Source organism: Eleutherodactylus coqui, chromosome 13 (genome assembly GCF_035609145.1).
Source record: "Eleutherodactylus coqui strain aEleCoq1 chromosome 13, aEleCoq1.hap1, whole genome shotgun sequence".
NCBI classification, from domain to species: domain Eukaryota; kingdom Metazoa; phylum Chordata; class Amphibia; order Anura; family Eleutherodactylidae; genus Eleutherodactylus; species Eleutherodactylus coqui.
This window is the reverse complement of record NC_089849.1, coordinates 26,702,679-26,824,574: the sequence shown is the minus strand read 5'-3', so window position 1 is coordinate 26,824,574 and position 121,896 is coordinate 26,702,679. Positions and strand designations below refer to the sequence as shown.

The 121,896-nt window shown below is 45.9% G+C and overlaps 2 protein-coding genes across 2 annotated transcripts; one reads left to right on the top strand and one right to left on the bottom strand.

The window, feature by feature from the left end:
• Positions 1-3,303: 3,303 nt before the first annotated feature.
• PSMC5 (proteasome 26S subunit, ATPase 5) lies at positions 3,304-18,161 on the top strand. Its single transcript, XM_066587516.1, has 12 exons — positions 3,304-3,428; positions 6,283-6,354; positions 8,090-8,159; positions 9,561-9,658; positions 9,734-9,790; positions 9,866-10,096; positions 10,928-11,054; positions 11,263-11,453; positions 12,642-12,740; positions 13,633-13,743; positions 15,331-15,417; positions 17,711-18,161. Exons 1-12 carry the CDS (start codon positions 3,381-3,383, stop codon positions 17,762-17,764), a joined length of 1,245 nt encoding a protein of 414 aa, XP_066443613.1. The 5' UTR covers positions 3,304-3,380; the 3' UTR covers positions 17,765-18,161.
• SMARCD2 (SWI/SNF related, matrix associated, actin dependent regulator of chromatin, subfamily d, member 2) lies at positions 18,148-77,408 on the bottom strand. The gene is made up of 13 exons (XM_066587515.1): positions 76,687-77,408; positions 47,472-47,653; positions 45,892-45,934; positions 44,271-44,393; positions 40,068-40,187; positions 36,826-36,921; positions 35,897-35,998; positions 34,987-35,148; positions 28,875-28,972; positions 27,947-28,082; positions 27,704-27,826; positions 26,355-26,456; positions 18,148-24,600 (listed from the first exon to the last, which is right to left on the bottom strand). The coding sequence occupies exons 1-13, from the start codon at positions 76,783-76,785 to the stop codon at positions 24,547-24,549; spliced, it is 1,440 nt and encodes a 479-aa protein (XP_066443612.1). The 5' UTR covers positions 76,786-77,408; the 3' UTR covers positions 18,148-24,546.
• Between the last annotated feature and the right edge of the window lie 44,488 nt (positions 77,409-121,896).

The window sequence follows — 121,896 nt, the reverse complement described above, 5'->3', positions numbered from 1 at the left end:
AAACTGCTCCTGTATATGCTGCCATTCAAAAGAATGGGGTTCATATTCGCGCGGCGTTTCACGGCCGTGTGAAAGCCATCTCGGGCTGGGTTCACACCGGACGGATTTGCTGCGGAATTAACATAGTAACATAGTATGTAAGGCTGAATGAAGACAATGTCCATCTAATCCAGCCTGTCTATCCTACTGTGTTGATCCAGAGGAAGGCAAAAAACCCCAAGGCCAGAAGCCAATTAGCCCTTTTGGGGGAAAAATTCCTTCCCGACTCCCTAATGGCAATCAGACTGTTCCCTGGATCAACCCCTAATAGTTCCTACCTGCCTGTATACCAGGATTGACACTTAACCTAAGATTTATATCCTGTAATATCCTTCTTCTCCAGAAAGACATCAAGTCCCCTTTTAAACTCCTCTATGGATTTTGCCATCACCACTTCCTCCGGTAGAGAGTTCCACAGTCTAACTGCTCTTACAGTAAAGAATCCCCTTCTGTGTTGGTGATGAAACCTACTTTCCTCTAATCGTAGCGGATGTCCTCTTGTTACCGTCGTGGTCCTGGGTGTAAACAGATCGCGGGAGAGATCCTTGTATTGTCCCCTCATGTACTTATACATGGTTATTTGGTCGCCTCTTAACCTTCTTTTTTCTAGAGTAAATAGTCCCAATTTGGATAGCCTCTCTGGGTATTCCAGTCCCGTCATTCCATGTATTAGTTTAGTTGCCCTTCTTTGAACCCCCTCCAATACTGTGACATCTTTCCTGAGCACCGGTGACCAGAATTGTACGCAGTATTCCATGTGAGGTCTGACAAGTGCCTTATATAATGGAAGGATAATGTTCTCGTCCTTCGCCCCTATACCTCTTTTAATGTACCCCAAGACTTTATTTGCCTTTGCAGCAGCTGACTGGCATTGGTTACTCCAGTTTAGTCTATTATCCACTAATACCCCCAGATCCTTTTCCATATCACTTTTCCCCAGCGGTACCCCATTAAGTGAATATTTGTGACATCCGTTCCTCCTGCCCATGTGCATAGTCTTATATTTTTCAACATTGAACTTCATTTGCCATTTTTCTGCCCAAGCCCCCAGCTTATCCAGGTCCGTTTGTAGCCGTACATTGTCCTTCGTTGTATTAATTATATTGTATAGTTTTGTGTCATCTGCAAATATTGATATTTTGCTGTGCAGCCCCTCTATCAGGTCGTTGATAAATATGTTGAACAGAATGGGGCCTAATACTGAACCCTGTGGCACCCCGCTAGCGACTGTGGCCCAATCAGAGTACGAACCATTTATTACCACCCTCTGCTTTCTATCATTGAGCCAATTTTTTACCCAATTACACACGTTTTCGCCCAGTCCGAGCTGCCTCATTTTGTATATTAGCCTATTATGTGGCACGGTGTCAAAGGCTTTAGAGAAGTCCAGATATACGAGATCAATAGATTCTCCCCGGTCCAGCTTAGAGCTTACTTCATCGTAGAAGCTGATCAGATTTGTCTGACATGAGCGACTCTTCATGAATCCATGCTGGTGAGGAGTTATTCCCTTAATCTTCTTGAGGTACTCATCGATGGCGTCTCTCAAAATCCCCTCGAAAATTTTTCCCGTTACTGAAGTGAGACTTACTGGCCTGTAGTTACCAGGCTCACTTTTGCTCCCTTTTTTGTAAATTGGAACCACGTTGGCAATGCGCCAGTCCAATGGTACTACTCCGGTCTTGATAGTGTCTAGAAATAATAGGTATAGCGGCCTAGCTATCTCGTCACTTAGTTCCTTTAGTATCCTTGGGTGTAATCCATCTGGGCCCGGCGATTTATCAATTTTAGTTTTCTTTAGACGCTTTCGCACCTCCTCCTGTGTTAGGTATGAGATATTTTGTGAGGGGTTCGTTTTATTCCCCTGCATCTCGTGTGGCATTTCCTTTTCTTTGGTGAATACACTTGAGAAGAAACTGTTTAGTAGATTTGCTTTCCCTTCGTCATCATCAATGATTTCTCCTGCATTGTTTTTTAAAGGGCCAGCGCTCTCCCTGCAAATCCTTTTGCTGTTAATGTAGTTGAAAAATAGCTTCGGGTTGTTTTTGCTCTCTTTTGCGATCCGTCTTTCTGCTTCCTCCTTGGCAGTTTTGATCGTATCTTTGCATATTTTGTTTTTTTCCCTGTATGATTTTAGCGCTTCTTCGCTGTCTTGTTGCTTTAGTAGTTTGAACGCTTTCTTCTTTTCGTTTATTGCCCCTCGTACCGTCTTGTCGAGCCACATTGGTTTTCTCCTGCAGATTGTCCGCCCGCGGCTCCTAAACCCGGGATTAGCCAGCAAAGTAGACGAGATTTTGCAAAAATCGCATCCACATGCTGCGGCCAATCCGTTGCAAAAAAGGGTGAGGAAATGCCATGCAGTGCGGAAATTAAAGACGCTGCATGTCAACTTTCTTCTTCCCGCAGCGGCCTCTATCCTGACTATGGAAAGAGATGGCCGCAGCAGAAATGCAGGTGGCGCGGCCGCTCCGAGACCCACAACTGCGGTTTTCCAGCGGAATTCTCACATTTTTCACTAAAAACGGAGCTCGCGGTCGTGTGAATGGACAATAAAACGCTGGCTGTGATCGCGTAAAACGCCCATTCAAGCAATTATAAGGAGCAGGCGTGAAAAGCTAAAAACGCCATATATCCGCTCGTGGGAAAGAGCCCTGAGGCCGCCTGCAGACGGGTGGGTCGGATCCCGCTCTGAGAATTCTCGCAGCGGAATGCGGACCCGCGCCCCTGCAGGGACCTAAGACTTACCCGCTCCCGCATCTTCCGTCACTGCTATGCGCCGGCGCGGCACGGAGCCGGCTCGTCACGACTGACATTTCTGCGCTGGCCTCTTCGAGAACCACACAGAAATAGCGCATGCCACAATCTTTTTTCCGTGTGTTTTCACGCGGACAAATTGCGGCCATCTGCCTAGGATTGTGTATTGTAATGCAGTCCTATGCAGGCGAGCACGGGCGGAAATTCTGCAGGACATCCCGCCGCGGAATTTCCGCCCGTGTGCAGGGGGCCCAAGGCATAAAATAATAATAAATCCGCTTAAGACACAATTAATAATACTTTATTTGTCACTTCTGTAACAACTCCACCAGAGATCGGCTGTATTTTGGTCGCCCGATCAGGTAAATCTTCCAATCCCGTTTAGCACAATAGTCGTATAATACAGCTGGGTGGCTGCAGCGCTTCCAGTAGCTTCACTCCACGGTCATTACAATTACAATACAGCAGATGGCGCTGCGGAGCTTCATCGTTCTGCACAGGACGCTCCCGCTGGTAGCCGTACTCTATGGTAGCAGCAGGAAGTCCGGTCGTGCCGCTTCCGGTCCTGAGTCACGGTGAGGTAGAGGATGGCTCCGCCGGGCGAGTACAAGATGGCGGGGGACGGAGCGGAGCAGGTACCGGCTCTACTGTGTATTGTGCCTGTATTATCACTGACCTAGCGGACGGCGGTGTCACCTGCCCGCTGCCTGGATATACAACCTGCTGGGACTTGTAGTCCTACACGGGAGGTGTCAGCTCAGTAGCAGGCTGCTTCCAGTGACTCTGAGGTGGCCAATGGGCAGCCCGCCCCTGTGTGCAGGGTGTGTGGCGTCCAGGCGCCGCGCACACCCGCGTTACGGTTCTGTTGCGCTCGGACGTCGTCCACACTTGCGTCCCGGCCCCACAGACGTCGTACGTTTTCCGTCAGGCGCCATAGATATGTTGTATGATGGAGTCAGATGCATGGCGGGGCTCCTGGTATAACTGGGTATGGCGGCGCCGAAGGCTGCGGTCACACGGCGGGAACGGTTGCGGATTTTTCTGCGTGGATTCCGCCTCTAAAACCCTCCGCTGCGGTTAATGCGCAGGATTATTGCCGCAGACCGCCGTGTTCAATGCACAAATCGTATGCGGATACCCTACGCAGATTCCACGAAGAAGCGGCACATTACGTTTTTTTTTTGCAAGAAAAACCTGAATTCGCAAAACGCCGTAACGCATCGACTGGGCTGCGAATCCCATTGAATGTAATGTCCGCTGTGTGACCGTGCTCTGAGGCCGACTTTAGCGCCAATTGTTGCCCGGCGCTAGGTTTCCGTTTTCTGTGCGCGCATTGTAGTAGTGCAAAAAATAAATAAACGTGCTCCATTTTTCTGCAAATTTGCGCACCAAACGTCCCCATAGAAGTCAATGAGGATGTGCGCAAAACGCAAAGAGGGCGCAGGACGGAGAACACGTCTGGAACTCATTAGACTGATTGGCCGTTTCAGTCGGTGCGTCTTAGTTTGGCGCACGCAAGTGAACTTGTCTCACGGACGCAAAATGTGCCGTAAGGGTTCACTCGCACCAGCAGTTTTACGTAACAACCCTGCCGTTACTTCCCATGGCGCCTCGTGCAAACAGCGTGCGAATTGTAGGCGCAAAAAAATGCAGCGTGACTCTTGGCCCGTATTACGCACCAAGATGGTGTCCGGTGATTTGTCGGCACGCGGCATACAGCGATAAATCGCACACGACGCGCTTTCCATGGGATAACGATGGAAAGCACAGCCCAGTAGACACGAGCGGAAAATCGCTCACATCGTCTCATTTGTGGGAATTTCCATCCTCACGTGTTTAGGATCGCAAGTGTTTCCCGTAGACTTCAGTGGGGGAACATCAGATCGCAGGACATGCGAGCGCCACCGATGTCCTTTAAGATCCCATTGAAGGCAATTGGTGAGACGTTCAAAAGAACAGACTTCATATTCGTACCCGGTTTGTGCGCACAAGAATATCGCTGGTGTGAGTCCGTAAATACAGGCTTTTTTTTTTTTTGTGCCATTGAGCTGAGCAGTGAGGCTGCCGAGTATCCGATCCGCTGGAGTTGGATACCGACGACCTGTCCTGAGGATTCTGTCAGTATTGTGCTGCCGCTTTACATGCAGAAGCCCAACCTATAAAGTCACATAACATTATAACTAGCTAGGCCCAATGCCCACGGATGGAAATTCTGCGCCAAATTTCCGCCATTGCACGCTGCCATAGGATTGCATTAGTTTATGCAAACCTTTGCTGACAGCAGCGATTTAAAGGGGTTGTCCCGCGAAACAAAGTTAGGGTATACACTTCTGTATGGCCATATTAATGCACTTTGTAATGTACATTGTGCATTAATTATGAGCCATACAGAAGTTATTCACTTACCTGTTCCGTTGCTAGCGTCCTCGTCTCCATGGTGCCGTCTAATCTTCAGCGTCTAATCGCCCGATTAGACGCTCTTGCGCAGTCCGGTCTTCTCCGTGTTGAATGGGGCCACTCGTGCCAGAGAGCTGCTCCTCATAGCTCCGCCCCGTCACGTGTGCCGATTCCAGCCAATCAGGAGGCTGGAATCGGCAATGGACCGCACAGAAGCCCTGCAGTCCACCGAGGGAGAAGATCCCGGCGGCCATCTTCGCAAGGTAAGTAAGAAGTCACCGGAGCGCGGGGATTCGGGTAAGTACTATGCGTTTTTTTTTTTTTTTCAACCCCTGCATCGGGTTTGTCTCGCGCCGAACGGGGGGGGCTATTGAAAAAAAACAAAAAAAACATTTCGGCGCGGGACAACCCCATTAAGTGCCTGAAAACTCGCACGGTATTAAAATCGGGACATGTCCTATTTCTGGGCGGCCCTCACAGAGGCTTGCTCATAAACGTCACTGCCGGCGCTGCTCTGCACATGCACAACTGTGCATCAGCCGGCACATCGCAGAGCGGAGAGAGAAGACGCCGGACGGGTAAGCAGGAGGTCAATGCAGGGGCCGCTGCGTGAATCTTGCAGTCGGAATCCGACCCGGGCAGTGGGCATGAAGCCTTATAGTCTGTATTATACTTCAGAGCTGCACTCCTAATTCTGTAGATTGCCGACCCAATTTCAGTGACAAACTTGATGTCAGGCACATCCACAAGAGGGCAAGCAAGCGCCAGTGTCCTCACCTCCACATATACAGGACTCTAAAAACAAAAAGCCGCTTTGTCCTGTAGCCTGCTTGCCGTATCGCAGCAGTAGAATTAGCTGTGGCCCACCACAATGTTGAGATTTTGGTAAAACTGCCAGCATGCCTGAGACAAATGGGGGCTTATTCACACAAGCGGATAATCGGGGATCGTAGGGTTGTCAGTCATCCTAGTGATATCCTGCAACTTTCTGTGGGGAACTACAACTACTTCGTCCGGTTTTGTTTCTGTTCCCAATGTAGTAAAAAGTTAAGCTGTTAGAAACCCCCCATAATTTCTCCTCTTCTCTTGCAGATGGATATGGATGAGACGCGCGGCGGGACCGGTTTGCGTCAGTATTATTTGTCAAAGATCGAAGATCTGCAGGTAAGACGTGAACCGCAAGAAGTTCTAAGAGCCGGTAAAGCCTCGTCAGCGGAGGTGATGTTGGGGGTTATGGAAGTTATAGGGGGGTTTCCCACAAACAAGGCTGAGTGATAAATGTATGGCTGGTCGGACCCCCTGGGATCACAAGAACAGCGGCCTTACGGTCCACCTGCTGGAAGGAGCGCTCGTCTGTCTGGCTGGGTGATCAGGCATGTTTGTGGGATGCCTCCTTCATGGTCCTTTTATGTGTATTGTATATGTTGGTTATCCAGGGGCTCATTCACATGCACGTACTTGAATTGCGTCTTACACAGGTGATGTGCATATAATGCAAGGCTCAATGGCAGTTCAAATACATTGAATTTCGCATGTCCCACTATCGGTTTTCATTGCGTATAATACGCACATACAGAACGCAGAATACTGTGTATTATGTGCAGTAAAGCCCTATTCTCTATGGGCGCGTAATAAACCGTACATACGCAATTATGTTCAATGCTGCTTTGAGACAGAGCAGGGAGTTTTAAATAAGAAACAAGTCACACTGCGGACGGCAGCGTGTGTGAGATACTGTCCTGCGCAGCAATAGTCGGGTCGCACAGCAGTAAAACACTGTAGTACCCGCAGCGGTTTACGTATACGGCCGTGTGAATGAGCCCTAAGAGCATCTTCACATAGATTTCTTGCAGACATTTCTGTGACTGATAAATCTTCGACACGTCGGAGGGGGGTTTCTTCAGCACAGCATGGGATTTACCGTATTTTTCGTTCTATTAGATGCACCGGTCTATAGGACGCACCCCCATTTTAGAGTGGGAAAATAGGCGAAAAAAAAATTGAACTCACCCAGGGACAGCGCAGGGTTAGTGCCGGGTGGTGGAGCAGAGGGAGCAGCAGAGGTCTGAAAAACCGGCGCTCCATATCACAGCGGCGCTTGTGTGCAGCAGGAGGAAGGAAGCCGTTTGGTGGAGGCGGGGAGCAGCAGTAGTACCCGCCGGCGCTCGCGACCAATCAGAGGTATGTATGGGCAGCAGTGGGGAGGAGACTAGTCGCACATTTGTTCGTGCGATCCCGAGTTTAACATGCAGTCGCGCTAACGAAATCACGTTCGAGCATTAAATTAGCGATCGCGCTAAAAATGGCGATCGGAACAAATTTTTTGGAACATTCGCTCTATATGACGCAGCAACTTTCCCCCCCGCTTTGGAGGGGGAAAAAGTGCGTCTTATAAAGCGAAAAATACGGTATCTATTTTTACAGGTGCGTATTTGTTCCATCTGCTGGCCGTGTATTCCGCGGGCCGCACATACCCATTATGGCCCGTGAAGCTATATGCGCGAGCAATTTTATCATTTGGTTTTTCCGCCACACGGATTGGTGATTTGTGTGACACAAATGGCTGCGCGTCGTATTCCCATCTGTCTTTCTGGGTGAGAATAGGACGTGTGATGTAATCGGTCTGTGCTGGTCGGACCGCATACAGACAGGTGTCCTTGTGCTGCTGCTGCTCGTCTGAATGAGCCCGTAGATGTATAGGGGAGGTTTTCCAGAGAGATCTGCTGCACGAGGATCTTCCCCAGGTATGAACTAAGCGTTGATTGTGGTCATATGACTGCAGACCTCCAGCAGTTGGCAGGGGCTTACGTTTGATTAGTTACACTTAGACTCTGAATGTCCTCATCCCGCCTCTTGGCACTTACTGTCGTCAGGTAATACTACGTCTTTATATTTCCAGTTGGTTGTAAATGAAAAAAGCCAGAACTTGAGACGTCTTCAAGCCCAGAGAAATGAGCTCAACGCAAAAGGTATGGTGCAGATTTAGTACTGGAAATACGCCAGTTCTTGTATAGATTGTACCAGAGAACGGTCTTACATGGTTTGCGCCACATTTATCATTTTTTACAGATAATCTGAAAGGGTTGTGGCTTAGTTTTTAAGAAAAAAAGGGACCTGGACGAAATGCAGCACTGTGCACCAAGTTGTCGCACAGTTTGGGTGTGAACTAAGCCAACTAATGGGTGATATGAAGTTAGACAAGACAGTCTGAAGATGCACCAGATTTATCATCCAGAAGAGTCCCTGATAAATCTGGCACATTTAACCCCTTAACGCTCCAGGACGTACGTTTACGACCTGCAGCGTCGGGGTATGTATGAAGACAGATCGCGGGATGACCTCTCTTTATGCAGCATGGGTGTCAGCTGTTTATTACACCTGACACCCGCGGGCATAAGCTGCAATCAGCCGCGCAGCTAATCAGCTCTATTAACCCTTGGAATCACATACAGCATAATGTACATTCTCATAATACTGACTGCTCGAGTACTGCCGCACTATTCTGTCCCTTAAATGGGTTATCCTGCCAAAATCATTTAGCTCCTACCACAGGATAGGTGATAAATGATTGATTGTGGAGCATCTGGTCGCTTGGATCCCTAGGTGTCAGAAAAACTGTATACAGAGTCCGCTGGGTGAACAGAACAGCTTTGCCCACGCCTGACCACTGCTCCATTCAGTTTTATGGGGCTAACATATAGCTGAATGCTGCCCTTGGCTATCCCCATATACCATGAATGGAGCGGTGGTCATGCATGCGAACTGCTGCTGTATTCATCAGACAGACTTAAGTTGCACTTTTCCTGGATCCCTTGTTCCCACAGTTGTACCCCCAGCGAGCGATCATTTATCACTTAACCTATGGATAGATGATTTTGGTGGGATAACCTCTTTGATTGTAACAATCAAGGCAAAAACTGAGAATCTAGCTTTCTTTCTAAAGTAAATGTGCCCACCTCACTCCACAGTCTTGTCCATATAGTTCCCACTGATTGTGGGATCTATAGGTATTAGTAACCTGTATACATAATGGCAGCTCTTGCCCAGGACCTCAACGTACCAGTAGACTTCAGTGTTGGCGCCTAGAAGGCGCCTGAGGATCCTCCTTATCAATTAATATGGAGACTATACACTTGTGAGGACCATGGTCAAACATCTCAGAGGTTGGCACAGAGAGCCATAGTTGTAAGGCCAGTGTTGTGACTTCAAGGACATCAACTCTAGTGAGCACTGATGGAAGAGCTATTGTTGTCCAGAGCAGACTTTTGCTGTTATTCCATATTGCATTGTTAGGTTTAGCATACATGGGTATATAAAGCACTATTATACATCCACTTGCTATAAGAGACCTCCAACCTGCTGTCTTCCAGTGCGTCTGCTGCGTGAGGAGCTGCAGTTACTTCAGGAGCAGGGATCCTACGTTGGAGAAGTGGTGCGAGCCATGGACAAGAAGAAGGTGTTGGTCAAGGTGCGTGAGTGCTCCTCACATCATGGATGACTTGTAGAAAGACTACACGTAACTAACAGACCTGTCCTCTTTTAGGTCCACCCCGAGGGGAAGTTTGTTGTAGACATCGACAAAAACATTGATATAAATGATGTGAGTATTCTTCTGCGGATGCTGCGGTTCTGTAACTGCTGTAAGAAATGAATTACTGACCCCAAATTCTGTTAGGTGACCCCAAACTGTAGAGTGGCTTTAAGGAACGACAGTTACACCCTGCACAAAATCCTGCCCAACAAGGTCGACCCGCTGGTATCGCTGATGATGGTGGAGAAGGTTCCAGACTCCACTTATGAGATGATTGGAGGTTTGGACAAGCAGATCAAAGAGATAAAGGAGGTCATCGAGCTGCCAGTCAAACACCCTGAGCTGTTTGAGGCACTGGGGATCGCACAACCTAAGGTGGGAGACTTTCTTTTTAGCTTGTGTGATGTAGGGCAGATCGTGAATGGGAAGGTTGTCTTATGAAGAGAACCCTGTCCATATACCTTCCTGGGAATATAGCCACATGACAGAAGGTGGTGGGGTCCTATATTCAGGCGCATGGACACTTTATTAGAGCTCCCTCCCCAGTCTCGTGTAAAAGGGAGTTATATCCCTTTTACATGAGACTAGAGCCACCTAAATGACTGCATGAGCGCCGACGTCGCCGGTAAGGTTGTTAGCGCTCATGCAGAGAACACCACTGGATCGCGGGCTTCTCGCTCAGCACTTCACCTTCTAGATGAATTGGAGAGCGTTTACCAGGACAAGAGTCCAGCAATGTCGTTTTTTAAAATTTTTTTATGGTGATTGAAAGTCAGCAACTACTATGGTAAACCAAGATTTTGCATTTACACTGCATGATTATTGCTAGATTTCGTTCGTTTAAACGAATTGTGAGCGATATTCGTCCCGTGTAAATAGCATTTTGGTGTTTTCTCATAGTGGCCATTCTGTGTATCTATGCCCTGGTTACATGTTCATTTTCCATATGGTAAGAATGGCTATTTGCTTGGCTTCCATGATCTGCCCATCACTAACTTATAAGTGTAATGGTGGGTTTCTTTAAGAAACGTGAGGCCTGACTTGATCACCGAGGTTATATTCTGAAGTATGGTAAGTGACTGAGTTTCTGTAGGATTTGCAGATGTTTGCATGTATTTTCTGCCCCACAGTTTATGGTAGAAAGTTGGCTTTCTTGCATATTCAGTGGATGTGACCTGATTATTGACTCAAGAATCTCTTTTGCAGGGCGTGCTTCTTTATGGACCCCCGGGTACTGGGAAGACACTACTGGCCCGTGCTGTTGCACATCATACAGACTGCACATTCATCCGTGTTTCTGGATCTGAACTTGTTCAGAAGTTTATCGGGGAGGGTGAGTATCATGTTCTGGCATTGTGAGGGGTGACTGTCCTTACTAACGCTGAGTAAGGATGCTTCATGTGATAATGCAGGAGCCAAAAACTAGATTGAGTCATGGTGTGTATTCAAGAAAAGTGTATAAGTGGAATGATGTGTTACTATTACTGCTTGGGTTTTGTATGCTTACATGCATGAATTGTAAACCTGTTGTATATTTCTAGGTGCTCGCATGGTGCGAGAACTCTTCGTCATGGCTCGAGAACATGCTCCTTCTATTATCTTCATGGATGAGATTGATTCAATTGGATCCTCGCGGTTGGAGGGGGGTTCTGGTGGAGACAGTGAAGTCCAGCGGACTATGCTTGAGTTGTTAAACCAGCTGGATGGCTTTGAGGCTACAAAAAACATTAAGGTGCGTTATGCCCTCGTACTGTGACTGTTAAGAATCTGCTGAAAATTTAGCTTTCATGGTTCAATATAAATCTATATTCACATAACCTGTGCTTATTTCCTAGTAAGGAAGGTAACTACCATGTTTCCCTGAAAAGACCTACCCTAAAAATAAGCCCTAGCTACACTACATGGGGGGGGGGGGATACTGAGCAGGCAGTGTTCGGGCCCTCTCGCTGCTCTTCAGCAGTCTTCCATGTAGTCCTCAGCGCTGAGAGAGCATTCTCTTCCTGGTAACGGGGCTTGAATACCCCGCCTTCAGCAAGACTGTGATTGGATCACGACTGCTGTGGCTCAGCCAATCACAGCAATCACTTGCTGGAGGTGTGGGTATTCAAGCCCCGTTATCAGGAAGAAAATGCTTTCAGTGCTGAGGACTGCCGGACCGCCGCAGACCTGTATGAGGAATCCAGACGCCGCCTGCTACGTGAGTATTTGTACACCCCGAAAATAAGACACTGCCTCTTTTGGGGCAAAAATTAAGTGTCTTATTTTTGGGGGAACACTATGTACCGGCAGACTGTTTGTTGGGTTTTGCCTCATCGGTGTACAGAAGGTTTCCGGATAGCTAGGTGTGAGAGGTCTGTGATGTGCATCAGGCGGGGTAGAGTTACTCCTTATGGAGACCATCAAGTCTTTTATAGATTCTCTTCACAACTCCTTCGCAGTCTCCACAGGGAGTGACTACCTGTCCCGACCCACATCACAGGCCTCTCACCATGCTGGGTAGAAGCCTACTGAAAACTGATGAGGGGCAAACAGTCTGTCTGTATATCCTTCGTCATGTTACATGATCTTAAGGTATGATATTTACTTGTAGGGAAGCTACCTTCCAATAGGTGGCACTGCTGAGGCATTGTAGCATCTATTTGCATAGCAAATTTCACAGAGGAGCATTGTATGGCCTATAAGTCTGCTCACGCTTCCTTCGTGGAGAAACTCGACACCACCTGACCTAAATTTAAGAGGCGCCCTCCCACCCTCACATCTCCATCAAATCGCGGTGTTGTCTTCCGTGGACAAGTATGGATGACTGTGGCGTCTCATCTTTGTGTACTTGCTCTTTAATTGACGGGGGCGCGGGTAGCATTTAACTTGTTTTCGTATTGGACTGCTGAATATTTTTTTCACCCTGGTGGTTCTTGCGCAGGTCATTATGGCAACTAACAGAATTGATATATTGGACTCTGCTTTGCTGCGTCCCGGCCGTATTGATAGGAAGATCGAGTTCCCTCCTCCTAATGAAGAGGTAATTACCTGCGATGTTGTGGGCTATAGATTCTGTCCTTCTTATTTTCTGTGTTCGTTGTGCATTTCATCTGTTCTGTAAAGTGGTTTTCCAAGACTTTATTTTTCTTTAATTTAACCCACTCCCCCAAAACGGGCTTTTCCAAATGGGAGCCAGATCACATGACCTGTGACTTCACCGATTATTTTGTGCTCAGTGATCTTCCATAAATGGGTCACATGGCCTAGTAATGAAGAGGCACTGGTCTGTTTATGGCATGTCAGTGACTATCTGTTTTAAGGCCTCACATTGGCTGCAGCATGCCTATCAGTAAGTATCTGCATGACCCCTGCAGCCAAGGAGTGATGAAGATTAAAGGGGGCTTCTGGTGCTGGATATAATTTAAGTATTGCTGCAAATGTGCTTAAAGTTAAAAAAACCCACTATACTTGCCCTTCCTCTTTCCCAGCAATCCAGCCCTGTGCTCCTTCTGTGACCCCAGCAGCCAATCAGAGGATGCAATTCTCCTTGCATCACAGCATTTAAGTTGTGATACCAAGAGAATGGCACCTGACTGCTGTTGCTGTGTTTTGTTTTTTTTTTGTTTTTTTTTTACCTTTTTAACACATTTGCAAATAAAAAATCCAGCAACCAGACAGCCCCTTTTAACATCTTTATTTCCCTCCTCCTAAACCTTTTTTGTATCTTCTCCCAATAACACTAATAGATGATGTTTTGCCGTTGGGTAAAGCTACCATTGGTGCTATCAGTTTGAGGTGTAAACCGCGCTGGTAATTGTACTGGTTCTTGAGAAGTAGGTAGACCCGGTACAGAAGTTAGTATTGCCGCTTAAGCTGGTTCTTCCTACTCTGTATATACAGCAGGTATGAGCTGAGGTGTTTTCTTCACACAGGCCCGTTTGGACATTCTTAAAATCCATTCACGGAAGATGAATCTTACACGCGGAATCAACCTGCGTAAGATTGCAGAGCTGATGCCCGGAGCTTCTGGGGCCGAGGTGAAGGTAAGAATCTTTATACTGCCATTCTCCAAGCTAGTTACATCTTGTAACTGAAGCTGGAGATGTCTCTATTGGCTCCGCACTCGGGTCCTTGCAGATGGCAGATTAATGGGGAGCAGATGGATGTTTATAACATGGCCCTATAGAGCTCATCACCGCCCACAGTCCCAGGACACAGAACACTGAGAACAGATGTGGAAACTATTGTGAAATCCCAGTTTACCCCCTGGAAATATCTGCGTTTAACACCCATTCCGAAGAATCTTACACCGTGACCACATTTTGGGAGTAGCTCTAATGAGGACGTGTGCCAGTAATCTTCAGAGCTGCTTTTTCTGCCTTTTTAGTATTGTTTCCATGCATGTGTTCTATGACCAGTTCTGCAAAATTTGGTGGCATCTCCTGAAATCACTAGCAAAGCCCTTTTTTTTTTTTTTTACTTTGTGACTCATTACCTGCTTCCATGTGAAACCTTTTAGGATTCACAGGATAGGGCGTGACTTGCTGATCGGTGGGGATCTCTGAGACCTCTGCTGATCTTGAGACTGGGACTCCACTGTCTTCCTCTGCCTGTCGCGGTGGGGGTTGCTTCCTTCTTCCGTAGTGACGTCAGAATGCATGGAGCGCTGGCCAAGCATATACGTTCCATGCGTTGTTCATTTTACTGGGGCTAATGGAAATGCCCAAATGGGTGCTACTCGGGTATCTCTGCAGTCCCATCGAAAGTGAATGGAGCGCTAGTATGCTTGTACAACCAGTGCTCCATTCAGTCTCCTCACTGTGGGGGTTCAGTTACCCTGTAGTGGAGGATCAGGGGGGGACATGGGACCCCCATCAGCAGTGAGACCCCCCCCCCCAGAGCAATCAGCCAGTCATAGGCTAGGAGATAACTTGTAATCTTGGTCCAAGCCCTCTGAGTAGTGTCACATCAGCGTTTTTTTTTTTCTTTGGTCCAAAGTTCTTGATGACTTTTTCTCAGGATAGGTCATCAAGAGCAGATTGACAGAGGTACAATACCTGGCATCACTGCCGATCAGCTGACATGGAGGAGCTGCGTCTACCCGGAAGAGTCCAAACACCATCCACTGTGTAATGGCTTGGTGTGCTACTCATGCTCTCTCCCATTCACTCCAGAGGGCAGCAGCATTATATTTTAGGCAGTGTACGCACAGCGTTATTTACTACACACCGTGATTACATCAGGGGGTTCCATCACAGCTGCTGAAAACGGCATTGTGACGGAGTTCCAAAAGGGAACAACCAGTCACTGTCATCAGTGAAACGGACACCACTTTGGTATGGATTTTAGAAGATTTTTGTTTGGAGTATAGAATAGCCGAGTTGGTGATGCCATTCTATACTCCAAATTAAATAGGAATGAACAGAAACCCTTGTAAAACTGATGCTAATGTCAGTGACTGCTTCTGTTCCTTTCCAGTCGGCGGTGGGGTTAGTGCTGTTTTTGGCAGCTGTGGCAGATCCCCCTGACGTAATTACACAGCATGGTAAATAAATGCTGTGTGAACGCTGCTTACATGCTCAGTCCTGGCTGTCGGAGTAATCTGTGTCTTCTCACTTTCATGATTACAGGGCGTGTGTACAGAGGCGGGCATGTACGCCCTGCGTGAGAGAAGGGTGCATGTCACACAAGAAGACTTTGAAATGGCAGTGGCAAAGGTAAGATGATGGCTCCTGCTTAGATAGCAAACGGATTATCCTGTCTCCTATCGGTTTGAAGGGAAATCGAGAAAAGTAGATAATAATGGCCGCCTTCTGTAATGGCCAAAGCTGCTTCTGAATGTAGCTGCAGTCAGATTTCACCGCGGGCGTCGCATTATCAGAGGAGCTAACTGAACATTTGTCTGACACTCAGAGATATCCAGATCTCAAAGTGGTGGCATATCGCTGGGATTTGCCATCACTTTTGTGGGGTTCTAAGATCTGGGACCCCCGCTGATCTTGCATATGAAGATGCTGCAGTGCTGATTTAGCGCTCTCTCTCATTTTAAAGGGGTTGTTCACTATTGATGGCCTTTTCTTAGGATAGGCCAGTAATAGTAGATAGGTAGGCGAATGCTGTCTGGGACCCCTACAATCAGCTGTTCTCTGTGGCGCGCGATTGTTGGCCGGATTTCTGCAGGAAGCAGGCGGTTCCTTTCCCACTGCAGTGGCCTGGCTTGGTGTTAAAGGCAAAGTTTCCATTGAAGTCAGTAGGAACTTGGCTTGCAATACCAAGTGTGACTACTGCAGTGGGAACAGAGCTGTCTGCTTCCTGCAGCAATGGGCTAAGTGAGTGCAATGTCATAGAACAGCTGAATGTTGGAGGTCCTGGGAATGCAGCCCACACAGGTGGCCTGTCGTGTTGGTGGACCATCAATAATTTACAAGTGGACACCCCCTTTAATGATTTTCCTGCACAGTAGTTGGTAGAGTGCTGCTAAGAAGGTAAAAAAATAATGAAACCGCTGCAGCACAAATCAGTGCTGCCGTCCCCATGGTCTTCAAGGTTGATGGGAGTCCCAGAGGTTGGATGCTACGGATCATAAGGTAACTGGCATATCCTACTGATACGCCCTTGCTTTATAGAGAAAGGAATGGCATTTTAAGTGGATACAAAACCCTCAGCAGCACTCGGCAAGTAGACGTGGTTTGTTGGCACTCAGTTGCACAATGTTTTAAATATTCGTGTTTGTTAGATTTTGGTATTGAAGGGAACCTCCTATAAACACCATAAACTAAGTTACAGTTCTTTATAAGACCGGTCCCGCTGAGTCCGGGGTGCAACTTGTATACTTATTGGGCTCGCTGTTCCTGTGCTTTCACCCCGGGAAGGCAATAATCTCTCAGTATGACTTTTTATTCAGTTTGTGTGCGCAGTATGGGCACAGACTGAATGACAAATGGCCTTACTGATAGATGGAGCGCCAACCTCCTGGGGTGACAGCACAGGGAGCCCAGTAAGTATCAAAATGACACCCCTGAACTTGGCGATATCAGTTCTATGGGCACCATAACTTAGATGCAGAATACACCTAAACGCTACCATTGGTTATAATGGAGCTTCTCAGACATGCGCAAAATGCAGCGTTTTAAGCGCTGTCTGTTCTATTTTCATGCGTTTTTAAATGCGATGCTTCACACATTGAAATGAGTATTTTTGTGGAAAACTGCTATGGATTCTCCAAATGGAGCCGCAAATACTAATGTGAATGAAGTCTTTTTAAGACTTTTTAAGGTACGTTTACTCTTAGGCCAGATGTCTACAGGCTGATTTGAATTGCGGACAATCCACAGTTCAAGCCGCCCATGGGGAAGCATGGGGCATCCGCACTTCAATTAACATGGGCAGATTTGATTTGCGGATGCCACGTGCGGAAAAGAAATCGCAGCATGCTCTATTTTTACTGCGGATTCCGCGTAGATCGGCTCTATTGATCTCTATGGAAGCGAGCGATCCGCAATTCAATTCAATTGCAGTGCAGATTTGTAGGCAGTTACCTCTCTGGTTGCTCGGAGACCAAGTGGGGAGGGGGAAGGCAGGCACTTTGGTACCCCCACCACCGCAGACGATCCACAGTGCATCCGTGATCGCCAGCAAGCATTTCAAAATTTCTGCACAGATACTTGGGTCTACCGCTGCAGAAATCCACACGTGCCATGAACATGAGGCCTGAAAGGGTGAAATCTGTGTCACGATGGCTACACACTGCACCAAAATCTGCTGTTTGTGAGCATAACTGTAAACTAGCGCCAATTTCCCATCAGTGACCTCCTGCTAGACAACTTCTGGTTTAGGAAAGCTGCCCCTTCTCAGACCACTCAGCGGGTTCCCTAGTTCTGTTTTCCCACACCGTATTTGTACAGCATCTAATACTCCGCGACCACAATATTGCCTTTTATAGATCCAACTTGTAGCATTTAACCAACGGATGCAATGAAATGGGCATTAACTCTTTGCTGCCATTTTCAGGTGATGCAGAAAGACAGCGAGAAGAACATGTCAATAAAGAAATTATGGAAATGAAGATGCAGTGAGGTCTTCCCTGCGGGAGCTCTTCTCAGCCGTATTGTGTGTAATGTACAGCTGCTGCTAATGTTCATCCTCCAGCCTCCCTCGTGTCGTCTCGGCACCCCAGGGCAAACACTATTTGGAGAACTGAGCTGCTTTTGTCACCAGCGATGAATACGCCCGTCGCAGGACACCGTGGATCTCTGATCCCGTTCCTTTCATATGCATGTATACCCTTTCATCTGTATTTCTGGGTGTGTAATGGATCACACGGGGGGGACTGAAGCAGCGAGTTGCAGTTGTTGAGATGTCTTTTCGATTATTAGTGCGCTAGATCTGGAGTTGTTTTTGTAATATTACTGAATCTGCCGTCTGTTTTTAATAAAGAACAGAACAAGTAAAAAAAAAAAAATGCTTTTATTATTTCTTAACCATTCAACAATTCTGCAAACAACAAAGAAATATTTAGTAATTGAACACATTTGGACCCCGCTCCCACAGCGCTGTAAACTGCACATCCCTAGATCAGGAGAAGCCACTGCAGCCATTTTAACATGTACCAATCGCCCACGTAGAAGGAACGGCCATTTTGAGGGCCCTGACTTGCGTATGCAGCTATTCGTTAGACCTGACGGCAGGCGACGTGTAATCGCCTGTATTATCCTAGACACGGAATGACTACCTGCTACAATCTAGTAGTTGACTGAAGTTCTAGTTTAAAGGGCCTCTCTGGGGAACTTTGTTTCCCTGGGGTGCAATTGCCACACAGAGCTTGCTGCCAGATTATATATAGAGGAGATCTGTTTCACTCCACTCTTGCATCGTCCCACGTGACCTCCACTGTGACTAGTTGAATCCTAATGCGTCTGCTGGGTGGACCAGAAGTGACATGATTCATTCCTGTGATTAGCCGCAGAGTCGGTCTTACACGAATGAATATTAAATGACTTCCAGGATTTGGTTCAGCACGGTGCGGGTCACATAGGACAACGCTAGACTGGAATGGAGCTGTTATCTCATCAGAATAGGTACCATTACACAGGACGACTGCCGTCCAAATGATAGATTGAATGAGCGAATGCAAATGACAGTCGTTCTGCGTAAACACGGCCAGCAACCGGGTGACCATAATTTGCTCTGTAGCTGCTAGTTTTTCGTTTCAGCACGCCTAAAGAATAGTTACTGGTTGATCAAAACTTGTCTGGTGTGAAGTCAGTCCTTTGCGCTAATTCTGCGCAAAAGCAAACGAGCGACTGGTGATAGTTGCTCCATGTAATGATACCTTTAAGTATCTACCCTGTTCTGCTCTGTATGGCAGCTGCACCCCGGTGAAACACTATAGTTCCCCCAGAGTGGCTCTTTAACTGTTACTTGACGGAAGGGCCAACTCTCTGATAGTTATGTAGCATTTGTTTCCACACTTATGCCAAATAGTACAGATAGTGGAATTTTTCTCTGTGCTCGGTTTTTGAAATTCCTACTTTTAAAATGATATCCTGAGCGAAAATTGCGCCGCTGCACTTCTGACTATTAGGCCAAGTCTGTGCAGTTAGAGGATGTTGTGTCACACGGCAGAAATATTTGAGAATGAAGATTTGTTCAGCCTTTTGAGCTGTAAAAAGAAAACAAAAGTCTGCAAAAATCTGGCGTGTGCAGACATGTTCTTAAAAGGAAATTTATAGTATTTGAAAAGCTGAATTACAAAGGACAGGAAATGGTTAAACAGTACCTGCGCTTTGACACTGGAGCGCTCATACTCTGGCTAAAGACTGTCCCTTGTAGCACTATATGGGGCCGTCTTCAACTGTCGGGAGGAGCTGAAAACTACCTAAGGAGTACGAGCGCGCCAGTGTGAAAGTGCAGGTACTCTTTAAATAGTAACTCCACTTTTCAGAAACTTGGCATGTCACTCGAGTGCTGTTGCCCGTTGGCTATTTTTGCTGCTTTTCGGCTCCTCCCGGCAGCTAAAGACAGATCACATAGGGGGAGGGGGGGGGGTCTCAGCAGTTGGACCCTCACTAGTCAAAAATTTATATTTACAGGAGTAACTACAGTTTTCAGAAACTTTAGACAAAACTTTCTGAAAAGTGTTTACTCCTGTAAATATCATTGTCATCACCGCCCCTGTGCTGTAGCAGTGACGTTCTATATACACATGTGACTGCTGCAGCCAATCACTGGCCACAGCAGTAGACGGCTTGAGACTGCTAACGTCAGTGATTACTGCAGTCACCTGTGTACGGACCGTCACCGCTGCAGCCAATGTAAGCAGGCAAACCACGAACAGTGGAGTGGCAGCATTGGATTGGAATGACTTAATTTTATTTTTAACCATTTCCTACCCTCTATGACTTATTTTCTAATCACCCTATAAAAGTCAGAGGCAACGGCCTGACCTGCTGTGGAAGAAGAAAGAGGCTTTATATTCCCCCTTGCATCAACTAAGAATAAACTGCATCAAAAGCACATTGTTTTTTTTTCACCCCCTCCAAAGCCGGATCTTTCCTATATCCCCTCTAGAGGGCAGCTGTGTGGCTTTCCCAATACCTGCACCTAACAACCTAGTCAACGACTATAAAGGACCTTTTCACACAAACGCAAATTTTTCCGCAGCTCACAGAGGAATTTGCCATCACGAAAATCTGCACCAAAATCCGCATGCCTAAAGGGAAGGTCTTGATGTGGCATTGGGACAGAACTCGGCCATTTTCAATTCCACATCAAAATCGATCATTAGTCGTGCGACTTTTGGGGCAGACTCTGCCCGTGTGAGGGGTCCCTGAACTGCTGCTGTGCCGACAATTAAGCCCTTCTGGCCTTTCCTAAATCACATTCAAGCAGCAAAAGACGCCTTGTTCCTATATCGCAACTGTTCCTGAATGATCATTCACAAGGCTTGTGAGGTTCCTATGCGAACCGGAAGTAGACGTTGCATCCTTCCGTAGGACGTGCCCTGAGAAAATAACAATATGGCTCCAAAGTTGCACGCTCGATTACGCATTACAAGGCGGATTCACAGCATCAACCCCACACGTCCCGCGTACGCCGCATGTGGAATGCTAAGATTTATACACAGGAAGTTATACGATGCACCAGCAGGGAAAGAACAATGGGGCAAATTTACTAATTGTAAGGACGTATTACAGACGAGTGATATCGGTCCGAAATTGCACTTGTATACCTGCGAGTGTGAAATCGCATGTCTCAATAGAAAAAAAAAAATTGCATCACATTGACATGCGAAAACGAGCATGAGCGATGCTGCAAGCACAAAAATCACTGCATGTTCTACCTTTTGGCGTTCCCTTTGCACACATCGCCCATTTTTTCATGAGACCTTAAAAAGCATTGCATGCTGTGCAATGTGATCTTTCCCATTGAAATCAATGAGAAACACTTGCGATCCTCTTATTTGCGTGAAACATGCGCCTGAGGATCGCAATTTCGCAACTAATGCAAGGCGTTTTTGAATGAGTTTCTTGGTCCGTTATCGTGCGCACCCCTGGGAATATAGCCTAATTGTTAATGCAAATTCAGACCAGGTCGCCTCAAGCTGCGCCAACAGTGGCTGATGCTAGACAATACATTTCGTGCATCTTTAGACACTTGTCTAACTTTATGCCACCTATCAGTTGGCTTAGATCGTGCCAAAGTTTTTGCACATGTTGCATTTAAGACACACACCCTTTACTTCTAAACCACTCCCGTTCCTGCCTCCTTTTTGAAGCACTTGCTTCATAAATTGGGTCTAAAGCTTGACATTTTGTGCAAAATTTTTGAGCAAGGCCTAAGCGCAATCACAGTAGTAAATCTGCCCCAACGTTCTGGCAAACAAGGCCGCTGGTGATATTTTAGACAGTAGTGCAAAGATCTAGATTTCTAGCAGTTTGCATAATAAGGTTATAAAACTGACAGGCGTGTCTAGAAAGGAGAATGCAACATTTACAAAATCCTCAAAAACAACAAAAAAAAAACCCTAAACCTTGTACCCAGCATCCCCCACCACAATATAGTGCAAATGGTATTTCTGCTTGAATGAATGAACATACATGCAAAAGCTGAAACTGGAATGCTGCTTCCTGCCCACAAGCTGGAAGAAACTAAGGGCAACCTTCCACGGAATGGCCGGTTTCCACGGGGTTAATCCCCAGATTTTCTCGACAGGACAACTACTTTGTGGACGTATTAAAAAGTTCGCTTGTGTCTGCCATTTCTGCCCACACAGACAGACTACTTGTTTTGTAGAACTGTGACTCTCAGCATGCCCTCCACTCAAAAAGTTGCTAAAAAAGTTTGGATTGTTTGTTTAGACATAAACTGATGATGCGGAGCTGAAACTGAATATTTGGGGGCTGCATTAATATTTTAGTGCTTCCTGATAAGACTTCACACGGGACAACTATTGTCTGAGTAGTTGCTACCTCCAGCGTCTACTCGCACCATAGTTGTCCTGTGTAAAGGCACTCTGTAAAGGCACCCTCAGGACTGATTCACATAGCTGTATATGAGCTGCAATCAAGAAACTGGGGCGTAACTCACATCTGACAGATATGAGCACCTTTCTGATCTCCGCAGACACTGCATATGGCATATCCTATTCTCGTCTCTGAGAAGAGGACATGCAGCAAATACCATCAATGCCAATATCCTCATTGGCTATTATGGACGGACAGCGTACGGCCACATGAACTGACCCTAAGGCTTCATTCGTCACATTGGACTAAAGGTGCTTGATTGTCATTCAAAACTGTTCAAATGAGTGATAATCTTCGGTCTAAGCGCGAACCAATGACTGAACGACGCACGAGAATCGTTCATTCTTCATTCGCAGTTCATTGTATGCAGGTATAAAAACCAATAAGGTTCGTTCGCTTACCGTTCCATTTAAACGGCGCTCGTTTAGTCCCTGCATTTGCTTAGACAGTGACTGAACGATTCTCGCCAATTATGCTTTTGCCTGTCTGAACAGGCTGAACGAGTTAGCGGTGACATCACTGGTTCAAACAAGAATCGGCGCGTCTAAAAGGACCCAAAATGTAGATCACCAGAAAACCCTATAATAGTCTGTTCTAGGATGTTGGCTGGAAGAACATGTCTGAAAGCTACTTTTGGCTTCCTTGAGGTGGCCATAGCATTGACCCCTATTCACTTCTGCAGGGGTCCGGCTGCTGTAATACACTCACTTGATGATGTCATTTTGTGACAATGCATAGTGACATCAGAATTCAGCTTTGCACCATGTGAGCCTGGCAGTCTAATGAGTTGTCTTGCAGTAAATGTCTCTGCAGACGTGCAGCACACAACGCCATGTATGCCTGTTCTGATTGTCTCTTTGCACCTATGCCATATATATCATTCCATGTGATATTCTAGTATGACATGTTTAAAGGGATATTCTCATCTTATAAAGCGATGGCAAGGACATGCCATCGCTGTATGATCCATTGTGTTCCAACCTCTGGGACCCCTAGTGTTTGAGCGTGAGGGGCTTCAGCACTAGTGTAGTATTGTGTGCCCTTCTATATTTTCCGTTCTCCCAGCTATACGGCTGTGCAGGGAGTTACAGCTGACTGTATTGGCTTGAGTGACGCTGTACTGCTTCCCTGCAGAGCGGGTAGTCAGGGCACCGCTATAGACAGTGAAGCGGACAGTGCTAAACCAGGGCTGCGGCCTTTTTACACTCAGTATCTGAGAGGGTCCGAGAGGTTAGCCCCCATCGATCACTAAAGGCCCTTTAACGCACAACGATTATCGCTCAAAAGCCATCTTTTGAGCGATAATCGTTGCTTGTAAATGTGTGCCCATCGTGCACTTTTCGTTCAGCTCAGCTTAAAATCCGTCACCCCTGATAACAGGGACAGCATGCTGAGTTCTCCGCAGGCAGCGCTGATAACATTCTTTCAGTTGCTGTCCCACGGCAGAAAAATAGTGATGTATTTAGAGAACAGACCACCTGCTGTTCTCTAAATACACGCAAATGAATCTAGTTAGCTAATAATGGGCTGATTAGCCCATTAGTAGCTAAGGCAAAATGATTGCTCAAAACTGTCAGTTTCTGACAAATTTTGAGCGATCATCTGTGTGTGTAAATGGACCTTAAGTGATGCCATATGCTACCGATATGCCGTCACCTTGTAAGATTGAAATACCTTTTAAAACACCTGATGTTTACTATTCTAGCTGCTGTAGTGCTTCACCCCTAAAAGGTCTGAGACTTTTACAATGGGTCTGCCACTCAAGATCTCTGGCGATCAGCGGATCGTTGGACCCGCTGTCCGCGTGCTGGAAGCAGATAGTGCTGTCAGCCTGTCAGTATTTGGTAGCGCCTGCAGTACCAAAATAAGTCACTGCAGCGTTGACAGTGCTATTTCCTTCCAGTGTTGTCTGCAGAGATATCAGGTTTGGAGATGATTGTTGGGGTCCCCACCGGAGGATGGGCCATCAATAGTAAAACTCCTGGACAACCTCTTTAATGCACTGGCAGCCTAAAGTGTACATTTATCATTTAGTAAAAGTGTATAAGTAATCAGCTGAAAATTGCTGTGTGTAAACATAGAGATGAAACATCTAGATGAGCGTATTGGGTGACTTAGATTTTCTGCTTTGGCGTTGCTGATTGTCTTAAGCAAAGCGTTTATAGAAAAAAAAAGAAGACGAGGGCAGCATATCCCTACCGTACCTGAGAATTGACACACAGTCATTCCACGGTGACTGGGTACATAATATAACGATTTACATGTAGAAGACATTAATAATAAGGCACATGGAATGTAAGGAAAAGTTGTTCTGGAACACGTTTAGGTGAGACGAATGCCCAGAACCTGCTCAAGCTCCTGTCTCCGTTGCTGGACCTAAAACAGAAAAAAGTTTAATGTAACAGTTGCATTTAAAGCTGTCAATGCTTTATTTACATTGTAAGCGGAGCAATCATTACCTAGTAGCTACTTATTGGTCCTGCTTGAAATAATCTGTCCGCTCAGCTGAGCCATGTTTTTAGGGAAAATGTTGGGACAACATGGTTGCTCAGCTCACATACACATGAGATCGAAGTTGCCGAAAGCCTCTGATCTAATGGTTACTGCAGATGTCTGGGAGATTTGTGCATGCCTGATCCTTTGTGTCCGAGTTCGGGCTCACACGACTAAGTGTAAAACGCTGCATGTGTCACAGACAGCGTGGAGCCGGCCTATCGCTTCGTATGGCAACAATTTTGGACTGTGCATGCCTTGTAAATGTGTATGTACAGCGTTGATTATGCATCCATAGAGAACAGTGGTCTCTTTTGCACGTAATACACGCTGCGTTTTTTGTTTTTTTTTGCGTGTGGATTATATGCAATGAATATTTGCAAGTGTGAATGGATCAATGAAAATCAATGTACTTTGATTGACTCCATTCGCCGCGTATTATGCGCATGTACATCGCGCATAATACGTGGTGAAATTACGCTCCAGTGAGCCTGGCCTGAGGCTGACCAACCTTTGTCATTGATATAAACGTGCAGTTTTCGCCGTATTAAATGGTTATTCTGGGACTTTTCACATTTTCTTTATTGATGACCAACAGAACAATAGATGATTGGCAGCGATCCGCCACGCAGATCTCTGCTGATTCCTGGGGCAACTGTCACTGCACTCAGCGCAGGAAGCAGAAAGCGCGGACTATAGTGCATGGGACTGGGTTGATATTGCAGGCGGAGGTCGCATTGAATTCAATGCAATACCAACCCGCTTTACTGCGGTCAGCGCTTTCTGCTTCCCATGCTGACTACAGTGACTGCAGCCCTAGAAATCAGCGGATTGGCAGGGATCAAAAGCAGCAATAGAGAACATTTTAAAAAGTCCCAGAATACCGGTTTAAGCATGGGTATTTATGGGGAGGTGGGGTGACAGCTATCTAAAGTGCATGCCCTATATAATGTATCTATTATAATCATATTCTGGGCGGCATGTCATTTGCTATTTGTAGGCAACCTCAGTACAAAAAAGTCTACTTTTAGCATGTGTAATGTTCTTATATTGAAGACATAGAAGAGGGCAATTTTATTCTACATTCTTACTTTTCTGCTTTAGTTAATAATTAAAGGGGTATTCCTATCTCAGACTTTTATGGCATATTCACAGGTGCGACCTGCACCCATCTTTAGGTCAAATGCCCACAGACGGATTATCGCTGCGTAATTGAGGTCAGACACCCGCCGCGAATTCCACAGCAATGACTGTCCATAGACATGCGGTGGTAAATGATTCACCTCTGCCCACGAGTGGAAATCAACTGCGGGGAAGTGAGCACTGCGGAAGTACCGCGAGAATCCGCCTCATAGCCCAGGGCCGACACGTCATGCCCTGCAGTAGCTCGCCAGGCGAGACACTCATGGCAGATCAAGAGAGGTGAGTATGGATCTCTGCGGGCGCCGCAGTTGGAATCTGACCCGGGCCACGGGTATAAGGCCTTAGTTGTGGCTCCCACTCTAGTTGTACGGGATGGTTGGGATTGCAGGGTGTTTGGCTGAATTTGGGAACATCCCTTTAATACATTAGGAAAATATTCCAAGAGAGGCAATATAACAGAGGTGTGAGTGGATCCGAAGAGGACAGAACCAAACCTTGAAGTAGATGTGTCTCCCCACGGCTTCTTGAGTCCACGGTTGTTGGTAAAAGTCTGAGTGTCTTTCCTCCTCTGGATTTCCCATCATATCTGTCATGATCTAAGAGAATCGATAAAACATAAATGTAACAAGTCATGTGTATCAGTTCATCCCTAAACGTATGCAAATTGGCCCAGTATTTACCCCCAATTAACCACTTAACAACCAGTATTTTGGTCCTAAATGACCCATTACTTTTTAGCGATTTTGTGAATGTGGTAGCTTGTTGGCCATTACTTTATTTGTTAGGCTCCTATAATAATTTTTGCACCATTTTTTGGAAACTCTTAAGGCCCATTTACACGTAACGGTTGTCACTCACAATTTGTTCAGATGAATGAGCGATAATAGTTCAGTGTGAATGCAAATATATTGCTCACTTGTCGTTTGCGTTTTTTTGAGCTGACTTTTCAGTCGGCTTAAAAAACCTTGTTGGCTCGCTGTCTTCTCATCCTGTGTAAATGCTCCTTGCTTAGGGCATTCCATAGGAGGTGAAGCGCTGAGTGGGAAGCGGACGAGAAGCCTGCGAGCCGGTGGCAAGACTTTCGGTTTAAGTGCTCTGCAGTAGCGCTGACAACCTTAGCGGTGACGTCAGCACTCGTGCAGTCGCTCAAAAGACTGTCGGCCTTTATAAAAGCGTCTTTAAGGGTGTTTTTTTAAGCACTTTTCAAAGAAAAAAACTTCTTTTTTTGTTTAATCAGGGCAGTGGTTTGTAAGGATTGCAGCTCGTTTCTGCAGCTCCCAGCAAGAGATCAGACCAGTTTATTTATGAGGACCTAGCAGCCAAGCCCATCCACCCTGAGGGCTCCTGCAACATGGCGAGAGCGATATTGGGCCGTGATTCACAAACCTTCTAAAAACCTCTGGATTCGACGTGTTTTCATGTGAAAATCACTGTGGGGGTTTCCTTCATCCCATTGCTTTCAATCTGACAGCAGCAGCACCGGCCCCATTGAAAGCAATGGGGGAACACTGCGATCTCCTGCCGCTGCTGTCACAGTGTTCAGTGATGAGGGGACTCTCCACGGGGATAAAGGAATCCCCTGCCGCAGCTGCCACAGCTGTGGCAAGAGATTGCGATGTTCTCCTTATGTTTTCAATGGGACCGGCACTTCTGTTTCATAATCATGCGTTTTCACTCACTCTCGCAGCGTGAGAAAAATCGCCCAATTTTCTTGCCAGTGTGAATGCGCCATGATTGTAATATTTATAGTTTTCTTTGTCTGTATCTTAGAACCTTTTTTTTTTTTCAAAGTTAAGAAAAGTATATCGACAACCAATAGAAGTGGACGGATTTGTGCTTTTACCTTGAGGTCTCTGCTTTGGGATTTCAGCCAGTCCTGGATAAATTCCTGTGGATTGTTACTGAAGCTTAACATGAAATCTCTCTGTGTCTTCAGCTGGTTGATGGATTCGATTGTCTCATGAATCTGAAAGGTGTAAAAGTCAGAAAATACATTTCAAAGTCAAAGCTCCAAGTTTGTAATTTATGGGAGGCAAGAAAAGGTTGTTGTCTATTATGGATCCTGGCGAGGATTAGAGAGTCTAACCTTGGCATCCAGGCTGGCAATCTCCTGTTGGTTTGTGGTGGATGCAAGAAAATTGCTCATCTGGGCCTTTAGGGGGTCATCTACTTCAACCTCAATGTCATAGCAGGCTGTCTTCTTCTGATCATTTGGATCCACACTAAAGAAAATGTGATAAAAATAAAGGGGTTTTCTAGAATAAAGGGTACAGGAACAGCACCACGTCTGTCCACAGGCCATGTCTGGTATGGCAGTTCAGCTCCATTCTCTTCAATGGGGATGCTATGCAATACCAGACACAGAACATGGCCATAAGAGGCGCTGTTTTTGGAAATCCCTTGAATGTTTACACTTAATTGGACACTAACTTTTCAAACAACTTGATAACTAACAAAACTGTTGTAAGCTTTATTTATCTAAAATAACATTTTTTGCTGAAAAATAACTCTAAAGTACTGCCTCCCTTTCCTTTTAGCTTGCTGTCCCCTGATTGCTCTCACATGGTTGACAATGAACACTAGAAACCTAGATAAGGGGATGAATCATCCTGCTCATTGAACTGTATGCAGAGAGGAAGGTGAGGAGGACACACAGAGACCTGAATGCTTGAGCTAATGCTGAGATATCTACTCCAGTTTATACACATGCACACTACTAAATATTTCTGCACACTCCTACATGATGAGGTTATGTAAACAACATACAGTTAGAGAGCAGAAACTCTGCAGATCTCTGTGTGCAGTCTATAGAACACAGCACACATAGCATAGATATATACCCTGCAGAGGGGAATAATACAAAAAAAACTAATTGGAAAGGCCACAAATCGTGTTATTCCTCATGTACGCATACATGGCAGCTTGTTCCGAAAAGTCATCTGAAAACTCAGGTACACTTTAATTATAGGGATCATCCAAATTTTGCATTGATAAAAATGATCTTCTGGTCTTACCTAATGGTGTGGTTGATTATTATGGGGTCTGGGTGCTGCAAGAGACTTGCCAGCTTCATGGGAATGTCTGAGAATCTCATTCGCATGCAGTTAAAGATCTGTGGAAACAGGGATAAGGCGCTGTTCATATCTGCATTCGTATTTCAATGTTTTTGTTCCGTCATACAAAAATAAAAATGATGGCAGTGCCAAAGCGGTGACGTAACAGACCTCATGACGTATGCAGGTTTTTTTTTAAGATTGTTTATTGAATTAGAACAAAAAAATAGATAATGATTAGAGATGAGCGAACGTACTCGTTTCGAGTAATTACTCGATCGAGCACCGTGATTTTCGAGTACTTCAGTACTCGGGTGAAAAGATTCGGGGGGCGCCGGGGGGAGGCGTGGCGGAGCGGGGGGTAGCAGCGGGGAACAGGGGGGAGCCCTCTCTCTCTCCCTCTTCCCCCCACTCCCCGCTGCAACCCCCCACTCACCCACGGCGCCCCCCGAATCTTTTCGCCCGAGTACGGAAGTACTCAAAAATCGCGGTGCTCGGGCGAAAAAGGGGCGTGGCCGAGTAGGTTCGCTCATCTCTAATAATGATCTATTTTTTTTTATTATAATAGATGAACATATAATTATGATGCACAGACTCAGAGCCGTATCACGTCCATACAATACTTGTAAAGAAATATCATCATACACAAAACATTAGAGTACTGAATCCGAATTTATAGAAGTAAACTCACAATTTGTAACAATCAATTCCATCACCGGTTTATATAATACAAAACAAAGGGAAAGACTCCCAACTCGGGAATAACAAGGGGAGAACACAAGAAACCCCCACAGTGCAAGTTTTAGAAAAAAGTCAAAATAGTAAGATTCTACCAAGTGGGCACACTTACCAGTCACACAGACAGCTCCATCGCTGGCGCAGAACAGTTCATCCAGCAAACCCAGATTTTGTCAAACTTTGTAGGGCAACCCCTGGCCAAATACGTCCATTTATACTGGGGTACTATGCTATTAACCACTTGGATCCTGGCAGCTTTAGTTGGCCTCTTAGAGTGTTTCCAATTCAACAAAAACAAGATTTTTGTACTTACCAAAAAATATATTTTTTGACTCATTCATTGGTGGACACAGCTGAAGACCGTAGGTATAGCTACTGCCACTAGGAGGCAGACATTAGGCAGAAAAAGTGTTAGCTCCTCCTCCTAGTTCTATTCCTGGAGGCACCAAGCTAATCCTTTTGTATGCAAGCAGTAAGAGCAGCCAAGTAGGATATGAAAACAACAGTCAATATAACACGTGCAACTGCAAAACGAACACTCCAACAAGGAGAAATATATGTGAAAGTATAATAATATAGCATGGGGGGGTGCTGTCCCCAAATAAACAAAACAAGAAAGAGATATTACGCTAAGGACAAAAGTCTTATTTTCCCATCCGTATCATTGAGGGACACAGCTGAAGACCGTTGGACGTTCTAGAGTAGTCCCTTAGAAATGGGAAAAGTAAAGGACGCATGTGGTCAATCTATAGCCATCTGTAAAACTCAGAGGCAAAAGTATGCACCCACTAAAATTTTGAAACGGTGTGCAAAGAGGTCCATGTAGCGGACGTACACATTTAAATAGCGGAAGCACTGTTGCATTCTGCCCAAGAAGTCCCCACTGGCAGAGTATAGTGTGCCGTAGCTTGGAATGGAGGTGCTCTGCCCTTGGCACGGTGAGCCTCTACCATGGCTGGTCATACTCAGGAAGAGATGACCACTTTGGAAGCCGCAAGATCATGTCTTGGGCCATCAGAAATCACGAAGAGAGTCAGAGCATCTGAAAGAAACCGTCTGAGAAAGGTAGCTCCACAAGGCTCGCACAAGATCTACTTTGTGAAGAGCATGTTCTCTCGGATGAACTGCGGAGGCGCAAAATGAGGGACGAATGATGTTCTCATTGAGTTGGAATGCCAAAACCACCTTAGTTAGAAAGGAGGGAACTGGACATAGGACCACCTTGTTTTGATGAAAGACAGTGAACATCAGGCTTGGAAATCCAACGGATGGAGGTGACCACTTCCAAGAAGACAGCCTTCCAGGTCAAAAGGCAAACTGGAACCTCATTTGAATGGATGAGATTGCAGCGCATTCAGTACAAGATTAAGGTTCTAAGGTGGAACTGGAGAATGGTATGGGGGGGCGAATCCTTGTAGGAATTTACGTATGGTCGACTTTGAGGCCAATGGCCATTTGCAAAGTATGGATAAAGCAGATACTTATCCTTTTAAGGAACTAAGGCTAAAACCCATAGCCAGACCCTCCTGTAAAAAGGACAGGAGGTGTGATAAAGACAAACGCGTAAAAGAAGAGTTGTGTTGTTCGCACCATAAACGTTTCCAAACAAGATCGTAAATCCTAGACAAGGAAGACATTCTAGCCTTCATCATGGTTTGAATGACAGGTTTCATAAATCCCCGGGCTCTCAAGACTGTGGCTTCATCGGCATGCTGTTAAACGGAGTGTGGATAAATTTGGGTGGAACAGAGGTTCTTGTAAGAGAAGATCTTCATGAAGAGGGAGGCGCCACAGAGAGTCGACAAGCAGATCAATGAGATCTGCGTGCCCTGCCCGGTCAGGACAATCTGGTGCAATGAGAATAACTGGGAGACCACTTCTAGCATGACCCTTGTGCTGCGGGTTTCCGCTTTGATAATTTATGGATGCAATGGCCGTCGCGTTGTCTGTTTGTAGCCAAACTGAGCGACCTGTCAGATGAGGTGTGAAGTGATGAAGTGACAGGAGAATGGCATGAAGTTACAACATGTTTATTGGCAGTCTGGATTCCTGTTCTGTCCAAGTACCTTGTGCCACGAGATTTCGCAGAATACCCCCCAAGCCAAAGAGACTGGCGTCCGTGGTGAGTACCTGCCATTCAAGGGTCAGAAATGAGCGTCCCAGGTAGATCCGTGGGAAATCCAGCCACCAACAGAGTGCTGTGTGTTCAGAAGTTTAGCGGGGGCTGAGCGGGAGGTGTGTCTGTAGTAGGTTTTATGGCCGCCGGCCGCAATGGCATTCAGTTATGGCAAAATGTCTCGAACTGCCCACATGTAAATTTAGTTTTGCAGTGAGAGCATACATAGTATGTGGCTCTGGCTGATCCCTGTCTGGAATCTTCCGCTCTTATTTAGTATAAAAAAACTGTTGTACCCTACTACTGCAAAAAAAATACTGCAGGAGGGGTAAAATAGCAGGGGAGATAGCCGCCCATAGGGCACTGAACACCACAAGCCGTGCGGCCACAGAACACCACAGCCCGCTGCCACATGGCAGGTAAAAGGCGGCTGTGGCTGTATCAGCGCCGGCTGCAGACATTGCGGATAAAACATCCTGCCCCAGACAGGTATACCTTTGAAATAGGAGGTAAAGGACTGCAGGGTGTTAATGACTGAAAAGGTCCCCCTCTTCCTAGCCAGGAGCAGGACATAGTGCTGCTCCTAATAAGGAAACAGGGAACTGCCACCTTAGAGGGTCCCCTGTGGAGACTGAAACTTACTTCTCCAGGATATACTTACCCCTTGAGAAAGAAGGAGGAGGGCTCTCCAGTTCCAATAGTGTCCCCCCCCCTTGTGCTCGCCTGCCTTTAAGGAGGTAAGAAGTGCTCTGGAAAAAGCACTATGGCTGGCAGGTCACATTCAAGTTAAAGCTTGAACGTGCCTTCTTTTTCTCTGAAGTCAGGGCAGGCAACATAACAGTTAACTACATTCTGTTTGCCCTCTTTGGCAGACTAACAGGGAGAGTCCTGCGTCCATAGATTCCCTAAAACCAAGAGGTAGTTGAAGACCATCGAGAAACAGGTCTGCCTCCTCTGGACACTAAGCTAAAACTGATTAGCTTGGTGCCTGCAGGTGGGATATAGCTGGTAGGAGGAGCTAATACTTTTTCTTCTTAGTGTCCACTTCCTAGTGGCAGTAGTTATACATTGTGGTCTTCAGCTGTGTTCCCCAATGATACCGATGAGAAATTACCCTTTTAGCGTAAAAGAACAAAAGCTTGTACGAGGTGTGTGTCGCTGCAGTTACAGGGGTGTTCCCTAAAAGCCCGAAGAGAAAAACCTTGGAATGTAAGATTCTTGGGGCCCCCAAGTGGAATTCTATATATGAGAACATCACACCAGTAATGCTGTAAAATACCACATTCCCAAAACATACGCACAATTGTACCGTCACCAGTCAAACACCACGGGCAAGTTACTGAGGCAGACAAACCCATGGCATATAAACGAAGCGTATAGTAGATTTGATGTAAAAATGTAACTTCTACCAGTTTATCTTTAACTATTACCAGAGGAGGGCAAGAGCGAACCAGTATGTCCCCACCCAGCCCTTCAAGTTGGTTAAAGAAAGAGATATGGCCAAGCCATAGAACTGGGCTCTAACAGCATGCCAAAGCTGACAGTACCAGAAACTGGAATTTTCCGGCACACTATAAGTTAGCTGCAAATGCAAAATCGTACAGAAGCTACTTTCATTTACTATAGAGAGAACAGTTATTCCATGGAGCCTCCAGAAAGCGAATTCTGTAAATTGTTGTAAAAGTGGTAGATGCGGGTAGCACCATAGGGGAGCATGTGGAGACCACTTAGCCTCTTCTTCGGGAGAGAAATGAATAGGCAGTATGACCCACCTTGAGTGTCACCATCATAGGAGTAGGTATGGAGATAAGGGAAGAAGAGGGACCACATAGCAACAGCCCCCATAGTCATGACTCACCACTCTACGTTCCAAGCCCACTATGGGATTCTAGTAAGGCGAGGAAAACCGCCAACCAGAATACACCAACTGACTGGTTAAAATGTAGTAATAAAAATAGGGTAAGGCCAATCCTCCCCAATTTACTGGAAGACGAAGGGCATCTAATGTAATTCTAGGAGGGGAGCGTCTCCAGAATATTCGAAGTACAATAAGTATAAAGCATTAACCAGAAACTGATAGCACTGCGTACTCTGCTATTTTTCCATACTTTGCTGTTTGAACTTTTGATGGCACCAGGCCAGTTTACACGGTTAAGGCCTCATGTCCACGGGGAAAATCAGGCCCGCCGCGGATTCTTCATGTAGAATCCGCAGCGGGTCCCTCCTGCCCCGCGGACATGAGGCCTAAAAATCAGAATAAACTCACCTGCCCGGACGATGTGGATCTTCCTTCCTTCGCAGCCGGATCTTCTTTCTTCGGCCCGGCGGATGTGCTCGGCACACCGGCAGCGTGCCGCGCGCATGCGCCGGGCACATCCGCCGGCCCAAAGAATGAAGATCCGGCCACGAAGAAGGGAAGAGCCGCATCGTCCGAAGCAGGTGAATTTAATTCTGGTACGGGTCTCCCGCGGATCCGGACGACTTCTATAGGCTTCAATAGAAGCCTGCGGGAGCCGTCCCTGCAGGAGACCCGCACGAAAATGGAGCATGTCCATTTTTTTTCCTGCACGCAGATCCGCGCCTGACGGGAAAAATGACATCTGCAGGTATTTAACTACCTGTGGGTGTCCAATGCATCCCTATGGGGCGCGGATCAGCCCGTGGACGTGAGGCCTAAGGCCAGTTTCACATGAGAGTATTGAACTTATTTGTAAAACGGATCTGTCATATGGACATGTTACAGGTGACATTGCAGCCGTATGTCATCAGTAATTCACTATGATCTGCACTCGCTGGCATTTGTTTTATTTTCCACTGGACAAATCCATATCTGCCCAATAGAAAAAAGTACCAATGAATGCAAATACAGAAGCAAAAACGGACAAAAGTAGCGCATGCTTAGTTTTTAAACTCGGCTGGGAGAAATACAGCCATGGTAATAGATACATAGAATTACGTTTGCTTTATATTACGGGCCGCAAAACGTGGACCAACCATGGAGTAATAATACGCTCGTCTGAAAGCAGCCCAAGTGGAAAAAAATCAGAAGTGGAAGCAGAAGAAACAAACGTGCAGGATAGTATTGTTGTCAAGGTTGTTGGTATTGTATGCACACGGTCTTGTAAATGCTCTGTAGCTCTCTGGATGTATGCCTCTAGTATAAAGGACGCAAGGATTAGCCTTGGCTTCTCAATGATCATCTGCTGACGAATCTCCTACCTGGCGGAAGTAGCGGTTGCAGTTGATGTATTCCTTCTCGTGACTATCTTGCAGCTTGTTATTCTTAATGTACAGCCACAGAGCCTGCATGATGTTGGCACGGGTCTGAGTGTGAACACCCAGCAGGCGAGCCAGGCGGGTGTCCAGCTTATACTGGGGAGGCTACCAAAGTAGTAAGGAGGGAAAGAGAAAGGGAACAATTACAGGTCCAGTTTACAAATATATGCAACTCATGTGCCTCACTTTCCAACAGGGCTACGGGGGCTTTCACATCTGCACTGGGGATTCTGCTTCCCGAATGGAGCAGGAAAGGGGAATTCCTGCGGCTAAAAGGTTACATCTCAGGATGGAACCGAACAGTTTTGGGTGGACCCCATTGACTATAATGGGGCCCGCCCGCTTTTTGCTCGGCTTTTGGTTGGAAGAAAAAGAAATCGTAAATTAGTCCACATCTTAAAACTGTCCTGAGCTCAGTGGACTGATTTACGATGTATGTCTCAGCTCAATTTGTCTGTTGTTTTAGGTTTTGAGCGCGAAACAGTCTCAAATTTCTGTGTGTGAACATTTATTTAGATAAAACGGAGTGTCCCCCTCCCTTCTGCATCTGTAAGCTATAATTATGTGCCATCCAAACTAGTTTCATTCATTAGCCTGACGAAGGGGGCGAGATATCCCTGAAAGCTCGCTGAAACATCATGTATTTTTGTTAGCCATTAAAAGGTATCATATCTACAAGATTACTTGGTTTCTCTCACTGAGAACAATCACACATCAACACATACTTAAAGGCACTGTCTTCTAACTCCAACCACACCAACATTTCTTATTCTTTAAGAACTATGCACATAATATCAGGCACTCTAACGCCATTCAGATTTGTTACTCTTTCTTTTTCCCTTTCAATTCTTACCTGATGGTCCAGCATAAGAAGTAGAGTGCACTTGACATTCACATCTCCTGGACGTTTCACCTGGAACCCATCTGTCTCTTGTGTGGTGGCCATTCTGTGCCACTGTGAGAGGTAAGATAGACATTAGTAATGCATCTCTCACGTACTTACATTGTTATCATTTTTATACTACCATGATTATACAATAGCTGGGGTCTTCATCTGCTTGCTAATGTATGTTCAGTAGATTAGCAAAAAATAAGAGACAGTTGGTAGGGAATATGACTAAAGGCTCAGACTACGCACATTACTTTTTTGTAGTCTGTTACTATGGAGACTGTATAGGAGCCGTAGACACAGGATAATAAGAGAGTTTTTATTAAGATTCTTTACAAAGTTGCTTCATTTTTCATTGTAGATGCAGTGGAGTGATAAAACAATTACTTGTGAAGATGCATGTAGCCTTTGTCGAAAAACATGTTACAATACTACGTTTACGGTTTACGGTACAAGGTTGGCTTAGATTTGTCCTGTTGCACTATATAGCAGGACAAATAGTGCATTGCTTTTAGATATGTTCTTGCTATACTTAAATAAACTGTAAATGTTTTTGACTAGGGCTACACTGAGATTTTAGAAATGGTGCAACAATTGATGCCCATACAAATACAATGAAGCAATGGGGTGAAATGAAAGGGAGGAGACACAGATTAGATACTAGACAGTGAGAGGGATCAATGAGTGGAACAGGTTGCCACGGGAGGTGGTGAGTTCTCCTTCAATGGAAGTGTTCAAACAAAGGCTGGACAAATATCTGTCTGGGATGATTTAGTGAATCCTGCACTGAGCAGGGAGTTGGACCCGATGACCCCGGAGGTCTCTTCACAATTCTATTATTCTAGGATTCTATGAATATTGCAATGTGAACCCATCCTCTTTATCTCACTCACCTCCACCAAATGATTATCTGGTCCGTAAAGGTCTTTGTCCAGCTCGATGACAAGACTTTTAAAGAATGAGGAGAACTTCCTTTTCAGCTTGCTGGGCTGTATATATAGAAATACTCTATTAGATAGGGAATGACTTTGAACCTTAATATCATTACGTCACCTGAAAGTGTTATAAGTATTGCGCACGGCATCACATTAAGGCCTCTTTCACACGGGCGTTGCAATTTTTGGGCGTCTGCATCGCAGCCGAAACTCGCAAGAACGAGAGGCAGCCGCAACCAAGTTGCAGCGGCATCTCCCATTTTCTCGCCCATTCAGATGGCCAGGCTGTGGCGTATATACTTCACAGCCCGGAATACCATTGGCTGGGGGAAGTGCGTTCAGCTCTGCTAAACTTCCTCCCGCTCTCCGCCCCTTGCCGACTGCCAGCAATGGAAGGGGACAGGAGCTTAGCAGAGCTAGTGCACTAAACTTCCACACCCTCTCTAGCTGACGGCAAGTGGAGGGGGCGGGAGCTTTGCAGAGCTAGTCATGCTAAACTTCCTCCACCTCCTTCCCCAGCCTATGAGAGCTGCCGGCAAGGGAGTGGGAGAAACTTTAGCAACTTGAGCTGCTGCTAAACTCCCCCCCCCCTTCCTTTTTCTGATGTCTCTCATAGGCTCCCATAGGTGTCTATGGTAATGGCTGGTATAAACGTTTGTGTGAAACAAGCCTTAGGGTGGACACCCACTGGCGATATTTTGTTTCTTGCGCTGCAAGAGCACGTGAAAACTCTCGCAGCGCAAGAAAGACGCTGAAATACAACCGGCATATCGCCAGTGTTTTCACTAGCCCCATTGAAAAGAAATGGAGAATGACGCGGACTTCTGCCACAGCTGAGCGCTAAGCCAATTACAGATACTGTTTAGCTATTCATTCATGAATTGCACTATCTTAGCTATTCATGAATGAATAGCTAAGCACTATCTGTAATTGGCTGAGCGCTAAGCCAATAGCTAAGCACTAGCTGCTATTGGCTGAGCCCTCAGCCAATCAGCTCAGCCCTTTCAGGAGGCAAAAAAATCCCCGCTTGCTAAAAGTGCTGGACAGCAGTGTCGGGGAGCCAGCCGGAGGACACGTCTGAGCGGAGGAGAGGTGAGTAATTTTTTTTTTTTTTTACCACTTATCGATGATTTTCACAAATCACACTGGCATACATATCATATGGCATGCAGGTACGATGCCATTTTTTTGAGATTCTTCCATAGAATATCGTCCAAAAGTAGAACATGCCAAATTTTTTTCTCTTGCAGCATCACTGTGAGAGAAACCCCCCCCACAGATTTAAATAGACCCATTTCAAATAATGCAGCACACAAAACTCCCATGTAAATGCGCCCGTGTAAAAGTAACCCCTGATATATACCTAAAATATATGTATACGGTATGGATCTGTGCTAGGTGATCTGCCAGGGACGCTGAACATAGTCTGTGGCAGAAATACACAGCTGAAACTCTGATGTCTGTTGCAGATTAGCATGCGAATCCAGTAGCCCAATTGTAATTCAATGGGCTAATCAGCGGCTATTCATATGGAAGATCTTTTACAATCTGCGGCACGTTCATTATTCCACACAGATGTTTTCCATAGCATGTGATTAGGACATAAATTATACCATTTACATGCATTCCAGGCAGAAGGCTAGTACATTCCATCAGGAATTAGATCTAAAACCTGCATTTTAAAGGGGTTTTCCAGCACTAAACCACTGATGACCTACCCTGAGGATGGGTCATCAATAGCTGATAAGTAGGGATAAGGTTTCACATCTGCGTTGGATCCTCCGTCACAGATCCAGTACAAGAATGGCACTGAGCTGTAATACCAGGCACAGCCATTATACAATGTATAGCGCTGTGCCTCGTATGGACTGAAATGACAGTGGGGCTCATCCGAGTGCTGCTGTCACTTCAATCAACTGATTGGCAGGGACCCTAAGCAGCGGACACCCGCCGATCAACTATTGATGACCTATCCTGAAAATAGGTCATCAATTATGTAGTGTTGGGAACCCCCCTTAAATCCACTAGTGTATATCGGCGCCGTTTTCATGGCCGGCCGATATACGCTACCATCTCATGCATTGGATTCCAGTGCATCAGATCAAACGGACGATTTTCCACCGCATGAAAGCGCTCAGCTGGCTAAGATAGGGCATTTTGACCGGGCGCTTTTACACCGGGCAGAAAAGATAGTCCTGGAACTATCTTCCTGGCCAGAATACGGCGGCTGCTCCTATAGACAGCGGCCGGAGAAGGGATGTGGGAGGGAGTTTAGCAGCGTGACTATTAAACTCCCTCCCCCTTCTCTCCACCCCTTTCCGGCTGTTTGCAATGGGAGGGGGTGGATGGGGCAGAGCTACTTGCTATGCTCCTGCCCCCTCCTATTGCTGGCTGCCGACAAGGGGCTGAGAGGTGTGGGAGCTTAGCACACTCACCCCTTGCCAAGAGTCGGTAAGGGGGCGGAAAGGGGGAAGGCAATTTAGCAGAGCTAAACTGTCTTCCCCCATTCAACGGCAATCCGGGCTTGGTGTTAATGCATCGGGCCTGGGCTGTCTGAAAGGGTGCACAAACAACAGATTTGTGGGTCCCTTCATGAGTTTTTATGTTGCTGGCGGGTTTTTATGTTGTACCTGCCCGCTGGTCTCTAAAGATTCGGGTGCCGGCGGGGGGAGAGCGGTGAGTTGCGTGAGTGAGCAGGGAGGAGCGGGGGAAGGGGGGGGGGAGAGTGAGAGAGAGATCTCCTCCCTGTTCCTCCCCGCTCTCCCCCGCCGCTCCCTGCCCCCCGACGGCAACCGAATCTTTAGAGACGAGCGGGGAGATACTCGCATAAGGCACTACTCGCTCGAGTACTTTGCCTTAACGAGTATACTCGCTCATCTCTAGTGCTGGATTATCAATTGCTGTATTTGTAAAAAAAAAAAGTACATAAAACTCATTTGTGCGGGTGGAAAGCCCTCAGTAAGGCCGTCTGAAATAAAATATTAACACAAAATATCACGCTGTGAATTCCCTAATTGGTTCTCCCTCCTAAATCATTCGTTTCTGGCATTCATAAATCCTAAACCCCATTGCAGTTCCGTGCTGAAAACAAGCAAAAATTTATGGATAATTGGCTAGCAGATTAAAGGTATTTCACTGTATTATGACCCATGGCTTTCCTTTTAAGAGCCGTGAAACCCTCATCAATGTCTCCTACTCACATCTTCCAGCAATTTCCCCTCCACTCGCAGCTCCCAGGAGCTCACTTTTTCACCTTCTTCTCCATCAGGTTTGCCCGGAGTGAAAGTATTGGAGATATATATCCTCAGCTTACGCTTTTGCTGTAGAGTAAGAAGTGTATTATAAAGTTAGGGAGGTGAGGTATGAACCTATTAAATCTAACGCTCATTTATCGCCCACTCGCCCTAGAAGGAAATGAAACACAAAATAACAATCTGGATTATTACACAACTGATTTTGTGTTCATGAAGAGAAACATAAAAATGCCACCAAAGAAGGCGAATACCCAAAAAGCCACATATCACCGAGTGCGGTAACAGGAGGATTCTGGGCAAGTTAATGTTTCTGTTCATGAAATACAGAAATAAATTCCAAGATATTAAAGTAACACTTTAACCCCTTAGTGACCGCCCCATTGCCTTTTTACGTCCTGGCTTTTGTGGGCTTTAATCCTCAGGGCCGTAAAAACACGAGGATTAAAGCCGCGGGGTCTGTGGATATGGGAGCTGTTGCACTCTCCGACCCCGGTGCTTTATTCTACAGGGCTTGTGTGGTTTTTACAGCCCTGTAGGATAAAGCCCAGACAACTAGTAAGTGAAAACACGTATGGGTGGTTACTAACAGTGTGTTATAGCTAGTGTAGGCCTGATAGGGTTGAACATGACCGGGGCTTCAAAAGGCCTCATACATATTAGGGAAAAGTTGTCTGAACTTAGAGATTTTGGAGGGACCAGACAATTTTCTTGCGGGTAAAGGGGCCTCCTGACTCTTCCCAGCCGAAAGAAGAACACTGAATTGCATTGTCCAATCCTTTTGTTCTTCATGGAGACAAACTGCTGCCAGGAATATCAGACAGTGGCTTTCTCCACTGAAAACACTTGAACGTACACCCCAACTGAGCATTCATGTCTATGAGTCAGGTGAGATAATTGTCTGCTTTAACGAGTGTTCTGCACCAAAAAACCACCAAAAAGGGAATCCGTGTTCCATGCAGAATACACTGGCTTGCCAAGAGTTATGGAACGTAAACTAACAATGCGTAGGACCCCCTACAGCTCGGCAAAGTACAGCAAATTGACCTGGCATTGATTACACAAGTAGATGGAAGACATCTGGAGGAATATTGGGCCATGCTGTCTGGATAGCCACCCAAGGCTCCGTGGTACCGTAGTTGTAGGTGCAGGACCTTAAGTGCGAGGGAACCTCTCCACCACATCCTATAAATGTTCAATTGGGCTCATGTCAGGTGTACGTGCAGGCGGCACCATTAATAGAGCCAGTGCTGGACGACTTGGTGCATTATCCTGCTACAATTTCCCATCATTGTGCGCTCCATAGTGCAGAGGGTCGCTGGAATGAAGGATAAGAAGAGGGAATATGAATAACTTTAGAGCTTGTGCAGCAGCACAGCACTCTGAAAACCCCAAAACAGCAGCAGCCTTCTCAGCTAAAGTGCAGGCGCCTCTGGTAAAGTACCAACAGAATGGTTAATGGCCAGATAAAGGCACAGAAACGCGTTGCCTGAATGAAGACCTTTCCTCCACTAGTGCTCTGGATGCTGTGGTCTCTTGGTTTCTTCTCTGCCACCATTGTGGAGGTAGGTACATGACATACATGAAGGTCACTGATGTGTTGAGGTGGACCAGTGGACCTAACCCATGCCATGAGAACAACCCCGCACCAGTATGGAACACCACCAGCCCGCATAGTGGCTTGTTGATAACTGGAGTCCATGTCTTCATGGGGTCTGCCCACACATGAATCCTACCATCAACCCGAAACAATTGGTACCGCGACTCACTGAACAACGTCACATGTAGCCAGTCCTCTATGGTCCAGTTAGCAACCTCAGGAGCCCAGGTGGGGTGCTGTGTCCGGTGTCATGGTGTGAATAGAGGTGCTCTGGTGGATCTTCTGCTCCCATATCCCATGGAAGCTTAGGAACGCGGTACGGACCTGCAGGATATACGTGTGGGGGTCTCCTGCACTGAATGTGGATGTTACATCTGCCAGAATCAGTTGTCTGTTCGCATAAACAATTCAAGCGAGGCGCCGCTGATCATGATCATGAAGCACCTGAGGGCAGCCACTGAAGAGTGGTAAAGTCTTCTATGATGTATCCCCGTAACACACGTGACACTGTGGATCGATGAATGTTGAATTTCCCATCCGTCTGCCACTCACTATTATGCCTTGTTCCAAGTATGATAATTCACGTCGCCTCGCCAGGAGCACGCTGGCCAGGGTTCAACTTCACTCACGATATAAGACTTCACAACTTATACAGGTGTAGACGTTCCCAAACCGTCACCAGAGGTAACGACACTTCCTAATCTACATACATACTGCTATCCCAGGACTTATGGCACGTCAGTGTATACATACAATTAAAGAAAGATTAAAAGCGATATAATTATCAGATTTTTTTGGCTCAGCGGACTAATATTCATGTAGTTTGTTCCTTACTTGTATTGTATTTTGTGGTGGACCTTTAGGTGTCATGGAAAATATCAAGGTGATAATAATACTCTATGGGGCAGAATTACTAATACTGTCTAATAGTTAGAATTTAGAGCCGACAGTATATAAATGTGCTACACTTATCACAGTGACTGCTGAATGATAAATTAGTCCTTAGACTGTCTAGTCTCATGTTATACCACCTATTCATTGGTTTAGTTTACAACTAGAGATGAGCGAGTATACTCGCTAAAGGCAATTGCTCGAGCGAGCATTGCCCTTAGTGAGTACCTGCCCGCTCGAGACGGAAGGTTTGGATGGCGGCGCGGGGGAGCGGTGAGTAGTGGCTGTCAGCAGGAGGGAGCGGGGGGGGGAGAGAGAGATCTCCCCTCCGTTCCGCCCCGCTCTCCCCGGCAGCTCTGTGCCCGCTGCCGGCACCCAAACCTGCAGTCTCGAGCGGGGAGATACTCACTGAAGGCAATGCTCGCTCGAGCAATTGCCTTTAGCGAGTATACTCGCTCATCTATATTTACAACTAAAATTGCAACAAAATTTGGCACAATTTTCGGCACACAATGTCACATTAGGCTTTGCCCCCATTTACTAAGCCATCTGTTGGACGAGTCATAAAAAACATCTAAAAGTGTCTGAAAACACATGATAAACGCGGCACTAACCAACAAGACTGTTGTCTGGCACTATTTGAGCCAGAAAACCGTTGAATTTTCAATAGTAAATCTGCCACGTTGTATCTAACCGCAACGTAACAGAAATGCAGGAGCCTTTTGTCCCATCAGTGTTAAGGCTCATTTACACGTAACGATTATCACTCAAAATTCGTTCAAATGACCGAAAATGAGCAATAATCATTACATGTAAACGCGGGCATCACACACTTTTCGTTTAAACGATGATTTTAAGGTGAAGTTAAAATTCATCGTTCATCTACTGGGAGATAAAGCAAACAGGTTTACCTCTCAGTAGACCATACGCTGTCATCTCCAAGGGAGACGGCAGCTAACACTGTAATCTGCTGGCAGCCATGAGCAGACCGATGCAGCTGTGTGCACAGCTAGGGCTGTGATTAATCACAGGCTGGGCTCTGCAAACAGCCCCTGGAGGCCCTTTTACATGCAAATGAAGATAATAAAGGCTATTAACACTTAATGCAAATAGATTGCAAAATCTTCCAATGTTGCAGTTCTTTGAAAGATTATATCTTTGCGTGTAAATGGAACTTCAGTTTTTTTCTGTCAGGTTTCTCTTGCGTTCTGAGGCTGGCTTCACACGGGTGTGGGCAATATCAGGCTGTGCTTCACCGCTTGATATCGCCCTCGCAATCCATGTAAAACAGCTGCCGCCGGCCCTATTGAAAACAATGGGGGATATCGCCAAAAGGTTGGACAAGCTGCAATTTTTTTTACCTTCATAGCATTGCAACATGTTGCTATGCAGGACAACATCACAAATGTGAGCCAACCCATTCAAAAAGATGGGTTTCATATCTGTGCGAGATCTGTGCGTCTTGCAACGCACAAATCTTGCACGATTTTCTCGCCAGTGTGAAGCCTAACCATGAAGAATATGACATATCAATCATGGGTACTGTAAAGATGGAAGCCATACCGCCAATGTGAACACAACCTAAACCAGTTCCATCACTTAAATTGATCACCGAAGTTACCATACTGTAAACATCTAACATAAGTCGTCACTCCTCTTACAGTAAGAGGTTTCTTGATGGCATCTTGGATCTCCATCCTCTTCCTGGCAATTGTTTGATCTAGTTTTCGCTCAAACGCTAAGAGGTCCATATACGCCTGTGACTCTGGGACCAGCTCTCGGATCTTAAAGGAAGAAAAACAGACTCAGAAGGTGTAAAGATGTAAACCATCCATGAAAAAGGGTAATAAAACATATGTTAGACTATCCCAACAAATTGGACAATTACTTTTTAAAGGGGTACTCTGGACGTATTTAAAGGGACGCCGATAATTAGCAAGATCTGTTTTTGCTGTCAGTGGGTGGAAACATTCATTGTCTACATCCTGGTGCTGAAAACCTATGTTCAGCTACCACTGGTGCAGAGCTCACTAGAAGGCCCTCATTATATGGGCCCTTGGGCGGCAGAGTCAGGGTGCTTTCATGTCTGCGTTGGAGATTTTGCTTTCCTACTCTGTTTGGGCAGTAGAAAAGGAGAATCCCCACTGTAGAACAGTTTCGTCTCTAAACAGAACCGAACAGCGCCGAAGTGGTCAATGGGGTCTGCCCACTTTCCACTCAGCTGCCCGACTTTTGGATGGAAGAAAAAAGTGCTGCATTCTTCCGTTTTTTTCAGCTGGATCTGCGACAGAAGTTCCGGTCGGAAGTTCTGATGCAGATGTGAAACCACCCTCACATTGTGCCCCCTGAGTCATTTATAGGCCTGTCTGTGCCTCTGAGTAATTTACATGCCCCACTATATCCCGTGAGTAAATAATTAGGTTCCATTGTGCCCTTTGAGTCATTTATAGGCCCCACTATATCCCGTGAGTAAATAATAAGGTTCCATTGTGCCATTTGAGTCATTTATAGGCCCCACTATATCCCGTGAGTAATTAATAAGGTTACATTGTACCCTCTGAGTTATTTATAGGCCCCACTGTAGGCCTGAGCAACTATTAAGGTCTCACTGTGCCCTAAAGTACTAAGCTCACTCACCTCCATCATACTCCCACAGCATCCTCCATCCTCTGCATTGGCATCTATTGGCCAGCATCATGCGGGACAGCACTGGTGGCATGATGACATGGCGCTGGACAGTGGGCGCTGGACAGTGGGGCAGGACGTGTTCTGCTTTCTGCGGTGCCATGGTACTACATGGACCCTTTTAAACTGAATGATTATATCATTCATATTCTCGCGGGACTGCGTGAATCAGAATAATAATGGTTCGGTCGAAACGCTGTCGGCGACTGATTGATGAAAAAACATTCGTTCCTCGCTCGCTTTGTGCAGGCAGAACTGTTCATCTATGAAAAACTGCCTATTTACCATGACTGGAGGCTGGCAGGCGGAAGCGGTCTCCGGCTGCTCTGCCTTCATTCACGGAGGGATAATCGCTGGGACGTCTGTTGGGTAATTAAGTGCCTGATAGTCATCCCGTGTAAGAGGAACCTAAGACGTGGGTTCACTTAATGTCTAAGAATGAAATCAATCACACCACTGAGTGCCCCCCCCTAAGGTCAGTGGCCCTCGAACACTTGCCAGGTTTGTCAGTCCTGATGCCAGCGCAGACAAGAAACTTGCCAACTCCTTTAAGAAATCAAAGTAAGTAATCTTCAAAGTAAACTACAAGAAACTTACCCTCTGCGGTAAAACTTTATCGGCCATTTTTCTTCTCTTCATTCTAGAAAAATTCAATAAAGAATCGCTGATTACGCTTTGTTTCCCAGTTTCGGACAACCCCTACTTGTTAGAATGGTTCCTTGACAATAAGCTGATCACGAAGTGTCTCCCTGCTCTGACCCCAGTGATTAGTTATAATCCGAGAAACCTGGCGGTAAGGCTACATTCACACGGGCGAGCATGATATCGAGCCAGGACATCCGGCCCAATATCGCGCTTGTCAATGTGCGTTTTACACGTGGATGCGGGGCATAGGCCAATATCAGAAGAGCGTATTGCAACACATCCCTAATATGGATCAACATTACAGACGTGTTACAGCTTGCATGACAAGCGTATGTCATCAGTATTTCATTACTATCTGTTCAGTATTTGCCTCCGTACACTGACCAGTATTTAGCCGATATCAAAAGAACAGAAATCTGAAGGCAAATACACAAAAAATAGATCATGTTGTGTTTTTAAAAAAACTAGAGTGAAACATGTGAATAGCTCTATAAATTGATATTAGCTCCGTATTACGGTACGCAAATACGGAACTAAAATAGGCTCGTCTGAAAGCGGCCTTAGGCCTCGGTCAGACGGGCATTTTTTCGCGCGATTTGCGGATCGCATAACGGATAAGCATCCGCAAATCGCGTGACCGGGGACGACGATTTGCTGAAAAAGCTGCACCTAGCAGCGTTTTCAGTGAAACCGCCCCGCACTGCCCGCTATCCTCTGCCACAGCTGTGGCAGAGGAGAACGATGTTCACCCATTGAATTCAATCGAGCCGGCAATACAGCTGTCATTCAATAGCTGAGAGCTGCCTCTGATTGGTCCCTGCGTTCAGCCAATCAGAGGCAGCACTCACTCACCCATTCATGAATTCATGAATGGGTGAGTGAGAGCTGCCTCTGATTGGTGAGGGCTATGACCAATCAGAGACAGCCCATTCAGCAGGCGGGGATTTTAAATCCCCGGCTGCTGAATACTACACAGAGCAGTTCAGGAGAACTGCCGGCCGGACGCGGCTGAACTCCGTCTGCAGGGAAAAGGTGAGTATATATTTTTTTTTTTTTTTTACACATTTTAGGATGTTTTTCAGGGAAGGGCTTATATTTTTAAGCCCTTCCCGAAAATTCATCCCGCACTCGCCGGCAGCCCATTGCTTTCAATGGAGCCGGCTGTATTGCCGGCTCCATTGAATTCAATGGGCGAACATCTTTCTTCTCTGCCACAGCTGTTACAGCTGTGGCAGAGGAGAACGATCTTTAAGTATATGTTGTCAATGGGGCCGGCGCTGCTGCCGCCGGCCCCATTGAGCGCATATATAGAACACAGCGATGCGCAGAACGCAGATAGGCGCGTTCGCCGAATTCTGTCCTATAATTGATCGCACATCCGCATAAAAAGCGGACATGTGACCGATCCCATTGGGATGCATTTGGTCTATAGATCTGCAAATCGGACCAAAAAACGGTCGTGTGATCGAGGCCTTATAGTGTAAAAGTGGGATGAATAGACTATAAAACGTAGACTCTTGAGGACTACTCACCTTCTCTGGTTTGGTAGCGAAGGATGTCCTTGTGGGGTCATAAGCCTTTTTCTGAATGAGTCCATCAGCATAGGGTTCATACCAGGTCGCATAGGGGTCCCTGGTCCATATGTCGGGAGCATAGGTGCTCCAATCGGCATGCCTGGTACTGGCATTCGGGCACCAGGCATCATACCAGGGCGCTGCAAAAGTAAAAGCACTATGAGAGAGAACATCTGAAAGGTATTGGCTATAGCCTAAAGATACAACCATAATAGGCAGCTACATCGTTTATTTGATTTACATACAGATAATTGGCTCTAACGATTGTTCTCAGTCATTCTGGTGGAGAAATCTGTGCATCGCAGTACAGCAAGTCATGCCATCTGTTAAAGTGCTTGTAAACGATTCTACAGGTACACTTTGACAAGCGGGGCACGTATGGCAGTTGTGTAGTGTAAAGTGTATTAAAAAACAGCTGTGAGAGGAAATGTTGGGGAGCGATGCTGTTATACACAGATTGCTGAATACTTCATATCTGCAGCCACACTGCTCATCTAGAGTGCGGGAGGTACATAGACGACACTTATGCATATACAGCTTCTATAGGGGATGACAGACAACCCTTGTAGTGGTCGGTGGGATCTACACTACACTGGGGCGCGGGAGGTACATAGACGACACTTACGCATATACAGCTTCTCTAGGGGATGACAGACAACCCTTGTCGTGGTCAGTGGGACCATCACAAGTGTCGTCTATGTACCTCCTGCACCCTAGTGTAGTGTAGATCCCGACAAACAACCCTTGTAGTGGTCGGTGGGATCTACACTACACTGGGGTGCGGGAGGTACATAGACGACACTTGCGTATAGACAGCTTCTCTAGGGGATGACAGACAACCCTTGTAGTGGTCGGTGGGATCTACACTACACTGGGGTGCGGGAGGTATATAGACGACACTTACACATATACAGCTTCTATAGGGGATGACAGACAACCCTTGTAGTGGTCAGTGGGATCTACACTACACTAGGGTGCGGGAGGTACATAGATGATACTAGTGCATATACAACTTCTATAGGGGATGACAGACAACCCTTGTAGTGGTCGGTGGGATCTACACTACACTGGGGTGCGGGAGGTATATAGACGACACTTACACATATACAGCTTCTATAGGGGATGACAGACAACCCTTGTAGTGGTCGGTGGGATCTACACTACACTGGGGTGCGGGAGGTATATAGACGACACTTTCACATATACAGCTTCTATAGGGGATGACAGACAACCCTTGTAGTGGTCGGTGGGATCTACACTACACTGGGGTGCGGGAGGTATATAGACGACACTTACGCATATACAGCTTCTATAGGGGATGACAGACAACCCTTGTAGTGGTCGGTGGGATCTACACTACACTGGGGTGCGGGAGGTACATAGATGATACTAGTGCATATACAACTTCTATAGGGGATGACAGACAACCCTTGTAGTGGTCGGTGGGATCTACACTACACTGGGGTGCGGGAGGTATATAGACGACACTTACGCATATACAGCTTCTATAGGGGATGACAGACAACCCTTGTAGTGGTCGGTGGGATCTACACTACACTGGGGTGCGGGAGGTACATAGATGATACTAGTGCATATACAACTTCTATAGGGGATGACAGACAACCCTTGTAGTGGTCGGTGGGATCTACACTACACTGGGGTGCGGGAGGTATATAGACGACACTTACGCATATACAGCTTCTATAGGGGATGACAGACAACCCTTGTAGTGGTCGGTGGGATCTACACTACACTGGGGTGCGGGAGGTACATAGATGATACTAGTGCATATACAACTTCTATAGGGGATGACAGACAACCCTTGTAGTGGTCGGTGGGATCTACACTACACTGGGGTGCGGGAGGTATATAGACGACACTTACACATATACAGCTTCTATAGGGGATGACAGACAACCCTTGTAGTGGTCGGTGGGATCTACACTACACTGGGGTGCGGGAGGTATATAGACGACACTTACACATATACAGCTTCTATAGGGGATGACAGACAACCCTTGTAGTGGTCGGTGGGATCTACACTACACTGGGGTGCGGGAGGTATATAGACGACACTTACGCATATACAGCTTCTATAGGGGATGACAGACAACCCTTGTAGTGGTCGGTGGGATCTACACTACACTGGGGTGCGGGAGGTACATAGATGATACTAGTGCATATGCAACTTCTATAGGGGATGACAGACAACCCTTGTAGTGGTCGGTGGGATCTACACTACACTGGGGTGCGGGAGGTATATAGACGACACTTACACATATACAGCTTCTTTAGGGGATGACAGACAACCCTTGTAGTGGTCGGTGGGATCTACACTACACTGGGGTGCGGGAGGTATATAGACGACACTTACGCATATACAGCTTCTATAGGGGATGACAGACAACCCTTGTAGTGGTCGGTGGGATCTACACTACACTGGGGTGCGGGAGGTACATAGATGATACTAGTGCATATGCAACTTCTATAGGGGATGACAGACAACCCTTGTAGTGGTCGGTGGGATCTACACTACACTGGGGTGCGGGAGGTATATAGACGACACTTACACATATACAGCTTCTATAGGGGATGACAGACAACCCTTGCAGTGGTCGGTGGGATCTACACTACACTGGGGTGCGGGAGGTACATAGATGATACTAGTGCATATGCAACTTCTATAGGGGATGACAGACAACCCTTGTAGTGGTCGGTGGGATCTACACTACACTGGGGTGCGGGAGGTATATAGACGACACTTGCACATATACAGCTTCTATAGGGGATGACAGACAACCCTTGTAGTGGTCGGTGGGATCTACACTACACTAGGGTGCGGGAGGTATATAGACGAAACTTACGCATATACAGCTTCTATAGGGGATGACAGACAACCCTTGTAGTGGTCGGTGGGATCTACACTACACTAGGGTGCGGGAGGTACATAGATGATACTAGTGCATATACAACTTCTATAGGGGATGACAGACAACCCTTGTAGTGGTCGGTGGGATCTACACTACACTGGGGTGCGGGAGGTATATAGACGACACTTACACATATACAGCTTCTATAGGGGATGACAGACAACCCTTGCAGTGGTCGGTGGGATCTACACTACACTAGGGTGCGGGAGGTACATAGATGATACTAGTGCATATACAACTTCTATAGGGGATGACAGACAACCCTTGTAGTGGTCGGTGGGTTCTACACTACACTGGGGTGCGGGAGGTATATAGACGACACTTGCACATATACAGCTTCTATAGGGGATGACAGACAACCCTTGTAGTGGTCGGTGGGATCTACACTACACTGGGGTGTGGGAGGTATATAGACGACACTTACACATATACAGCTTCTATAGGGGATGACAGACAACCCTTGTAGTGGTCGGTGGGATCTACACTACACTGGGGTGCGGGAGGTACGTAGACGAAACTTGCGTATAGACAGCTTCTTCAGGGGATGGTAGACAACCCTTGTAGTGGTCGATAGGATCTACACTACACTAGGGTGCGGGAGGTATATAGACGAAACTTACGCATATACAGCTTCTATAGGGGATGACAGACAACCCTTGTAGTGGTCGGTGGGATCTACACTACACTGGGGTGCGGGAGGTACATAGACGACACTTGCGTATAGACAGCTTCTCTAGGGGATGACAGACAACCCTTGCAGTGGTCGGTGGGATCTACACTACACTGGGGTGCGGGAGGTATATAGACGACACTTACACATATACAGCTTCTATAGGGGATGACAGACAACCCTTGCAGTGGTCGGTGGGATCTACACTACACTAGGGTGCGGGAGGTACATAGATGATACTAGTGCATATACAACTTCTATAGGGGATGACAGACAACCCTTGTAGTGGTCGGTGGGATCTACACTACACTAGGATGAGGGAGGTACATAGACGACACTAGTGCATATACAGCTTCTCTAGGGGATGACAGACAACAACTCTTGTAGTGATCGGTGAGATCATCCCAAGTGTCGTCTATGTACCTCCTGTAGATCCCGAGAGAAAACCCTTGTAGTGGTCGGTGGGATCTACACTACACTGGGGTGCAGGAGCTACATAGACGACACTTGTGCATAGACAGCTTCTCTAGGGGATGACAGACAACCCTTGTAGTGGTCGGTGGGATCTACACTACACTGGGGTGCGGGAGGTACGTAGACGAAACTTGCGTATAGACAGCTTCTTCAGGGGATGGTAGACAACCCTTGTAGTGGTCGGTGGGATCTACACTACACTAGGGTGCGGGAGGTACGTCCACGACACTTATGTATAGACAGCTTCTCTAGGGGATGGTAGACAACCCTTGTAGTGGTCGATAGGATCTACACTACACTAGGGTGCGGGAGGTACGTAGACGACACTTGTGTATAGACAGCTTCTCTAGGGGATGGTAGACAACCCTTGTAGTGGTCGGTGGGATCTACACTACACTGGGGTGCGGGAGGTACGTACACGACACTTGTGTATAGACAGCTTCTCTAGGGGATGGTAGACAACCCTTGTAGTGGTCGATAGGATCTACACTACACTAGGGTGCGGGAGGTACATAGACGACACTTGCGTATAGACAGCTTCTCTAGGGGATGACAGACAACCCTTGTAGTGGTCAGTGGGATCTACACTACACTGGGGTGCGGGAGGTATATAGATGATACTAGTGCATATACAACTTCTATAGGGGATGACAGACAACCCTTGTAGTGGTCGGTGGGATCTACACTACACTTGGGTGCGGGAGGTACATAGAGGACACTTGTGCATAGACAGGTTTCTAGGGGATGGCAGACAACCCTTGTAGCAGTCGGTGGGATCTACACTACACTAGGGTGCGGGAGGTACATAGACAACACTAGTGCATAGACAGCTTCTCTAGTGCTGCTCCATTCATTGCGATAGAGCCGATGGAAACACGTTAGCTGAGTACGAGTATTCGGCTATCTCTGGCAGTCCTAGTGAAGTGGCACTGTGCATACCTGACTGCTGCTCCACTCAGTCTCCTCCTCACTGCAGGGGGTGCAGTGAGCCCATAGTGAGGAGGAGAGGGGGACATGGAGACGCCATTCTTGGGATGGGCAGGGGTCTCAGTGGTGAGATCCCCATTGATCACTTTTATCACCTATCCTGAAGGTAGATAATAAAATACAATTTAGGTACAACCCCTTTAATGATGCCATTTTGTATGCAATTTGTATGTTTAGGGAAAATATATTCTATAACTTTTATCAACTTTTGGGGGAAGAGGGTGAAAATACACTGCAATTCCACCATTGTTTTTTGGAGTTTCGGTTTTACAGCGCTCAGTGTAGCATACATGAAATGGTAACTTTATTCTGAGGGTCAGTATGATTACAAATATACCAAAATTATAGAATGTTTTCTCGGCTTTTCTACTTTTGTTCAGTACAAACACTTTTATTTTTTGTGTCGCTGCATTCAAAGACCCAGAACGGTTACGTTCCCATCGACGGGGCCGGGAGGGGGGGGGCTTGTTTTTTATTGATTTTTTTGGAAGGTGGCATGCACAAAAAACAGTTTGTCTTTTTTTTATAGTCCTCACTGTGCAGGATAAATAATGTGCTTATCTTATTGTACGAGTCTTAAAGATGTCGAGATACAAATTATGGATTTTATTCTTCTTTATTTATTTATTTATTTTTTAAATAAAGGACCGAGTATATTTGCTCACTTTTCTCTCTATGTCCTAGTAGAGGCTTCAACGTGAGATCGTCTGACAGCCCTTATAATATACTACAATACTTTTAAATTGCAGTGTAGTAATACACAGAAATTACTGTATCTATTACTGTAGGTTTGACTGACATGGCAGGCCTGTAGAACATTGCCATGGCAAGTCATTGCTCACATCAGGGGGACCTCTCCCATCCCCACTAACCGCTTAGAAACTGCAGTCAGCTTTGACTGCAGCATTGAAACAGTTTAAAGAAGTTATCCAGCTTTTAACCCCTTAATGACGTGGCCCTTTTTTTTACTTCCCTTCTCATGTTTACCTCTCTCCATGATTTATTCATCGACATCGGAGGGCTTGTTTTTTGTGGGACGAGTTGTATTTTTCAATGGTATTATTTAACGTACCATATAATGTACTGAAAAACTTAAAAAAAAAAAAACTAAGTGGAGTAAAATGAAAAAAAAATGAAATTCCGCCATCTTTTGGTGCGTCTTGTTTCTTACGGCCCACAAACTGCAGTAAAAATGACATGATAACTTTATTCTATGGGTCAGTCCGATTACTGCGATATCAAACTTATATTGCGCCATCTTCTGCACCCAACTATTTTTCCGTTGACGTAGTTGTGCGAGGGCTCATTTTTTGCGAGACGTCCTGTAGTTTACGTTGGGTCCATTTCGGAATACATACGACTTTTTGATCGCTTTTATTGCCTTTTTCTGGGAGACAGGGTGGCTTTCACCGTGCGGGGTAAATAATGTATTACTTTGATAGTTCGGAGTTTTACGGACGCGGCGATACCAAATGTGTATTTTTGTTTTAGGATGTAGATTTTTTTTATTATCGCTATGGCAAAAGGTGGGTGATTTAAACTTTTATTACCTTTTTTTTTTTTACAATTAGTAACTCTTTATTGATCTGATGTTTACGTTTCTTTTAGCCCCCCTAGAGGACCACAACTGGTGAGGCTTTGATCGCTCCTGCAGTATGATGCAATGCCATAGCATCACATCATTTTGCGATCTGACAGGCAGTCTATCAAGCCACCCCACAGGGATAGCTTGATAGGCAGTTTGCTGAGACAGCCATGGGGCCTTTTAGGAGGCCATGATACCCGGTCGGCTCCCTGCGATCTCACCACGGGCGGGACCCCTAAACATCGTTTGGGGGATTTAAATGCCGCTGTCAGAATTGACAGCGGCATGTAAAGTGTTAATAGCCGTGATCAGCTATTTTGCATTTTAAAAAAACCATACTTTTTCTGTTAGCGTACGTTCACGCAATGGGATTTCGCCCCTAAAAAAAACGCAGTAAAATCTACAACTTTCTGTCACGGAAACGCACACAAAAAGTGATGTTGGAATTTTGCACGCAAATTTTGCTCACTGACAGGGTTAAATCCGCGTGCAGATCTGCTTTTAAAACTACAACTTTTGACTGGATTTTTAGAGATAGGATCCCGCCGTGTGAACAGACCCTACAAGTGTGTTCAAAGCCGCAACAAAAATTTCACAGGTAAATAGAGATGAGCGAACGTACTCGTTTTGAGTAATTACTCAATCGAGCACCGCGATTTTCGAGTACTTCAGTACTCGGGTGAAAAGATTCGGGGGGCGCCGGGGGAGCGGCGTGGCGGAGCGGGGGGTAGCAGCGGGGAACAGGGGGGAGCCCTCTCTCCCTCTCCCCCCCACTCCCCGCTGTAACCCCCCACTCACCCCCCGAATCTTTTCACCCGAGTACGGAAGTACTCGAAAATCGCGGTACTCGGGTGAAAAAGGGGGGTGGCCGAGTAGGTTCGCTCATCTCTACAGGTAAAACCTTCCACGTTTTTGCCGTGGTTACGCATCTGGTCATGGTAGAAACCGTAACCGCGCTGAAGAACACGTGGTCTTACTGCAGTTTTGCCCGCACAGCTTTCGGCCACTCTGACACATGCAGTCGGCAAAACACTGCGATTTTACTATAGTTTTCGGACGCAGGTTCCTGATTCTGACAGCAGGTTTTAGCGCAACCCCATCATTGTGATAGGTGATGAGGTGCGCTAAACGCAGTCAAATAGAGCAGACAGCGCTCGAAAATCGCCGCATTTCCTGTCTGCAAGGCCCCAGACAGGAAAACGCACTTGTGAGAATGGCCTTAGGCCTCTGTCACACGAACACATTTGCGCAGCTTTGCGAGTGAATAGAACCCATTGATTTCAATGGGTTCTTTCAAATAAGCATATTTTGCGCCAAAAAAATTACGCAGCTCTATTTACCTGCGTATTTGCGCATGAAAATACCACATATTGAGCTAATTAACTCCAATGCACGGGAGCGTGGTTTCACAGTAACACATGCACGCGCAAATATACAACCCCATTGCGCAAATACGTAGCACAAGTGCCTTAGGCCTGATACACACGAGCATAAGCATATTCGCGTGTGCTTTTTTGCATCAGGCGTTGCATATTTGTGCACGCAACTGTTTTTAACTGCATTTTCCTGCGTGTGCAAAAAACACGCGCCGATTCTCTCAGCCATTGAAATGGCCAATTAGCGAATGCACAGGAAAATAGAACATGCTGCGTATTTTTTGTTGCGACTGAACTGTGCATGCAAAAGGTGCGAACGTGAACGAACCCATAGAAATCAATTCTATTCCGCGTATTGCGAGCGCACATTTTACATGAGCAAATATGCGTGCAGATACGTTCATGTGAATCTGGCCTTATTCTTTCATATCTTGGGATTCACTCATTGAAAAACTACAAGTCCCAGCATGCTATGAAAGCTACAGAATATCAAACCACGCTGGGACTTGAGGTTTCTCAACAACCACAACAAAACCGCCTCCATTCAACGTGTTAAACTATGGGCACATGTTAACCTCAGGAGACATGCTCCATATCTGGTGGACTTGTCCTAGAGTGAAAAGGCTTTGGATTAGAGTCTACTCTATAATATACTCAGTTACAAACTACAACATCCGCAAGGACCCCTGGGAGGCCCTCCTAAACAAACGTATAAATAACATCCCTTCTGACTCCAGAAAACTAATATCCTTTTTTTTCCTAGCCACGAAGCAGGTAATTGCACACTCATGGCAAAAAGCCTCGTTAGACTTCACCGAAGTTAAACGTAGACTAGACTGGTACCTAACAAATGAAAAACTAACCTCCATCTTATCTGACAAACACGAAAAATTCCTAAAAATATGGTCCCCATGGTTGGAATATTCACTTCCCTCACAAAACAATAGGTTCCTGCCCTCACTATAAGAGTTACGAAATAGAGAGGGAAATAAACAAACAAAACAATAAAAAGGGGAAAACCTTCTCAACCAACTGAAAGCTACACTGTAGCAAAACACATGGACCAGGACTGTCTCTGGCAATCTTCACCCCGCGGGAAACACCCAAGCTGTCCCTGTCACCCCCCCCCCCCCTCGTCACCTCCCCTACCTTGTCTACCCCTTATGTTCTCCAACCCCTTCTACATCACCAAGTTGGGCCCTGGCCAGGCCGATTATTCTATACACTGTTTCTCTTAATGAATACTGCAAATTAAGACTGAGCTGAGATACTACAAAAAACACCATGCTGAAGGCTCTCTGGTGTGCATCCCCTCAGTCTCCTCCATTTCATTGTAGACACTGCTTATTGTAAATCTGCATGATTGTACCACTTTTCAGCGAAATGTCTACCACTTTGTTGTAAAATTGTAAAACCTTAATAAAATACAAGTTAAAAAAAAACAAACTATGGGCACATGACAAATCGGGCGATTTGCCACACAGCCAACATGAGAACACCTCCGACGACTCATCTCCATATACCGCCAGCCAGAACCTCCAAGGAGTGAACTACACCGCCGCTCAATCTCATTGGCCGTCTAGTGTCACGTGACATCCTCATGATGGGATTGTAGTTCACCGTCATCACCAGGTCACAGCGTTCCGGCCTTTGAAACTACAAGTTCCATGATGCATTGCTTTGATATTTGGGCGGCAATTTCCCACCACTTTACCTGTGAGGCATTTCTAGGATTACTAAAGGTGAAGTAGTCCATGCGGTACCCGTCGGCATATATCTATATTATACTATAACAACCAATCAGGTTGAATCAGGGAACCCAAACAGCCAATGAGATTGCTGGAATTGTGAATCAGAACCAATGAGGTTGCTGGAATTGCTCCATAGTGCCGAACTTGAGTGTAATATCAAAAATCAAATCAAATCATGGTATTTGTATAGCGCCAACTTATTCCGCAGCGCTTAATATATATATATATACGTACTGTCGCGCAGACTGGAGTAATGGCCGCTATAAGACGGCATGATGTTAATAAAAGCGGATTATGGTAAATAATATGTAAAAATGACGTCAGACCGGCCGCAGCCATACAGTCCCAGCAGCGCGGAGTCTGTGACAGGACTGCGGCTGCCGATAAAACGTGAATTATACATGCATGAGTGTGATGTAGCACCGGCGGGCGGTACAAGCTGTGGCTGCTGAGGAGATGGATGACCCAAAACGTAGAGAAATGTGATTTACACACCAGCCTCGTGCGGCCTAAAGTACAACTAATGTGATTTACATGCAGAGAGATGGGGGGTGCAGGCCGAGGGGCATACATTATGGATGATGAGAGGAATATGTGGTACCCTGCCGGAAGGGAAAGTGTGCCGGATAATGGGATGTACAGGGGGGAAGTGCGGGATAATGGGATGTACAGGGGGGGAAGTGTGCCGAATAATGGGATGTACAGGGGGGAAAGTGTGCCGAATAATGGGATGTACAGGGGGGAAAGTGTGCCGGATAATGGGATGTACAGGGGGAAAGTGTGCCGGATAATGGGATGTACAGGGGGAAAGTGTGCCGGATAATGGGATGTAGAGGGGGAAAGTGTGCCGGATAATGGGATGTGCAGGGAGGGAAGTGTGCCGAATAATGGGATGTACAGGGGGGAAGTGCGGGATAATGGGATGTACAGGGGGGAAGTGTGCCGAATAATGGGATGTACAGGGGGGAAGTGCGGGATAATGGGATGTACAGGGGGGAAAGTGTGCCGGATAATGGGATGTGCAGGGAGGGAAGTGTGCCGAATAATGGGATGTACAGGGGGGAAGTGCGGGATAATGGGATGTACAGGGGGGAAAGTGTGCCGGATAATGGGATGTGTAGGGAGGGAAGTGTGCCGAATAATGGGATGTACAGGGGGAAAGTGCGGGATAATGGGATGTACAGGGGGGGAAGTGCAGGATAATGGAATGTACAGGGGGGAAAGTGTGCCGGATAATGGGATGTGCAGGGAGGGAAAGTGCCGGATAATGGGATGTACAGGGGGGAAAGTGTGCTGGATAATAGGATGTACAGGGGGGAAAGTGTGCCGGATAATGGGATGTACAGGGGGGAAAAGTGTGCCGGACAATGGGATGTACGGGGGGGGGGGGGGGGGGGAGTGTTAGGACAATGGGATGTACAGGAGGGGTTATGGGAGTCATGTGTGGAAACTTAATGGAGTCGTGTGAGGTATTTTATAGGTGGTCTTGAGAGGTATGTATATATATATATATATATATATATATATATATATATATATATATATTGTAGTAGTGCAGTACACATAAGGGCCTGTAGAGGGCTGCAGACAGGACTTCTGGTGCGAGGGTTAACACAAAGGGGTGGAGCAGGAACTAGAAAAGGGTCTGTTCCTGCCAGAATCAAGTTAGAGAGAGGACCAGTGCAGCATAGCTGAGGTGCTGCAGGCTGGTGGCGGTCCTGGGTCCAGAGTTCAGAGTCCGACAGGGGCGACTACCCTGGACTCACACCCAAGTGGGGTGCATATGGACAGTGTATATTGATGTTGGATGATATTGCTGTGTTTTGTGATTGCGGTAATGACAAATAAAGGCTGGCAGGAGCCAGATAAAGAAACCCACATCTCCTGAGCAGTTTCTACACGTGTAGTGTGCCATTTTCATGTGCCAGAGGGCGGCGATCCGCAGGCAAGTGTACCCCCGCTTGCTACAATATATATTGCAAAGTTCTACTGCTGAATGATGCATTGTGATGATTTTAATGAGTCCTCGCTGCAAAAATGTATAGTAATTATACATTTGGTATCAAATGACAGTGCCGTTCCTTTTACTATTGGAGCTTCTTTGAATGAAAATGATCCCTGGAGTGCGGCATAAAATCACGGGACAAGTTTTCCGTGGATCAGTTTCAGTGTGAATCGACATTAAATGGGAAAATCTACCGATCTGAGCGACTTCCAAAGAGGCGGGGTCATCGGTGCTAGACTAGCCGGGGCCGGGATGTCACTGCCAACCGTGTGAGGTTTTCTTGGGTAACAGTGTGGAGAGTATACAGAGAACATGTAGCGTAAGGGGATCCTGTAGATGAAAACAATTCCTCACCAAAAGGGGTCAGAGGAGGATGTCAGGAATCGTTCTGATGCACAGTCAAACAAATGCAAAGCTGGTGCTCCAACTAAGGCTGCCTGCACCAGAACGGGTCGGATTCCGCAGTGGAATCCGTCCCTGGGCCCGTGAGCTAGGTGATAATGTGGAATCCGTGACCCTTCTGCAATGTCAATTGCACATGGGCCGCGGGTCAGATGCTTCCATTGACTTCAATTGAAGCTGTCCGTGTGGAATCCGCACAGAAATCGAGCATGCTGTAATTTTTCTCAATTCCGTGAGTGTGCTGGAAGAAGCGATTTTTACATAGCACGCTATGAACATCTTTTGTTGCGGATCTGCGGCGCAGACCGCAGATTCCGCAGTGCAAATGCGTGCATGTGCCGGCTTCACAGGAAGGTATTTGCTCACGCAATACACAGTGAATAGAAGCTATTGACCTCAATGGGTTTGTAGACATGGATGTATTTTGTGCGCGCATTATTAGATGCATAAAGAACCATAGAACATGCGCTGTCTTGCTGCGCATTTGTGCACCAAAGATTCCCATAGAAGTTATGGAGGGTGCGCAATACGTAAAGAGATGAGTGAAACTTTATGGAATTGCGCTGGAAAAAGAACACACCTGGAACTAATTAGCCGTTTCAATCGGTGCGTTTGTTTGCTGTGAGCAAATGAACATGCCCTGCAGGCCGAAAAGGTACTGTGCGACCAATATCGCACTTGCCTGAAACTTGCCCATGTAATTGAACTCTAAGTATACAGTCAGGAGGATGAGCTGTGATCTCCTCTATTATAACGGTGTGACAGAAGCTGTGTGATCATCATCAGTATCTGTGATAGGAGTGTCTGCGTCCCCCTCTAGGCAGTTTCTGTAATAAATCCATGTAATAGCATCACACAGAATGGTAAATTGACTAGAAACTTCACACACAACCCCAAGTAGATCTTAGCTGGTCAGAACCGAGGTCACATGACCATCTGAGGAGAAAGTTTCAGATAGAGAGACACAACTAACAAAGGTAACATCAGCTCACTTATATACGAGGGGTGACTAAAAAGTTCTCAGCCCACCCATAATATACTTGTCCTAGCCGAATGTCAGTTTAGCAACTAATAGTACATGCCTTTGCTAGGTTACAGACCACATTTTTCATTAATATCTTTTTTTTGTTTCAGATATTGGAGTTTGAAGTGTCCAAGGTGTGAACATCTTCAAAAATGGAAAAAGAGAGCAAGCGTGCGGTCATCTAATACCTGCTGAGAAAGGGCATGAGTGCACAGGAGATCCATAATGACATGATGGAAACATTAGGGGAGGATTCCCCTTCCTGTTCCACTGTGAAAAAGTGGGTGGCGGAATTCAAGTGGGGGAACACCTCTGTCCAGGATGCACCTCGCAGTGGAAGACCGGTAACAGCCAGTACGGAGGAAAACGTCACTGCAATCCAGGATATCATCATGGCAGACCGGCGTGTGACAGAACGCTACATTGCTGAGAGAGTGGGCATATCTCAGGAACGTGTTGGACACATCATAAAAGTTGCACTTAACAGCAAAAAACAAATGCCAGAGAGACGTCATGTCAGCCGAAAACTTGACCCTTTTTGAGACAGATCCTGTGACATTTCTCAAACATTTTGTGACAATGGATGAAGAATGGGTTCACCACTTTCATCCCGAAACCAAGCTTCAATCGAAACAGTGGAAACACCCCTCCTCACCCACCCACAAGACGTTCAAGTCAGTCCCATCAGCTGGCAAGGTGATGGTCTCTGTTTTTTGGGATTTGAGGGGTGTTATTCTGGCTGAATACCTCAAAAAAGGTGAAACAGAGCATATTATGTTGCTCAACGAATGTATTTGAGGAAGGTCATCCAAGTGAAACGCGTCGGGAGGTTGACAAAACGAGTACTATTTCATCAGGACAATGTGCCCGCACACACATTGGGTGCAATTGAGTCCTGTGGCTTTGAACTGCTTTGGCACCCACCTTATTCACCCGATTTGGCCCCCGCTGACTTTCATCTCTTCCCTAAGCTCAAGAAACATCTAGCTGGAACCCATTTTCGATCAGATGATGACGTCATGGCTGGAGGACTTTTTTGCCATGCAGGAAGAAACGTTCTACAAGGAGGGTATAATGGGCCTGCAGCACCGGTGGCAAGAGTGTGTGGCCCTAAAAGGGGACTACATTGAAAAGTAGCCATAAACATTTGGACTACTGACAACCTTTATTGGGTGAGCTGAGAACTTTTCAGTCACCCCTCGTATACTGGGGGATAGCTATATAATACAGGACAAAAAAAAAGCCACTGGCATGGCCCTTTAAATCTGGTGCACACAAAGCCTGAGTAATCTAAAAGCCGCATCTCCTACAAGGATGTTTTTATAAGCCTCTCCTTAAAATGTTTCCATATACAACAGTGATAACTAAATCCAAAGCTTGTGTAATTTATAGTCAGGCTGCCGGGAATTGTACATAACCTGGAATTACCTCCAAATGTGTAATATCTACACAAAGGCAAGGGGAATGCGATGATATAGATGGAGTATATGAGCAGAAGAAGATTTATGGTCCGTCTATAAGGCCCATATTGAAGGCAGATTGTTGGAGAACGGCTTTTGAAAAGTTTGATCCAAATGAGGAACCTGTGAAATTCCAGTGATGCTACAGTTGTGCGGTCACTGGGAAGTTACTTTCACACAAGCATATTAGAAGCATTGTTGGGCCTGTTGTGACGAGTGTTCCGTCAGACTGAGTCTACTGATCGCAGCATTGTGGGTATGATACCGAGAGTTCGGGTCAGCAGACCTGCGGTTGGACCTGAACACTTATCGGTAATACGGGAGCAAAAGCGGCCTAAAACCGGGTAGTAGAAAAGAGTTGGGGCACAATTCACCCCTGCTATGCAGTGTATTCAATATATACACCCCCAATGAATGCAACTCATTTAATAAGTAATACATATCATGCACTTCTAGCATAAAACAGCACTAAAACTTTTCTCACTAGACCTGAAGACGAACACTGAGCAGAAATGGGCAAATGTAGTGTTTTATTTTGTGCTTTGTTATTCAAAGTTAGGCCCCCTGTCCATGGCCGGAACAGAATATCGCTAGCGATAGTCCGCCACGGGGGAGGAGGGAGGGGAGCGCTACAAGGTCTCCTCGATCAGACCTTGTAGGCTCACTGCGGAGAATTGCTATGATTCTCCACTCATGGACGTCGGGCTGCGCTTTCCATAGTTTTCCGATGGAAAACGTGTCATGAGTGTGATCGCCGTGGATCTCGCAATAATAACTTGAACGTGGACAACTAGCCTTAAAAAGAAAAAAACTCTGCAAAAAATTAAATACCATTAAAAAAGAAAAAGTACATAATTACTGTTTTGTTCATTCCGCCTCTCAAAACTGGAATAAGAAGCAGCAAAAAGTTGTATGTAATCAAGACGGGCTGATTCACACGACCGTGATCTTAGAGTATTATGCATGTGATGCACGGCTGTGTGACACGCGGTAAATGGAGTCAATGAAAGTACATGGACTTACATTAGCATGTAAACACTGCGTGTCAATATGTGTGTGAAAAAAATAGCAGCATGGTCTACTTCACCGCGTAGGTACTGGTGTCATATATCTCCACCAGAATAATGGGTGGAGTCCTGAGTATAAGGAAACGCTCCCAGCGGCTGATTGGCTGCCGCAGACGTGCCCTCTTGAGCTCGGCCTCCTGCCTCATCCTCCCAACCCCCAAGAAGACATGGCGCTGGAAGTGGGGCCGGCCCTGAAGCTCCTGCTGCTACTGCTGCTGCCCGCCCAACTCCTCCAGCAACCTCGCAACACTCCCACCCGGCCTCCAGGAACAGGGCTAAAGGCTGCATGTGTGCACTACTACACCGCGTCAGCCAATCCACAGCTGGGGGCGTGACCTGGCCATTCCCTATCACTGAGCCCCGCGAACCCATGTCTCCACCCATAGTTCCGGTGGAGACATAATGCACCAGTACCCACCGCATATCCCGCAGCGAGAGTCATATTCTTTCCTATGGGTACGCTGTCCAGACAGAGCGGGGAATATAAAGAAAACACAAAAGTTACACCGCTTGACCGCACGCTGGAGATACGCTACCATGCGCAGTACACTAGCTGCCATACGTTGCGATAGCCATCTGTCTGCTGCCTCACATAGACCGGTAAAACTCTGCGTGACCCACACCGCGTTTTACGCATACGGTCGTCTGCATGAGCCTGAATGGTTATCAATAAAAACTGCAGATCGGACCACAAAAAAAACCCTCATAAAGTTCCGTTGACCATAAAATCAAAGCGTTACGGGTCTTTTAATGTGGCGACACAAACATTAATTTTTTAAGTATATTACGTAAATCGTTCTGCCCCACAGAATAAAGTCATGTATACCAGTGAGCACCGTGGGGGGAAAAACATAAAAAAAATAATTAAACAATTGCTTCATCCCACCTCCCAAAAACATGGAATAGATAGTGACCAAAATGTCATATGTAACCCTAAAACATTGAAGTCAATGGAAGCCGTCCGACCCGCAGCCCATCCACAACTGACATTGCAGATAGGCTGCGGGTGCCCATGTTACTGCCTAGCGGCGGCACGGGGGAGCATGTATATTTAAAATATACAATCTATACTGCGCATGACTGACGGCGAGTGTCGGTGGTCATCTGCAATACAGAAAGAGAAGGTACGCGGGGTCAGAACTGTATTCCGCTGTGGGCTCCCGCATACGGAATCCGACTTGTTCATGTGCAGCCGGCCTCAGCTGCATAAAGGCTTAAACTGTCTGTACAGCTAAGGCTCTATTCACACGGGTGGTTTTCATATGCCGGTTCGGTCCGCGTCCGAGATGGACAGAACTTGCATAGAAAAAAAAACATTCATTAATTCACATCTGCGGTTTTTCACTTGGATCAATAGCTTAGTCAGAATTTTAAAAAAATCGCTGGATGCCCCATTTTTGGGCAATTGTTGTTTAAGAATTGCTCATTATTGTCTATGGGAGCGTGAGAAAAACGTATCACACTTGAATGCCATGTGAGTGCGATCCGCTTTAAACGTCGTTACAATGGGGGCCATATGAAGAAAAAGGAAGTGCGGATCAGTGAACAACAGATGCAAAGCACACGGACATTGCATGTAAAAAAACTGCTAAAACACATATAAATCGCAGTAAAATCCACAGAAAATGGAAAGTTTTACATGTCAATACTAGGGGGTTAAAGGAATGTTAGTATGATAAACGGGGGAGAACCCACTGCAACCCAATATTAGCTCATGTTCACACATGGTGCTATAGGGCGTCTCAGAACTGCAGCACAAAAGCTTAATGATCGGCTGTTTGTAAAGATCCGACTACCGGATACCGCACCGATCACGGGAAAGGTCCTGGACGTCCCTGAAAGAATGGAGCGGCGGTCACATGTGCGCATTACTGCTCCATGCATTCCAGTGGGACTGCTGGAGACACACAAGTGCTTGAATGCATCATGAAGTGTGATTGTTCCCAGAAAGAGAAACCACGTGATCTTGTAGATATGATACCTTTAACCCTTTCCAATCCACTGTCTGAAGACTGTCTGATTGAAGCTTGTACATCTCCGATGTCGGAAGACGTCCGTCAGGGTATTCTTACTGTATAATACTGGCCGCTCTGTTGTCAGGGGCCTCTCCAGCATATCCCATACCGCAGTACTGGCTCTAGCCAGCAGATGGCGCCATTGTGAAATGGCAGAAAGAGAAAGCCCCCTAGGAAACCCTGAATTCAAAATTGGATTGCAAAGGGTTAATGGCTAACAAAAATACATGATGTTATGGCAAGCTTTCCAACCTCTCAGGGTCCTTCCTCAGGCATAATGAACCCTGAGAGGTTCGAAAGCTGAAAATACCATCATGTAGTTTTGTTCTCCCCGCTAACACAGTCCCAAACTTTTTTCATTCTATCTCATTGAAGTGGATGGAGCGGTAAGGTATGTGACTTTTATATATCCACATCCACTCCTGAAAACTCTGCTTATGAAACACGAGGGTGCGGATTTATCAAAGCACTTGCGCTCGTTTATTGATGTTAAAAAGTTGCAAGATTTGGTGCATGTTTTTTTTTTTCAAAAAGATTTAACACTTTATTACATTTGTATTCCACTCTTTGCACTTTTCCAAAGAGGGGGTTTGGTCTTCCACTGCCCACCATATGTACTATACCTCAAGAAACTGGTGTAAATCTTGGTGCAAATCTACGGCAATTCATAGCTGGCATCTGATTTCTGGAACATAGACTTAATCTTAAGATGCGACAAATGCATTGAGAGGTGTGCCCAGCGCAGTTTATACCAAGACGGGCGTAGTAGACACTTGTCATGGTAGATCAGGGCCGGAGCGTCAGTGTGATGTGCCAAAATCTCATCCATTAAACTGTAGTCTGTGGACTTAGTTCATCCTGCACAATAATGCAACGGGGAAAGAACATGCAAAATTAGGCTGCGGGACGTCTGCTGCAGATATGCATTTCTAAAATCTGCAAGAACCCACAATATATAGGACATTTTTGGAAGTCAGCAATGCTTTTTTTTTTTTTTAGAATAATCTCGCGACAATCTTGTCGCCCGAGATAAAATTGCACATTTTTTTTTTTTTTAAATTGCAAAAGTCAATAGGACTTTCTAATGTTAAAATCACATGGCAACGCAACAAACTTGCAATACAAAAGAGGCTCCATAGGGAAACACGGGAGATTTAAAAAATTCGCACATAGCAGAAAGATAGAGCAGCCGCCATTTTTTGTTCTTTCAACACCGCAGATGGGGAGGAAACCATTGAAAATCATTGGTTTCATAATCTGCTTTTTTACTGACTCTCGCATCACGCGAAAATCACATGATTTTCTCTCCCATGTGAAACCACCTTAAGGGCGGCTTCAGATGACCATACATCGGCCGGGTTTTCTACGCCTGGAGGGGGAGGCTGGAAGAGCCGGGAGCAGTGCACTTGCCACTATTTGCAATTGGAAGGGGCAGAGCTTTGTTCCAGAACTTAGCTCCGCCCCCATCCTGCCCCAACTGCAAATAGTGCCGAGGGGTGGAGAGGTGGCGGGAGCTCAGAGCACTGCTCCCAGCTCTTCCAGCTTTCTCCCCCTGCAGAGAGGGACACTGTATATCGGCCGAGCATGAAAACCTGGCCGATATACAGTCGTCTGATTAAGCCCTTAGAGGAATGAAATGATTACTGTCACGTCTGCTACGACTAGTCAGAATGACTGAAAGTGGCAGGTTCCAAACTCGGAGTCAAACTAATGGGCAGATGATCTGGATCTGGACTAAATGACAGTACTATTGCAACAATTAGTTGTGTAAATTTTGACCCATTTTACCAGAATCACCCCAAAGTGAACCAATCCCTCAGATGGAGCACCCGTCCCGAAAAGGGCGATTCCACTACAGGAGAGAGACCAAGAACCAGTCTGAGGCTACATGTTTATAAAAATGCTGTAATATTTTTCATTATTACAAGAAATGTAGCAAAATTCGGATGTACGACAAAGCCTTCGACCTCACACACACGGAGTCCGTGCCCCGCTGTGTGCTGCATATATGAGCGGATGGTTTTCTACAGGAGAATAGCTCTGTAATCCGGCACTTTTTTGCAGCTTGCCACAAATTTTTAGGTCAAAAACTATTTTATTAGGCATCTGCGGTAAATGTGAAAAAGCAAAAACATTGATCTGAGAGGCAGTGAAACAACATGGTACAGAAAAACTAAATGCCACATTGTAGCACAACCTCCAAGCCCGCTGCGATTTGTTTTTCATGTCAGACTCCATAGAGTAAAGCCCTCCGCTGCTTCGTCTGCCCTATCATGGCTGCATAAGATTGGAGGTGTAATATGGCAGTTAGCACGGGCCTTAAGGCTTTGTTCGTGCATGTTAGTTTTTGAAGGGGTATTCCCATCTCAGCCTGAAGTTACGGAAACATCTGCGCCGGCCGTTGTAATTAAAGGCGAGTTACCGAAACTTAGAAAACTGATAGCAATAGAAGGTCACTTGGTCCGTCTAGTGTATCCTTATATCACTTCCTAGTAAAGCTGCGAGCTCAGGCCCTTCTGTAATCCCGCCCACCGCGTACAAACGGCTATATTCATCCCGGCTATGATGGGTATACCCCTTTAAGCCAAACCATGGCAGTTTTTAGTATTATTTACTCTGGATTCGTGTGTTTTCTCTGAGGCCTTTCTTGACTCCACTAACTCCTCTAACTGCCGCCTCCCTCCCGCTTTCCACTCCCTTCGACCAGGTGTGCTGTTTACATGCCTCACCTAGCTGGAAAGACCAGATTCCTCTCCAAAGGCTGAGCCGTGCATGCTGGGAAGTGTCTGTTCTACTTAACGCGCCTATTGCTAACGTGGGAGGGAGAGCAGAGAAGTACAGGGCCATGGTGTAGAGTAAGATGTTACCAAGTACTACCCCGAGTGACGGACCCTCAATCCCTCCCGCTGTGTGCTGCAGATACTGTGTAACTTACTAATATATATATATATATATATATATATATATATATATATATATATATATATATATATATATACATTCTGTATATAATGCCTGAGGGTGTCTGATTAGTACGTTCTAGCTGACTTTCTGTTTTTTCTCGCTGCAGCGTTGCGAATGTTAATCTTGTGGTCGCTCTGTGTCATGAGGCAGTCATATGGTAGAGAGCCGGGGAGGGGAAGTTTTACTTCAAGGGAAATCAAAGTGAGATAATGATGAAAAGTTTTCTCTAAAAGCTAATTCTCGTGAATTTAAGGGGTTGGACCAACATCGGAGGTTCCGAATGATTTCCACTAGAAAACAGGACAAAATGTTGCAACAAGCTACATTGTTTCGTCCTGTAAATTTCGGCAAAATGCTGGACTGCGGGCCGGAAGTCGAATGGACACCAGTATAGTCAATGGGGAGGGCAGCTCGGTTCCATCATAAAACAGGACCGTTCAATCAAGGGGTGCTGCTTCCTCCAAACAGAGCAGGAAAAAACGGAATCCCCTAATTCTGATGGGAACAGGCCCTTATTTTATAATTTGACACACTTTCTATGAGACAACATACACTTAGTAACTAGAGATGAGCGAGCGTACTCACTAAGGCAAATTACTCGAGCGAGTAGTGCCTTATGTGAGTACCTGCCTGCTCGTCTCTAAAGATTCGGGTGCTGGCGGGGGGGAGCGGTGAGTTGCGGGAGTGAATAGGGGGGAGCGAGGGGGAGACAGTGAGAGAGAGATCTCCCTCCCCCCGTTCCTCCCCGCTCTCCCCCGACGCTCCCCGCCGGCACCCGAATCTTTAGAGACGAGCGGGCAGGTACTCGCAAAAGGCAGTACTTGCTCGAGTAGTTTGCCTTAGTGCGTATGCTCGCTCATCTCTATTAGTAGCTCATTTTATTCCATTCTGTTAGAATGTTTCCTTTTCTAGCACCTAGGCTAATTTCACAAAAAGCAGCGATCTTGATTATGCGTCTGCTGTCAGTGCCGCAGTATTCTGGGGTATTCATAAGCTGCTGCTCTGACCTCTCTGTAGTGGCTGGCGCTGGTAGTTGCAGGCAGGGCTCACAGTAAAATCAATGGGAGATATGCCTGCAGTTACAAGATCCGGCCACTAGACAGGGGTTGGAGAAGCAGCTTCCGCTCTGACCTGTGTTTTGCGGCACTGACATCAAACGCCTGATCAGCTGATTGGCCACGGTCCTTGAGTAACTCACAGTATGAGTAAATAAGATTCAATGTGTCATCAGATAATGACCTATAGTATAAATAAAGTTATGTTAAGCATATTTGTAATGCTTCTTAGTGATATTTTAATTTAATTGTCACAATCTATATAGTATAAAGATCCTAAAATCCTGCAGTTCTCACACTGACCACTAAGCCTAATAATAGTCAGACACTTCCTGTTCTGTAGAGAAAACTTTTCAGCAGTCATCATTATCATCACATGCAGGGTTTTGGTATTAGTGTATCTTGACGCCACCAGGAAGTACTGGTGGAGTCAAGATTGACAGGGGGTGACGCCCCCTGCACCTGATTGGCTGCCCAGCTGGCTTGCCTGCAGGTCCTGCCAGGCCACTGAGGTCAAGCAGCTGCTGGAAGTTGCTTTCATCCAAAGCGCCCTGGACATTATTCACTTCAGGGACGCCACTGCAGGTGCGCATTAGCCCAGTTGAATAAAAAAAGCCCTTCCCCGCCGGTGGCCCAGAACGCAGCACCCCGCTCTGTGTTGAATAGCAGAGCTGGGTCAGCATCACTGGGGCCACACTGCCGTGAAGTGGGTTTCCCGGCGGCGCTGCAGAAGTCGCTCCCCCGGCCACAGATGTGCTGAACTTTCTGGTTGGCAGCAGAGGGACACAGCGCCGTGGTTCAGGAAGTGACAGACGCGGTGCACACACAGCAGAGAGCCAGCAGAGGCGCTGCACTCCCTCACATGCGTCCCCGGACACTGCAGGAGGATAGCATGGAGGCTACTGGGACGCCGGCCACTCCCTTATTGCCTGCAGCCACATACACTAGGAGGAGGACAGCTGGTACGCCACAGCGTGGGGAGCGGGGACAGGCGGTAAGCTGCGTTGCATTGAGCATTGTATGCCTGACAGCTCTTTGCTTTAGCGCCTTCCAGGACCTTAAAATGTTGAGCCTATTGGGAGCTAGGGGTGTGAGAGGGGCGTTCTCTTCTGTCAAACCCCTACCTTCCAGTGGCGTCAAGATACACTCATACCCAGGGTTTCATTGAGAGGTCTCTGATGGAAGTCAGTGGGTCAACTCCTGTCCATGGTGTAAATGGTCTGTGAGTTCTGCCATAAGTCATACCTTTAAACTCTGTTAGACGTTTTCCGAGTTATTTCTGTTATATAGTTTTGGGCCCAAAACTATATAAAAATAATGTACTAACCTTGGCGCCAGACCGTAGCTTCAGTATTCCGACGCCACCAGCTGATGTCACCAGGCCAGAAGGTCAGATGATGTCCCATAAGCCTGTCACATGGAAGTAGGTTTAAGGGACATCAATGATGATGTCCCTATCTGACTTCCTATTACCTGCAGCAATCACTTGTGTAAATAACACAGGACTGATGGGTTGCCATGACAACCGGACACCAGACAATAGCATTCGGCTCTGCCATGGTCTGTGAGTGCTATGATAAGCGGTAATGCATTGCAGTATGGAAGTACTGCAATGTATTCACACAGCGATCAGTTTCACAGGTTGAAGCCCCTACAAGTACACAGGGACATAAAAAATGTAAAAAAAAGTTAAATAAGCCCCCATATGTTTAGTAACATTGCATGTGCAACAGCCTGTAAAATTGAACACACTACTTATCCTGCATAGCAAAAAAATGTTTCAAAAAATCTTAAAACTGAGTCAAAATACTTATTTCATTCATTTTGCCTTCCAAAAACGCAATAAAAGTGATCAAAAAAGCTATCTATACCCCAAAATGGTACCAGTAAAAACTAAAGTTCACCACGCAAAAAACAAGCCCTCTATGGAAAAATAAAAAAGGGATGAGACTTTGAGAGCAGCGATAAAAAAAAATAAAAAATTCCCCCCCAAAACGGTTTTTATTATGCAAAAGTGGAAACACCTAATAAGATCCTAATCGAACCAACCAGCAGAGAGAATGTATCATATCATGTATGCTGCATGACCCAACGCTGTAGAAACAACACAATGACAGAACTGAGGTTTTTCTCCCTGCCCTCCAGAAGTTATATAATGCAGTATATGTACCCTAGTAATAGGGCCAATAACACCTACAGCTCACCATGGAACAATAAAAAAGTTAGGGCTTTTTAAAAGTGGAGAATTAACCCCTTAGTGACGGCCCAATAGTGTTTTTACGTCCTGCCATTGCAGGACGTGTATGGAGGGAGATAGTGCCGCTATCTCCCTCCATACAGCGAGCGGGCGTCAGCTGTTTATTATAGCTGACACCCGCGGGCAATAGCTGCAATCGGCCGCGCGGCCGATCGCAGCTATTGACCCTTTAAATGCCGCTGTAATTCTAACAGCGGCATTTAAATCCCCCGTACGCCCCCCCATTGGTGAGATCAGGGGAGCTGTGCAGGTGTCATGGCAGCCAGGGGCCTTCTGAAAGGCCCCAAGGCTGCCTTAGGAGACTGCCTATAGCATTACGCCATACTGCAGGAGCCATCAAAGCGAAAAAAAGAAACACAGCAGCACTCCAAGGGTTCAGCCACACCGCTGGTGCAAGGTACAATGCAATAGCCCAGTTAGGGTCCCGACTCCCTGGGTCCACTGTAGATCAGCAATGTAGAGAGGAGGAACTAGGCAGCATTCATTGAAGTCTTCTTTATTAAATAGCCATGAGGAAGCAAGCAGCCACGTATCGACCCTGTGCTCGGGTCTTTATCAAGCTTGATAAAGACCCGAGCACAGGGTCGATACGTGGCTGCTTGCTTCCTCATGGCTATTTAATAAAGAAGACTTCAATGAATGCTGCCTAGTTCCTCCTCTCTACAGGAGCGATCAAAGCATCGCTGGTTGTGGTCCCCCAGGGGGACTGAAAGAAAGTGTAAAAAAAAAAAACAATAAAGTTTTACTAATTATTAAAAAAAAAGTAATTTAAAAAAAAAAACAAACAAAAAAAACCTTTTGCCATATTTTCAATAAAAGAATCTGAATAGTAAAGCAAAAATATGTATTTGGTACCGCTGCGTCCGTAAAAGTCCTATCTAGCAAAGTAATGCTTTATTTACTGTAAACATCATCCAAAAAAAATAATAAAGAACGCCAGAAATGTGCTTTTTTGGTCACCCTCTCTCCAAGACAAAATGTAATAAAAAGCAATCAATAAGTCATTTGTATACAAAAATGGTACCAACGGAAACATCAGGACGTACCGCACTAAATGAGCCCACACACAACTATGTTGCCAAAAAAATAAAAAAGTTATTTTTTTAAATATCTTTAAAAAAAAAAAATACAAGTAGTACAGCAAAAAAACCTATCCAAGTTTGGTATCGTAGTACTCGTCCTGACCCATAGAATAAAGTTATCATGTTATTTTTTTTGCAGTTTGTGCGCCGTAGAAACAGGACACACCGAAAGATGGCGGAATGTCATTTTTTTTTCAATTTCTCTCCACTTAGAATTTTTTAAACGTTTTTCAGTACATTATATGGTAGATTAAATAGTACCATTCAAAAATACAACTCGTCCCGCAAAAAACAAGCCCTTATCCAGCAACGTCGATGGATAAATACAGGAGCTACGATTTTTTAAAAGGGGGGAGGAAAACATCGTTGCGTCCTTATGGCCAAACCGAAGGGGTTAACTGCAGTTCAGGCAAGATGGCCGCCCCCATAGTCATTGGCGGACCATAGAATAAAAAAATCGACAATTGGTAAATAAAAGCCTATTAAAAAAATGTTTCACCCTCTGGTTTAGATGAAAACAAACATAGGTGCGACATTCCCTGTCATGGGAGCAGCAGGCCATGTAATCTGCCGGCTTCACAGCTCTATATTTAGTTGTAGCAGAAGGTTTAGAACTTGTTGGCAATCTGATGTGATGGTCAATACGTCAACAAGGAAGGATACTGCAAGTTGTCTCATCAGAAGCAGACCCTTCCACAAGGTGGCCCCAAAGGTGTTCGGCTGATCTTACTGGGGTCCGCCACAACAGGAGGCAATTATACCGAACAGCTACGGACCCCCTCTATGATGTCCCAATACCCCCATGGGGCATATGGGCAGGCATTGTCTTCAGGAACTCTATTACCCCTTTACAATAACTAGACAACAACCTCTCAGAACTGTACAGAATGAAACCATAGATGTTTCTTCAGCTCTAGCCGAATTACCGCTCCTGATGAGCTTTCTTACACTTCTGAAGGCTTTTACTAACTTTCTCAAAGAAAAAAAAAAGACACTTTCTATTCCCCCCCTTCCTTCACCTACAGAGTCTATAAGTCACTCCACTTGAGTTTAGACAAGTTGAGGCACAGCAGTTAAACAAAGGCCTAGTCAGTACCAATGCTCAGCGCTGACATTAATTTGCTGTCTTCTAGCTTTTGGTTTTCTGGGTAATCCTGCTTCAAAGTGTACACGTTCCACCCTGGATACCCCCGACCCGGCATGTGGAGACAGTTGCTTTGCGTTTAAAGTTAAATTAAGTCGTTTTATTGCTCCATTTACCAAGAATCACAGAAGGCTCAGGTGGAGATGTATACCCAGGGGGGCATTTAAAAAAGTTTTCAAAAAAGTGTGAAAAAGGCGCAAATTTTTGCTCAGGTGGGGATTTACGTGAAAACTTGCAACTTTTTGTGGTCTGACAATTTAGTAAAAGGGGGCGTAGGCACCACACCACGACAGTTATGTATAATTTATGCCAGAAGCTGGCGTAAATTAGACCAGGAATGGAGGCCAGATCAGACCTGGTGTACATATCTGAGTCGGTGCATAGAGGTGCGGTGCGCCTCTTCATGTATTAGGCACATAATGCACCAGCGGAAGTTTTATTAAGACCTGGGTTTGAAATGCCGGTCCTAGGGTCTGCAGGGTCAAATGCCGGTCTTAATACGATTTTTCCCAGCGCACGATACACCTAATACATGAAGAGCTCTTCATCCAGCAGGCGCCTCTCAGCTCCTCCGTGCGCCTGCATAGAAGTCTATGCCAAGTCCAACCTGGCATATGTTTCTGGTATAATTTCTTCCAGTTTCTGGCCTAAATTATACATAAATTTGTCAGTCCTGAAAGCTCCATCCACTTTTTTTTTTATCCAAAAGCAGTGAGGGCAGCACAAAAAGATGAAAAGTCACACATTTTTCCACAAATCCCCATTTGTGCAAAAATTTGCTACTTTTTTACAACAGAAACTTGCATAAAAGGCTTTATAAAGTTTCCCTCAGTGTCCTGTAAGTCCCTTCAACAACTTGTGTGATGTGAAACAATGGTGATAAAGGTGTTGTGCCAGGACTGAGGGTTATTCCCTATTTACCGGATGGTAAATAACTTTCAGACATGACTGGTGGGGGTCCGACTGCAGAGAGCGGTAGCAATCACGAGAACGGTCCAGTGTGTACTGCTACTCCATTCATTTTAATGGGACTGCCATAGAAAGCCAAGTTCAAGCTCTTGGCTACTTTTTGGCACTTCCATTGCAATGAATAGCAGTCCATATGCTCAGCCACAGCTATTCATGCAAGCATCTTTAGGTCCCCCTAGGGATGGTGGTGGTCCTAGCAATCTGTCCCCCCACTGGTCAGAAAGTTATCCACTATCCTGTAAATAGGGAATAATTCTGGCACCACCCCTTTAAAGGGAACCTGTCAGTGACTAGCAGCACCATAAACTAAGTTACGGCGCTTATAGTCTAGGTGACCGGGAGTCCGGGGAGCCTCTTCTCATACTCACCCAGTCTCCATTCCTGTGGAATCCTTTTCTCATACTCACCCTGGCTCCATTCCTGCGGCATCCTCTTCTCATACTCGCCCATTCTCCATTCCTGTGTCATCCTCTTCTCATACTCGCCCATTCTCCATTCCTGTGGCATGCTTTTCTCATACTCACCCGGTCTCCATTCCTGCGGCATCCTCTTTTCATACTCACCCAGTCTCCATTCCTGTGGCATCCTCTTCTCATACTCACCCGGTCTCCATTCCTGTGGCATCCTCTTCTCATACTCACCCGGTCTCCATTCCTGCGGCATCCTCTTTTCATACTCACCCAGTCTCCATTCCTGCGGCATCCTCTCCTCATACTTGCCCTGCCTCCATTCCTGCGGCATCCTCTTCTCATACTCACCTGGTCTCCTCTTGTCATACTCATCTGGTCTCCATTCCCACGGCATCCCAGTCATTGCATGCCAACAGCTTGACTCTACAGGACCATCACCCACAGAGATAAATGGGAGATGCCCACCAGAAGAGTCGGGCTGCTGGCGCGAAGAACAATAATCTTTCAGTGTAAACTCGGCCGATGATTGTACGATGAATGAACATTTGTTCACTTATCATTGGTTGTTGATTTTGTGCAGGCATAAAAGTCATCGTTCATTGTTTGCCAGTCATTTTGAATAAAAGGCGATTGTTCAGTCGTTTGCAAACCATTGCCAGCCCTATCCAGACCCCCCTGACCGATCACCGCTGGACAGAACGCGATGACGAAAAAATGTAAACTATTATCGGCGTGTAAACGGACGCTGTTTGAAAGTAAACGGCAAGTTCACTTGTTTCAAGAATAATTGCTTGTTAAAGGACCATTACTAATTAACCGAGGTTGACCTAGACACATGTGAATATCCCATAGACGTCTGTTACTGCAGATAATGACGTATCATTAGCCTGGTGCGTTGTACATCGATGCGGAGTTCCTAATCTCGCCTCCACCTGTCGCTGTGGGACGGGCAACGGAAAGCACCCAAAGACACAACAATAAACTGCTTTTTCCATAGATCATTGCACATGTTCATCTTTCTAACACCTCGTACATGTGGCAGAGAGCCTATGTTATGGCACAAGAAGCGTCCTGTAGAGCTCCGTACCCTCGACTGGCATCGCACCTATGTGCCGCCATCCAGTACTGAGGTGGCGTACCTACAGAGCCATGCTTCAAACATGGCATCCAATTGGGTGCAGTGCATCCGATGGCCATGCTCATTAGGCCCAAGTATACAGTATACCCAATATACAGTAAAACGAATCTCATCCTACATCGGTTTATACTGATACGGTAAATACTGCAATATCAAATATTCTGGATTATCATAGAAAAGTATATAAACCTCGTAAGGGTGGAGAACCTACAGCAAGAATATATATATATATATATATATATATATATATATTCCAGTTCTGTGCTGCTGGATTATCAGATGCTGGACAAGAGGGATTTCCATTTGCTCGGCCGACTCTAATTTAGGAATTGCTGCTTAAAAACAATTTTCGTATATGTTTGAAGGCTCATGAAAGGTACGTGACATTACACAGACATGTGGCATTACCTGGTAAGGTCCTGGCGCGCTCCTGTACATTCCCGGGTTTGGTCCTCGCATCATGTTCATCAGGCTTCCAGGTGGGAGAGGTGGACCTCTGGAGGACATGGAGTTGGAGGGACGATGCCCCCTGCACAAGTGCTTCCGTGACCCTTTATTACAGTCTGTGGAGCCCTTTCAGCTCTGAAATTCTACTTTTTGCGTATATTTAAGCCTCATGTGATAACGCCGCTATATATGGTGACTTCTTGTATTCTTTCTGTATGCTTCCTGCCTCATACAGCTTACTGTTGGATATGCTCTCTATCACCTGCCTCTTCCTAAGTGCATCCTTTGGCTAGCATTGGCTTTCTTATTATACGTTCAACCTGTCTGCTCTCTCCAGCGCGGCGCGGCGTCCTCGTGTGCGTCTTCTCTGCGTTCAGGCACCTCCTTTCGTACGACTCTTGTGCAATACCACCTTGGTCTTGTGCATTACTGGGCTGTGCTTCCTCCTGTAACTTCTGTGCTGTGCAGCTTCCTATGTCTCTGATCCCGGTGTGGAGCTTCTTCTCAGCTGCCTCCCCCACTGGGTCTCTGGTACTTGTGCTGAGTCTTCCTACTGCTGTTGGTCTCATAGGAAGTTATTGGAAGGTTTTTCTGTTGGTGTCATCACTTCCAGAGAGCTGTTTTGCAACAAACCTCCCATCTCATCTCTGCCCTCCCTCTTTCACCCCTTTCCTTCTCTTCTTATCTCTCCCCTCCCTTCAGCTTCTCCTCCTTCTGTCATCTCCTCCCTTTTTTATTCTCTTTACTCATTCCCAACCCTCTCTCCACCTCTCACCCCTTTCGCTGCCACTCCCTACCCTTTTACTTGCCCTCTTCTGTGTCTGTTCTATGTCACTTGTGCAGTCTTTCTTTTCCTTTCCACTTATCTTCTTCCTCCCTTCGCCTCCCCAGCTCTGCCCTCCTCTGGCACTGCTATCTGACTCTACCCCTTTCCCTGCCCTCTCACCCCCTTCTATGTACCCTCCCCTGTTTTCAATTCCATGTGCTTCGCAGACTTTGATCTATTTTGTCCTCACTTCTTTGCCGCTGCTTTTGATCCTGGAAGCGTGCATGCTCCCTCCCTGTTCTATGTGCATTAATATGCAACTAATGTAATAGGGCTTGACGCCACACATATTCTATCATTTACCTCTTGCCCGCAGCTGGAGATTGATCAGCAGTATTGTAGGATACATGAAGTGGACAAAAAGCGCTACATGTATCAAAATATTACATATGATCATAGTATGCTACAAAGTAACATAGTATGCAAGGCTGAATACAGACAAATGTCCTGTCTTGGCACCTGTCTTTAAAAGCCCGGACGGGTATGCCCAATGCTTTAATGTATGTGTTATTCTGAAACACTGCAGGATTTTGGAATGACCATACTTTTTTAAGTTTGACTCCAAACAGAACTCCGAGTCTGAGGGGCGGGCAGCGCCAGCCTCTCCCTACCCACAGTATGTTGACTGTTAGCTCTCTCCTTGCTGGTGTATAGGGGGAGACCTGTCAGTCTTTATGAAGGGTGGAAGATGCCAGGGCAGCCCGCCTCGTTGACTCAGAGCTCCATTCCGAGTCAGATCTTGAAGTGCGTGTGTTCAGAAACGCGGCAGCGCTTCAGAATAACGCGTACAAGGGGGCACTGCTGCTGGTGGTTTGCGCAGCATGAACCTGGTGAAAGGTTCCCTTTAATAAAATTTTCCCCCCCTTTTTCTAGACACAACATTTTTTGACATGTCATAGAGTCATTGGGAGTTTTGATTGCTGGAGGTCTGCTTGCCGAGACCCCCGCCAGTTCTTAAAGCAATTGAAGTGCCCTTCCGAGTGCTGTCACTGCTCGCTAGCTGAAGATCTGTTCAGTAGGAAGTCTATGAGCCCCTCTTCAGCTGGTAAGCACTAATGGTGTTTGGATAAGCAGCTCAGTAGCTTCATTGTAGTGATCAGTGGGGAAGAGTCTCAGCACCCGGACCCCCAGCAATCAAAACTTTTGACCCTGTGAGATGTGAACATTTTTTGGAAAGCTGAATTACGCTTTAAATGGATATTCTGGGCAAATACTATTGATGAACTATCCTCAGAATAGGTCATCAATAGTTGATCGCTTGGGATCCCTAGCAATCAGCTGAGGACCCGGCTTTGCCATCGGGGTTGGAGCAATGGGAGCGAAGTTGCCTATTACACTTCCACCAGAAGTGTAATAGAAGGCTTCAGCTCCAACTGATTTCAGTAAGAGTGACAACATCTGGACCTGCGGCACTGACAGCAGGCCGGGCGATCAGCTGATTGCCGGGGATCCCGAGCAGCGGGCCCCTGGTGATCAACTATTGATGACCTATCCTGAGGGTAAGTCAATAAACATGCCCAAGTGCTTTATTATGTAAATGCCTTAAAAGAGGGTTCCCCAATCACCGGTCCGCAGACCAGGACCGGGCCGTTGGTTTTTTTTTAACGGTCCGCGGTGCTGCCACAGACCAGCACTAAACACTGACAGAGTGCTCTGCTCTGCGGTGGCTCAGGGCACACTGTGTGGGCTGGCCTCAGTAGACGCGGCTCCCGGCCTGCCATCTTTCAGCGTTAGGGGGCAGGTACTGTTGTACTATGTCGCCACCGGAAGTTAGGGGTGGTGACATAATACAGCAGTCTTGACATTTGTAGATGCCCCCAGCTTCTGATTGGCTGGGGGCGCTGCTGTGCTATACGACTGTCTCACCTTTGAAGTGCCGTCTGGCAGTGAGATGCGATGACACAGGCTACTCGGCTGGGGAACAAAGCGGCGCTGGCAGGTCCTGAGATGGAAGTCCCTCCATAACCCTGCCCCCTTATGACCAAAGCCCCACCCCGCCCTTCCGGGCCATGGAAAAATGGTCGTGCTTGAAGCCGGTCCCTGGTGCAAAAAAGGTTGGGGACCACTGCCTTAAAATCACTGTTGGTTTCATAGTGAGTTATGGCTTCTTCACACAGTTCTTTCTCAGGTCCATATTCTTTTAGGATTTTTTTGTTTTTTAACCACAGGCTACAAAATTTGATACAAGCAGGAGGGAAAACTTTGAGTCTGTTGGAGGATGCCATGATTCTTTGTCTTCTGGAGGCCTTGGGTGGCTAATGCGCTCCAGTATGGTTTATGGAAAGGGGTATCCTGAGACAAACCCATTAGAGGGAACCTGTTACTAGTTTCATGCTGCCTGAACCACGGGTAGCATGAATCCAGGACAGATATGTGTAGTGGCCCCGACTATGTGTTCTGATACACTGTTGCATTTCAGAGTAAACACACTTTGAAGTTTGCTGCTTTGACTCGGTAATAAAGTTCTCAAGTCAAATGCACTGGCCTCGACCCGCCTGCAGCGAGATGACTGACAGACCCTGTCCATGCTTGTGTCTAAGGAGAAAGCTGTCACTCAGCATGCTGGGGGCGAGGAGAGCCTGACACATCCCGCCTCTCTGACTTGAGAGCTCCGGCCCCGAGTCAAACAGACAAACTTTAAAGTATTTTTATTCAGAAACGCAGTAGTGTTTCAGAATACAACATACACAGGGAGGCGCTGTGCAAATCTGTCCTGGGTTCATGCCAGCCGTGGTTCGGGCAGCGTGAAACCGGTAACGGCTTCCCTTTAAGTTTCTTGTGGCTATCAGAATGTTCTTCTTTCTGTCTGATATTTGTGATAATGCTCTGATCTACTACTAATGGCCTATCCTAAGGAGAGCCCATTGGTAGTAGATTAGCGGGGTTCTGCATGCAGTGCTTTTTCTTCTGTCCGAAACTCAATCAGCTAGGTGAAAAGTGTGCATTATGTCTCCACCAGAATAAAGGGTGCAGACATGGTTTAGCAGTCCTAAGTTTTAGGACATGTCCCCAGTGGCTGATTGGCTGCTGCCGACGTCTCCTCCTGAGCTCGACCTACTGCCTCATCCTCCCGGCCCCCCACACATGCCGCTGGAAGCGGTTCCAACCCTGAAGCTGCGGCTGCTATTGCTGCTGGTCGGCCAGCTGTGACAGCAGGGAGAAGAGTGACAGAGTTTTCCCCTGCAGCGGCCGAAGGAGTGACCGTAGCGGATGATAGCTATGAGCGACGCGCCTTTGTGGGGATGACAGTCCCAGCGGCACCGGCTGCGTCAGCCATTGGGGGAATGGGGAGAGTGACAGCCGGCAGCGGGGCCGCCTGCAGTGGCTGCTGGGAAATCCATAGCGGATGCCAGGTATGAACGACACGCCGGAGCAGGGACGGCTGCAGTGGCCACAGGGGCAATGTGGAGAGTAACAGCGAAGCTGGCTGCAAGGGTCTGTGGCGCTGTCTTCTGCGCTGTGTGCCACGTTGTCAGCCGCTGCTGCTGTCTTGGAAATGGGGACGGAACTGCACTATACCACCAGCAGCCAATCGCCAGCTAGGGTTGTGACCAGGGCGTACCCTCCAGCTAAACCCTAGCTTATGGTGGAGACAAGATACACCAATACCAGTGGACGGACCCCTTTATAGTCAATGGGATCTGTCCGGCGCTGTTCATTTCTGTCCAGAATGCTGCAGAAGAGCGGAATCCCCAGTGCTGGAAAGTTGTAAAAAGTTCTACAATCAGAAAATAAAAACGGATTAGAATAATTAGAAATGTCTTTCTATCTGGTTTTAATACATGTAAAACCAGTTTGGTCATACAGTCCCTTTAAGGGGCCATGCTCTACTTCTCGGCAGCAGTTGTTCTCCCGCCTCCTTTACAGCTTTTCTTATTTGTTAGAGACAGTTAGAAAACAGGAAGTAGCTGCCGAGAAGCGGGTGGTTTCTTGGCTCTGTTCTTATTATATAAATTTAACATCTCTGTGTTTAAAAATAAAGAAGTAAATGTGAGCTGGCACATCATAAGCCGGAGCGCAGATTTGTTGTGACCATATACTTCACTTCTGTTGTTGATGGGTCCACAAAACAGGCAGATTGCAGCATATGTTAGGAACAAGGCTTCTGATTTCTCACTAACGAATACTTAATTAGTAGGATGCCAAAACATCTGTTAGCTGGTAATTACAGTGGAGGTATAAGCAACGGCTGTCAAAGAGATGGGGGGACAAAAGGCAATGTTAAAGTGCGCCGACTAACTAAACGTTAAATGTATTAGTGCTGAGCGGGGCTCTGTGGTCTCATGCAAACGTTTCATCACCTTTCTTCTATGCGCCGTCAGAAAATCTGAATATTTAGACATCGCTTTTACATCCTACAATTATCTTTCACCTTGTAATCGTGTGTATATTGCAGTGCGATATTGCATGTTATCATTGCTTATGTTGGTGGGGCATAAAAGTACAGATGTAGCAGAGTTTAGCTTGTCTAAGATCACTTGTTATATTGTCTCAGGCCATTGAAAAGCAATTTCTTTTAAGGCCAGGCTCATAGAGGCGTATGATTACCGCATTCTACGCGTGCACTGTACGCCCGTGTGATACATGGTAACTCGCAGGCAATCAATTACATTTGCCTTACTTAGTGGCGCTCACATTAGCGTATTGGAATTGCGTAATACGCAAGCTAAGCTGCTAGCCACTAGGAGTCTCACTTCATTCTAACTTGCTGTTTGCTGCTTGTTGGCATATGAAGTTCATCCCTAGTAACAGAGATAAGAAAATGGATAACAGGAGGTGGAGGAGGGTGCTGTCTCATGCAACCCACAGAAGTCTATGGAGAGGGCAGGAAGAGTTGCAGGAGCAGAGACTCTCACAGACATGCTACAACTAATAGTTTTTACTTTGTCACAGCTATTGTAATTACATTTACACTTCTCCAGACTGCTTTATGAACTCCTATTTGATTTTGTTGGTCATCAGTATGTGCTGTAGAGAGATAGAGCATCAGAGATCCTGCTCTCCTATGTGTGGAGTGTGTGGAGATATCATAGCGGCAGTCTACACCCACCTGCTCAGAGTTGGAGAAGAGATCCTGCTCTCCTATGTGTGGAGTATATGGAGACATCATAGCGGCAGTTTGCACCCACCTGCTCAGAGATAGAGAAGAAATCCTGCTCTCCTATATGTGGAGTGTATGGAGACATCATAGCAGCAGTCTACACCCACCAGCTCAGAGATAGAGAAGAGATCCTGCTCTCCTATGTGTGCAGTGTATGGAGACATCATAGCAGCAGTCTACACCCACCAGCTCAGAGATGGAGAAGAGATCCTGGTCTCCTATATGTGGAGTGTATGGAGACATCATAGCAGCCGTCTGCACCCACCAGCTCAGAGATGGAGAAGAGATCCTGCTCTCCTATATGTGGAGTGTATGGAGACATCATAGCAGCAGTCTACACCCTCCAGCTCAGAGATAGAGAAGAGATCCTGCTCTCCTATGTGTGGAGTGTATGGAGACATCATAGCGGCAGTCTACACCCTCCAGCTCAGAGATAGAGAAGAGATCCTGCTCTCCTATATGTGGAGTGTATGGAGACATCATAGCGGCAGTCTACACCCTCCAGCTCAGAGATAGAGAAGAGATCCTGCTCTCCTATGTGTGGAGTGTATGGAGACATCATAGCGGCAGTCTACACCCTCCAGCTCAGAGATAGAGAAGAGATCCTGCTCTCGTATGTGTGGAGTGTATGGAGACATCATAGCGGCAGTCTACACCCTCCAGCTCAGAGATAGAGAAGAGATCCTGCTCTCCTATGTGTGGAGTGTATGGAGACATCATAGCAGCAGTCTACACCCACCAGCTCAGAGATGGAGAAGAGATCCTGGTCTCCTATATGTGGAGTGTATGGAGACATCATAGCAGCCGTCTGCACCCACCAGCTCAGAGATGGAGAAGAGATCCTGCTCTCCTATATGTGGAGTGTATGGAGACATCATAGCAGCAGTCTACACCCTCCAGCTCAGAGATAGAGAAGAGATCCTGCTCTCCTATGTGTGGAGTGTATGGAGACATCATAGCGGCAGTCTACACCCTCCAGCTCAGAGATAGAGAAGAGATCCTGCTCTCCTATGTGTGGAGTGTATGGAGACATCATAGCGGCAGTCTACACCCTCCAGCTCAGAGATAGAGAAGAGATCCTGCTCTCCTATGTGTACAGTGTATGGAGACATCATAGCAGCAGTCTACACCCACCAGCTCAGAGATAGAGAAGAGATCCTGCTCTCCTATGTGTGGAGTGTATGGAGACATCATAGCAGCAGTCTACACCCGCTAGCTCAGGGATAGAGAAGAGATGCTGCTCTACTATGTGTGCAACACCCAAGAGAGGTGACCCTAGGCATCTGGCTAATGTGAAGAACTGGAAGGGATAGGTGCTGACTTGTCACAGTGGCACTTACCAAGCTCTGGTCCCTGAGGGATAACATGCAGCGAAGGCCAGAGCAGGATCGCAGGCCAGCTTCGACACCCCTATAATAGGAAATGCCAATAAACGGCATGGAGGGAGTAGTAGTACTTATCACTCGTGACACCACTGTTCCCACACACCGGTACGCTACGCGGTGGAGAAATGAACACAGAGACTTGTGTATAGTACCTCGGGTCCCCAGGAATGGTTAGGGCCGGGTATAACTTTTACTGGAATAATAACTTGTACAACAGGTAATGCAGGTACAATTCACTTTAGAACGTTAGCAAGCTACAGCTCAGAGATAGGGAGGATACACAGGATGAATACGGTCCTACAGTCCACATTATCTGTATGTCACCGGTCTTGGTTCGGGAGCATTCCAGAGGAGGAAGGGGGTCACTCCATAGACTCTCTGGCAGACAGTTATTAAAGAAAGCTTAGCCAACACACACTCCGCACGGCAGACACGTGGGTGTCACAATAACGTACCTCTGTGTGGTGATCCTAACTATGGACAGCCGCACAGGAAAAGCCTGTAGTGTGAACTGGTACTTGTTTAGAACTTTTGTAGACACTCTCTTTCTCTCTGATGATGGGACTCACTCCTCTCACATCCACACTCCAAACGCTACGAGATATCGCTCCTCTTCCTCCATCTTCACCTACATGGAAGCTGAAGGTGCTTCCATGCGGCTGTTTGTTAGCACTCTCTTGGGTCCCCGAACAAGATGGCACTCACAGATTGAGGATAGAACTCTTCTTCCCGCTCTCAAGCACTCCTATTTATCCCTTCACTCATACCACATGACATGACAGACTGATACATTTACATGCATGCAATGATTTTATTAGAGTTAACCTCTCAAGCTTTGCAGCTGTGCAACACACACACTGGATATGAAAAGACAAGCTTTGCAGAATGCATCTACATAGGACAAAACATGTATGAAATTTATGGAGTGTGGAGTGTACAGAGACATCATAGCAGCAGCCTACACCTACCAGCTCAGGGGTAGAGAAGAGATCCTGCTCTCCTATGTGTACTGTGTATGGAGACATCATAGCAGCAGTCTACACCCACCAGCTCAGAGAAGACAGAGAATTATAAGTGGAGGATGCTGAGGGGAAAACTGGTGATAAATACAGCCATGTAACGGTCAGATATGGTGTTATTCGTTATGTACACACACAGCAGCCTATTCTGAAAAGTCAGGTACACTTTAAGTCGTAAGCATAGAAACGTTTTTCTAATTTGCATCCCGGTCATTAAATCGAAAAGTAGGTAAAGCAAAAAATGTTACTAAACTTCACTGTGTGAATTGATAAAATCATGTTGTGGGATCAGCAATGTTTAGCGTTGCCTGCAACTCGCAGACCACATAGACACATGCTGATAATTAGAAGGCTGGTCCACGAGAGGAACGTATCCCTGACTCTGCAAGCGAACTTTAGGGGGAATGTCTAGAAAGTTTAAGTACAAGAGTCATCCCTGGATTCACCACTTCAGTTCGTATGAGCCCATAACCCTCACAGGCGCTGACCAGTACCCTTAAAGAACTTGGGCTTGATTGTTAAAGGGGTTGTTTGGTTATCAGACAACATTTCCCCTATAGGGCCCACTGTGCTAAAATAACAAAAGCAGCAGGCAGTACTTACCCTCGTGTGCCACCACGATCCTGCTCTACTGCCCCACCGTGGTCCCAGTTTGTGTTGTGGCAGATGATGTCATCGGAAGTTACCTGACCTCTGCAGCCAATCAGAGTGTCACTGCCCGTTCTTCTGGCAACTATGCTCATATCCTGGGCGACCTGTTGCCAGAAGTTTGGAACGGTGAGGCTGCGGCAGTCAGGTGACTTCTGATGACTACATCGGTCATAACAAACAACCGGGACCACAGCGGGGCTGCAGCACTGGATAGCAGCAGCAGTGGACAGGTAACCACTGCTCTTTTAGTTATTTTAGCACAGTAAGTGCCATAGGGGAAATATTGTCCGGAAACAAGACAACCCCTTTAAATGAAAAAGTGGCCCACAATTCTAAGAAAGAACAAGACACGTTCCTTCCAAAATGCTGCAATAAAGACAAAAGTATCAGGAAAACATGTAGAGGTAGTGTGCTGAAGGTTTGCAGTGTGAGAGCGCCCTCTAATGGACACAACTGGTTTTATTCTCTCTTTTTTCATGCAGTGTTTTGGAGGATCTCACATGCAGACATGTTTTGCTCGTTATTTGGCTTCCATAAAGTAAACAGGAATTAATAGATAATGGCAGATATGTCAAGAAAAGGAACAGATGTGCGGCCAATCGAGTCACAATAGAAATACAGGCGGCATATAAAGAAGCATCTGACCAGTATTACTGAACAAGAACAATATAACATAAGGGCCACAACAATATCTGATAAGGGAGCCCAATGTGGGCGGAGCCTGTGGACTTCAAATAATACTGAAGGGGTTTGCTGAGAGAGAATTCTTCTCTAAATGCAGGAAGTCTGGTCAAATAAAGGAAGAAGCTCAACTCCCTTATTATGTTCTCCTCCGGGCTTTATGTGACTGCAGCCGTGACTTGGATATATGGACAGATCACTGCCGCAGTGGGGGATAAAATCTGTAAGCATAGCTTCTTTTTTTTATTCCACATTCCCTGCAAATATATAAATTTTGGACAACCCCCTACCACAAATAATCATTATTACTGTCCCTATGATTAGTTATAAATCAGGGGCGTAACTATAGAGGATGCAGGGGATGCTGTTGCATCAAGAGCCTTAAGGGCCCATAAGGCCTCTTTTCTCCATATAGGGAGCCCAGTACTACGAATATAGCATTATAGTTGGGGCCCTGTTATGGGTTTTGCATGGGGGTCCAGGAGCTTCAAGTTACGCCTCTGTCCTAAATAAGGTTGCCACCTTTGTCACGAAAAAATACCGGCCAAGGTTTAAAAGGGGACGTGTCGGGGGTGTGGCCTGGGGGCGTGGCTTATCACTGCATTTTTTTCCCTCCTTTATCTCCTGGATCCCATCGAGCATTTGTGCAGATGTTCGGGATCCCATCCAGCGTGTTCTTGCAGGTAGATGACATTTAGTGTGATACACACCCATCTACTCGCGAGTACATGCTGCAGACACTCGCATCACATACAATCTACAAATATATAATTATATACATGAGATACCCAGGTTACCCCAGCATGGTCCATATCACTATATACAGGAGATATACCTCCCTTGTATATAGTGATGCTGATGTAAGGTAGATATGTCCTGTATGTAATTATATGTACAGCTGGTATAACGTATACCACCTAAACATACAAGATTACATCAAGTACATGGTACATACCTCATATCACACGTACTGCTCTTCCGCTCTCCTCCTCCGGTCCCGACATTGTCACAGCAGCGCCACCCAGACATCCATCCTGACCCCCACACATCGCACACCCACACAACTCCACTACATTCATCCTGATCCCCAGACATCACACACACAGCTCCACTACATGCATTCTGACCCCCACACACATCGCACACACAGCTCCCCTACATCCATTCTCACCCCCACACACATCACACACACAGCTCTACTACATCCATCCTGACCCCCACACACATCACACACACAGCTCAGATACATCCATTCTGACCCTCACACACATCACACACACAGCTCTACTACATCCATCCTGACCCCCACACACATCACACACACAGCTCAGATACATCCATTCTGACCCCAACACACATCACACACACAGCTCCACTCACTCACTCACTCACTCAATCTATCCATCCTGAACCCCACACTCCACTACATGCATCCTGACACTGACACACGCACACACCTGCAGAGTCCTACATTTACTTAGCCCCCAAGGTCATGTGATCCCTGAGTCCTCCCACACAGGGTATCACATGACATGACATCACCAGAGGCCCTGGAAGCTGTTGGCTCTACAGGTCTAGGTTTCCCCTGAAGTTAGGAGGGTTTTCCCTGCCGGAGGAGAGTTAATCGGCGCTAGGGGGCAGTGCAGGCTCTGAAAATACCAGCCTGTAATAGGGCCGGTAAAAAAAAAAATACCGTCACCCGCCTGACAGAAAAATACCGGCAAGGCCGGTGGTTTACCGGGCGGGTGGCAACCCTAGTCCTAAATGTTTGGTTACTAATAGGATGTGTGATTTAAATTTGACATTTATATTCTCATTTTCTTATTCACAACTTCAAAAAAAAAAGTATTGGAGAGGTGAGATATGTAAAGCGGTGGGTGGTATGGCGTACTTAGGAACTCACTTCATATTAGTCTCTCGGAGATTTGCAAACTGCTAAGTTCACCTGAATTTCGGACTTCAGCCGATCAACTATTGATGACCTATCCTTTATTTCAAAAGGTGCATCAAATGTTTATGGTCTTTTTTTGTTAATGACACAGCAGGCCATAAGGTCCAAATAATTATGTCCAAAAGGTCCCCCAATAGCCCAAAAAGTGCATATATTGTAATCTAACCTCAGCAGATCTAGTGCCGTACTTCGTCTTGTAGCAGCGTTACACTACACATTGTTGTACAGGCTACATGTTTGATTTTTTCCGTTGTTTAATGTGGTCAGACGGATTGTACAATGATGTGTAAGCGGCTTACCAAAAATTATATATTATTTTAGGCACAACTCCAGACATTAGAGACAAGGGATAATAAAAGCCTCTCTTCTCATCAGTTTGTAGTTTGACATTTTTTTCATTCAACTTTTTTATTTGATTGTAGTTTTGCCTTGAGAATCTTCTCCAGACACGCTGTTTCGGCTTACAGTTGCCATGACAACCGTATCTGCATTGTTTCGTCTTACTAATTCTAAATTCTATTTTTCCCAGTAGGCATTTAGGCTGGAGCTACATTGCGACTTTGGGTGCAAGACAAATCACACGGCCGGGGGTTTCAGCGTCACCCTGGCTGCATTGCATGTAAGTGAATGTATCTGCGTTGTGACTCACAAGATGCCGCAACGTGACGGTTGCAAGAAATCTAAACCTAATGGACTTTTTGCTACTGTCATGTTGTGATCGCAGCAACTTACGTATCACAGTGCAATCAGATTCACATATTACATGCGATGCAGGTAGGTTGACACCGCGATCATGTGATGTGTCTCGCACCAAAAATCAATGTGTTGCCCTAGTTTTAAGAATTTAAAGGGGTCGTCTGCCCTCTTTTTTACTGTTGACCTATCCTCTGGATGCACACTGCTAGTGCTGTAAAGATTGGGAAGATAGCCTTACATGGGTCAGGAAGGGAGAGCACCTAGAAGGTATGTGGAGTCTTATAAGGTTCTGCACGCTGCCCTGGGAAATTTACGCAAATGGAAAGATGGAACAATGTCGCTACAGCGCCACCTATTAGAAAGGCAGCATCTGTGCAAGTAATTATCAGACCTTTTAACAGACCTTGTGTAGTGGCCCAGTACATGCTATCCTGGCCCCCTCCAAATGTCATACATGTAATGTCTTGTGTTGGTGCGCCGTGCAAAAGTGCCTTGTCATTCTCTTATGTGTATTGCACAGCTACAGCAAATGAGGAGTTAAGTGTTTGCATGAGACTGGGAGATGTTTGTAATGTATCAGTTAAGTCCTGTCACGGGATCCATGTTGTCTATAAGTATGAGTGTTTTGGGTGTGGTAGTTAGTCCATCACAGAGTTGGGCCTCCTGCCCAAGGCCGTGACGGACTCTGCCAGCGGAATATCGCAGCGGAGTCCATCACGGCGTCCCCCAAAGACCCCATACTCACCTCTCCGGATCTGCCGTGCACGTCCAGTCTGCTGAGCCGGCGCGCATGCACATTACAGTGCGTCTGCAGTGTGGGATGACGAGGCTGGTGGTGGGCGGGGACAAGTAATCACCCGATACTCCCACTGTGCTCACAGCGGAAGTATAACGTGACAGACAGCTTCCATTGACTACAATAAAAGCTGGCCTTGGCTTTTTTTCCGCAGCAATTAGAGCATGCTGCAGTTTCTTTCACGCTATGGAATTCCACAGCGTGAACAATGAGCTATTAGCTTCAATAGAACCTAATAGCTGCAGCATAGCGCCACGGATTTCTGTCACGTAAAACACAGCAGAAATCCGGCTGTGGGCATTAGCCTTTAGAGATTTAGTCAGAGAGAGTTCTGGCCACATGGGGGTACCTTCAACTCCCATGTGGTGAAGCATAGAGGAGTAGGAGTGCTTCCTGATCTTCTGTGTGCCAGTGACTGTGGAGGAGCGAGAGTCCCCAAAAGAGAGAGAGTGTGAGCGTGTTGGTGGTGAGTGAAGGCCCAGGCCTCGTGCAGTAGTACTCTTGTGTTGTTTTCCCATGTGGCCATTCTGTACTCTCAGATCACCATGTAGAGGTACTAAAATTCTGTTTACCTACGCAGCCGTCCTGTGCCTTAGGATCACCGTGTAGAGGTACTAAAATTCTATTGTCATACACGGCCATCCCGTGCCCTGGGATCGCCATGTAGGGGTACTAAAGAAGATTTTTGTTGTCCTGCACATCTGTCCTGTGTAATTTGTGCCTTTCACCCAGTGTTTGACGTGAAGTAAAGTTTTGCCAGGCCCAGACTATTCCCAGGGACCTGAGGTACGTTATACCAGTCTGTGGCTCATTTATTTACTGACGAGGGTTTTTCCGGGGGGTAACAGAATGGTGGCGTCGTTTGTCACAACCCCTATATCTGTTCGCACGTTTATTGGGCATCCCTCTCCAAGGGGTGTCCGGAAGAGGCTCAGCGCTGCCTTGGCCAAGGCTATGTGCATCCCTCCAGGAGGGAGCGTGGTAAGTGCCACCATGACAAGCCACCATCTTGCCCTCCCAGCTCCCCAACATACGCCCTGTGTCCGGGGTCTCTCTATGGGAAGCTACAGACCTTGTAACAGTGACTGGGAATATCAGCCCAAACCAGAGTCTTCTCCAGGATGAAAAGATAACCATGTGCAGACAGACTGGAATTGAATTCCGCACCGCATGTTAATTTCCGGATGGGTTTTGTGTGGATTATTTCCGCAGCTTGTGGACAAGTGTAGCGGTTTCAGGCACTAGGGTGGAGCCTTAGGTGTAGCAGCAACAGGTCTGGAGAGTAGTCAGGGAAGAGCCAGGAGTCAGCAACGGGAGGTCTCAGTTTACAGTACAGATGGATGAGGCAGGTAGCATAGTCAGAAAGAAAGCCAGAAGTCATCAACGGGAGTTCTTGGCTTGCAGTACAGATGTATGAGGCGGGTAGCATAGTTGGAAGGAAAGCCAGAAGTCGGTATTAGGAGGTCTTGAATCAATAGTAGAGGAGCAGGCAGAAGTGAAGCTTGACCAAATGCTATGGAGCAGAATAATCATGCAAGGAAGGAGGGATCAGGGCCAGGTTTATATAGCAAGCCCAATCAGAAATGAAGACGGGATCACGACCAGGAGGCAGGAACTGGATAACCAGGATCCATGGAACAAGGCTGAGAGTCATTCAGAAGAACTGTCCTTAGGCTGGATAGCTCAACAGGGAGAGCTGCCAGTTGGAGTACAGGAGGTCCTGAGTTCGATTGCTGACAACAAGATTTTCAAAATCTCATCCACTTTGCTTTTACTGTAAATGCCTCGCCACGTTGCCCCGATACTTCCTGCTTAGGATGGAACATCACATCCTGACCATTTGGGCGGCGCTTCTATTGATTTCAATGGGAGTGAAGCTGGCGTCGCCCTGACTTCTTCTTCTTGATGAAGCATGTCCTGCCCGCTGCACTGACAGCAGGCAGGAAGATGAGCAGATGACGGGGGTCCTGAGTGAAAAAGCCCAGAATACCCCTTTAATGTGTTAAACAGAAACTACTTTTTTCTCCGTTTCATAAGGTTTTCATCCCTGCCTGTATTTTTAGCAGGATAGAAAAGCTCAGGGACAATGCATTTCTATCCTACTAAAAAGGCGGGCAAGGATGAAAACCGTATGAAACAGAGTCCAAAGTGGTTTCTATTTCACACATTCATGGCTGTAGTCCCATCCAAGCTTCTGTCTCAATGCTGTTTTGTGCATATGAGACAGAGAACAAAAGCAGAAACAAAGGCACAATCTGAAAATAGCCTAAAACAAGAAAGGAGCAAGGATCATGGGGGGGGGGGGCATCAAAAGAGGTCTAGGGGCACATGACAAGAACATTGGTCTTCCCATTTATAAGTCACTGGTCAGACCAAACATAGAATATTGTGGACAGTTCCAGGAAGGACATATCAGAGCTTAAGCGGGTACAAAGGCAGGCAATTACAGTAATAAATGAAATAGATGGACTACAATACCCAGAGAGATTATTAAAATTGGGGTTTAGTTTATAAAAAAGATGGGTGAGGGGTGACCTAACAACTGTGTATAATATATCAGGGGACAATACAGAGATCACTCCCATCATCTACTCATATTTATACTCAGGACAGTATAAAAGAGCGCCCTCTACGTTTAGAGAACAGAAGGTTTCTACACCAACATAGAAGGGGGTTCTTTACTGTGAGAGCAGTGAGACTATGAAACTCATTGCCTGAGGAAGGGGTGATAGTGAACTCACTAAAAGAGTGTAAGAGGGGCCTGGAGTGTAATAATATTACATGTTATATCACCAATTACTTCAGACTGGTCGGTGATCCGGGGATTATTCCGATTGCCAAATTGGATTCGGAAAGGATTTTATTTGCCCTAAAGTAAGGAAAGTTGGCTTCTACCTCATTGTGGTTTCTTGCCTTCATCTGGATCAACATTGAGCTTTTTTCAGCCTTAGGGTGGCTTCACACGAGCGTGTGCGTACATAGGTGCGTACCCCTGTACGCGCAAAAACATGTGTGAATGCAGGTACGCATTGACATCAATGGAGCCGCGGCTGCTGCCGGCGGCTCCATTGAAGACAATGGTCTGCCGGCACCCCGTAATTGGTTTTCAGGGATGAGCTTTAAAAAAAAATAAAAAATGTATATTCACCTGTCCACCGCTGCTGTGTCCCCCGCGTTTTCTTCAGCCCCATGGGGAAAAAGAATTCCCTTCTGCACCTGCCACAGATGTGACAGATGCAGCAAAGGAATTCTTCATCCCTGTGGGGAATAAAGAATTCCCTACCACAGCTGTCATAGATTACAGCTGCGGTAGTGGATCAAGCTGCCGGCATCTTGTAATTGTTTGCATGCGGCAGACGTGTTCTTCATCCCTGCGTGGGACACGGCAGCGGCAGACAGGTAAGTGTATATATATATATATATTTTTTTTTTCCTTTTACACTAAAACTGTTGTTTTTCAGGGAAGAGCTTATATTTAAAGCTCTTCCCTGAAAAACAATTACAAGGTTCCGGCAGACCGTTGTCCTCAATGGAGCAGCCGCGGCTCCATTGAAGACTATGCGTGCATTCACTATGGTGCCCGCATGTCCTATCATTGCAGGCGCATGCCTGTAGAGCAAGGACATGTGAACACACCATAGGGAATACACTGGTCCTAATGGAAGCGAGTTTTTGTGCGCGCGTATGCATGCACAAAAACACGCTCAAGTGAAGCCACCCTTACATGTTATGTTCCTATGTTACATCACATCAGTCTAATCCCAATCCCCAGTTGTGAGATGCTTCCTGTTTGAGCTCTGTAGATAAAAGCCCATCTCCGCATTGTCTGCACACAGTACAGGCCCAGCTTTGAAAGAAAGAAGCTGATTTGCATGAGAGAAAAGCCGTAGTCTTTGCTACATGAATAGGAAGAGGCAGGCAGGCTGCAGATACAGGCGGTGTGCGAGCGAGCCATTATCGCCTTGTGAAGTAGTCGTCCCAGGCAGGTGTAATGAGGGGCTTGCGAGGGGCTCATTAACGTCATGTCTTTGCAGGTGTAAAGTAGATCCGATCGTTTGTGATATACGGTATTATGGCTATAGGTGCGCATTTTCTACCAGCCCGTCTCCATAATGCTAGTCTTTAACGACTGCTCATAATTAAGAAGCCTCCTAATTCCGCAGCAGATGCTTATCATGCTGCCTGCAAGATCACCTTAATTTGTGCTTAGAAAGAGATAGGGTGCTACAGACACAAGGAGACGGATTATTATGCATCTCGTATATTTCTGACGGCTATTGCAATTAGGCAAATCAGAAAATCATTGCTGTGTGTGAAGAACTTTTGGAGTCTGTCTAGCAGCCCTGCAAAGGGATCATTATTTTAGAAACAGACAGGATTTGGCGGTTACGTCTCCGTGTAAGAGAGTCACTCGGTGCGAAATAACTGCAGCTTCCCTCTTGTCCTATCCGCTTAATATAACGGACAGTGTCACTGCTCCCTCCGTCACCTGTGCTCACCTCCGCCACTAGAACCTTTTGCTAAGGGGCTTGATGTCTCAAAAGTACTTTTTCTCATCTCTGGATTTTAAAAGGCTGTTGCACTGTGCTTATTTTTTACACGGAAGAGCCACTTTATTTGAGACCCCCATCTAGAGACCCCCCGTTGGACCTCCTTTTCGCCTTCAGAACTGCAGCATTAGTCATGGCATAGATTCTACTAAATGTTGACATCAGTGTGTGGGAATATTGGCGCACAGATACGATAGTTTCATGTAGTTGCCACAAATTAGATGGAGGTCTTGATATGTTCTGACCAGCTGACAGGAAGGGGTCATCGATTCATGCTGCTTGTGCCAAATTCTGACCTCCCATCAGCACGGGGCAACAGAAATCTGGATTCATCTGATCAGGTGATGTTTTCCCGCTGCTTAGTGATACACTTTTTGCATTCTTTTGCCCGCTGGAGTCTCGCTTTCCTGGTTCTTTAGGTCGCTACGGCTAACTTCACACGGGCGAGGGCAATATCGGGCTGTGAATCACACCCCCATATCACCCTTGCCATCCATATGAAAACAGCCTCACATCACTTTGGACAAGCAGGGATCCTTTGGCGCGGCCGTGACAGCCGCGGTAGAGGATCGCAGAGTTTTCCCATTACTTTCAATGGGGCCAACGCTGCTGCCTTCAGCTCCATTAACAACAGTGGGCCTGCGATGCCAGATCACACAGCCAGATAGAACGTACCGCGATTAGTGTCCTGCACTGCGGTGCTACACAGGAAAAAAATCGCTCACGTGTACGACCCCATTCAGAAGAATGGGGTTCATTTCAGCGCTAGATTTATGCGTCTCTCAATGCACAGATCTCGCGAGATTTTCTCGGCTGTGTGAAGCCGGCCCTGGTGGGCGTTTTTAATGATCGCTAAAAACGCTGCACTAAGCCTCCATTAATTTCATTGGACCTTCTCAGACGAGCGTTTTGGCACAGTTTTTGTAACGTGCACTAAAATGAACGCTGTATGTTCTATTTTTGGGCATTGCAGTGCATTTTTTGAAATGAATGGGGTGCGTTAAAAACGTTTTTGACGCTGCTTAATATGCTACTATGAGGGGGGGGTGGTGGTGACGTCATCAGCTTGCTTTGTCTGCATTGTGACTGCACAAAATATGCAGGAAAAATGCAGGAAAATGCTCAAAAACACTGCTCTTAATGGTGAAAATTGCAGCATTTTTACAAACGCTTGCATGAGAGTGGCCTTAGACAGCAATAGCACAAGAGCTTGTCGTATATGTTAGATAAAGCAAAAGCGTTGTATATTCTGCAGCTTGCTCGACTGTGCAGCGCCTGTTCATCAAACTGATTCCTGACATCCTCCTCTGACCCCTTTCAGTGAAGCGTTGTTCACATCCACAGGATTCCCTTCCGCTGGATGTTTTCCCCGATCACACCATTCTCAGCATACTCTCCACATCGTCACACAAGAAAACCCACATGGTTGGCAGTGACATCCGCGTTTTTTCACCGCGTATTGGAGCGCGTATTATGCGCAGTGTCATATTCAGCCCATACGCAGTCTCTGCCGGCAGATCGCATGGGCTGTGTATATGTAAAACGCCACGGGAGACCCTCAGCATTTTATACATACCCCCGTGGGCATGAGCTGTTAGACAGCAGAAGATAATGAGAACACCTGCTGATTGTAACATCATTACCATTCATTCATTCATTCATTCCTGCATTCGTTTATAGAGCTCTGGCTTGGCAGTTTTTAATTCTGGACAACCTGAGCAAAGATGAGTGAAACAAAGCTACATTTATACTTTTCCATGATTATACATTTTCTGTAAATGTCTCCAATTAAAAATAATCCCCAACGAGCCTGATGCTTATGGAATATGTGCAGCGATCAGCCCGAACAGAAAACCACTGACGGTAAAGCAAATAGCACTGATTCACAAGGCAATGCCATATTTGTATCTAAGGCAGGGGGCCCACGGGTGGCGGGGTTTCCCGCAGAATGTGCCCGCCTGCATAGGATTGCATTACAAAACACGGAAAACAAATCGCGGCATGCTCTGTTTCTGTGCGGGTCTGTTGGGGGCAGAAAAACTGTTACTCCCTTATCCGTGTCTAGTTAAAAAGGTTTGTGTTTCTGTTGTAGTACTCCTGGCCTGGTGACCCCCCAACAGCAGTTCAGGGACCATAAAACTTTCACTCCCCTATCAGTGTCTAGTTAAAAATGTTTGTGTTTCTGTTCCTTTATGTGCAAACCAATCACATTCATGTCTGTGCCTCGTCATAAGTATGTGTCATAAATGTGTATAAATATGCATGCCTCTACGGATCTATTTCATTTAAGCCTGAAGAAGAGCCCTGCGTTGGTTCGGAAGATCGCTATTACATCATGTATTTTTGTTAGCCATTAAAAGGTATCATATCTACAAGATTCCTTGGTTTCTCTCACTGGGAACAATCACATTTTGCTCTACTGACTAACACGGTACCAAACCATCATTTTCACAGACCATCATGCTAGCGGTATTACCTAATGGCAGTGCCCTCTTTCAGCAGGGCAATGCACCCAGCCACAATGCAAAAATTGTTCAGGAATAGTCTGAAGGATATGGCAGAGTTCAAGGTGTTGACAAGGCTTCTAAATTCCCCAGATCTTAGTCTGGTTGAGTATCTGTGGGATATGCTGGAAAAAATATGTCCAACGTATGGAGGCCGCACCTTCCAATTTACAGGACCTAAAGAACCTGCTGCTAATGTCTTGTTCCCAAACACCACAGGACACCTTCACAGGGCCAGGGAAGTCCAGGCCTGACGGATAGAGCTGTTTGGGCAGACCTAGAGAGACCCACACAATACGAGGCAGGTGGTTTTAGTGTTATCGATAATCGATGTGTAGGAAGTACAACAGTATTTCTCCCAGTACAGGAAGGATTGTGATGTTGAGGTTTTTTCCCCTTTAACTCCTTAATGACCGCCCAAAGATCTTTTAATGGCAGGCATTAAGGGGCTTTATTCTGCAGCGCCTTCAAAAGACGGCGCTGCATTAGAAGCCCAGCTCGTCTCTCTCGTGCTAATGCTTGGCTATCATTTGACAGCTGGACACTTGCTCTAACCTTAAGGACCGGAGAAAGATCCGATCGCTGGTGTTTAACCCTTTACACGTCGCAGGCATGTGACCGACGCATGTAAAAGGCCGACAGAGGGAGGGGGCTGTTTATGACCACTTCTAGTCTTTTCATGCTCTTCTAGTAGGAACATCTTTACATTTCTATTTTCCTTCATTTCAACAGTGTTGACTATTAGTGGTTCACAAAAGTCATCATTTTACGTAACAAAGCCCTGGCTTAATATCAAAGTTATTTTTCTTGCTAATTTTTGAAAGCTTTGGTAAAAACACCGAATAATGCACTTAATTGCTGCTGTACATACATTGAATTGAATATCTATTTCTTCTGCGTATTGTATTGCACCATGGTAACAGCTGGGCATAACGAAACCCTACCATTGACAGTAATGCTAATTGTGCTCACACAAGCTGCCATCCAAAAGTAATGTTACTGTTCTCTAATTACTGGTTTCCTTACCCCTGTAGTCTCCATGTAGATTAACCTGAGCGAAGAGGCGTGCAGGCAGAGATGCACAGCAAACAAAAATATATTAACCTTTACACCAGCAATTTGTCTCAATCTGGGGATTATTTCCTTTGTTTTGCAATGTCTCCATTTACACATATTGTTTACTGATCTTCGCGATTAAACCCCCCTCATCCGTATCTTTGTATTAACCCCATTCACGTCTACAGAATTCAATGTCGGTTTGCTGGATCGGGAACCATAACATATCTCTTAACAGAGGGGTCGGTTGACGGGATGGCGGTAACTGGCCAGTACTGAATACTTTGTAGCCGCATTATTCTCAGATTCCGGGAAATCTCACCCAACCACATATAGCGTTCCAACCGAATGTTACTTGGCAGCCAACTGTGGTACAGCAAGTCCAGCACTTCACCGGGCAGCACTAGTTGGCTTCTAATTTTGAGTCTGTAGCTCTATAAGCCATCACCTCCTGGCACTTCGGAAGTGTTTATTGCCAGGTTGCCTTGGATATGACCTGTGGGCATTCCAGAACTACAGGTTGGGCGGGATAGAGTTTTTTTCTTCAGCTCTCAGGATCGGAGCGCTGGCCAATAGCAGGACAGAAAAAGAGTATAGAATGGAAGATTATGCAAAATATTGATTGAAGGTGCCTATCGGCAGGGATCACTGGCGTAACTATAGAGGATGTAGGGGATGTGGTTGCACCCGAGCCCAGGAGCCTTAGGGGGCCCATAAGTCCTCTCTTCTCCATATAGGTAGCCCAGTACTATGAATAAAGCATTATAGTTGGGGGCCCTGTTACAGGTTTTGCATTGGGGGCCAGGAGCTTCAAGTTACGCCTCTGGCAGGGATGCAGCGGATAGTTTGGAAAATAGTGATGCGAGGAAACATCAGAAACAGAGGGCAGGATAAGACGGTAGTGGGTGCTCGACTTGTACCCATAACCAGTTGTGTATCAACATGGGGCAAACACATTTCGCATCTGGAATTTTTGAAAATTCATTTCACAACTGGGACCCCCCTTTAATAATTGTATAATAAAATGATTCTGATTCCTGAGCACCGACGCTATGGAACAGGTAACTGCAAATATACTTTAAAGGGGTATTCTGGGCACAGACTTATTGAATGTGCATCATCACAGTAAGTCATTTTGTAATAGGGTCAGTGTGCCCGGTCTAGCTCTTTTCTTTATTTTTTGTTTTTGTCATGTGACCCTCTGCTTGAAAATATTTCCACTTCCTCTGACATCTTGTCAGCATTTGCTACTTCCTTTCCTGTCCATAGCTTCCACATCCTGTGAGCAGTGCATGATGGGAGGACAGGAGGGGAAGTACTGCGCTTTATTGCTCATGTGCAGTTCAGAGTGCCATACGGTTCTATCTGTCTGCTTCAGCCGGCTTTCTCTGGCACTCTTAGTGAGAGGGAGGTTGGTGCCGGTAAGTTGTAGGACCTGTGAGTGGTGGGCGGAGCTACAGCACGGGTCAGTAAACCAGCTCTATGCATGCTGGGAGTTGTTGATTTACTTCTATGTTTACTATGGAAATTATGCATGTAAACACAGCGGCTGCAAAGAATGAAGAAGAGGGTCCAAAGCAGCAGATAAAAGGTACAGGTTACCGCTACTTAGCCGTACTGCCTAGATTTCAACATTTTCAGAATTTGCTTTAAATGGGTTGTACCAACAGCACAACTAAGAAATAAAAAAATAATCTTGTAAATCGCATAGCGCCAACTTATTCCGCAGCACTTTCCGTTAATTTATTTATTACCCCCAGCAAGCTGGGTACTCATTTTACCGACCTCAGATGGATGGAAGGCTGAGTCGACCTTGAGTCGGCTGCCTGAACCATGTGGAGATTGAACTCGCAACCTTCAGGTCAAGAGCGAGAGCTTCGGACTGCACTTCTGCTGCCTTAACACTCTTTGCCGCAACTCCTGTTCATACATCCTGTTAGTGCATATAAGTGTTATAGAGTGGGCTCAGAATCCCCATCTATGACCCATAACGGTAAGAACAGATCACGTTTCGATGGGCCTTGTGCCATCCTCTTTTTACAGGATGGCCATTCATATGAATAATCCTCTTGTAATACTATATTTGACCTGCTGTGGAGGGAATGTGTAGTTCAAAATGGCTTCCCCTCGCAAAATCAGCTAGTTGCCAGAAGTAGGACCCAGGGTGAATCTCGGGCCCCACATTCTTGGAGGGGTTCTGCAAGTTGGCACAACCCCTTTTAAGAAAAAAAAAAGTGAAATAGACTTACTTCTGAGTAATAAAATAAGAATAAACTTTCCTAGTTGAATTACAATATGTGTATTCCCCAGAACAGAAACCTCCCAGAGCTCTGAAATGTCATTAATGTAATAAAATATACACAATGTAATAAAATATAGACTTTGGCATTTTATGTCTTCCTTATCATCCACTATCAGTATGTGCAGGATCCCTCCGTGCTCCAGATTTAATATGTGCTTAGCAGTCTAGATGGTTGCATTAACTTTATGCAGCACTAGAAAGGTGATGACAACATTAATTTGTACTGCAGGAAGCGCCCGCCGTTATAGGATGTGATGTCCAGAGTGCTGGAGCATGTCTAAAACAGAATTAAGAGCCTGCGTTAAGAGATTGAGACCTGTGACGGAGCTGCCAAAGCTGGACGCTTGACCTACATTGGCGGTAAGTACTGGTAATCAATTATTTCGTTTTATATTGGATCTAAATCTAACTATTTTAAGTTCTCTTAGAAGACTTTGGAAGACTTTTTTCCAAGATGACGTTTCAGTTTGAAGGGCCTACGATCTTCATTTGCTAACTGGGTTAGGTAGAAGTGCCACAAGGGATGTTCTCAAGAATATGTCTCATCTTGTCACAACGGCAGACGTTTCGAGACAAGAGAAATTCTCGTCAAGCCATCCCATTTAGATGCTCCTCTCCTCATGACTGCAAATACAGGATATTATTTTGGGCTGCTCCACACCAAAAACTAAACGCTGTGTAGGTGGACTTTTCAATCATTTGCTGTAGACTTAACCCTTTCCAATCCACTGTCTGACGTCTGAAGACATTATGATTTAGGGCTGTACAGCTCCGATGTTGGAAGACATCCGTCGGGGTTCTCTTACTGTGTATTGCCAGCCTCTCTGCTATTGGAGCCTATCCAACGTGTCACCTCATGCAGTAACTGGCTTTAGCCAGCAGATAGCACTGTTGTATAATGGCAGAAAAAGAGTAAGCCCCCTAGGAAAACCAGGATACAAATTGGATTGGAAAGGGTTAAAGCTTACTTAAGTCTTCAACAAGCTTTGTATAATACACCAAGTTCTCCTTACCCTTATTTGCTGCTGTTTGTACCTTGTTTCATGTCTGTAAAGTCCGATTTTCAGGTGGTCTTCCCCATTTTTCTGCTGTTCTGCGGCTTGCAATCTACTCTCAGGAATGGGGTGTGTAGCAAGCCTAGCATTCTGCCAGTAGTTCACTGTCCTGCACTTCCTTGTTCTAACTTTTCATGCTGTATTGCACTGTCTCTGGTCCAATCATCGGAAAGTGAGTATCTGAATGCCCACCCCTCTGCTTTCCCAGGGTGATCAGCCATTTAAAAAACATTTACGCCAAATGCTTAGTAAACCCACTGTAATTTGTGTGTGTATAATGTGTGCTCACACATTACCACTTGCTGTAACAGCAGGAGAGGCAGAGAATGTGGAGATTGTTACCACAGTGTTTGCAGATCTGTGAGCGTGCAGCCTGTAAGTGTCCCTGTGTCCTAATTACTAAGGAAACTCTGTACCTAACGATAGAGAGTGAATTGAAGAGAAGCTGGAAGAGAGACCCCTTGTGGCAGCCATTTAGAACGTGATTTATAGTAGTAAGTGAACAACATTTTTAATGCAGACATAAATTGTCTGAAAAGTTTGTGCCCCTTTAAATACCTTCTGGTGACAGAATTTTTGCCCAATAGAAGGGCTATTAAAATTGCCAATGAAAATGCAGCGTAAGATATAAAACGTTGTGCGTGTGAATCCAGCTGTCAAAATGTGTTAATTAGTTAAAAATGTTTTGGTGGGATTACCCTGACCGTTCCTAGAGTCTCCTCTTTAATCATCATGTATAACGTCTATATGCCATACACAAGCCGCTGCTAATCGTGTGCTTGCACAGTGCATCCTGGGAGCAGGAGGTGCACAGTTAGTTTTGCTTTACAGATAAGTCAACTTGCACCCCATCAAAATGACGTCATACCAGAATGATGGGAAGAGAACAGCATGCAAACGGAGAATAAGGGCTCAGTCAGAAGCATAGCACATCATCTCTCAAACATGGTGGGGGTGGTATGGCATGGGAATCTATGGTGCCAATGGAACGGGGTCCTTATTGATGATGTGACAGCAGAGATATGAAGCAGAATGAGTTTTGAAGTGTATAAAACTACCAGTCTGCTTGGATTCAGTCAAATGCTGCAAAGACGATGGCATGGCGATCCACAGTGTAGATGGATAATGACTAGAGATGAGCGAGCACCAAAATGCTCGAGTGCTCGTTACTCGAGTCGAACTTTCAGTGATGCTCGAGAGTTCGTTTCGAGTAACGAACCCCATTGAAGTCAATGGGCGACTCGAGCATTTTTGTATATGACTGGTGCTCCGCTAACGTTTTCATTTGTGAAAATCTTAGCAAATCACCAAAGTCATGTAAAAAAACACAGAAATGGGTAGGGCAGGCGGGGAGCAACATGCAGGGCTGCATTTCGGGCTCCGAGGTCTCACTATTAAGCCACAATAGTGGCAAGAGTGAGACCCCCCCCCACTGCCAGCATAACGATCGTTCTCCTCTGCCACAGCTGTAACAGCTGTGGCAGAGAAGAACGATGTTAGCCCATTGAATTCAATGGAGCCGGCAATACAGCCGGCTCCATTGAAAGCAATGGGCTGCCGGCGAGCGCGGGATGAATTTTCGGGAAGGGCTTAAAAATATAAGCCCTTACCTGAAAAAGAAAGATTTTAGTGTAAAAAAGAATAAAAATGCAGGCATTCTCTTCAATGGAGCCGCTGCTGCTGCCGGCGACTCCATTGAAGACAATGGTCCGCTGGCACACCTGAATTCTTTTACAGGGAAGGGCTTTACATATAAGCCATTCCCTGGAAATGAATTAAAAGTGATTTAAAAAACAAAAAAAATAGATACTCACCTCCCTTCAGCTGCCGGGGCACAGCTGTGTCTTCTCCTGCTGTCCCCTGCACTGTGGTGCTGAACTGCTGTCATTCAGCTGAGAGCTGCGCTGAGCCAATCAGAGGCAGCATTCACTCACCCATTCATGAATTCATGAATGGGTGTGAGTGAGATCTGCCTCTGATTGGTCAGGCTGTGACCAATCAGAGGCAGCTCATTCAGTAGGCGGGGATTTTAAATCCCCGGCTGCTGAATACTACTCACAGCTGTTCAGAGCAGTTCAGGAGAACTGCCAGCTGGCCGCAGCTGAACTCCGTCTGCCGGGACAAGGTGAGTATATATTTTTTTTTTTACTTTTTACACATTTTAGGATGATTTTCAGGTAAGGGCTTATATTTTTAAGCCCTTCCCGAAAATTCATCCCACGCTAGCCGGCAGCCCATTGCTTTCAATGGAGCCGGCTGTATTGCCGGCTCCATTGAATTCAATGGTCAGTGCTCGTTTAATCGAGACGAGCACCGCGTGGTGCTCGTCTCGAGTAACGAGCATCTCGAGCACCCTAATACTCGAACGACCATCAAGCTCGGACGAGTATGCTCGTTCATCTCTAATAATGACCCCAAAACACATCCCAGAAGTAATCCTAAGGCAAACAAATAGAATATCCTTCAATGGCCATGTTAGTCATCTGATTTCACCCCAACTGAGCATGCTTCTTACTGCTGAAGAAATGTTCTGAGTTTCATATGTTTCAGATTCCAGGCAGTCAATGACTGTGAAGTATTTGCATTCAGATGTTATAAATAATCCTTCTAATTATGAAAGTTTGTCCATTTACTTCTCAACCTGTAAAAAAGTCTGTAATTCCTAACGGGCTAAAGGGGTTGTGAAAAATGCTCAGCGCCTGTCCATATGGCCTATCTATCTACATAAATGTCAGAACGCAGGCCCCTGCTTGAAATCCATTGTGATGATGTCCAGAGGATAAGTTCTGAAAATTAGATCCTGGCCAGATACTTTTTGGCCTATCTGTTTTTGAGACCACTGAAACACTTATACAGGGTCTTTCAAAAGTGTGGAAATGCCCATATAGAATAAAAATGTGCAGCTTGCAACACAGATCCATTGGCACCATAGAAAGGAGTTTGCTGCTTGCTGAGCAGGCACCCGCTGGGGCAGATGTGGGGGTAGATGGTAGTTTGGGAGTGCAGGATAATCAGGCAGCTAGCTGGGTGACAGATGGAACAGTATAGGGAAGAGATCCAGGGAGGCTAGTCATGAATTGGCACACCCCAACAAGTTTTCTAAGTTGGCAGATGAGGAGGGGGGTGCATTTACAGGATCAGCACTGCTGCAGCACAACATGGCATCTGACTGCCAGTGGGATGTCTGCTCCAGTAAGAAGGGGAATAGGAGCGCAGGGAAGGCTAGACAGGTCCTGGTAGTGGGAGACTCAATTATTTGGGAGACAGGCAGAGCAATTTTCCACAAAGATCGGGATCATTGAACGGTTTCCTGTCTTCCTGGGGTTCGAGTTTGACGTATCATAGATTGGGTTGACAGATTACTGCAAGGGGGTGGTGAGGATCCAGCGGTCATAGTACACATCGGATTGGTTCCCTATGTAGTGTTCAGATGTCCGTCCTTCACAGGCGCAAAATGCTCACACCTGCAAAGGATAGGACATCCGTGCAGCGGCAAGGTCCATGCTGCGAGTAAAATATCCCTGCAGGGAGTCCCCTCATCACCTAACACTGTGACAGCATTGTCACGGTGTTCAGTGACAAGGGGACTCCCTGTGGGGATGAAGGAGTCTCCTGCCACATCTATCACAACTGTGGCAGAGGATTGCGATGTTCTCCCATTACTTTCAATGGGGCCGGTGCTGCAGCCCCAATCTTTACTGGGCCTGGCCTTATTGAAAGCAATGTGAGAACATCTTGTTCCTTTGCCACAGCTGTCACAGCTGTGACAGGGAATTTCCTTCATCCCCGCGGGGAGTCCCATCATTACTGAACACTGGGACAATGCTGTCACAGTGTTCGGTGATGAGGGGACTCCCCGCGAGGAATCTTTATGCGCAGCACGTACCTTCTTGGTGCACGGATGTCCTATCTTTTGCAGGTCCGAGGATTTTGCACCTGTAAAAGACAGACATGTGAACACATCATAGGGAAGCAATGGTTCTGTCAGACGCACTTTTTTTGCACACATAGGCACGCGCTAAAAAAACCACGTCTGCCTAGGCCCTAAATAGGAAACCATTGTGTAAGGGCTTTTACCCACTTGCGTTTTTTAATGTGATTGTCAATGGGACTTTCTAATGTAAAGTCGCATCCCAAGTTTGTGCTTTGCAATTTTTGTGTGATGCGTTTTTAACATTAGAAAGTCCCATTGACAATCGCATGAAAAAACATAAGTGGGTGGGAGCCCTAAAACTGACATGGAAAAGAACTTGGGGATTTTAGTTAACTGTAAGCTTAATTGGAGCAACCAGTGTCAGGCAGCTGCTGCCAAGGCAAATAGGGGTCTTGTGGCACATGGCAAGAACATTGTTCTTCCTCTTTACAAGTCACTGGTCAAACTACACATGGAATATTGTGGGCCGTTTTGGGCACCGGTACTCAAGAAGGACATATCAGAGCTTGAGTGGGTACAAAGGTGAGCAACTAAATGTTATCAAAATTGGGGTTATTTAGGTTAGAAAAAAGATGATTGATGGGCGACCTAATAACTGTGTATAACTACATATACCAGAGGACAATACATAGATTTTTCCAATCATCTAGGTATACCCAGGACTGTAATCAGGGGACGTCCTCTATATATAGAAAGGAAAGAAGGTTTCTACACTGACATAGAAGGGGATTCTTTACTGTAAGAGCAGTGAGACTGTGGAGCTCTCTGTCTGAGGACATAGTCATGGTAAATTTGATAAAAGAGTTCAAGAAGGTCCTGGACGCTTTTCTTGAGTGATACAATATTATATGATCTAAAGTTTAATAACTTCAGACGGGTCAGTGATCCGGGGATTATTCTCACTGCCAAATTGAAGTTGGAAAGGATTTTTTTTCCTTAAAGGGGTTGTCCCGCGCCAAAACGGTTTTTTTTTTTTTTCAATAGCCCCCCCCGTTCAGCGCGAGACAAACCCGATGCAGGGATAAAAAAAAAAAAACGGGTAGTACTTACCCGAATCCCCGCGCTCCGGTGACTTCTTACTTACCTTGTGAAGATGGCCGCCGGGATCTTCACCCTCGGTGGACCGCAGGTCTTCTGTGCGGTCCATTGCCGATTCCAGCCTCCTGATTGCCTGGAATCGGCACACGTGACAGGGCGGAGCTACGAGGAGCCGCTCTCTGGCACGAGCGGCCCCATTCAGAAGGGAGAAGACCGGACTGCGCAAGCGCGTCTAATCGGGCGATTAGACGCTGAAGATTACACGGCACCATGGAGACGGGGACGCCAGCAACGGAGCAGGTAAGTGAATAACTTCTGTATGGCTCATAATTAATGCACGATGTACATTACAAAGTGCATTAATATGGCCATACAGAAGTGTATAACCCCACTTTGTTTCGCGGGACAACCCCTTTAAGTGGGGAAAACTGGTTTCTACCTTCTCCAGTTTTTTTTTTACCTTCGCCTTGGTCAACATTGGGGGGTAATAAGCTGAACTGGCTGAACATATGTGTTTTTTCGGCCTTACAAACTACGTTACTATGTAAAGTAATGTTAAAGAGAAGCACACCATCATATTTCTGGTGACATTCTCTGCCAGTTTGACATATCACACACCTACCTTCCCTTTGGAAAAAGAGGAGTTAAATCCAAGATGTTGGCATTCAAAATGGCAGTCATTTCGGTGACCTGGCTTAACAGGTGTTTCCATACTTTTAAGACACCCTGTGTTACAGAAGCAGAAAACTCTGCCTTAGGTCTCTGTAGACATCCGCCCTTTCACTTTGGGATCGTGTACAGGAGCAGGATCGGATGCCGTCCTTAAGAGAAAATACGGAAGGAAAGCAAGCTGCTCATAACAATGTAAGTGAGTGGCGCTATCAGGAGTTTTATTGGAAATTCTCCATTGCCCCTACTGGTTACCATGAATATTATGCTATTTGTGAGGTCAATGATGAGAAGGAGGGATCAGATCCTACGAGCCGCAAGGTATATTTTTGGTTATTTCATTACGGGTCTTTTTTACAATTGGAGTTCGGAGTTTAACTTGTCTCGTTGAATCCAAACTCCTGGGGGGCTCCTTCACATTATGCTGCGTCTGCGCTGAAGAGGCTTTCTTCTATTGAAGCATAATTCACTCAATTTACTGAAATCGGCTTAAATTACCTGCGATCGTCTTGTTTGCATACCGCACACAACTTGGTTTAAAAATGAATATTTTCGTTTAGTCCCTATTTTTACCTATAACGGTGTTTCTGCGATCTTTATTTTCAAACAAGTTTAACCCATTAAGGATACCTTCACCAAAAATGGAATTCCAATACAGAAAACTGTAGCAATTACACTGTAAAAATGCAGTGGTCAAATCCGTTCTATAATGGTGCAGATTTGGCTGCGGTTATTGAAGTGGATCTGTAGTACCCCAGAGTTGGGATCCCACAGCACTGCTATTGTTACTTAATGTAAATGTATGTGTATATATTTGTGAATGTGTGTAGTTATGGTAAATTATATGTGACTTTAAATGGTCAACAATGTGCTAACTTTTGGTGTTCCTACCATCTAATACTGCGTGACTGTGCAGAAGACACCCTAACCTGCTCTCATACCTATCAGTCACCCCTAGCTAGTTCTGGGATTTGCTAGTTAGCTTTCCTTTAGCTCAGGATTGGTGGGGACTTAGCGTATAAAAGGTAGAGAGTGGGTGGGGTTAGGCAGTCTAGTCCAGGGGAGCCTGAGATAGAGGCCGGAGAGGAACACGGAGATCTTATCAGTCATCAGAAGTAGTCTAGCCAGCTCCGAAGAGTCTGAAGGAGACCAGGGAGCAACAGGAGACAACCTATACTAACAGAATCAGTGCGATGAGAAGCTTGAACACCTGAGAGTGAGTACCAAAAGCTCTCTCCCTGCAATAAAGAGTTGAATTGTTTTCATCATCTAAAGTCTGCTTTCTGAAGTTTCTTCCCATCATTGATTGACATACTGCACTGAGGTCTCACACGACACTACAGGAGTGCAAGGACTACTACCACCATTATTGTTTAGTTCTCCACTTTTTTTTATTTTTAATTTTTGTCCGAAATGGGTTCCTACTAGAGATAAGCGAGCATGCTCGTTTAAGCCTGATGCTCGATCAAGCATTGATATTGTCGACTAACTAATTACTCAACCGGTGCTCGGTTAAATAGCAGAGATAGAGAGAGAGAGAGAGGGAGGGAGAGGGAGAGAGAGATCCGGAAAAAGTCTGGCTCACTGCAGATCTACTGCAGGATTTAACGCTTGTATTTGTATATGTTCAAAATGCGCATGACTGAATCTCAGTGCTCATTGCTTTCAATGGGGCCAGCCCTACTGCTGCCAATTGAAAGCAATGGGATGCTCAGCCAATCACAGCCAGCGCTCAGCCATTCATTGAATGACAACTGAGTGCTGCCTATGTTTGGTCACAGCGCTCAGCCAATCTGAGGCTGTGCTCTGCCTGTGATTGGTCACAGTGCTCAGCCAATCAAAGGCAGCACTCAGCCATTCGTTGAATTCAATGAATGGCTGAACGCTGCCTCTGATTGGCTGATCGCTCAGTCAATCAGACCCAGCACTTTCAGAAGGTGAGGGTTTTTAAATCCCCAGCCAGGAGAAAGTGCTTCAGAACAGTGTTGGGGAACCAGCGAGAAGACGCGCCGGATCCCCGACAGCGGTGAAGAGCAGATGTATTTCTTTTTTACAGTAGCTAGGGATGATTTATATTTCAAGCCCTTCCCCGAAAATCAATGGGGGGTTGCCTGCATCCCATTGCTCTCAGAACTGTAGCAGAGGATTCTTTCGTCCCTGCGGGGAGTTCTCTCATCACTGAACACTGTGACAGTGCTGTCAGAGTGTTTAGTGATGAGGGGACTCCCCGCGGGGAATCTTTACACATAGCATGGACCTTGCTGGTGCACACATGTCCTATCTTTTGCAGGAGGAAAGATTTTGCGCCTGTAAAACACGGACATGTGAACACTCCATAGGGAACCAATGGCTCTAATAGACGCGCTTTTTTTTTGCACACATAGGCGCGCAAAAAATGCTCGTCTGACTTCGCTCTTAATAGACTTGCTGCAGATTTGTTGCAGAAATTTTCAGTAGCACGTGAAGGAGATTTTAGAAATATCCTCTTAATGCTCTCTACTGCAGATGCTGCAGATGTTCTGCTGCAGCATTTCTGCCATGAACATGGCCTAAGCACGCAGCCTGGTTTTATACTTGGAGATTTTTGTAGGTTTTTTCCTCTCTACTTTTCAAAAGTCCTCATTTTGTTCCATTTTTCCATCAGTATAACCCTATGACGGCTCGCTTGTTGCGTGACGAGCGGTAGTATTTATTGGTACCACATTTTTCTTTTGTACATTGTTTAAGATTTATCAGTTTTTGTGGGGAGGGTGATGGATAGCTCGAAAATATAACAGTAATTCTGTCTTTTATGCTTGTTTTACTGCATTCACCAAGTCACATTGATGGCATAACTTTTTACTGAGAGTTGCTACACTCACAACTATACACATTTTTAAAAAATATTTCTCCACTTTTACATAAATTATTTTCCAAAAAGAATTTCTATTGTTTTCAGCATTGCTGCATTTAGGGTCACAGGAGCTGTGTGGGGGCTTGGCTCTTTGCTTGATGAGTTGTAGTTTTTATTGGTACTAGAGATGAGCGAACGTGCTTGTTTAGAGTAATTACTTGATCGAGCATCGCTTTTTTTGAGTAACTGCCTAATTGGGCAAAAAGATTCGGGGGGCGCCTGGGGTGGGCGGGGGTTTTCTGTGGGGAGTGGGGGGGTCAAGAGAGAGAGAGAGCTCCCCCTGTTCCCCCCCTGCTACCCCCTGCTCCACCCTGGCGCCCCCCGAATCTTTTCACCCGAGTAGGCAGTTACTCGAAAAAAGCGATGCTCGATCGAGTAATTTTCCTAAACGAGCATGTTCGCTCATCTCTAATTGGTACCATTTTGGGGTACATATGACCATTTTTTATCCCTTTTTTGGATTTTCTGGGAGGCAGAATGAACCTAAACAACATCTTGATTTTAATTTTCTGTTCTAATTTTAAACTGTATTTCAGATGGGCTAAAAGTGTGTTCATTATATGGGTCATTATAGATGCGGTGATACTAAACATGTGACCATCTATGGATACAGTATTGAGTAAGGCATGGTTCACCATGGTACCATATTCAGCTTTCGCCTTGTTCAAACGAGCGTGGTTTACATGCTGCTATAGCAGTGTGTAAACCACGCTTCTATAGCGACCAATAGAAACACTCACACTGAGATTTTTGCGAGCGCACAATCTGTGCTGGTAAAAAAGATAGAACAGCGAGTGCCGACTTGCCTGTCAGCTTCATGCTGCGGCACTGTCCATAGTGCTGAACACAGGCTCCTATGGGAGCTGCGGCAGCACTCTGCCTGCAGCACGGATATGTGAATGGGCTGTTCCACGGAGCACAGAGCAGCTAGTTCACCGCAGATTTCTGCATGTCAGCAGTGTGGTTTACACGCTGTTGTAGCACCGTGTAAACCACGCTCGCCTTACCGAGGCCTTATATTGTGAACTATGCCTCACTCAGTGCTGTATGCACGTGGGGCAGCAGTACTTTTTTGCATGAGCACATGTTGAGCTGTACATACAGGACCTTTACACATAACTCACTGAGTATGACACTGGGATGTGGTTGAACCATTGATATTTATTTTTGTCTTTCCTCTTTTTTTTCTACTTCCTTTTTGTTTTTTTTAATTTTTAGCTTATTTGTTTTATAGATAATGTGTAGAGATGAGCGAACGTACTCGTTTAGGGCGATTTCGCACTGGAGCACCGCTTTTTTCGAGTAACTGACTACTCGAGTGAAAAGATTTCCACATGGAAATTCTGCATTCATTTTCAAACCTGAGACTAAGCAGCAAAATAGACAAGATTTGCAAAAATCTCGTTCACATGCTGCCGACAGTCCGCTGCGGACAAGCCGCGTGGAAACTGACATGTGGCACGGAATTGTATCACCGTTTTCACTGCGGGTTCTATTCTTTCTATGGGGAAGGATTTCGCTGGAAAAACCTCTTCAAACCTGCGTCAAATATCTTTTTGGACATCACTTAACGTCAGTTTTTGATGGAATGTTAACCCTTTCCAATCCAATTTTGGATTCAGGGTTTCCTAAAAGGCTTTCTCTTTTTGCTGTTATACAACGGTGCCATCTGCTGGCTAAAGCCAGTGTGTGCGTGCCAGAGAGGCTCCGACAGTGGAGTGGCTGGCAATAGACGGTAAGAATACCCTGTTGGATGTTTTCTGATCAAGGAGCTGTACAAGCTTCAATCAGAATATAGGAAGATAGTGGATTGGAAAGGGTTAAGTGTTTGGTGCTACACCCTGTAAATATTTCTTGCTTGTGGCTTTAAATGTTTGTATCTGATCTGCCTATGTTTGTTGTGTATTAATAAAGACTTTGTATGGTGCATATTTTGGCTTCATTTCTGGCCATATGGCACATTGCTTTCCTCTTTTGGTTTTGGTCCTGAAACAATGTTGCTCTGTTGTCAGCAGAGAGCCGGTTCCTGGCATAAAATATACTTAAATCTTTGTTGGGTCGGGGCATCTACTCCTAAGGCCCCCTGTCCACGGGCGCTGCGGTATCCCGCAGCGGATCTCCACCGCTGGAGCTGCCACCCAGGACCAGGAGCCGCAGACTGACCTCCACGGTCAGCCTAATCTGATAGATAGGCTGACCGCGGAGAATCGGGGCAATTCACAGCATGCTGCGAATTGCCTGCCGCGAGCGGAGAATCCCAATGATTCTCTACTCATGAACACTGGGCCAACGCTTTCCATAGCAATGCTATGAAAAAGCTTCAGACAGTGTGATTCGCTGGCGGTTTGACAGGGGGCCTAAGACACTTTCTCCAATTTTGCAAGATTGCAAAAGTTGCAATTTTTGCACAAAAACATAACTTTTTCCACATCAAATCCCTCCCTTCATGACTTCTTCAACAGAACAGCATGCCAGCATACAGTTATGCTCTTCAGTCTCCGTCAGCACATGTGCCTCATAGGCTCATGGAGGTCTGTGTACGGGACGTGATAAAGAGTGGAATAATTGGGATTTGGGGTTTCAGGCAACGGCTTTACATGTGGGTAACTGGTATCCAAATGCTGTATACCAAAGTATATTAACCACTTCTGGACCACCGAATGTATATAAACATCATGCGGTATTGAAGTGTGTTTGAGGGGGCTCGGGAGCCGAGTCCGCTCCATATTCGGTGGCTATCATCTGTTTCTGACAGCTGTCAGTAACTGCTGTGATCAAAGTCAGCAGGAGAGGAGTGAGACCCTTTTTCTGCGCTCTGTTGGCAACCACCGCAGTGCGATTGGGGGGTACAGTTGGGTTAGCATGGCAGTACGCTATATACTGCAATACTGACGTCTTGTAATATGTAGTAAAAGCAATTAAGCAAACTAAATAAAAGCATTACAAAAGTTTTTTTTAACAGTTATAAAGGTAATCATTTTCTCCTAAAAAAAAGTACCACCAATCGGGCATTGTCGTGTACCTAAAAGTCCGAACTATTCAAATAGCACCAGATTTCTCTTGAAGGCCAAGGTAATAAAATGGCCAGAATTGCGTATTTTTTTTAAATATTTTTTTGTATCCCGGCTCCCAAATAAATTTGAATAAAAAATGGCGGTGATAAAAACCACGCCTCACACGCAAAATAATGAGCCTCCACAAAGCTCAATTGCTGAAAAAATAAAAGGTTTACTGGTTTCCGCAAGGGAAATCAATCTTTAACCCTTTCTAATCCACTGTCTGACCTCTGAAGACATTATGATTTAAGGCTGTACAGCTCTGATGTTGGAAGACGTCCGTCGGGGTTCTCTTACTGTATATTGCCAACCTCTCTGCTTTCAGAGCCTATCAAACTTGTCACCTCATGCAGTACTGGCTTTAGCCAGCAGATAGCGCCGTTGTATAACAGCAGAAAAAGAGTAATCCCCCTAGGAAAACCAGGATACAAATTGGATTGGAAAGGGTTTAGAGTAAAATTTGATGTAATTTTTAAAAATGGAAAAACATTGCTAACAGATTGGTGGGCAACAACAGTGCGCGGGTCAATATGTGGCATTGCGCCTTTGATAAAAAGAGGTATTCTGATATAGCTTTTTCTGCATTAAATACATTATGGCTGGTTCAGCTAAGGTGAGCCGGCACTATTAAACTGTATTCATAGGGTAAGCGCCTTTGTAGAGCATACATATGGAGTTCTTTTATGTGAAAGCTCAGATGGTGTTGTATGGAATCAAACAATATTTTTTTTCTAAGAATGGTTAGACATGAGGACTTCTGTGAATATTGATGGGTATGAAAAACTGCCATTTTTTTTTACTAAACTTTTAATGCATTTTGTGCACTTTGTGAACTACTATGGAGTTGAAAGTCCTTTTTTGGCTTGCAAAACCTTTTCGTCACTCTTTTCTGTAAGTGAAAAACTGTAGTACAAGAGTTATCTTATGATGGATTATCAAAGGTCGACTCCTCATTGTCTGGTCCTTCCTGCTTCGGTGCATGTAGAGTTTCCATATTCATAATATGTAAATCCTAAGACAATCTTACTCGCTGCCCATTGCTACATTTTTAAACTCCAGAGAATGTGGAGATTGTTACCACAGTGTCTGCAGATCTGCGAGCGTGCAGCCTGTAAGTGTTCCTGTGTCCTAATTACTATGGAAACTCTGTACCTAACGATAGAGAGTGAATTGCAGAGAAGCTGGAAGAGAGACCCCTTGTGGCAGCCATTTAGAACGTGATTTATAGTAGTAAGTGAACAGCATTTTTAATGCAGACATAAATTGTCTGAAAAGTTTGTGCCCCTTTAAATACCTTCTGGTGACAGAATTTTTGCCCAATAGAAGGGCTATTAAAATTGCCAATGAAAATGCAGCGCAAGATATAAAACATTGTGCGTGTGAATCCAGCTGTCAAAATGTGTTAATTAGTTAAAAATGTTTTGGTGGGATTACCCTGACCGTTCCTAGAGTCTCCTCTTTAATCATCATGTATAACGTCTATATGCCATTCACAAGCCGCTGCTAATCGTGTGCGTGCACAGTGCATCCTGGGAGCAGGAGGTGCGCAGTTAGTTTTGCTTTACAGATAAGTCAACTTGCACCCCGTCAAAATGACCTGGTACCAGAATGATGGGAAGAGAACAGTATGCAGACGGAGAATAAGGGCTCAGTCAGAAGCATAGCACATCATCTCTCAAACATGGTGGGGATGGTTTGGCATGGGAAGCTATAGTGCCAATGGAACGGAGTCCTTATTGATGACGTGACTGCAGAGACATGAAGCAGAATGAGTTTTGAAGTGTATAAAACTACCAGTCTGCTCGGATTCAGTCAAATGCTGCAAAGACGATGGCATGGCGATCCACAGTGTAGATGGATAATGACCCCAAAACACATCCCAGAAGTAATCCTAAGGGCGCCCACCCACTGGCGTTTTTTTTCACTGCGAAATTCGCAGGTTTTTTTTTTCTGCAGGGGGTCTATGGGACTTGTAATGTAAAAATCGCGATCGCGCAAAATCGCGATTTACCGCGATATTGCGATTTTAGCTTTGCATGTCCTATAGCCCAAAGACCCCTGCAGAAAAAAAAAACGCTGCGAATTTCGCAGTAAAAAAACGCTAGTGGGTGGGCACCCTAAGGGCGCCCACCCACTGGCGATTTTTTTTCCCTGCGAAATTCGCAGCATTTTTTTCTCTGCAGGGGTCTATGGGACTTGTAATGTTAAAATCGCGATCGCGCAAAATCGCAATTTACCGCGAAATCGCGATTTTGCGCGATCGCGATTTTAACATTACAAGTCCCATAGACCCCTGCAGAGAAAAAAATGCTGCGAATTTCGCAGGGAAAAAAAATCGCCAGTGGGTGGGCGCCCTAAGGCAAACGAATAGAATATCCTTCAATGGCCATGTTAGTCATCTGATTTCACCCCAACTGAGCATGCTTCTTACTGCTGAAGAAATGTTCTGAGTTTCATATGTTTCAGATTCCAGGCAGTCAATGACTGTGAAGTATTTGCATTCAGATGTTATAAATAATCCTTCTAATTATGAAAGTTTGTCCATTTACTTCTCAACCTGTAAAAAAGTCTGTAATTCCTAACGGGCTAAAGGGGTTGTGAAAAATGCTCAGCGCCTGTCCATATGGCCTATCTATCTACATAAATGTCAGAACGCAGGCCCCTGCTTGAAATCCATTGTGATGATGTCCAGAGGATAAGTTCTGAAAATTAGATCCTGGCCAGATACTTTTTGGCCTATCTGTTTTTGAGACCACTGAAACACTTATACAGGGTCTTTCAAAAGTGTGGAAATGCCCATATAGAATAAAAATGTGCAGCTTGCAACACAGATCCATTGGCACCATAGAAAGGAGTTTGCTGCTTGCTGAGCAGGCACCCGCTGGGGCAGATGTGGGGGTAGATGGTAGTTTGGGAGTGCAGGATAATCAGGCAGCTAGCTGGGTGACAGATGGAACAGTATAGGGAAGAGATCCAGGGAGGCTAGTCATGAATTGGCACACCCCAACAAGTTTTCTAAGTTGGCAGATGAGGAGGGGGGTGCATTTACAGGATCAGCACTGCTGCAGCACAACATGGCATCTGACTGCCAGTGGGATGTCTGCTCCAGTAAGAAGGGGAATAGGAGCGCAGGGAAGGCTAGACAGGTCCTGGTAGTGGGAGACTCAATTATTTGGGAGACAGGCAGAGCAATTTTCCACAAAGATCGGGATCATTGAACGGTTTCCTGTCTTCCTGGGGTTCGAGTTTGACGTATCATAGATTGGGTTGACAGATTACTGCAAGGGGGTGGTGAGGATCCAGCGGTCATAGTACACATCGGATTGGTTCCCTATGTAGTGTTCAGATGTCCGTCCTTCACAGGCGCAAAATGCTCACACCTGCAAAGGATAGGACATCCGTGCAGCGGCAAGGTCCATGCTGCGAGTAAAATATCCCTGCAGGGAGTCCCCTCATCACCTAACACTGTGACAGCATTGTCACGGTGTTCAGTGACAAGGGGACTCCCTGTGGGGATGAAGGAGTCTCCTGCCACATCTATCACAACTGTGGCAGAGGATTGCGATGTTCTCCCATTACTTTCAATGGGGCCGGTGCTGCAGCCCCAATCTTTACTGGGCCTGGCCTTATTGAAAGCAATGTGAGAACATCTTGTTCCTTTGCCACAGCTGTCACAGCTGTGACAGGGAATTTCCTTCATCCCCGCGGGGAGTCCCATCATTACTGAACACTGGGACAATGCTGTCACAGTGTTCGGTGATGAGGGGACTCCCCGCGAGGAATCTTTATGCGCAGCACGTACCTTCTTGGTGCACGGATGTCCTATCTTTTGCAGGTCCGAGGATTTTGCACCTGTAAAAGACAGACATGTGAACACATCATAGGGAAGCAATGGTTCTGTCAGACGCACTTTTTTTGCACACATAGGCACGCGCTAAAAAAACCACGTCTGCCTAGGCCCTAAATAGGAAACCATTGTGTAAGGGCTTTTACCCACTTGCGTTTTTTAATGTGATTGTCAATGGGACTTTCTAATGTAAAGTCGCATCCCAAGTTTGTGCTTTGCAATTTTTGTGTGATGCGTTTTTAACATTAGAAAGTCCCATTGACAATCGCATGAAAAAACATAAGTGGGTGGGAGCCCTAAAACTGACATGGAAAAGAACTTGGGGATTTTAGTTAACTGTAAGCTTAATTGGAGCAACCAGTGTCAGGCAGCTGCTGCCAAGGCAAATAGGGGTCTTGTGGCACATGGCAAGAACATTGTTCTTCCTCTTTACAAGTCACTGGTCAAACTACACATGGAATATTGTGGGCCGTTTTGGGCACCGGTACTCAAGAAGGACATATCAGAGCTTGAGTGGGTACAAAGGTGAGCAACTAAATGTTATCAAAATTGGGGTTATTTAGGTTAGAAAAAAGATGATTGATGGGCGACCTAATAACTGTGTATAACTACATATACCAGAGGACAATACATAGATTTTTCCAATCATCTAGGTATACCCAGGACTGTAATCAGGGGACGTCCTCTATATATAGAAAGGAAAGAAGGTTTCTACACTGACATAGAAGGGGATTCTTTACTGTAAGAGCAGTGAGACTGTGGAGCTCTCTGTCTGAGGACATAGTCATGGTAAATTTGATAAAAGAGTTCAAGAAGGTCCTGGACGCTTTTCTTGAGTGATACAATATTATATGATCTAAAGTTTAATAACTTCAGACGGGTCAGTGATCCGGGGATTATTCTCACTGCCAAATTGAAGTTGGAAAGGATTTTTTTTCCTTAAAGGGGTTGTCCCGCGCCAAAACGGTTTTTTTTTTTTTTCAATAGCCCCCCCCGTTCAGCGCGAGACAAACCCGATGCAGGGATAAAAAAAAAAAAACGGGTAGTACTTACCCGAATCCCCGCGCTCCGGTGACTTCTTACTTACCTTGTGAAGATGGCCGCCGGGATCTTCACCCTCGGTGGACCGCAGGTCTTCTGTGCGGTCCATTGCCGATTCCAGCCTCCTGATTGCCTGGAATCGGCACACGTGACAGGGCGGAGCTACGAGGAGCCGCTCTCTGGCACGAGCGGCCCCATTCAGAAGGGAGAAGACCGGACTGCGCAAGCGCGTCTAATCGGGCGATTAGACGCTGAAGATTACACGGCACCATGGAGACGGGGACGCCAGCAACGGAGCAGGTAAGTGAATAACTTCTGTATGGCTCATAATTAATGCACGATGTACATTACAAAGTGCATTAATATGGCCATACAGAAGTGTATAACCCCACTTTGTTTCGCGGGACAACCCCTTTAAGTGGGGAAAACTGGTTTCTACCTTCTCCAGTTTTTTTTTTACCTTCGCCTTGGTCAACATTGGGGGGTAATAAGCTGAACTGGCTGAACATATGTGTTTTTTCGGCCTTACAAACTACGTTACTATGTAAAGTAATGTTAAAGAGAAGCACACCATCATATTTCTGGTGACATTCTCTGCCAGTTTGACATATCACACACCTACCTTCCCTTTGGAAAAAGAGGAGTTAAATCCAAGATGTTGGCATTCAAAATGGCAGTCATTTCGGTGACCTGGCTTAACAGGTGTTTCCATACTTTTAAGACACCCTGTGTTACAGAAGCAGAAAACTCTGCCTTAGGTCTCTGTAGACATCCGCCCTTTCACTTTGGGATCGTGTACAGGAGCAGGATCGGATGCCGTCCTTAAGAGAAAATACGGAAGGAAAGCAAGCTGCTCATAACAATGTAAGTGAGTGGCGCTATCAGGAGTTTTATTGGAAATTCTCCATTGCCCCTACTGGTTACCATGAATATTATGCTATTTGTGAGGTCAATGATGAGAAGGAGGGATCAGATCCTACGAGCCGCAAGGTATATTTTTGGTTATTTCATTACGGGTCTTTTTTACAATTGGAGTTCGGAGTTTAACTTGTCTCGTTGAATCCAAACTCCTGGGGGGCTCCTTCACATTATGCTGCGTCTGCGCTGAAGAGGCTTTCTTCTATTGAAGCATAATTCACTCAATTTACTGAAATCGGCTTAAATTACCTGCGATCGTCTTGTTTGCATACCGCACACAACTTGGTTTAAAAATGAATATTTTCGTTTAGTCCCTATTTTTACCTATAACGGTGTTTCTGCGATCTTTATTTTCAAACAAGTTTAACCCATTAAGGATACCTTCACCAAAAATGGAATTCCAATACAGAAAACTGTAGCAATTACACTGTAAAAATGCAGTGGTCAAATCCGTTCTATAATGGTGCAGATTTGGCTGCGGTTATTGAAGTGGATCTGTAGTACCCCAGAGTTGGGATCCCACAGCACTGCTATTGTTACTTAATGTAAATGTATGTGTATATATTTGTGAATGTGTGTAGTTATGGTAAATTATATGTGACTTTAAATGGTCAACAATGTGCTAACTTTTGGTGTTCCTACCATCTAATACTGCGTGACTGTGCAGAAGACACCCTAACCTGCTCTCATACCTATCAGTCACCCCTAGCTAGTTCTGGGATTTGCTAGTTAGCTTTCCTTTAGCTCAGGATTGGTGGGGACTTAGCGTATAAAAGGTAGAGAGTGGGTGGGGTTAGGCAGTCTAGTCCAGGGGAGCCTGAGATAGAGGCCGGAGAGGAACACGGAGATCTTATCAGTCATCAGAAGTAGTCTAGCCAGCTCCGAAGAGTCTGAAGGAGACCAGGGAGCAACAGGAGACAACCTATACTAACAGAATCAGTGCGATGAGAAGCTTGAACACCTGAGAGTGAGTACCAAAAGCTCTCTCCCTGCAATAAAGAGTTGAATTGTTTTCATCATCTAAAGTCTGCTTTCTGAAGTTTCTTCCCATCATTGATTGACATACTGCACTGAGGTCTCACACGACACTACAGGAGTGCAAGGACTACTACCACCATTATTGTTTAGTTCTCCACTTTTTTTTATTTTTAATTTTTGTCCGAAATGGGTTCCTACTAGAGATAAGCGAGCATGCTCGTTTAAGCCTGATGCTCGATCAAGCATTGATATTGTCGACTAACTAATTACTCAACCGGTGCTCGGTTAAATAGCAGAGATAGAGAGAGAGAGAGAGGGAGGGAGAGGGAGAGAGAGATCCGGAAAAAGTCTGGCTCACTGCAGATCTACTGCAGGATTTAACGCTTGTATTTGTATATGTTCAAAATGCGCATGACTGAATCTCAGTGCTCATTGCTTTCAATGGGGCCAGCCCTACTGCTGCCAATTGAAAGCAATGGGATGCTCAGCCAATCACAGCCAGCGCTCAGCCATTCATTGAATGACAACTGAGTGCTGCCTATGTTTGGTCACAGCGCTCAGCCAATCTGAGGCTGTGCTCTGCCTGTGATTGGTCACAGTGCTCAGCCAATCAAAGGCAGCACTCAGCCATTCGTTGAATTCAATGAATGGCTGAACGCTGCCTCTGATTGGCTGATCGCTCAGTCAATCAGACCCAGCACTTTCAGAAGGTGAGGGTTTTTAAATCCCCAGCCAGGAGAAAGTGCTTCAGAACAGTGTTGGGGAACCAGCGAGAAGACGCGCCGGATCCCCGACAGCGGTGAAGAGCAGATGTATTTCTTTTTTACAGTAGCTAGGGATGATTTATATTTCAAGCCCTTCCCCGAAAATCAATGGGGGGTTGCCTGCATCCCATTGCTCTCAGAACTGTAGCAGAGGATTCTTTCGTCCCTGCGGGGAGTTCTCTCATCACTGAACACTGTGACAGTGCTGTCAGAGTGTTTAGTGATGAGGGGACTCCCCGCGGGGAATCTTTACACATAGCATGGACCTTGCTGGTGCACACATGTCCTATCTTTTGCAGGAGGAAAGATTTTGCGCCTGTAAAACACGGACATGTGAACACTCCATAGGGAACCAATGGCTCTAATAGACGCGCTTTTTTTTTGCACACATAGGCGCGCAAAAAATGCTCGTCTGACTTCGCTCTTAATAGACTTGCTGCAGATTTGTTGCAGAAATTTTCAGTAGCACGTGAAGGAGATTTTAGAAATATCCTCTTAATGCTCTCTACTGCAGATGCTGCAGATGTTCTGCTGCAGCATTTCTGCCATGAACATGGCCTAAGCACGCAGCCTGGTTTTATACTTGGAGATTTTTGTAGGTTTTTTCCTCTCTACTTTTCAAAAGTCCTCATTTTGTTCCATTTTTCCATCAGTATAACCCTATGACGGCTCGCTTGTTGCGTGACGAGCGGTAGTATTTATTGGTACCACATTTTTCTTTTGTACATTGTTTAAGATTTATCAGTTTTTGTGGGGAGGGTGATGGATAGCTCGAAAATATAACAGTAATTCTGTCTTTTATGCTTGTTTTACTGCATTCACCAAGTCACATTGATGGCATAACTTTTTACTGAGAGTTGCTACACTCACAACTATACACATTTTTAAAAAATATTTCTCCACTTTTACATAAATTATTTTCCAAAAAGAATTTCTATTGTTTTCAGCATTGCTGCATTTAGGGTCACAGGAGCTGTGTGGGGGCTTGGCTCTTTGCTTGATGAGTTGTAGTTTTTATTGGTACTAGAGATGAGCGAACGTGCTTGTTTAGAGTAATTACTTGATCGAGCATCGCTTTTTTTGAGTAACTGCCTAATTGGGCAAAAAGATTCGGGGGGCGCCTGGGGTGGGCGGGGGTTTTCTGTGGGGAGTGGGGGGGTCAAGAGAGAGAGAGAGCTCCCCCTGTTCCCCCCCTGCTACCCCCTGCTCCACCCTGGCGCCCCCCGAATCTTTTCACCCGAGTAGGCAGTTACTCGAAAAAAGCGATGCTCGATCGAGTAATTTTCCTAAACGAGCATGTTCGCTCATCTCTAATTGGTACCATTTTGGGGTACATATGACCATTTTTTATCCCTTTTTTGGATTTTCTGGGAGGCAGAATGAACCTAAACAACATCTTGATTTTAATTTTCTGTTCTAATTTTAAACTGTATTTCAGATGGGCTAAAAGTGTGTTCATT

Excerpts from the sequence above, each read along its gene's own strand:
- PSMC5 (XM_066587516.1), top strand. The coding sequence starts at position 3,381 with ATGGCTCCGCCGGGCGAGTACAAGATGGCGGGGGACGGAGCGGAGCAG. Across the intron at positions 9,791-9,865 it reads AAAACATTGATATAAATGAT|GTGACCCCAAACTGTAGAGT; the intron begins GTGAGTATTCTT and ends AAATTCTGTTAG. Across the intron at positions 10,097-10,927 it reads TGGGGATCGCACAACCTAAG|GGCGTGCTTCTTTATGGACC; the intron begins GTGGGAGACTTT and ends TCTCTTTTGCAG.
- SMARCD2 (XM_066587515.1), bottom strand. The coding sequence starts at position 76,785 with ATGTCCTCCAGAGGTCCACCTCTCCCACCTGGAAGCCTGATGAACATG. Across the intron at positions 40,188-44,270 it reads CCATCAAGAAACCTCTTACT|CAAAAGCGTAAGCTGAGGAT; the intron begins GTAAGAGGAGTG and ends CTTACTCTACAG. Across the intron at positions 27,827-27,946 it reads TTGCCAGCCTGGATGCCAAG|ATTCATGAGACAATCGAATC; the intron begins GTTAGACTCTCT and ends TACACCTTTCAG.